The sequence below is a fragment of the Nerophis lumbriciformis genome, linkage group LG17, assembly GCF_033978685.3.
Source record: "Nerophis lumbriciformis linkage group LG17, RoL_Nlum_v2.1, whole genome shotgun sequence".
Lineage (NCBI taxonomy): Eukaryota > Metazoa > Chordata > Actinopteri > Syngnathiformes > Syngnathidae > Nerophis > Nerophis lumbriciformis.
The window spans coordinates 14,685,953-14,830,131 of NC_084564.2; the positions used below are offsets into that span (position 1 = coordinate 14,685,953).

At 38.8% G+C, this 144,179-nt stretch overlaps 3 protein-coding genes and 1 long non-coding RNA gene across 9 annotated transcripts in view; 3 read left to right on the forward strand and 1 right to left on the reverse strand.

Annotated features, from left to right (window-relative positions):
• Window positions 1-10,326: 10,326 nt before the first annotated feature.
• Window positions 10,327-50,845, forward strand: hnf1ba (HNF1 homeobox Ba). The gene is made up of 10 exons (XM_061972577.2): window positions 10,327-10,979; window positions 12,355-12,554; window positions 15,738-16,005; window positions 16,084-16,310; window positions 37,080-37,234; window positions 40,088-40,208; window positions 40,276-40,458; window positions 45,598-45,716; window positions 45,862-45,906; window positions 50,629-50,845. The coding sequence occupies exons 1-10, from the start codon at window positions 10,606-10,608 to the stop codon at window positions 50,647-50,649; spliced, it is 1,713 nt and encodes a 570-aa protein (XP_061828561.1). The 5' UTR covers window positions 10,327-10,605; the 3' UTR covers window positions 50,650-50,845.
• Window positions 50,846-87,140: 36,295 nt separating this feature from the next.
• synrg (synergin, gamma) lies at window positions 87,141-125,220 on the forward strand. 5 transcript variants are annotated; one of them, XM_061972578.1, is made up of 22 exons: window positions 87,141-87,278; window positions 87,368-87,495; window positions 87,638-87,743; window positions 87,813-87,924; window positions 91,215-91,538; window positions 91,902-92,177; window positions 96,954-97,034; window positions 97,297-97,493; window positions 99,789-100,037; window positions 100,100-100,239; window positions 100,855-100,961; window positions 102,235-102,297; window positions 102,695-103,600; window positions 106,761-107,294; window positions 108,541-108,704; window positions 108,806-108,859; window positions 108,941-109,037; window positions 109,926-110,074; window positions 113,584-113,694; window positions 113,754-113,792; window positions 117,874-117,906; window positions 124,606-125,220. In XM_061972578.1, exons 1-22 carry the CDS (start codon window positions 87,144-87,146, stop codon window positions 124,735-124,737), a joined length of 4,137 nt encoding a protein of 1,378 aa, XP_061828562.1. In that variant the 5' UTR covers window positions 87,141-87,143; the 3' UTR covers window positions 124,738-125,220. The 5 variants fall into 5 exon arrangements, with proteins under 5 accessions (XP_061828562.1, XP_061828564.1, XP_061828563.1 ...); XM_061972580.1 differs by lacking the exon at window positions 91,902-92,177; XM_061972579.1 differs by lacking the exons at window positions 113,754-113,792; window positions 117,874-117,906.
• Window positions 125,221-130,791: 5,571 nt separating this feature from the next.
• Window positions 130,792-144,179, forward strand: part of LOC133614549 (uncharacterized) — a 94,057-nt gene continuing 80,669 nt past the window's right edge. Inside the window, exons 1-2 of one of the 2 annotated variants that reach the window (XR_009816595.1) lie at window positions 130,792-130,833; window positions 135,693-135,807. This is a non-coding gene — a long non-coding RNA (uncharacterized lncRNA). Of the gene's footprint in view, window positions 130,834-135,584; window positions 135,808-144,179 lie in introns of those variants that run through there. The other variant, XR_009816594.1, reaches the window with a different exon arrangement.
• The window catches only part of dusp14 (dual specificity phosphatase 14), a 12,046-nt gene continuing 3,871 nt past the window's right edge, over window positions 136,005-144,179 (reverse strand). The window contains exon 2 of the mRNA XM_061972593.1: window positions 136,005-138,294. Coding sequence (XP_061828577.1) covers window positions 137,585-138,211 — 627 coding nt within the window. The 5' untranslated portion in view covers window positions 138,212-138,294 and the 3' untranslated portion in view covers window positions 136,005-137,584. The remainder of the gene's footprint in view (window positions 138,295-144,179) is intronic.

Genomic DNA, 144,179 nt, shown 5'->3' on the forward strand with positions numbered 1-144,179 from the left:
TATATATATACAGGTAAAAGCCAGTAAATTAGAATATTTTGAAAAACTTGATTTATTTCAGTAATTGCATTCAAAAGGTGTAACTTGTACATTATATTTATTCATTGCACACAGACTGATGCATTCAAATGTTTATTTCATTTAATTTTGATGATTTGAAGTGGCAACAAATGAAAATCCCAAATTCCGTGTGTCACAAAATTAGAATATTACTTAAGGCTAATACAAAAAAGGGATTTTTAGAAATGTTGGCCAACTGAAAAGTATGAAAATGAAAAATATGAGCATGTACAATACTCAATACTTGGTTGGAGCTCCTTTTGCCTCAATTACTGCGTTAATGCGGCGTGGCATGGAGTCGATGAGTTTCTGGCACTGCTCAGGTGTTATGAGAGCCCAGGTTGCTCTGATAGTGGCCTTCAACTCTTCTGCGTTTTTGGGTCTGGCATTCTGCATCTTCCTTTTCACAATACCCCACAGATTTTCTATGGGGCTAAGGTCAGGGGAGTTGGCGGGCCAATTTAGAACAGAAATACCATGGTCCGTAAACCAGGCACAGGTAGATTTTGCGCTGTGTGCAGGCGCCAAGTCCTGTTGGAACTTGAAATCTCCATCTCCATAGAGCAGGTCAGCAGCAGGAAGCATGAAGTGCTCTAAAACTTGCTGGTAGACGGCTGCGTTGACCCTGGATCTCAGGAAACAGAGTGGACCGATACCAGCAGATGACATGGCACCCCAAACCATCACCCAACCATGCAAATTTTGCATTTCCTTTGGAAATCGAGGTCCCAGAGTCTGGAGGAAGACAGGAGAGGCACAGGATCCACGTTGCCTGAAGTCTAGTGTAAAGTTTCCACCATCAGTGATGGTTTGGGGTGCCATGTCATCTGCTGGTGTCGGTCCACTCTGTTTCCTGAGATCCAGGGTCAACGCAGCCGTCTACCAGCAAGTTTTAGAGCACTTCATGCTTCCTGCTGCTGACCTGCTCTATGGAGATGGAGATTTCAAGTTCCAACAGGACTTGGCGCCTGCACACAGCGCAAAATCTACCCGTGCCTGGTTTACGGACCATGGTATTTCTGTTCTAAATTGGCCCGCCAACTCCCCTGACCTTAGCCCCATAGAAAATCTGCGGGGTATTGTGAAAAGGAAGATGCAGAATGCCAGACCCAAAAACGCAGAAGAGTTGAAGGCCACTATCAGAGCAACCTGGGCTCTCATAACACCTGAGCAGTGCCAGAAACTCATCGACTCCATGCCACGCCGCATTAACGCAGTAATTGAGGCAAAAGGAGCTCCAACCAAGTATTGAGTATTGGACATGCTCATATTTTTAATTTTCATACTTTTCAGTTGGCCAACATTTCTAAAAATCCCTTTTTTGTATTAGCCTTAAGTAATATTCTAATTTTGTGACACACGGAATTTTGGATTTTCATTTGTTGCCACTTCAAATCATCAAAATTAAATGAAATAAACATTTGAATGCATCAGTCTGTGTGCAATGAATAAATATAATGTACAAGTTACACCTTTTTAATGCAATTACTGAAATAAATCAAGTTTTTCAAAATATTCTAATTTACTGGCTTTTACCTGTGTGTGTGTGTGTGTGTGTGTGTGTATATATATATATATATATATATATATATATATATATATATATATATATATATATATATATATATATATAAGAAATACTTGACTTTCAGTGAATTCTAGCTATAAACATATATTTATTTTATTATATATAAAAATAAAAGAAATACTTGAATTTCAGTGTTCATTGATTTACACATATACACACAACACTCATCTACTCATTGTTGAGTTAAGGGTTGAATTGTCCATCTTTGTTCTATTCTCTGTCACTATTTTTCTAACCATGCTGAACACCTCTCTGATGATGCATTGCTGTGTGGCACGCACAAAAGTGCTTTCATCAAATGCACTAGATGGCAGTATTGTCCTGTTTAAGAGTGTCACAACATTGCTGTTTACGGCAGACGAACTGCTTTACGGTAGAATAAAACGTGACTGCTGTTGTTGTGTGTTGTTACCGTGCTGGGAGGACGTTAATGAAACTGCCTAACAATAAACCCACATAAAAAAACAAGAACTCGCCCTCGATCATTCTACAGTTATGATTGGGCAGGCACGTTGTTTATATTTTGGGAAAGCGGACTCAGGTCCGCATGGAACTGGAGGGGGCATGGTTTCCAGCTCCGCCTGAATTTCGGGAGATTTTCGGGAGAAAATTTGTCCCGGGAGGTTTTCGGGAGAGGCGCTGAATTTCGGGAGTCTCCCGGAAAATCGGGGAGGGTTGGCAAGTATGATATAAGTTCATACAATATATTACTTAAATTTGTTTTCATGTAAATACCCCTCATTTTTAAGATGTGGCAGCTTTAACTTTGTCGTGAGGGTGCGCCACGCTCAACTACCTGTAGGGGAAACCCTGACCTGTAGCTCCACACCTAAAAAAAAAAATCTGCCCATGCTTAAAATGCTAACTTTTGCTGCAAAACGTTACATTGCTTCATCACTTTAACCTGGTTAGAAGTCTGATGACTTAGGTAGGGGTAAGAAAAAGCCTATTCAAAAACTAGCAAGAATATCGGACGAATCCGCACATTTTCTACCAATCATTTTTTTCCGTACAAAATCACACTATATTCCCTGGCCTCTTGGGTAATTGTCCAACCTTTTGTATTTTACATTACAAAAAGGCTGTGACTTATTCCGTTGTATGACTGGCAACAGTTGGGTACGTAAATTATGTAACTCCTGCCATCTAGTGGAAAAGCACTGAATTGTTCTGTTTGTTACGATGTGTCGCTGGCATTGCTAAATAAATAAAGACACATTACTTTTAGTACATTTTCGAATCAATTTGGTGAAATTGGATGATTTCCCCGCAATCTCTAATGTGCCGCATCACAGTGGTTGGGAGTCACGGCTCTGGAGCGCATTTAGTGACCCCAGGATGCTACTTTGTCACCGTCTTTCCTCCTTGAGTAAAAGTTTCCGTCAAACACATTTTGCCATGAGTCGGACTGTGTGTGTGTGTGAGTCTGTGTGTGTGCGCGCGTGTGTGTGGATGAGTGGACAAACAGGTGACAGCCGGCGTGCACGTGTAATGTTCAGTTCGTGTCCTGATGCGTGCTCCAGTACACAGGCTCTGCTTTCTCAACCGGTGGGATGCTCTGTGTACTGGATCAACTTTTCTACTTTTGTTATTATTTGCCGTTAATGGTTGACGGATTTTTTTTAAATGGACACATGAGAACATGTCACAAGTGTGTGTGTGTGTGTGTGTGTGTGTGTGTGTGTGTGTGTGTGTGTGTGTGTGTGTGTGTGTGTGTGTGTGTGTGTGTGTGTGTCACCCTAACCCAGCCTACACCTGTGTGTCTTTCTTAAGTCCTCCTGACCAGCTAGCCATGTTTAGAACACTGAATTCCACTTTACTGATAATGTGAATTTACTGTTCGTCATCACAGTCATTAGGTCATTTTTTTAGTTCCACGAAAGACAAAGTAAGTTACTGAAGGTCTCGCGGACCCCAATTTAGTGACCGTCTGAATGTTTTTTTTGTCTATATTGACTGGCGATCTATCTAGAGTGGAGTCCGCTGGGATAGGCTCCAGCCCACCCGCCACCCTGAACAGTAGGATGGATCAATGAAAAAAGAGACAAAGTATGACAAATACCTCTGAGTATGACCCCAATTAATACTTTTTCAACCATTTAAACCATCCATCCATCCATTTTCTACATTACTGCTGCGCCTCATTGTGAATAGGTTTTGGCAACAGAACCCAACATTTTTTTTTTTTTTTAATAAAAAAAAAAAGGAAAATATTGTATATCCTGACTTTTTTTTACTGACCAGTATTAACTTATTTTTTTTAATTCATTTTAATCATGCTTCTTCGTATGTGTGGCATCCATTTAAACTAGGATGTATTTTTAAATATATTTATATTTTTAATTAACTGAACTGAATTTGTATGTATTTTCATTATTTATTAATTACTGTTTTAATATTATATTTATATGATGTTTATATGATGATTATGTGATTATATTATTTATTTTAATAGGTTTTTGTTACTATGTAATTTCTGAAGTCCCCAAAACATTGTACTGTGGATCTTTAATTATATGTGTTTTCTAAAGACAAAAAAAAGTACTGCAGATTTTTGATGATATTAATTATTATAATTATCACGGTGGAAGAGGGGTTAGTGCGTCTGCCTCACAATACAAAGGTCCTGGGTTCGATCCTGCGCTCGGGATCTTTCTGTGTGGAGTTTGCATGTCCTCCCCGTGACTGCGTGGGTTCCCTCCGGGTTCCCTCCGGGTACTCCAGCTTCCTCCCACCTCCAAAGACATGCACCTGGGGATAGGTTGATTGAATGTGAGTGTGAATGTTGTCTGTCTATCTGTGTTGGCCCTGTGAAGAGGTGGCGACTTGTCCAGGCTGTACCCCGCCTTCCGCCCGATTGTAGCTGAGATAGGCTCCACAGACCCCGAAGGGAATAAGTGGTAGAAAATGGATGGATGGATGGATCATTTCGGTTTTGTTTTTTTATTAATTTATTTCGAACACAAAAAACAAATGTAACATGTCCAATACAATAACGTCATCTGAAAAAACAACAGTAATATTCAAATTAAATTATTTAAAAACAGAAACATGGTGTGTTTCTGAAAAGGAGCGGGAAGAAACAAAGCTTACAATGTCCTGCCCCATCACTCAGATATACTAATGATAGAGATAGGATGATTCTTTATCAACAACACAATATATAATGCCCTTACATAACATTATACGGTATATAATTACATCCATGAATGCTCACAATAATAAACTCACTCATCATTTAGTCAAATGCAATTTATATAAATACATTACATCCTTAAGATATCTTATGTTTCATCCTCCTTGCATACGTATCAAAAACATTTCTTTAAATATTTCTTTAAAATTGTATTAAGTTTTTTGCTTTGTTTGATTGTTATTTTTTATATTAATATTTCAGCTTTTTTTTTTTTTACATTCTGCCTTCTTACTTTTTACGAGCCACGAGCCACAAATAGCCCCCCGGCTGCACTTCGGACATTACAGTTTCTTTTTGTTTGTTTTTTTCCGACTTAGACTACAGTTTCTTATTGTTTGTTTTTTATTTTTATTTATTTTATTTTATTTTGTCTTGTCCAGCCTCTCAGGCAAATCATATTGTTGATGTAGATGCCCATATCTGCTGTACAGATTTACTTTACAAAAGAGAAGTGTGGGATACTTCTCTTGTTGCCTTATTAGTATTTGACTTTATTAAATGGATTTATATTATTATTTGGCGCAGCCGGACCAGAGCAGGAGGGGATAGAAAAAAGAAAAAAAAGGAAGACAGAGGGGCACATTTGGGGACAAGTTGCGGATAATACTGATGTAACAACATAAACAACAACAGAACAACATCAGCAAATACTGTATATGTACAAATATGATACGAAAAATTATAGCAAAGAAGCAGTTAGTGAAGTAAATATTAATAACACTGACATGACAATGAACATTATTGCACTACAAATGGAGCAATAAAAATACCAATAGAAATAGCACTATTAATAATAATAATAGTTACCTCTGTTATCAACAATACAATTGTTTCAGATGCAACAATACATACATGTAATGAAAACTTGAATTACAAAATAAAGTACATAATTGTAGGGGAAGAAAGAGAAGCGAACTATATTAACCTTGTAGATTGTTATAGTAACAATAGTGAGGTGTTTTACCCAGTTACCCCTGGGGGAGGAGACAACATTAATATATGTTTGATGAAACGTGATTATATGAATTAGTGTATTTTATATGACTTAGACTTCAGTTTGAATAACCAAACATGTCTTTGGCCTATAAATATCTTACAAACTCTCATGAAAGATGTTCGAGGTGTGCTGCTCATGCATTTCAAACATGTGCACACAACAACGTTGGCAGCTCTCTTTACAGCAGAGCGAAGGGCAGCTCGCTGGTGTGCATTTCCAACTTTATACAATAGCAGCTGCAGATAAGAGAACATGTAAAAAGAAAAGATATTGTCAAGTCTTTGATGATGCGAAAAAACTAAATGGCCCTGCTATAAAATCAATATGGTGCGATAATTAACATTGGCCTAAGGCTCAGCAGTATGTGATTGGGAGGGAGTTGTTTTTTCTTCGTCAACATCATAGCCCCTTTATCACCTTTTGTTAAATGTAAGCTGGCTAATTCAGCAGATAATTCACAACAAAGCATCAGAGTAGTATTACTAATGAGCAACCACATTGATACTACAACCATTGAGCACTTACATGTGTAGGGAAGTAGCTGTTCCTGTTTGTTTGCAAACGGTCTGCAGGAGTCCTCATGTCAGACTGCAGGGGTTGTTGTGGTTTAAATACACACTTTGCCATAGCAACTGATGCATCCTTTGCCGGTTTCAAGACAACGTGTCACAAAGTGAAAGTGGACATTCTGCTTAAGCAAAGAAGGCCTGTCGCCATGTTCCAACTTCCTAGTGGATCTTGATAGTGCGACCAAAGTACATTAGAGTAGTGCAGTTGTACACCACAACCCAAACAAACATTAAACATGTCATTTTCCCATAGAAATAAATACATCCTTTTAAAAAAATAAATGTGCATTGCTAGGGCTGGGCGATATATCGATATACGCGATATATCGCGGGTTTGTCTCTGTGCGATATAGAAAATGACTATATCGTGATATTCGAGTATGCGTTCTCACGCAGTTGCTTTTAGCTGCTGGCATTACACTACAGGCTCTCCTCGCTCTTTCCTGTCTCTCCTTCTCACAGACAGCAAGCGCAGCTTCTACACACGTCACATACTGTCACCTCATACGTCACATACGTATACGCCCTCGTGCAGCAAAGAGGTAGCAGCATGGCTAACGATAGCTGTGATGAGTGGTAATACGAGAGAAAGAAGGTGCCAATCTGGTAACATATGAAGGAATAATTAATTCCCCCAAAAAACAGCAGGGGATCCATCGTCTGGCGGTGGTTTGGCTTCAAGTGGGAATATGTCGAACAGACAACCGTAATTTGTCAAGTGTGGGGCGAAAGTTGTTGCTATAAAAAGTAGCATTACTGCTAATATTTAGCATAATTTGAAAAGTCACCTGCTAGAGAATGAACTGTGCTTACTCCGCATGTCACATCTCTGTCCGGTGCCACACGCCCACACCATCAAAATGCCGAGGCAAACATTTCCAGATCAACACCGTATGAACATTTTTTGATTTTTTTAGTTGTGATTTCCTTCTCTGCATGAAAGTTTTAAAGTAGCATAAATGAATGCAGTATGAAGAACAATGTTTTAATGTAGACACATAAATTCATCATACTGCTGTGATTATATGCATCAAGTGTTCATTCAAGGCTAAGGCAAAATATCGAGATATATATCGTGTATCGCAATATGGCCTTAAAATATCGCAATATTAAAAAAAGGCCATATCGCCCAGCCCTATGCAGAGCTGAGTCTACCATTTCTCCTTTATGAAGATATTAATGCTCAGTGCCCTCTCATGCAGCTTAATACCATGACCAAAATATTGCAGCATAGAGCAGTAATACACCACTGCAAACCACAGTTTAATGACACAGTTTTTTGACACAGCGTTTGCATTGGATCACAATAAATCAATCTAGTAGAGAATTTTAAAGGGGAATAGTGTTTTGTTATTATTTTAAAACAAAAAATATAACTTATGCATTAATGTATCTATTCTATTTAGACAAAACGAGAAGATGAATTATGCACAAAAAAACAGCTTTTAGGAGCGAACTGTTGTTTTTTTTGCTGTTGAACAGCACTGGTCAACATGTGCATACTGTACCTATATATACCTGTGCATCTAAAAAAATTACTATATTGTGCAAAATTATTTGAGATCAGGAGTTCATTTCGGGCTAAAAATCCAAACTAAAGGCTCAGGAATTTTTTTTGCAGTTAATTTGCTGATTACATTTTGAACCAGTTTACTTTTATTCAACTTTTTATCAATTGTTGACATTTTATCAGACACATTTTTTTATTAGCTGTGCACTATACTTATCAAAATGTTGAACACAAAAGAAGAAATACATTGTTGAAATATTTGACTAGAGTCATACCTCACCACATCACGCTTCACTACATTTATTATTTTAAAGTGTTTGCCTAAATTAAGCATTTTTAAGGGTGAAAATGACTAAATTAAGTAAAAATATCAATATTATTGGCCAATAGATGAGATCAAACCATTAGATTGCACTGTTCAGTATCGTGGCCACTGATTGGCTCAGCCTCAGACAGCATTAAAAGAGTGTAAAGTTGACTTAAAAATTGTGTTGTTTCATGTCTCTTGCAGTGTTGAAAAATGTATTTAAAAGCAGTGTTAATTTTGTTGACTAATGTTCGTCCTAGTTATCGTCAACACTTTTTCATGTATAGTCATAGTCTTTTGACGAACACGTCTTTTAGTTTTAGTCATATTTTAGTATTCTAATTTGATTTAGTTTAAGACCAGTTTTAATCGATTAAATTCCTCAACATTTTAATTGCAGTAAATTTTGTCGACTAAATTATACAGTTTAATTTTGTCCTGAAACCCCTTTGTTTTAAGGTTATCGCAGAGGAACTACTAAATTCTAAACAAAACAAAACTAAATTCACAACAAGACCTGTTTTAGTCAGGGGAAATATAGATTGTTGACGATAACTAAAATAAGTATTGTTAGTCACCAACTTTACTTCTGTTTAGAAAGAAATAAACAGTTTTTTATTCTCTAGTTATATGAAAATATTAGATTTACTATGAATAATTCCTACTTCATCACTGAAACTTATTTATTGCATAACCAATTAGCAAGGGATTACTATACTAAAACAAATAAATACATTGTTTAAATCAGGGGTGTCAAACTCATCTTAGATCGGGGGCCACATAGAGAAAAATCTACTCCCAAGTGGGCCGGACTTCTAAAATCACGGCACGATAACGTAAAAATAAAGACAATTTAAGATTGTTTTCTTTGTTTAAAAATAGAACAAGCACATTCTGAAATTGTACAAATCATAATGTTGTTGTTTTTTTACACTTACATGTTGCTTACATGTTAATAGTATTCTATCTTTATTTGCTATTTATATTTTCTGAATAAATTATGTGATATTGTTCATCAGTCAACTCTGGTGTTAATTTTCAATCTGTCAAGATAAAAATTTTTTTTATCAAAATCAAATTACAGGATGTTATTCATGTAGTTTGCTCATTTTTCTCGACTGATGTACTAGCATCATGTGGTGATTTTTTTTTTTCACACATGTAGCATAATCTACAAAGATACAAAGAATTGCTATTGCGACATCAAGTGGACAAGATTAGAACAGCAGTTTGTTTCATTCAAAAATTTCGGCTCATTTTTATACTTAGGAAACTCATCCCGCGGGCCGGATAAAACCTGTTTGCGGGCCTGATCCGGCCCTCGGGCCGTACGTTTGACACCCCTGGTTTAAATGTTTTATTCTACAGTAATTTCTGCCCGGAGTTCAAACCCATACCAAAGACTATAAAAATGGGACCCATTACCTCCGTGCTTGGCACTCAGCATCAAGGGTTGGAATTGGGGGTTAAATCACCAAAATGATTCCCGGGCGCGGCTACCGCTGCTGCTCACTGCTCCCCTCACCTCCCAGGGAGTGAACATGGGGATGGGTCGAATGCAGAGGATAATTTCATCACAACTAGTGTGTGTGTGTGACAATCATTGGAACTAACTTTTTTAAAATACATTTTTTAATTTGATCTGCTGATTTTGGTCTATATGGAAAATACACTTAAAAAAATATTTTTGATACATTGAAAACAGCTGCCAACCTGATTATGATCAATATCTAATTGGCCATTAGTCACAGGATTATAGTTAACATCAGGGTGTCCAAAGTGTGGCCCAGGAACCTCTTATAGACCCCCAGCTTGTTTTGTATGTCCCGCAGCACAAATTAAACAAAATTAAAAATGTGAAAAATAGAGCAAAAAGGCACAATGTACTTTTTTTTTTTTTTTATGTTCAACTAAGATGATTTGATTTTTCTGTATTCGGCCCTCGGTGGAAAAGTTTTGGCCGCCGTCTATCAGAAGCAGCCCACTGCCAGTTTGGTAGTGCTGCTGCTGGCCTTCCTTGCAACTCTTTATGGCACATATTCAAGCCGGTCCAAAGTCCATGAAAGTTTTGCTGATAAGCGTAGCCAATAAAAGCAGCAGCGGTGCAGTGTAAACACACCTCGGCCCAGAGAGGGCCTTCTTGGGGCTGATTTACATAAGGAGCCATCAGCCAGCCCACTCATTACCATCTTTTATATCCCCCAGTACTGGGACAGCATCATGGCATAGTATAGTACCATCCTCCTCTCAAGCAGGTGTCAGCACCAGTCAGGTCCTCGCCAAACTGGACCAGCAGAGCCCGAACGGAACTTATTATTCTTTGTCTACTTCCCCTCCCTCTCCCCCCCTGTTAGTTCTAGGCCTATGTTGACTTTTTAATGTTCTCCAAAATGGTGTCCAAGCTGACATCCCTGCAGCAGGAGCTCCTCAGCGCCCTGCTGGACTCCGGGCTCACCAGGGAGGTTCTAATCCAGGCCCTGGACGACATGGACCCCCTCATCCCTTCGGGCGGCTTCGGGGTGAAGCTGGAGAGTTTGCCCCTGTCGCCCTCGCACAAGGGCGGCGGCGTCGAGTCCGACTCCAAGCCCGTCTTCCACACGCTCACCAACGGCCACGGCAAGGCCAAGCTGTCCGGGGACGAGGGCTCTGAGGACGGCGACGACTACGACACGCCGCCCATCCTCAAGGAGCTCCAGTCGCTCAACACGGAGGAGGCCGCGGAGCAGCGCGCGGAAGTGGACCGCATGTTGGCGTGAGTTTGCTTTCACATTAAAAGTATAAAAAATATAATTTTTTTATTTTTATGTATCCGCACAAAATGAAACACATTTACGCGTTATTATTATTATTTTTAATTTATTTCTAAACTTCAAAAAATTGGGAGTTTAATATATATATGTCACGCACGGGCCTTATTATTCCCTTTAAAACGAATTATTACTTGTTACTTTTAGAACTTGATGTTGTTCATTTAGCATCAATAATAATTTTAATATAAAATCACTCTTAGTTAATAAAAAAAAAAACACTATTTGATGGCAAGAGGGAGTCCCCGTCACCGGAAAGAATCCCCACAACTAAACCACGTGTAGTTGAGATATTATTAATTTAATTCTATAAATCATCAACTGAAAGATACACAGTGTCGTGCGATTAGACCTGAATGGAGATCTAGTTATTCATTGTCAAAAAGTTATAAACTAACATCTCCCACTTAAGCAGCACACTTCCACGCGGGCCTCCGCGTTCTCCAAAACAAACAGACGCGCGTAGATTCGCTATAATTAACTCACGGGAGCTTCTCCGGCGTGTATTTTTGTGCAAAAGTAACGGAAATGGGACTGATACAGGTGAGACGGTTTAAAAAAAAAAAAAAAAAGATTTTATTCCATGTTTGTGTTAGCTGAGCACCATGGCCTCACTTTTGTTCATTTTAGATGTATTCTTGTCACTTCTCATTTGCTAAATATTTAAAATAATTGCTTTGCTTTTTCTGCGTCTTGAAAAGTATTATTTTATTAGATTCAGATGTTAATACCAATAATAACTAGTGATTTGTGGAATAGAAATTGTGTTTGAATTCCTGCATTGTCATATGTTTATGGTTTATTTGTTTCAGACATGTTACATTTCAACATATCTGAAAAGGAGTAGGAAGAAGCAAAGCTTATATTTAATCCTACCATTTCTTCATGTATTTTACTAATTTACACCATAACTTCTAATTTTTTACATTGAGTTCTCTTCCTGTTTGAAAGAAGGGGGAAAAAATAACACATATAACCTTTTTGGTGATATAGTCAATGAATGGTTTGTATTACTTAATATTGTAGGATCTGTCATAATCTGTTATTTTTGTAGATGTTGTTAAGACGCATCATTGGAATATTTTCAAACAAATACTGTTAAGTCCAAAGTTTCCCTGCACTTGAACTCACCTATTTTCTGTCATAAACAAGAGTGGCCTTATTGTTATTCTGAGCACAGCAAACAGGGAAGTATTCATGGTTATAGAAACACAACTTTATATGTGAATGTGGATAAAAACTGCATATTCATATATGTGCTGTCACGGTTGATTCTGTGTTGTAATGTGTTTTTCCCACTTTTCTCCTGACCTGGTATAGAGAGGATCCATGGCGGGCTGCCCGCATGATCAAAGGTTACATGCAGCAGCACAACATTCCCCAGCGGGAGGTGGTTGACATCACGGGGCTCAACCAGTCGCACCTCTCCCAGCACCTCAACAAGGGCACGCCCATGAAGACGCAGAAGAGAGCGGCCTTATACACCTGGTATGTGCGCAAGCAGCGGGAGATCCTCCGACGTAAGTTGACTTTAGCTTTCTCAGTCCTCTTTGCATGCGTGCACGCCTGCTTTGATGAGAGTTGCATGCAAAAGGCCCCACACTTCCCTGTAAATCCCTGACTGTCCTACAAAACTGTTACCGTTCCCAAAAACTCCCTTTGGCTTTTTTATGCTTGTGTTATAATTTTGTTGTGTTCCTATGCAAAAGTCTTAGGCCACCTGCAGCTTTGTTGACCTCTTGAACAGCAACCATTTTGATACAGTCAGTAGCATTACCTGTATGTAGGTTTTGGTGAGTTCTATTTTGACCCAATTCCAACCAGGAAGTAACCTGCCAACTAACAAACACACATGTCAAATGAGGTCACATGAGCTTATCAAGAAGGGCAAGCGGCTTCTCATGCATTATACAGACTATACTTTTGCAGTATGACATATGCAGATTTGTCTTTTTTAAATGTCTTTTTCAGCTTTTAACTCAATTGTGACTCAATAATATTTTTCCCATGAACATTGGAACAATGCCCTTCCATGAACTAGGAAGTAATCCGTTAACTAATAGACACAACCGTCCATAAAAGTCACAGCAAGCAGCTTCTCATGTACTATCCTCACTACTATGGAATTTTGTGTCTCATTTCTTCTTCCTGGGCTCAGCAGGCTTTGCAAGCAGCATATCAGTTTTATGCTTTTGCCAATTGCATGAATGGTTCTGGCCTCGTTTCTACGACAAATGCCCTTCCTGATGCAACCTAGCTGGCCGGGAATCAAACCTATGCCCACTGCCATGAAAGACAGAAGCATGTACCATTATACGCACTATTGTGACTAAGCACTAGTGTTGTCCCGATACCAATATTTTGGTAACGGTACCGAAATTATTTCGATACCGGTATCGGTACCAAAAAATTTTCGGTACTTTTTCTAAATAAAGTGGACCACAAAAAATTCCAGTATTGGCTTTATTTTAACAACAAATCTTAGGGTACATTAAACATATGTTTCTTATTGCAAGTTTGTCCTTAAATAAAATAGTGAACATACAAGACAACTTGTCTTTTATTAGTAAGTAAGCAAACAAAGGCTCCTAATTTTGCTGCTGATATATGCAGTAACATATTGTGTCATTTTCTATTCTATTATTTTGTCAAAATTACAAAGACAAGCGGTAGAAAATAAATTATTAATCTACTTGTTCATTTACTGTTAATATCTGTTTACTTTCTCTTTTAACATGTTCTATCTACACTTCTGTTCAAATGTAATAATCACTCATTCTTCTGTTGTTTGATACTTTACATTAGTTTTGGATGATACCACAAATTTGGGTATCAATCCGATACCAAGTCGTTACAGGATCATACATTAGTCATATTCAAAGTCTTCATGTGTGCAGGGACATTATTCCTGAGTTAATAAACATAAATATAAATTTAAAAAAAACAAAAGAAAATTTTGTGATGCAGACCGGTACTTTTCAGCGGTGGTGTAGTACCGAAAATGATTCATTAGTATTGCGGTACTATACTAATACCGGTATATCGTACAACCCTATCAAGTACCCTTCTTTAGTAAAGATTTGATGACATTTTGAGTCAACTGAAAAGCCTTCGAACCCGGAAGTATAACCTACTTGTTAACAAACACAAATATTAGATAAGATCAGGGCGAGCAGCTTATCATGCACTTTCATGACTAACAACTGTTATTTGTGTGAAAATTGCATACCGGTATTTGATATTTTGAGTCAAATGTCTTGTTACCGAATTCAACTATTGTGACCTATTAACCTTGTTTACGCTCACACACACACACAGATTTTGAGTCAGTGGGCCACTGCCATTAACTAGGAAGTAACGTGTTAATTAATATAACCAGCATCTCATGCACTATCCTAACTACTACTGTAGGGTAGGCCTACTCTTATTTCTTCTGTCTTCTTCTTCCTGAGTTCATCAGGCTTGGCAAGTAGTATAGCGTGCACGACTGGACTAAATATAATAGAATGTAACCCCCTTCGAACTAGTAGTAACCCGCTAACTAAGAAACACTAATGTCACAAGTGGTTGGGTCAAGCAGCTATTAAGACTAAATACTTTTACTTGTGTGACATGCGTATCCAAATTTGTTGAAATTGTGTTTTAAATGTCTTCTTACTGAGTTCAGCGGACTTTGCAATCAGCGTATCATGCACTACCCAGACTAAATTATATTTTTTGTACACATATGCTGATTTGAATACATTTTAGGTACACTGTAAATCGAACGGTCATCCTTATTCGAGCCGAGAAGTAACCTACTAACTTGCTCAAATGTCAAATGAGCTTGGACAAGCAGCTTATCTATCGAGAGTAAATACACATATTTGCGTGACGTACGCAGATGCGCTGAAAATTTGTGTAAAATGTTCAGCAGGCTTCACATGTAGCATATCATGCACTATCGTCATCCGTACACATGCAGATTTTATGAACATTTCTTTTAAATGTCATCTTACTGAGTTCTGCAGGTTTCGCTGGAAGCATATTGTGACTTTTTTTTTTTCATACACATGCAGATTTTATGACATTTTGTTTTAAATGTCTTCTTACTGAGTTCAGCAGGCTTAGCAGGCGGCATGTCATGAGGCACCATATCATACACTATTGTGACTAAATAATTTTTTTTCCGTACACATATGCAGATTTGATGACATTAAAAAATATAGATATTTTTACTTAGTTCAGCAGGTTTCGCAGCCAGAATATCACGAGGCAGCATATCATACATTATTAGGACTAAATATTATTTTTTTCGTACACATATGCAGATTTGATGAAACTGAATACAAGAAAATGTCAAATGAGGTTGGAGCAAGCAGCATATCATGCACTATTGCAACTAAGCACTCCTATTTGCGTGACATTTTGAGATCTGAGGACATTTTGAGCTAATGGAAGTCAACCTCTGTCAAACCAGGAACTAACTTGATAAATTTGGTATCAGAGGTCTGTGCTCCACTGAGGGCCATTCTAGTTGTTTATGGTCATTATAGAAATCATAAAACAACATATCTAATGGTGGACTAAGACTTTTGCACAATGTGTTGAGTTGCAATTGTATTTTCTACGACTGTGTTCTTTGAGTGCGTTTGAGATCAACACAAACATTGCACAACTCCGTCCACAGTTGTAACAAACATGCCTTCTTCTTATTTTTGCAGAGTTCAACCAGGCAGTTCAAGGTTCTGGCAGCAATATGACAGACAAAGGCAATCAGGATCCGGTGTTTTTTTTCCCAGAGTTCAACCCGTCTGGTCAGGGCATGGGTCAGCCCGGCGAGGAGGTTGGCAGCGAGCCCTCCTGTAAGAAAATGAGACGTAACCGTTTCAAATGGGGGCCCGCGTCCCAGCAGATCCTCTACCAGGCCTATGAGAGGCAGAAAAACCCAAGCAAGGAGGAGAGGGAGGCTCTGGTGGAGGAGTGCAATAGGTTTGTGGATCTTCCAAAGCCTATTCGGCTCAACAAGCTCTCTAGCATTTAACAAATCCATCTTTATTTTTCCTCCAGAGCTGAATGTCTCCAGAGGGGCGTGTCCCCCTCCAAAGCCCAAGGCCTGGGCTCCAACCTGGTCACAGAGGTGCGGGTGTACAACTGGTTCGCCAACCGGCGCAAGGAGGAGGCCTTCAGGCAGAAGCTGGCCATGGACGCCCACTACAGCACACCCACGCACAGCATCAACCCACTGCTGTCCCATGGCTCGCCACATCACCCCCAGCCTAGCACTTCTCCACCAAGTAAGAATAGCGTCACTTCCTGTTGCCGATTGGTCATTACATGCTCAGTACCACGTTTCGGTAGATGTTGCACACTGATTGCAATGCAGCAAAAACATATGCCTGTTCTGACCAGCGAGCATCGCATCTCCTTTTTATCTGCATATTTGTAGACATTTTGGGTCTTCTTATTTATGTTTTAGGGCAAGCAGCTTATCATACACTATAACTGTTGATATTTGGGGTTTTCTTATTTATTCTTAGGGTAAGCAGCTTTTCATGCACTATTACAATAGAAATGTGGGATATTCTTATTTATTTTTTAGTGCAAACAGCTTATCATGCACTATTAATGTAGAAATGTGTGGTTTTATTTATTGTTTAGGGCAAGCTGCTTATCAAGCACTATTACTGTAGAAATTTGGGGTCTTCTTATTTATTGTTGGGGCAAGCAGCTTATCATACACTATTACTGTAAAAAAAAAGTCGGGTCTTCTTATTTATTTTTATGGCAAGCAATTTATCATGCACTATTAGTGTAGACATTTGGGGTCGTCTTGTTTATTTTTTTGTGCAAACAACTTATCATGCACTATTACTGTAAAAATGTGTGGTCTTATTTATTTTTTAGGGCAAGCAGCTTATCATGCACTATCACTGTAAAAAAAAGTGGGGTCTTCTTATTTATTTTTGGGGCAAGCAGCTTACCATACACTATTACTGTAAAAAAAAAAAAGTGGGGTCTTCTTATTTATTTTTATGGCAAGCAATTTACCATGCACTATTAGTGTAGACATTTGGGGTCGTCTTGTTTATTGTTTTGTGCAAACAGCTTATCATGCACTATTACTGTAGAAATGTGTGGTCTTATTTATTTTTTAGGGCAAGCAGCTTATCATGCACTATCACTGTAGAAACTTGAGGTCTTATTAATTTTTAGGGCAAGCAGCTTATTATGCACTATTACTGTAGAAATTTTGGGTCTTCATATTTATTTTTGGGGCAAGCAGCTTATCATGCACTATTACTGTAGAAAATTGGGGTCTTCTTAATTATTTTTAGGGCAGGCGGCTTTTTGTGCACTATTACTGTAGAAATGTGTGGTTTTATTTATTTTTTAGGGGAAGCAGCTTATCATGCACTATTACTGTAGACATTTGGTGTCTCCTTATTTATTTTTAGGGAAAGCTGCTTATCATGCACTATTACTGTAGAAATGTGGGGTCTTATTTATTTTTGGGCAAGCAGCTTATCATGCACTATTACTGTAGAAATGTGGGGTCTTCTTATTTATTTTTTACGGCAAGCAGCTTACCATGTACTATTACTGTAGAAATCTGTAGTCATATTTATTTTTAGGGCAAGCAGCTTATCATGCACTATTACTGTAGAAATGTGGGGTCTTCTTATTTATGTTTGGGCAAGCAGCTTATCATGCACTATTACTGTAGAAATGTGGGGTCTTCTTATTTATTTTTGGTCAAGCAGCTTATCATGCACTATCTGACTAAATACACTTATTTCCGTTACATCTCTGGATTTGTTGAAATGTTGTGTCTGTCTTCTTATGACATGTTCCTGAGTTAAGTGAAGCAAACAGCTGATCATGCACTATCGTGACTAAATACACTTGTTTCTGTTACATCTGTGGATGTGTTCGAACATTTTGTGTCTGTCTTCTGACATGTTCCTGAGTTTAGTGAAGCAAGCTGCTTATCATGCACTATCGTGACTAAATACTCTTGTTTGCAAGGCAACTGTAGATTTGTTGAATTTAAGGTCTGCTTCTTTCCTCTTTGTTTTTTCTGAGTTCAGTGAAGCAAGCAGCATTTCATGCTCTACCTTGACTAAACACCCTTATTTTCACGACGTCTGCAGGTTCTGTTATCATTTTGCTTCAGTTCAGAGGGGCATGTAGCATATTATGCAGTATTGTGCCTAAATATTTTTATTTGCATTACATCTGTAGATTTGTTGAAATGCTGTGTCTTCTCATGACATTTATGACAATACTCTTGCTTTGATGGCAGCTGCAGATTTGTTGAATTTCAGGTCTTCTGCTTTCTTATGAGTTCAGTGAAGCAAGCAGCATATCATGCACTATCTCGACTAAATACACCTATTTTAGTAAAATCTGCAGATTAGTTAACATTTTGCATTTAATTTCCCCATTCGGTTTTCCTGAGTTCAGAGAGGCAAGCAGCATGTCATGCACTTTTGTGACTAAATACTGTTATTTCTGTGGCAATTACATTAAAGTTTGCCAAGATTTTCTTGCACATTTTACAACATTAATCCTGATTTAGACAAATAAACCATAGCATTAGCCTAATCTGCTCAATAATAATTTGTAATAAACATTTAGCTCAACAGAATAGATCATAATATTTGTTCTGGTTGCTAGGCAGAACTCGTGGCGACTCAATGATTTATGCTGCCAAACCCAATGAAAAATGTTCATGTGTACATTAGAACCTTGGCAACACGGGTCAGTGCGCTTCGCTGCCCCACAACACAGAGAAAGGACAGCGATAGGCGGCAGGAACATGGTCCCATTAGTCTGTGTTAAATCCAACGCAAAATGGCCAGGGGGTCCCACTTCCTGAAATGAAAGTTCCAAGAGAAAGCTGCGGCAGGTATCAGCTGCCTTGTTTGCCGTCGTGTGCGAGAACGCGCTGGGCTCGGGCAGGCGGCGTTGATGCGATCAGAGGAGCGTAGAAAGAGGGGACAAGTGATCAATGAGCGTGAGTGAGTGAGCTGAGCAAATGCCATTGTTATTCTGATCTTTGAAAACACACTGAGAACAATCCACATTGTACCTGCAATCTCCACTCCAAAGTCAGCATGGAGAAGCATGACACAAAGGGGCGGCCATCCTGTGACAGCGTTAGGGTCAGGCCCGGGTCAGGGGGTGGTTATCGGCGGAGGTGGGGTTACGCGATGCTCGCCCAGGTTACCGCCACATCACGCCCTTATTTCCTCCTCCTGCGCTTGTTGCTAACGACTCCGTCCGCAGGCGTTGCCAAAACGAGGAAACGCCAGCGCGGTTTTGCCGTGACCATTTCACCCCGACCTGGTGTTTGCATTGGGAGTAATTAGTGTTGACAGAGTCTACCTGGCGTGTACACGACATAACAACAAAGCTGATAGGCCTCGCCGAGCTTTATCCTCCGCGCCATCACTCACCCTCCATAAAAGTGGGATCGGAGAGCTCGGCTGGCAGCCTTTTGTGGCCACTCGTGTCCGAACACGAGGCGATCTTTGGTGGGAAAACAAACTGTTTGCCTTGGCTTGCTCTTTCTGCCTTGTGACAAACCGCTCGTGGATTGTCTGTTTGCTCGAGCTCTCTGTTGTTGCGTCGCTCAGAACACCTGACCAGGCTTTGACCTCAGGTTTAGGAGGACGGGAGGCTCTCAGCTGGCTGCTTACAAGGTGTCCTGCTGGCGTCCTGCCGACAGCATCAGCTGTTTTTCAGTGTCAGCCCGGGCCGGACAATAATGACCCCGCGGGGCGTCTCATTGCGTTGCTAGGGCACGGCCTATATTATGCATGCTTAATGGACAATTAAAATCCTTTGGTACTACATCTCCCAGGCCTTTGATAAGGGGCTCCTCGGACTTCTACTCTCTATACTTCTCCTTGGCAGGGGTCCCCATTGTCTGCTGTATTAGAAGACTGCAGTGACTGCAAACTAGGTTCATTTATCTCTGCTGGGCCCTTAAGGAGGGGACCCTTTTACATCCCCCCCTTACCTTTATAGGCTGTAGTGCAGTAGCAGAGGCTGGTTGCAGACTTGGAGCAGCAGGAGCTGTCCACTGGGCTATTGGCTCTTTTTGGGCCAGACAGGACTGATGACCCTTTGCTCGCCAATAGAGAGAGAGATGGAGAAGTGCTCATCCCCCGCCCCTTCTCGAGCCATCGCCGTGGTATACCTTCAGTTGCACACGAAAGGTCATCGCCGGGTCGGATCAAAGAATTCCGCTCTCACTTTGGGAGTTTTGTATTGATCGGGAATCGCTCCGTCGAATACGTCCGACACAAGTGAATAGACGTTCAAACAGCGCGACGTATACTTTGTGCTGACACGAGCTGCGCAATCGAAAGCAAAACAAAATGCATTTACAAACAAAATATTATCTATAAACAGCAGAAGAGAAATTGAAAGGCAAATACAAATAGACAGAGTAGACATTGGCAGAGTAAAATAAATCAAATGTTTGGGTGTAATAATAGATGATAAAATAAACTGGAAATCTCATGTAAAAATATGCAACACAAGTTGTCAAGAAATATTTCTATAGTGAATAAAGCTAAATATGTTCTTGACCAGTGATTCCCAAACTGTGGTATGCGGGTTCCACGCAGTGGTATGCCAAATAATCACTTAGTTAAATATTCAAACACGGTGTTACTGTTCAAACTGTGTGTAACGGTACAGTGGCTCAAAATATGTTGTATACTTGTTAAACAAAACCTCTACCTTGTTTTTAATGAATATTTAGGCCTAATATGCTACTGTATTTTAATGCTTTTCATTATGGTGGTACTTGGAGAACCAAGTGTTTTCTGAGATGGTACTTGGTGAAAACAGTTTGAGAAACACTACCAATTCTTTATATATCATTGTGCAGAAATATGGGGAAATGATTACAAAAGTACACTACATTCACTAATTGTGTTACAAAAAAGGTCAGTTAGAATAATACATAATGTTTGCTATTAGGAACATTCAAACCTTTTACTTTGTATACACAAAACATTGAAATTCAATGATTTGGTGCATTTGCAAACAGCAGAATTTATGCTCAAAGCAAACTGTAACCTGCTATTCAAGCATGTACCACAATTATTTTTAACAAAAAAGAAGATATATATAAACTTACCTAAAAATGTAATTTAAAACATTTGTATGCACATACTGTACAACACTTAAAACCTTCAGCATGTCAGTATGTGTAATTAAATTACAGAATGGATTATTTAAAGAAGTCAAACAATGTAGTAATGCGATTTAGTTTAAGAAACTGCCCAAACTACAAGTGTTTACAAAGTACAAAAAGGAAGAATTATGATAGACGTCTTGAACTTATTGAAAATGAGATATTATTAATCTCCTTAAATGAATCATAACTGACTTAATTATTTATAAAGATAACTGTATTTAGAATGAATTGATGTAAATAGTGTACAAATTAAGAACAGGAAGTGAACATGTGTGTTAGTAGTTGCTATGAAGTAGAAAAGGGGTAGGATTAAATAAGATTTGCTTCTTCCTACTCCTTTTCGGACGTGTTGTAAAGAAAAATGAAAATATGTAAAATATGTTAAACTGTTTACATGTTTGAAATAAACTGTAATAAACCAACAAATACTAGTGCCAAATCACACCTTTTGGTACTCTTAATTAGGTACATGTTAACATTTGACATGTGTGTAAAAAAATAAAGAAAATGTATTTACATTTAATTTAAGTAGAGTCAAACCAAAAATAAAAAACTTTTATAAAATGACACCATTGCAACCAAAGTATTTAATGAAAAAATATCAATCAAAAAGCATTAACATTCCAGCAGGCACAAGACATTAAAACAACGTTGAGAACTTGTTGAATTAGGTCCTGACATTGAGCAACTCAAACATAAAGTCGGGTTCTGACGTTGATTTGACCATTGAATTTTGGTCATTTCCTAACCAATATTTCACAACACAAATAGAACGTTAAAACAACATGATTTTTGACAACATTTATTCAATGTCAGGTTGTGACGTTGATTCGACCTTTGAAATTTGGTCATTTCCCAACCAACAACTTGGATCCAACGTCAGACACCAACGTTGTCTCAATTTACAAACAAAATTATTTTGCAACAATGTTTCAAAGTCAGTTTTAAAGTGCTTGTATGTATAATCACAGTGTACCAAGGCTTTGTGCCTGCTATGATGATCATAAATACAGTATACAGCTCTTATATTAAATGTGTACCTAATTAAGTGGCAGTCCGGTCTATAATTCTGTCTTTGGCCACCTGTGTGTCCTTATGCAATATTTACCCACTGTCCACCCACTAATTGTGTTGACTGAAGTTAATTAAGTCATCCATCTTGTTTAGGGCGTCTCACAATGAGGTGTGAATCTCCACAAACACATTCATTTCACTTAAGCTGCACCTGCTTACGCTATAGCAACCAAACACTTGCAGAAAAGCTGGCTTTCCTCGCGTCCAAAAATGCAGTGCCACCGAGTCGGCGCCGTGTAAGCTTTGGAAAGCTGCACACTCGGGAGCGGGGGCGGAATCCGTGGGCAGCCCGCCTGCTTACAGTCACCTCAGGGCTGCCCTACGTTCAGAAAAGACATCCCGGCGCTGCACTTTTCGGCTCCCAAAGAGAGGGGTCACAAAAAAAGAGGACGGGGTACGTCCTGCGGAGACCCAGGAGGTCTGTCATATGCAGGCCCACTACAATGAGGCCAGCCTGGGGTTGGGGAGGTAGGCTTTGATATTACATGGCTCACACAGGGCGCTTGAGGCCTTTAAAGCTGCTCCGCTCTCTCACTACCACTCCCCTCTTTAAAGTTCTCGCCCTCCTCCTTCTCTCCTTCTGCTTTTAGAACCACACTTTTTTTTTGCTTTGGCACCAAACCTCCAAATTTAGACTTCTTGCGTTGCCTTTAGACGCATCTAAGTTGTCCCAGTCGATGGAATAATGGCCAGAGAAAAGAAAACGAGGCCTAAAAAGCATCCTTCTCCCCCTCTGATGCTTTAAGAGGTCGAGATAACTGCCATTTTATGAGCGCCCTTCCATTGTGTGGCCACGGGGGTCATGAGTCCAATGGAGTGCTTTATTGTCTTGCGGCGGTGTTTACAAGGCCCGGCGGAGTGTTGCGAGGCCACTAGTATGTCGCCGGAGACAATATGAAGTCGGGAGGGCCGGACAAAATGGAGGACAGATATAAATCAATGTTAAATGGCTGGTTTGTCCACTAAATTGACTGTTTTAACCTGGCAATTTGTTCTATATTCTAATACAGTGGTTCTTAAAAATGTTCACTAAGTACCACCTCAGAAAAACATGGCTCTTCAAGTGTCACCATAATGAAATACAGTAGCGTAGTAGGCCTAAGTATTTATTAAAACAAGGCAGAGGATTTATTTTACATTACACACAGTACACCATACTTGCCAACCCTCCCGAATTTTACGGGAGACTCCCGAAATTCAGCGCCTCTCCCGAAAACCTCCCGGGACAAATATTCTCCCGAAAATCTCCCGATTTTCAGCCGTAGCTGGAGGCCACGCCCCCTCCAGCTCCATGCGGACCTGAGTGAAGACAGCCTTTTTTCGATGGGAGGACAACTGGGTGACAAGAAATAAATCATCCAGACTAGAGATAAATTGTATTATTATGTTTATCTTACCTACAAATAAATATATTTATTAATAAAAAAAAAAAAAAACTAAATACATTTTTACTATATTTTGCTAAAAACATCAAAATTAATTGTATTTTTATTTGTATTTTTTCTGACTCTTTATTACATTAGAATTATACATTAAAATAAACATATTTGAAATAATTAATTTTAAATTATCATAATAATTCATTTAAAATGACCATATTTAATTATTAAAATAATTGCTTGTTTATCAACAACTTTAGCATTTTATTCATTACATTTTGAAGCTCTCAGAAGTCAAGTTATGTTATATTCCTTAATATTTATTTATGCAAGTTTGAAGTATCAATTATCTAAACACAGTGTTGTTTGCATATTTTCAGGATGTAGATATATATGTATATATATATATATATATATATATAGATATGTAGATATATATATATATATATATATATATATATATATATATATCTACATCCTGAAAATATGCAAACAAAACTGTGTTTAGATAATTGATACTTCAAATTGCATAAATAAATATTAAGGAATACAACATAACTTATATATATATATATATATATATATATATATATATATATATATATATGTATGAAATACTTGACCTGGTGAATTCTAGCTGTCAATATACTCCTCCCCTCTTAACCAATAATTGTAAATAAATTCACATCATTTTCATATAATTTTTTATTAAAAAAATGAACCACGCCCTGCCCCACCCCCGACCACGCCCCCAACCCCCACCTCCCGAAATCGGAGGTCTCAAGGTTGGCAAGTATGCAGTACACTGTGTTTGAAAATAGGAAACTAAAACACTGTACTTTAATCAAGTGATTCTTTGACGTACCACAGTTTGAGAATCACAGTTCTAATATATTTTAGTGGTTTAAAAGTTCTGCCATATGAATTAGACCTTTTCACAAAGCCTTAGTAGCAATTACGCTAAGAGAAATGCAACTTATCCACCCCCCAGCGTCACCATTAGCATCACGTCTATAGGTTAGTGCCGGGGTGTCCAAACTTTTTCCACCAAGAACTGCGTAACGGGAAGTCAACGTATGCGGGGGCCATTTTGTTTTTGATTTATTTTGTAAAAACAGACATTACTTATAATTAAAGACAAAAGTGTCATATTTGGGTTATAAGTGACAAAGTGTACTATCACTACCGTATTTTTCGGAGTATAAGGCGCACCGGCCGAAAATGCATAATAAAGAAGGAAAAAAACATATATAAATCGCATTTTTAGGGGAAATTTATTTGATAAAACCCAACACCAAGAATAGACATTTGAAAGGCAATTTAAAATAAAGAATAGTGAACAACAGGCTGAATAAGTGTACGTTATATGAGGCATAAATAACCAACTGAGAAGGTGCCTGGTATGTTAACGTAACATATTATGGTAAGAGTCATTCAAATAACTATAACATATAGAACATGCTATACGTTTACCAAACAATCTGTCACTCCTAATCGCTAAATCCCATGAAATCTTATACATCTAGTCTCTTACGTGAATGAGCTAAATAATATTATTTGATATTTTACGGTAATGTGTTAATAATTTCACACATAAGTCGCTCCTGAGTATTAGTCGCACCCCCGGCCAAACTATGAAAAAAACTGCGACTTATAGTCCGAAAAATACGGTGGTTATTACAGGGGTGTCCAAAGTGCGGGCAGGGGGACATTTAGGGCTCTATATTCAAGTTTTATTGCAGGGAAAAAGACAAGAGTAAACATGGAAGAAAAAACATGTAATGTAATGACAAAAAATATGCCATTTTGATCTTAATAACTATTAATAATACAATGTGTCACTTGTAACACAAAGCTGACTCAAAGTTTTGACGTATAATTATGTTTTTACAAAATAAAAACATTTCAAAATGTCCCCCAAATACACATTTTCATCTTTTTTCTCGTTGCAAATTTGCAATACATCTTTTTGCTCTTTTTTCCTACATGCTGGTTGCGTTGTTGGTTATTTTTACCAACAATGCAAATTGCCCCCGGACATCCCTGTGCTCGTAAGAGTATCAACATAATGTCAATTATGTAATAGTTTAACAGTGTTTACCGTACGTTTGTTGATTTGACCGGCCACAAATAGATTTGACGCTACAGTAGAAAGGGGATTCATATGACCCAAATAGTTGCAGTTTACCTGACACATGAAACGCGACAAATTGAGGGGTGCACTATCCACTTAAGCCGCTAGACGGCAGTAGAGTGTAGAACATCTTCAAATGTTTTGTGACAATTCCAACCTTCACCACAGCGTCAGTTGCTATGTGGAGTGGCACTTTCAATAATTTTCAGCAGACTGCATTGCAAAATGATTAACCCCTCTCTTCCTCTCAGCAATATCCACCCAGGAATGGGGCCACATGAATCCCTTGCCTACTGTACTGCTGCTCATAAACACATTATAATGGGACTGTCTGTGAATGTATCTTATTGCACATTCGATGGTAACTTCTTAACGCACCCTAATACACACCTGGGGCCTCGTTTGTAAAGGTTGCTCAGCACAAAAAAGTTTTTGAATTTTTAAAACAATTCTATACAGAAAAGATTGTGTATTCCTGCGCAAACTCTTTCAAACACGCAAAGGGATCAAAGTTGAAATAAATGCAAATGCACCGTAAGATACAACGCACATGTATTTCACAAAGTATGAGCATTTCTCTATTTGTGGATGTATCGTATATTTGTTTGGTGGAGCCTGAATACAGTATGAAAATATAGAGCTGTTGTTAGCCTAGATATGAAAATATAGAGCTGTATTAATGTAGGTTTATTTTAGATGTAGTTGTATATGTGGTGGGTCATTAACGTATTGTTTATTTTGCTCATTTTTAATAAATTAGCATAGCACTGTGTAAATAGGTCTGGAGGTGTGTCTTAGACTTTGATTTTTTTTTTTTTTAGGCTAAAGACTAAAAACTATGCATTTTTGGTTATATGAAATCCTGTTGTAAATTTATGAAATTATTACATGTCTTTTTTCAAAACGTGTAGACTTTGGGAGTTTATAACAGTGTGAGTTGATGCAAATGTCTGGGTCTCAAGTAGCCACGCTGCACATGCTGTACACGGCTATTATGTAATCCTATATTATTACCATGCAAATATTTGATATGCTACACAATACACCTATAAGCTAAACAACTGTTCAAAATCCCATTCATTTAATTTTAAAATCATCTTGCATGTTTGCCAATTGCCCACAAGAACTTTGGATTTTTCCATTGACTACATTTGTTATGCAACAGGATGTTATTGTTGGTATATATACATGGTAAATATTTTTTGTTTTCATCTTAGCAATATTTCTAAATCATGATGGAGCTGACACTATTAACTTGATTGGTCAAATATTACCATTCCAACTGTAGTTTGTTGATCCTACAATGCATCACCATATTAGTGAGCTATTTAGCTTTGACCATTTATGGAGGATTGTGGGAGGAGTAGTACTTTTAATAGATCTTAATATTTATTTGCATACGCAATGTTTTAAGATGGACTCCATGCACAGTTTTATAAATGAAGCTCCTGGTCTGCCAGAGAATAAAAAGACCAAGCAGGAGGTATCTGTGTTGTCAATTTAGCGACTTTGTCACTCTATTTAGCGAGCATGTAGATTCCTCTAGAGTATCTTTTCAAAAACAAATATTGTTTCCGGACATTTGGAGATACCATTTTGACTGATTTAAAACTGCTAAAAGATGTTGTCTGTCGAGGCTTTCGAAATGTGAGGTGCAGCAGAATGAGAAAAATAAAAAGAGGTAATATTTTTAAAGCTGCTAAGGTAACTAAATTGGGGCCCGAAGTACGACCCCCACATTACAAAAAGGTTTTCTCAGCTATTTGTGTGAAATGTTATATTTCATTAGGTGCATTTTCGGACCTAATTAACAGTTATGTTGGATGCAAAATTAAAAGAAATAACATAACTACAACACAAATGATCAAACATTTCAGTACTGAGTACTTATAGCTTACAGCAGTGATTTTCAACCTTTTTTGAGCCAAGGCACATTTTTTGTGTTGACAAAATCCGGAGGCACACCACCAGCAGAAATCATTAAACAACAAAACTCAGTTGACAGTAAAAAGTCGTTGTCGCAATTGTTGGATATGAATTCAAACCATAACCAACCATGCATCAATAAATCTCTTGTCTCAAAGTAGGTGTACTGTCACCACCTGTCACATCACGCCATGACTTATTTGGAGTTTTTTGCTGTTTTCCTGTGTGTAGTGTTTTAGTTCTTGTCTTGCGCTCCAATTTTGGTGGCTTTTTCTCTTTTTTTGGTATTTTCCTGGAGCAGTTTCAGGTCTTCCTTTGAGCGACATTTCCCGCATCTACTTTGTTTTTATCCTTCTTCGTGGAGACATTGTCGATTGTCATGTCATGTTTGGATGTACATTGTGGACGCCATCTTTGCTCCACAGTAAGTCTTTGCTGTCGTCCAGCATTCTGTTTTTGTTTACTTTGTAGCCAGTTCAGTTTTAGTTTTGTTCTGCATAGCCTTCCCTAAGCTTCAATGCCTTTTCTTAGGGGCATTCACCTTTTGTTTATTTTTTGTTTAAGCCTTAGACACCCTTTTACCTCCACGCTGCCTCCCGCTGTTTCCGACATCTACAAAGCAATTAGCTACCTGCTGCCACCTACTGATATGGAAGAGTATTACACGGTTACTCTGCCGAGCTCTCGACAGCACTGACACTCAACAACAACACATCATTTGCAGACTATTGGTTTGCAAAAAATATATTTTATACACCAAATCGGTGAAATTAGATAATCTCCCACGGCACACCAGACTGTATCTCACAGCACACGCCGCGGCACAGTGGTTGAAAAACACTGGCTTACAGGACCAGTGTAAAAATGGTGCGAGCCATAGAGGACAGTGATAATGTCGTTAGACCTATTTTACAAAAATATTTTTAATCCACCTAAATAATTTGGAGTGATTTATATATATATTTTTTTTAATTAAAAAATTGCCGAAAAATACAATATCAATATGCAGGAATATGAGTTTAAAAATAAATAATTATATAAACTGTCATTATTCACTATGATTATAAATCATTTGAAGACGCTTAGTCAGCGCTTATAATCCAATCCAAACCGTTTCATCAGTAACGCCCGGATTACTATACTGACAATCCAGTCCACATTTTCACTGTTACCTTAGCAAGGTAGAGGCAGACGCAGCATCCGGGTAGGATGTCTAAATCAGATTCAAAAAAATTTTTTTGTCAAATCTGAACTTTTTATGTAGTCGTTCACATGACCAAAAAATTGTGTCTAGACTCAAATGTGAATGCAAACTGACCCGAATACATGGATGGTGTCCTGCAGTGTTAACGGACGTAAACTCGGAAGGGAACATGCTCTGATAGTAGTCGTCTCAGTACTGCCGCATTTGTGGAAATTTTCAATTTCAATTTCAAGGATTCTGTGCAATCAAAGTCAACATTTTCTGAACCGAAGATTATGAAAGAAGATGTCTCCCGCAGTTTTGGGGACATTTGCCTTGATGTCTGCTCTAAAGAGCGTGATGGCGATTAACGGTAGAGCATTGATTGATGTGAGTTCCTAAAACAATTATTTTTGCCTGTTTATGCAAATTTCTCAACCATTTATTCTGTACCTGTCTATTTTGGTGAATAATTCACCATTATGCGACCAGAGCGCGGGAGAATTCACACTGAAGTCGCATCATAACACTATCTGATTAATTGGTCATTTAAACCTCATAATAATAATAATGGCTATAATATTGCTGACAGAAAAATAACTTGCATACCGTATGATAAGCAAAGCACACTACTACAGCTTTGCAGTAAAGGAGTGCTACCTAAACTTAATTGATGTAGTTTGACAGCGTTAGTGTTATTTTAGAGTCGTGTTTTGGGGGCTCTGAAGGCTGGATGCACTGACAGACTCATGGTCAAAAAGGTGGAGTTCAATGGGTGTTTTTGATCTTCACTTTTACCGTTTTCACCATAAATGGCAGGTTATTGTGATAGTCCATATCACCCATCTCTACTAGCCAGGTGTGGCCCGTGGGCCTTGAATTTGACACCTGTGGTGTAAATGACATAAATTACCGTTACAGTAATAACAAGAAACTAACAATATTGCTTTTCAACCATTTCAATCTCTTCAGTATTCGCTGTGTAATTCTAATACAGTAACAACAAGTTGTAAGCCAAAAAAATGATCAAGTACAACAATTCTGAATCACAGAGGTTGTGCACAGGCAACATATCTTTGGGTGGACATTCAGCCCCTGTTTTCCAGGCAATCATTTTTTTCCCCACCAGAACCTTCTCTGTTTTCAGCTCAACTCTGTAGTGCTCCACAAGTTGGTTTACATTGCTGTCATCTGTGCAACGTTTCCCTATTTGCAAGTTGTCTGCTAGCTTTTCCATCTCATGCTTACTAAGGATGACTGACATTTTCTTCCACTTCCACTTTCAACTATTTAGATGTATTCCGTGTTTTGTAATGTTATTCCACATTGCCAAAAAGTTGTGAGCGAAAAGATCTTGCAAGTGCAAACATTTTAGCGCAAGAGCATCACAGGAACCTCCTGGCAGCTAACCCCCCCCGTTCTTCAAACCTAGTGACGCCCCTGATTATGTCAAGGGAAATTCGCTGTTATATGTACAGTACGTAAAAGTAACATTAAGCGATGATAAAGGCAGTAGGGAGGTTTTAAAGAAAATAAATGAAACCAATAACAAAAACTACCTAAACAACAAATATATTTGATTATGAATATCAAATACAAATCTATTTATAGCAAAAATGCTAACTTGGTTTAGTATGTTCAAAATGTTTTTTTTATTGTTAAAAAAAAAAAAATGTAGAGATACTTTTAAATAATACACAAATGTCATGTTAAATTTTCATTTAGTGTGTTTAATTAATTCTGTTGCAAAGTCCAAAAATATTATGCAGCAATAAAAAAAAAAAGTATTATCATATATTGCATGTACATACAGTACATACACACCTTCACATTCAATGTGTGTTCTTTATTTTCATGACTATTTACATTGTAGATTGTTACTGAAGGCATCAAAACTAGGAAAGAACACACGTGGAGTTATTTAACAAAAAAAAAAAGTGATATAGCTGAAAACATGTTTTAAATTCTAGTTTCTTCAAATCAGCCACCCTTTGCTCTGATTACTTTTTCGCATACTCCTGGCATTCTCTCGATGAGTTTCAAGACGTAGTCACCTGAAATGGTTTTCACTTCACAGGTGTGCTTGAAGCTCATCAAGAGAATGCCAAGAGTGTGCAAAGGGTGGCTATTTTGAAGAAACTAGAATATTGTTTTCAGTTACAATAGGAAAAATTTACTTTAAACATTCGGCTCCATTTTCCAGCAGTGACACAAAATCAATGAGCCTATCATTGCTCACATTTAGCAGCGTTTCTTTTTCAATCCTGTCAGTATGCGTCGATGCGTCTCTGCTCGCTGCGCTCGGGCGTTCCCGCTGTCTCACCTGGGTCACGGACGGGAAGATGGGAGATCTAGAGCACAATTAAAGCTTGTCTCTGCAACGGGCAGTGTGTGTGAGAGAGAGAGCATAGGATAAGAATGTGTTTGACATTGCTTGTAATTGTGTAATGTTTACTCGGTGGATATCAGAGAGGGCAAACATGCGTCTGATTGTCAGTGGTGCTGCTTAGACGGGATGGTACGAGCATTCCTTAAGACCTCCAGTAAGACAGTGCATGTAGTCAATAGACATGGGATTATAACGGAGCAGTGTGGTGACAATAATGTTGCTGGGAGTCGTTGCAGAGTGCATGTCGTCACACACACACACACACAGCGTGGCCTTGGCTGAGCTCAGCAGATAGCAGCAATGGACGCAGGTCAATGTGTTTGTTTGCTCCGTCCTTCCTCACTCGGAGGCAAAGAGCGAGCAGGTGAGCTCAGTGGATGACGACAGGACCGCTACAATCTATAGCAGGGTTTTTCAACCACTGTGAGATACAGTCTGGTGTGCCGTGGGAGATTATCTAATTTCACCTATTTGGGTTAAAAATATTTTTTGCAAACCAGTAATTATAGTCTGCAAATGATGTGTTGTTGTTGAGTGTCGGTGCTGTCTAGAGCTCGGCAGAGTAACCGTGTAATACTCTTCCATATCAATAGGTGGCAGCCGGTAGCTAATTGCTTTGTAGATGTCGGAAACAGCGGGAGGCAGCATGCAGGTAAAAAGGTGTCTAATGCTTAAACCAAAAATAAATAAAAAGGTGAGTGCCTTCAAAAGGATTTTAAGCTTAGGGAAGGCTATGCAGAACAAAACTAAAACTGAACTGGCTACAAAGTAAACAAAAACAGAATGCTGGACGACAGCAAAGACTTACTGTGGAGCAAAGACGGCGTCCACAATGTACATCCGAACATGACATGACAATCAACAATGTCCCCATAAAGAAGGATAAAAAAAACTGAAATATTCTTGATCACTAAAACAAAGTAGATGCGGGAAATATCGCTCAAAGGAAGACATGAAACTGCTATAGGAAAATACCAAAAAAAGACAAAAAGACACCAAAATAGGAGCGCAAGACAAGAACTAAAACACTACACACAGGAAAACAGCAAAAAAGTCAAAATAAGTCAGGGCGTGATGTGACAGGTGGTGACAGTACACCTACTTTGAGACAAGAGCTATAGTGATGCATGCTTGGTTATGCTTTAAAGTCGTATCCAACAATTGCGACAACGACTTTTTACTGTCAACCGAGTTTCGTTTTTTAATGATTTCCGCTGGTGGTGTGCATACAGATTTTGTCTACGCAAAAAATGTGCCTTGGCTCAAAAAAGGTTGAAAAACACTGATCTATAGTATAGGATCTGGAGCAGCGCCTTTAAACATCAAAGTGCTAACCAACCTTTAGTTAGTCTATTATGGTGTTTAAAGAACAAGAATAACACGCCATAGAGCTTGGACCTCCACCAAAGTCAAACTAGTGCTTTATTTGAGTTTCACAGAAGCCGGATAACAGAGCATGTTACAAATTAATCAATCAGTCAATCAAAGTTTATTTATATAGCCCTAAATCACAAGTGTCTCAAAGGGCTGCACAAGACACAACGACATCCTCGGCTCAGATCTCACATTAAATGTCTACGGGTGGAAGTTTAATCACCAAAAACTGACAATACATTCCATAACTGTTTCTCAGCTGTGGTCTGTATGGGCTGCGGCAGTACTCACTTGTAATACAAGTTTCCACCACTTGTGGCAGTAATGACAATATCAAACAAACAGAAGAAGCCTGCAGCTAAAGTCATAAAACTGCACTTTTTTTTGGAATTTTGCCTATCGTTCACAATCATTATGAGACACAAAAGGACATGTTTTTTGTTTTTTATCGCATTCTAACATATAAAAACCGGCTTGTTCTTGGTGGCTAGCAATGCAGCTAATGGGAGTAATCCATTCTACCTCTAAATCCCTTTAAAAATGCATTCAAAAACCGTCAACAATACTTACTTTACGTTCCGTAACCTGTATAATAACCAAACTGTAGTAACATTGTTATTGCGAGGAACTCTTTTTCTATCGTACTAACACATCGGCGTGCTACGGTGTAAGTAGACGCTAACTACGGAAAGAGATAAGCTAGCGTTTACGTCACCACAAAACGCGTTTGAGTTTGTAATGCACAACACTGCGATAGGACAGCAATCTGTACTGACTAAAAAACATGAACAATTATATTACAGTATATGTAAAGTATTAGCCCACATTTCATGCTTTGTTTGTACACAGCTCGCTCAACAGCGTATGCACTGGAGTGTAAGGTGATGTGCTGCATGCATCATGATCAATAGTATAGTGACTTATTCGTTGGACAGTTGTCTGTTTGGTCCAATTGGCTGGAGATGTTTCCAGTTGATTTGGGTAAGTAATCCATGAATTCGACATAGCCTCGCTGAAAAGTTTCAGTTTTGCAGTTTGACCATGTCATTTCCCGTCGGCTCCAACGTTTCAGCCTTTTCTCCGTGCTGGCTTCTATAAGCAGCAGTTCATCCTCCGTATATTTAGTTTAAAAAATATAAGGTTCTGAATCCTCATTTGTCCAAAAATAGTCGACTTTTTTGTCTGTTACCAAGTCTGCCATGAAAAGAAAACACACTCGCCTTTGATTCCGGCAGTAGGAACACATTTGTTGCAGGAAGTCGGAAGTGCGCTGCTACGGAAACGGAAATAAATGCGCCGAAGAATTGGTTCCGGCTGTGCATAATATGACCAAAATGCGGTACATATTGTACATATTACATATGAACATGTCTGTTACTACATTATATACATACTTGCAGCATAAAACGTTTTGAAATAGTTTTAGAGGGCTTTGAAGGCTAAGCCGGTGACTCCCATTAGTCGCATCTTGCAAGCGTTATTTATCATCTTTAAAATATTAAAAAAAAAAAGAACATATGTTCTTGTCTCTCATAATGATTGTGAACGATAGGCAAAATTAAAAAAAAAAGTGCAGTTCCCCTTTAAAAGCGCAAAATTTATGACTAAAATGGTGAAGCTGTATTTGCATTTGCACTTTCATTTTATCGACAGTTTATTTAAGAAACGTGTTATTTCTATTTATTATTAATTTAGTTTAAATGTATGTATTTTTATTTTAGCACATTTATTTGTCATCAGTTTTCATGAGTCCCTTTTTTGGAGTATATTTGATAAGTATTTATTTTAGTAATCAGCCTGACCTAAGGCTTGATAATAATCTTTGTGATTATAGCATGCTTTCATGTCAATATTTTATCCTGCTCAACTGTAAGTAGTTAATAAATAATTATTGCATATGTTTGAAATTAAGAGTAAGATGTCTAATTTAGTGTTAATATTTGTATGAGTAAAAAAAATGGGCTCTGAGGTAAAAAAAAGGGATTAATAACCGTTTATGAATGGCTTGAAATACAAAATACAGTAAACCCCATGTTCTCAGTTCGGCATTCACGCACTGTTTCCTTTCTCTATTTTAGGTTGTAAATAATTAAAAAATGTTAAATAGTTAGTAACTTTATTGAAAGTGGTTAAATGGAAGGAGAAAAAAGAAAAGAGTGCTGCATCTATAAATCTAGCAGAGGGCGCTGTCTCACAAGTTAATACACAACATTTTTCAGCAGAAAGATGCTTTGACAAGATGTGATGTTGTGTTGCAAGTGCAATTCTGTAAATTGTACGCTTGTAATAGGGTTTACTGAATTTAAAATGTGCTTAATAACTATAAAATGCATGTTGTAGGGTTTTCAGCACCAAAAATATTTTAGGGTTTTAATGGCTGCGTCCATTATTCACACCTTTTCGCCAATCACTGGGGTTCTTGGAAGATAACCTCTGTAACTATATCTGATATCTACTTTAGTCAGCCCCAAAATAATGTAAAAAACAAAAACAAGAATAAGTACCGTATTTTTCGGAGTATAAGTCGCACCGGAGTATAAGTCGCACCTGCCGAAAATGCATAATAAAGAAGGAAAAAAACATATATAAATCGCACCGGAGCCCGGCCAAACTATGAAAAAAACTGTGACTTATAGTCCGAAAAATACAGTAGTTCAAAATTGTTTTTAATGACTTTGAAAGTCATTATCAACTCACAATAGAAAATTGAAAAGGCCTTATAAGGTAGACTTATTGTAAAGTGGTGCCTACTCAAATATGAGGCCAAATAATTAGGAGATCCAAATTAAAAGTGAACAAAAACTAGCAAAGTGTCGAGAGCAGGCCCTATCTTTCAATAACAAAGAGTCCTTTAAAAAATCCTGAATCCAGACGGTGATGCACATCCCACCCAAAATGTAATCACTTGTTTCTTATCCTTTTTCGGAAATTTCTTGAACAAAACAAAATGTTCCCTTTTTTTTTTTTTTTAGCTAAATAGCTAACTAAAAACAGACAAGCAAAAAAAAACAGGGAATACATAAACTTCTAATTGCTTCCATATCAGAGTTGGCGGGATGAAATAAATGGAGGAAACCCTCTTGTCAGTCATCCATTTTCTTTGTCTCTGTGGGTGGATGCGGCCCAGCTAGCCTACCCACCCAGAGAAGTTCAACCGTATGACCTAAATGCGAGGTAACGTATTAGAAATATTCCAAAATCGAATTTGTTTTTTGTTATCTCGTTTCGGACCTGTCCCGAAAGTTTCATCAAAATCTGCTCATAACTGTTTATGAGTTATGTTGCTAACAGCAATAACCAAGAATAAAAACATGGCCAACGACCATCGTCAGCAAATCGACTAGTTAAGGTAAATGCTCAAAGTAATTAATATTTTTGTACATTTTTCAAAATAGCATTATCAAAATAGTCACACAATTCCGATTTCCTAGTTTGATTGAACGCAGCATTAGATATCTTAGGTCAGGGGTGTCCAAACTCTTCTGACAGTGGCCACTTTGATACATTTTGTACACAAAAGATGGGAAAAACAACCCAATGTTGGTTCTCACATACTGAACTATCTCAAAACATCCACTTGCTAGCAATTTGCAACCCTTAGCTAATTTTTTAACAGCCCGCGGCACAATGGTCAGCATTCTGATATCAGCATGTTTTATTTTGCTAACTCTGAAAGTATACACCTCAGCGTCAAATATCTTGTTGCTTGACAAATGATACCTGTTAGCATGTTAATGTTATTATGCAAACTTTTTTTTTAAGCTAATTTAGAAGGTATACAGCTCAGTCATATGTATCCTAAAATTATACTGCTAGCATTTTAAACATTTTTTTCAGGTATACACCACAGTGTATTATATTTTGGTACTTGACCTACGTTACAGTTAGCATTTTAGCATGCTAACCTTAGCATGCTACCTTTTTTAAGCTAATTTAGCAGGTATTTCACTAATGCTAACTGTTAGCTTGCTATTATTAGCATTTTAGCATAATGCTTTTGTCTTTTTTAGCTCATTTCTTCATATTTTTTATTATTATTCAATCTAACTTGATGTTTTCTAGCCAGCATGCTAACTGTTAGCATTTCGCTTTGGCTTTTCATCATTTACAAGAAATGTTTAACGAAATTGCATTTGTTATTTGAAAAAAATCTATACATTGTACTGGTCGAGGCTGCAATTTGGACACACCTGCCCTACCAAGTTGGAAAATTGTGCTAATATAGATATCACTACTGATATCACAATCTGTATTTTAGGACGTTATGGAGACTGAAAACTAATAATGATGTGAAACTTTTCAGAAAACAAATCTTACAGAGCCAATGACCTTTTTGTTCATAGCGGTCCTGGTGTCTCCAACTGACGTTGTCTCTTTGTGTGCGTCAGTGCGATACAGCCAAGGTCCCGGCGAGGTCACGTCCTCCACCAGCATCAGCCACCACGGCAGCAGCGCCATGGCCACCAGCCAGTCGGTGCTCCAGCAGGTGTCTCCGGGAGGACTGGACCCCAGCCACAGTCTGCTGTCACCCGACGTCAAAATGGTGAGTGAGCACACCTAGGGGGGCCCCCAGATTAGATAAGCGAGGCCCTGCTTTTAACATAAACGCACCCAGGGGCCCGGCCTCCTCTCCCATGGAGACAACAATTAGCACTTTGTGTATTTGGAGGCCACGCCGGCCTGTAGCGTGCACCGTGACAGCGTCAGCGGGCGTGCTCGTCCTCTGGGCCGACAAAGAAACATTGTGTTCTTATTGATTAAACGCCAAGCGGAGCGCTGACAGATAAAAGACGCATACATTTGATTTTGTTTAGTTTTTTTTAGGCTTCTCCCGTCTGCCCTGGTCCAATATTTGGTTTGCGACAAGGAAACTTGTGTGCAGCATTAGAAAGGTGGTGCAACAGTACTTTCAATATGATGACTCATCGTACTGAAGCACTTTGAAGACATACAATACAGCCCTAGACAACTATTTGACTATTTTTATTACACTTGTCACCAACATATTTAGCTCTTCATCATGCCAAGAGTAGTAGGACCACTTTGTCAGTGCAGGTATTGTTTGTGCATTTTTTAACAGACATTTTCTTCTTTATCAGTGAGTGTGAGCCTTTTATAAAAGTCTACACTCACCGTCCACAACATTAAGTACACTTGCAACGCACATTTAACGACATCTAAAACAAGAGATGTACTGGATATACTGCATGCCACTAATATTTCTACTCACTCAATAAGATAAATATTAATTACAGGAAAAAGTTTTTTTTTTTATGTGTCTGTAGGGTGTTTTCTTCAGGATTTAGTTCAATAATATCACAATTTATATGAAATGCTTTTTCACTTATTGTATCAAATTTGTACATATCGTATTTGCTGATGCTGTTCTGTTGTTGTTGTGGTTGTTATTGTTGTTTGTTGTTGTTGTTGTCTCTGTCTTATCCCCATCCTGTCCCCACAATTTCCCCCTCTGTTTTCTTTTTTTTCTCTTTCTATCCCGTCCTGCTCCGGTCCGGCTGCGCCAAACATTGATATAAATCCATTCAATAAAGTCAAATACAAATAAGACAACAAGAGACGTAAATCTGTACAGCAAATATGAGCATCTGCATCAACAATATGATTTGCCTAAATAGCTAGACAGGACAAAAAAAAAATGTAATACTTTAATCACTGAATAGGGATTTATTTATATATATATATATATATATATATATATATATATATATATACACAGTATATCCTGTATATATTTATATATACATATGTATAAAATGCTGTAATCACTGATGAGGGATTTTATATATTATATATATTTCATATAGATATCATGTATATATACAATATATATAGCATAGAGCATATAAAGCATTATATATATATATATATATATATATATATATATATATATATATATATATATATATATATATATATATATAAATATATATATATATACACATATATATACATAATGCTTTATTGACTGAATAGAGATATATACACACATATATATATATATATATATATATATATATATATATATATATATATATATAAATATATATATGTGTGTATATATTTATACATATATATATATATAAATATTTATATATTTATACATAAACGTTTATATAATATATATATTTATGTATATATGTATCTTCATTATTTTTGGATGATGTTTATGTACAAATATTCCCAACCAAAATATAATTTCAAATATAAAATGTAAATATATTTTATAACTATTTTTTTATATTTGTCCCCCAAAATAGCTTGAAAATATAAAACTACTTTGACATAAGCCACGTTGCAGCTAAAATCTTAAAAATAAAATGTTAAAAATTTAAAAGAGAGAAATCTGTTGACATATGCACACTGCAGTTGATATATTTTCAATAAAATGAAAAAAAAAAATTGTAAAGAATAAATCAAATCAAATCAATTGACCTATGCACACTGCGGTTATTTAAAAAAAAAAAAAAAACTTACATGCACAAAAGTTTTAATAAAAAATAATTATATATATGTTTTTGATTATATTTGTTTATATTTAATTGATTTAATTTGTTTTACTAATACTATTGATTTTTTTCCAGAACATGTATTTTTATTATATAATTTTATAATATATTTTGTTTTTATTTTGAGATTTAAAAATAATAGTTTATCTTCCTATATTTATAGCAGGCATGTGTGCTGACATTTTGGGTGCTAAAGCCAGAAAAAAGAGCACTCATCGCAAAAAATATTAAAAAATTTTTTTTTTGAATTATTAAAAAAATATATATTTTCAAAATTATTTAAAAATGAAGTTTGTGAATGCCGTCGAGTAGTTTGGGGAAGAATTCTCACAATGACTCAAATATATAAACATTTGGGTGGATATTCAATTATATACAATTAAAAACAACTTTATTTGTCGCTGCGGGCCAATTCGAGGCACGTAGAGCAGCAAATATTGAAGCAAAGGCAATTAGACTTTTAGCAGCTGTAAACATGAACTATACAAATAAAAACAGCACACAAATAGAGAATAATTAGACATTAAATAAAGCTAATGCTAAAAATGCTAACATATGCAATCAGGAAAATTAATAACAGAGATGAATTGTTATTCTTAATTAAATGAAGAAAAAAAACAGAAAGCACACTTTTTTCATTGAGAGCAAAATATACTGTTTTTGATATATATTTATATGCAGTGCATGTTTTTAGTCACTATATTTTATCATTCAGAATTGTTATTAATAGGGTTTAATGTATGTATTCATTTATTTATTTCACAGGTTCCTTCATTTTCCAGTAAATAATGTATAAATCCAAATGACAAGGAATATGCTTGAATCTATCGTGCCATCGCAACATTAATTCATGTAATATCTTGCCCCAGATCTCCGGCTCTGGCGGAGGCCTCCCCCCAGTGAGCACGCTGACCAACATCCACAGTTCTCATCTCAGCCACCAGCAGAACCTCATCATGCCTCTCTCTGGAGTCATGGCCATTGCACAGAGTACGTCCTCCCACTCTCAGACGCCATATTGTGTTTCTTTCCTGACCGCCGGACGCTTTGCCGCCAGGTTTAAACACGTCGCAGTCTCAGACGGTGCCGGTGATCAACAGCGTGGCGGGCAGCTTGGCGGCGTTGCAACCTGTCCAGTTCTCCCAGCAGTTGCACAGCCCACACCAGCAGAGCCTGATGCAGCAGTCGCCCAGTCACATGAGCCAGCAGCCCTTCATGGCCACCGTCACACACTCGCACAGTCAGTATCAACAAAATGACAAATTATCCGTATACTTATGTCAATTTAGCTACAAACTAAGCTAATCTACTGGGGATTATATAGAATATAAGGATAATTTAGTGCAACCTTGTGTCCAAATATCTAATAATGTTGTGGGTTTTGTTGCCATGAATTCATAAAACAAGAAATTATAAGATTTTCTAAGCAAGCCCTCTTATGTTGTATTTATTGTTACATCTACAAAACCCAAAACTAGTGAAATCGTAAATAATCGTAAATAAAAACTGAATACGATGCTTTGCAAATCCTTTTCAACTAATATTCAATTGAATAGACTGCAAAGACAAGATATTTAATGTTCGAACTGAGAAACTTATTTTTTCTTCTTCAAATAATCAATAACTAATGGCAGCAACACATTGCAAAATGTTGCACTGCAGGGGCATTTTTACCACTGTGTTACATGGCCTTTCCTTTTAACAACACTCTGTAAACATTTGGGAACTGAGGAGACACATATTTTAAGCTTTTCAGTTGGAATTCTTTCCCATTCTTGCTTGATGTACAGCTTAAGTTGTTCAACAGACCGGGGTCTACGTTGTGGTATTTTACGCTTTATAATGCGCCACACATTTTCAATGGGAGACATGCAAGCCATTCCAGTAGCCGTACTCTTTAACTACGAAGCCACGCTGTTGTAACACGTGCAGAATGTGGCTAGGCATTGTCTTGCTGAAATAAGCAGGGGCGTCCATGAAAAAGACGTTGGTTGGATGGCAATATAGGTTGCTCCAAAACCTGTAGGTACCTTTCAGCATTAATGGTGCCTTCACAGATGTGTAAGTTACCCATGCCTTGGGCACTAATACAGCCCCATACCATCACAGATGCTGCCTTTTGAACTTTGCGTCTATAACAATCCGGATAGTTCGTTTCCTCTTTGGTCCGAAGGACACGACGTCCACAGTTTCCAAAAACAATTTGTAATGTGGACTCGTCAGACCACAGAACACTTTTCCACTTTGCATCAATCCATCTTAGAAGAGCTTGGGCCCAGCAAAGCCGGCGGCGTTTCTGGGTGTTGTTGATAAATGGTTTTCGCTTTGCATAGTAGAGTTTTAACTTGCACTTACAGATGAAGCGACAAACTGTAGTTACTGACAGTGGTTTTCTGAAGTGGTCCTGAGCCCATGTGGTGATATCCTTTACACTCTGATGTCGCTTTTTGATGCAGTACCGCCTGAGGGATCCAAGGTCACAGGCATTTAATGTTGGTGTTCAACCTTGCCACTTACGTGCAGTGATTTCTCTAAATTTTCTGAACCTTTTGATGATATTACGAACGGTACATGGTGAAATCCCTAAATTCCTTGCAACAGCTCGTTGAGAAATGTTTTTCTTTATCTGTTCGACAATTTGCTCACGCATTTGTTCACAAAATGGTGACCCTCGCCCCATCCTTTGTTGTGAATGACTGAGCATTTAATGGAAGCTGCTTTTATACCCAATCATGACACCCGTCTGTTCCCAATTAGCCTGTTCACCTGTGGGATATTCCAAATAAGTGTTTGATGAGCATTACTCAACTTTCTCAGTCTTTTTTGCCACTTGTGCCAGCTTTTTTGAAACATGTTGCAGGCATCAAATTCTACTATTTGCAAAAAATAACAACGTTTACCAGTTCGAACATTAAGTATCTTGTCTTTGCAGTCCATCCAATTAAATATAGGTTGAAAAGGATTTGCAAATCATTGTATTCTGTTTTTATTTACGATTTACACAACGTGCCAACTTCACTGGTTTTTGGTTTTCTATCATGTGCCAATAGTAGCAGCAATTGCACACTCATACACGGTTTGAAAACATTTTTTAAACCATTACACCTCCAGGAAATCAATATATGTATTGCAAAAATATGTTTTAAATATATTGTGATACATTTGTTTTTTATTTATTTAAAAACATTTTTAAAGAGACATCCAAAAAATGCATACATAATCAAATATAAAATAATAAGATACAAAGGGAAACTATTATTAAATTTAAAAAAAAGGAAAATATTTTTTGAAATCTCATAAAATAATAAATATACACAAAATATTTACAACTAAATATTACAATTTAAATAATACATTTGAATTAAAGCAATTTTTTTGTTTAATTATATATACTAATAATAATAGTAATTATAATAAAAATCATTATTATACAAAATTATCAATACTAAGAAATTAAATATATTATGAAACTAAATATTTCATAATAATTATTGAGAACATTTACAATTAAAATTATTGTGAAAAATATAAAAGTTATTTAAAAGTGTATTCAAATTACACATAATAATGATAATATTATTAACAATAGTAATTATTACAAAAAGGAAAGTATTATTAAATATGAATTTAAAAATGTTTTGCTATATAATATAATAAATATATGAAAATATTTACATCCAAACATTAACATTCAAATAACACATTTAGAATAAAATATGCACAAACATTTTTTAATTAGTTTATTCATACATACCAACATAAATAGTAATTATAATCATCATCATGTACAAAAAATTTCAATACTAAGAAATGAAGAAAAATATTGTAAAATATAATTCAAATCAATTATATGAACTACATATTTTATATTAAATATTGAGAACACTTACAATTAAAATGATTGTGAAAAATATAAAAGTCATTTAAAAGTCTATTTAAATTACACGTAATAATGACAATGATACTATTAATAATAGTAATGATCATTATTACAAAAAAGAAAGTATTATTAAATCTGATTTTAAAATTGTTTTGCTATGTAAAAAATAAGAAATATATAAAAATATTTAAAACTAAACATTAACAATTGAATAACACATTGAAATTAAATATACAAAATGTTTGTTTTTATTTGTTTAATAATACATACTAATAATAATAGTAATAATAATAAAAATCATTATACAAAAACTTCAATACTAAGAAATTAAATAAAATACTGTGAATTAAATCAATGATATGAAACCAAATATTTTAAATTAAATATTGAGAACATTTACAATTAAAATGATTAATGTGAAAAAGATCACGGGTACATGCGGCCGAAATGAGTTTCCTCCGCCGGGTGGCGGGGCTCTCCCTTAGAGATAGGGTGAGAAGCTCTGTCATCCGGGAGGAGCTCAAAGTAAAGCCGCTCCTCCTCTACATTGAGAGGAGCCAGATGAGGTGGTTCGGGCATCTGCTCAGGATGCCACCCGAACGCCTCCCTCGGGAGGTGTTTAGGGCACGTCCGACCGACAGGAGGCCACGGGGAAGACCCAGAACACGTTGGGAAGACTATGTCTCCCGGCTGGCCTGGGAACGCCTCGGGATCCCCCGGGAAGAGCTGGATGAAGTGGCTGGGGAGAGGGAAGTCTGGGCTTCCCTGCTTAGGCTGCTGCCCCCGCGACCCGACCTCGGATAAGCGGAAGAAAATGGATGTATGGATGGCATTTAAAAGTGTATTTCAATTACACATAATAATTATAAGGGCAGCACGGTGGAACAGGGGTTAGTGCTTCTGCCTCACAATACGAAGGTCCTGAGTAGTCCTAAGTTCAATCCCGGGCTCGGGATCTTTCTATGTGGAGTTTGCATGTTCTCCCCGTGACTGCGTGGGTTCCCTCCGGGTACTCTGGCTTTCTCTCACCTCCAAAGACATGCACCTGGGGATAAGTTGATTGGCAACACTAAATTGGCCCTAGTGTGTGAATGTGAGTGTGAATGTTGTCTGTATCTGTGTTGGCCCTGTGATGAGGTGGCGACTTGTCCAGGGTACACCCCGCCTTCCGCCAGAATGCAGCTGAGATAGGCTCCAGCGACCCCGAAAAGGGACAAGCGGTAGAAAATGGATGGATGGATGGATAATAATGATAATGATACTATTAATAACAATAGTAATAATTATTATTACAAAAAAATCAAAACTAAGAAATGAATACAAATATTGTAAAATATTATTCAAATTAATTTTATGAAACAAAATATTGAAATTAAATATTAATAACATGTACAACTAAAATGATGAATGCAGAAAAAATACAAAAGCCATTTAAAAGTACATTTTAATTACACGTAATAATGATAATGACAATAATAATAATAATAATAATAACTACAGATGTCAGATAATATTGGACTGGCGATATTATCGGCCGATAAATGCTTTAATATGTAATATCGGAAATTATCGGTATCTGTTTTAAAAAAGTAAAATTTATGACTTTTTAAAACGCCGCTGTACGGAGTGGTACACGGACGTAGGGAGAAGTACAGAGCGGCAATAAACCTTAAAGGCACTGCCTATCTACGGCTTTTCACACACACAAGTGAATGCTGCATACTTGGTCAACAGCCATACAGGTCACACTGAGGGTGGCCGTATAAACAACTTTAACACTGTCACAAATATGCGCCACACTGTGAACCCACACCAAACAAGAATGACAAACACATTTCGGGAGAACATCCGCACCGTAACACAACAGAACAAATACCCAGAACCCCTTGCAGCACTAACTCTTCTGGGACGCTACAATATACACCACCCGATACCTCAACCCTGCCCACCTCAACCAAATTCCAAGCTGCTGTTTTGAGGCATGTTAAACAATATATTGCACTTTGTGACTTCAATAATAAATATGGCAATGCCATGTTGGCATTTTTTTCCAAAACTTGAGTTGATTTATTTTGGAAAACCTTGTTACATTGTTTAATGCATCCAGCGGGGCATCACAACAAAAGTAGGCATAATAATGTGTTAATTCCACGACTGTATATATTGGTATCGGTTGATATCGGAATCGGTAATTAAGAGTTGGACAATATCGGATATCGGCAAAAAAGCCATTATCGGACATCTCTAATAATAATGTGATAATGATCATTATAATGACAATAATAATCATAATATATCTATTTTATCCATAAAAACATGTGTAAGGTCAGAGGTCACTAATAATGTTCTTCTGCACCAAACTCCTCCAAGCATACCTTAACATTGCTTTATGCAATAAGACGTTTGAGTCAAAAGACCCCAAACGTTTCCCCTTTTTGGTGACTTGTGAGGTATCTCAATGTGATTGTCCATGAATAACATCCTGCGTGTCCTCCACAGTGTACCCTCACAAGCAGGAGCCCCCTCAATATTCCCACCCGTCACGCTTCCCCTCGGCCATGGTGGTGACGGACGCCAACAGCCTCAGCACGCTCAGCTCCATGTCCTCCGGCAAGACGGTGAGTTCCTCCTCCGCAGACCCCCTTTCTCCTCCCCCCTCACACTCACCTGTTCATAATGGCACCATCATGATGCAGATACCAGGAAATAGACGGCACCCATAAGAGTTGTGTGTGCTGACGTGTTTGATTCCTGTCACATTAGGACGCTCCAGTAAACAAGATGGTGCAACTCGGGGGTCTCTCCTGGGTAAATACTGTTTTATTAGTAGAGCTTGTCACCCCACGAATGGCTACAGGTGGCACACTCCTCCATACTTCCATTTCCTCTCCAATCGCTCGCTTGCTCCTTCATGCTGAACCTGCCGTGATTGATGCCGCCCTCCTTTGCAGCAGGAAATGAGCCTCGCTCTCCTAATCACGCTTCTCAAGCTCGGTGGAGCTTCCACTTTCTGTCATGCACGGCCAGGGAGGGAGGGAGTGATACTGGTGATACCAGTGGCGATACTGGCGATACCGGTGCAGGGTGTGGGTCTTCCTCTCCTGCTTCTGTCTAATTGCACTGCTTCCTCTTTCCAACTTTGCTGAGCGCTCTAGCCTGAAACGCCATCATCGGCGGTGCGTTCACACGCTTCATTTCCCACCCTGAGTCCCACGGCATGATCCATGTAACAGTAATGCATCTTCTTACAAATCCATGTTTCTGTCCATCGTTCCATCTACAGTATTAGGGTGATGTTTATGTGCAAATATGCAAATATTCCCGGTCAACATAAAATTACAAGACGATTGAAAGCCCGTTGACATTTACGGTGTAATATTCAAATAAAAATGTCCCCGAAATGTTTGGAAAAATGAAACTACATTGACTACTTACCGTATTTTTCGGACTTTAAGTCGCAGTTTTTTTCATAGTTTGGCCGGGCTCCAGTGTGACTTATATATGTTTTTTTCCTTCTTTATTATGCATTTTCGGCAGGTGCGACTTATACTCCGAAAAATACGGTAATTAAAAAAAAAAATCCAAAATTTTAAAGAAAAAAACACATTTATATATAAACACTGCATTTGAATAGAATTGAATGACATCTAAGAAATAAATCAAATCCATTGACAATTAACTTTTTTTTTTTTTAGAACAGTGACTCACATACAGTTTACAATTATTTTTTTAACAAAATTACAATTTTAAGAATTTTTTTATTTTTTTATTACTATTTTCCTTTAATTGTTATTATTATTAGCATTTTTAATAATAATAATATTTGTAATTATGCATCCATCCATTTTCTACCGCTTATTCCCTTCGGGGTCGCGGGGGCGCTGGAGCCTATCTCAGCTACAATCGGGCGGAAGGCGGGGTACACCCTGGACAAGTCGCCACCTCATCGCAGGGCCAATATTTGTAATTAATATTAATGTATTATTATTAAGGTTGCACTGCACAAAATTGAAAATAAAATAAAAATGTTAGTATTGGAACTTTTGTTTATGCACCGTGTTGTACTGAAATGTTGATGCTTGAAGAAAAAAAATCCATAAAATTAGTAGTTATTTAAAATATATGAATAATTATTGTTGTTATCATTGTTTTTGTTTTGTTTTCGGTGTGTTTTTGAAGAAGGTTTCACTACAAAAATAACTCGATTTTGCACTGTGTTGTTGATGCTCAATAAAACATACTTAAAAAAGAACATTTTAATAAATAAACAAATTAAAACTGTTATTAGGAATAATTGCAGCGATAAACTATATAAAGTTAAAGTACCAATGATTGTCACCGTGGGAGGTGAGGGGAGCAGTGAGCAGCAGCAGTGGCCGCGTCCAGGAATAATTTTTGGTGATTTAACCCCCAATTCCAACCCTTGATGCTGAGTGCCAAGCAGGGAGGTAATGGCTCCCATTTTTATAGTCTTTGGTATGACTCGGCCGGGGTTTGAACTCACAACCTACCGATCTCAGGGTGAGCACTCTAATATTGTCACATACATACTGCAGGTAAAAATATTTAGCCTAAATTTGGAAAAAAATAGATTGAAAAAAAATTTTTTGAATATAATGGATAAGTTTAAAGTCGTGTTTTAAAAGTAGACGCTTACAATATTGTTATTATTGAAAATAACATAACACTGACTTGTTAACTAAATATAAAATTACACATGAAATATATTGAAACACATCTTAAAATGTAAAGTTAAAATCTAAATAATGAATATGAACACATTACAGCACTACATTTCAGGATTATGTGACACTACTACATTACACTAAATTACAGCACTACCTTATACTAGTACATTACATCACTACATTACACTACATTACAAGATTACATTACAGTACTACATTACAGTACTACACTACAGGACTACATAACATCACTACATTACAGGACTGTCTTACATCACTACATTACAGCACTACACTACACTTCATTACATTACCTTACAGGACTACATTACGGTACATTACAGTACTACATTACATTACTACATTATACTACATTACAGTACTATATTACACTACATTACAGGACTACATTACAGGATTACATTACACTACATTACAGTACAACATTACACTACATTACACTACTACATTACAGTACTATATTACACTACATTACAGTACTACCTTACACTACATTACACTACTACATTACATTACTATATTACTCTACATTACAGTACTACATTACAGTACATTACAGTACAACATTAAACTACATTACAGTACTATATTACACTACATTACAGTACTACATTACAGTACATACAGTACTCCATTACAGTACATTACAATACTATATAACATTACATTACACTACTACATTACAATACAACATTACAGTACTACGTTACAGGACTACATTACAGTACTACATTATACTACCTTACACTACTACATTACATTACATTACAGTATTACATTTCAGGACTACATTACAGTACTACATTACAGTACTTCTTTATACTACATTACACTACTACATTACATTACATTACAGTATTACGTTACAGGACTACATTACACTACTACGTTACAGGACTACATTACAGGATTACATTACAGTACTACATTATACTACATTACACTACATTACAGTACTACGTTACAGCACTACATTACATCACTACATTACACTTCCTTATAGTACTATGTTACAGGACTACATTACAGGACTACATTACAGGATTACATTACAGTACTACATTACAGTACTACATTACACTACATTACAGTACTACGTTACAGCACTACATTACATCACTACATTACACTTCATTATAGTACTATGTTACAGGACTACATTACAGGACTACATTACAGGATTACATTACAGTACTACATTACACTACTACATAACAGTACTACATTACATCACTACATTACACTTCATTACAGGACTACATTACAGGACTACATTACAATACTACACTACACTACTACATTATACTACCTTACACTACTACATTACAGTACTACATTACATCCCTACATTACACTTCATTACAGTACTATGTTACAGGACTACAATTACACTACTATATTACACTACTACATTATACTACCTTACACTACTACATTACACTACTACATTACAGGACTACATTACACTACATTACACTACTACGTTACAGTGTTACATTACAGGACTACATTACACTACTACATGAAATGACAGCACTGACGTGGTGTTATTTCCTTTATTTAAGCAGCAATTATTGAGCAGGCCCTATACAGGCCCACTACATTACACTACTACATTACAGTATTACATTACACTACTACATTACAGTACTATATTACAGTACTACATTACAGTACTACATTACAGTACTACATTACAGTACTATATTACAGTGCTACATTACAGGACTACGTTTGAGTACTACATTACACTACATTACAGTACTATATTACACTACTACGTTACAGCACTATATTACAATACTAAATTACAGCACTACATTACACTACTACATTACAAGACTACGTTTCAGTACTACATTACACTACTCCATTACAGTACTACATTACAGTGCTACATTACAGGACTACGTTACAGTACTACATTACACTACATTACAGTACCATATTACACTACATTACACTACTACGTTACAGCACTATATTACAATACTACATTACAGGACTACATTACAGGACTAAGTTACAATACTACATTACACTACTACATTACAGTACTATATTACAGTGCTACATTACAGGACTACGTTACAGTACTACATTACACTACATTACAGGACTACATTACACTACTACATTACAGTACTATATTACACTACTACGTTACAGGATTACATTACACTACTACGTTACAGGACTACATTACACTACTATATTACACTACATTACAGTACTACGTTACCTGACTACATTACAGTACTATGTTACACTACGACATTACACTACTATATTACACTACTACATTACACTACTACATTACAGGACTACATTACACTACATTACAGGACTACATTACAGGACTACGTTACAGTACTACGTTACAGGACTACATTACAGCACTACATGAAATGACAGCACTGACGTGGCGTTATTTCCTTTATTTAAGCAGCAATTATTGAGCAGGCCCTCCCAGGTATTTCCTTATCAGTGCTTCTTCCCAGCGTGTTTTACAACACTCCCTGTTGACCCAGCAAGCCTCCCTTCTGCGTGCACACTCACCTCAATAATGAGCCAGGTCTCGGCCGCAGGTCACCTTCCTTTATCAGGTGTTTGCGGGACCGCCGCGCCGGAGGTCAGCGGCAGAAATAAATTCCACAAACAATCTCGGAGGAGAGGGGCGAGGAATTTATTTGGCCAGGTGTGTCGCGCCGAGCGGTTGTTTGCGTAGGTTTTGTGTGTCAGGAAGTGTCACATGATCAGACTGCTTTTATTGTTTTATGTAACCGTGCCCTACTTTTTCTTTTTCCTTCTCTTTTTCCAGTGTCCTCTTCAAGCGTGGTGAGAGCGTGCACACCTGACCTCCTCGCTGCCCGGCAACCGGAGCGCATTTTTTCCACCCTCCTCCCGGCGTTACCACGGCAACTGTCCATGCGGATGATGAAGTCAGCGGACAAACAAGCCAGGTCCAAGCGGGATGGATTTTTTGAGGTTTTTTCAAACTCAGTATTCCCTCGGCGACCCCCCCCCCCCCCTTTTTTTTTTTTTGCAAAGGAACAAACAAAAACAAAACATTTTCATGCAGAAGTCTTTGAACTGTGCGACGTGAGATCGCCTTCTTCTCCACAGAGTCTTCCATGTTTGTCTTCGGCGCTGACATGACCCATGTTTTTATTTCCTTTTTGCGCATACTGTGATTTTCTTGTTGTTCTGACAATCTTGAGAGGACTATGCAAAGTTGTGCGAGACTTTAAGAAATAAATATATTCTATTATATATGCACTATATGAGTGAAGGCACCAAAGCAAGGAAAGCTGCCTGCAGACAAAACAAAGTGTAAAGAATCCCGCTTCGGTTTTGGCCCCGCCCCCTCCGGATGGGACTCCCCTGTTTTGATATTGTTCATAACGAGCCCCCAGCATCCTCAAAGCATGAATTACGGCAGCAGCTCTCATCACACTGGAATCCACCCCCAAGTCGACAGCCATTCTTAACAGTATTAGTCATTCCCAGCGTGGACGGAGAGACTGGCGGTGCCCCCCCTTGCCCCCCCCATGCCCCACACATGTGTCTCCTGTTGAGCATTAGGTCATTATTAGTCTCTCTATTGTGCTTGTTGTGACTGTTATCTGCTTACTGCCATCTGATTGGAGGGCGCTCGTACGTCTGATTTGCTGTATTATTTTTGTATAAAGTGGAAATCAATCAAATCATTATTTATACCTTCTGGGAAAAATATCGAGTAAAAGTTTTGTTTTTGCAAAGTGAAAAAAAGTGTCCTGAACAAGCGGGTTTGTGTGTCTGTAGCTTCAATGCTCATGAGCTGGGCTTCGCCACAGGAGGGCGTCTTGATACGGTAGAAGCTCACTACTAGGGGTGTGGGAAAATAACGATTCAAATTCGAATCGCGATTCTCACGTTGTGCGATTCAGAATCAATTCTCTTTTTTTAAAAATAGTTTTTTTGTTTTGTTTTTTTGTTAATTTAAAAAAAAAAAATTTTTAATTAATCAATCCAACAAAACAATACACAACAATACCATAACAATGCAACACTCAGAACTGCAATAAACAGAGCAATTGAGAGGAGACACAAACACGACACAGAACAAACCAAAAGTAGTGACACAAAAATGAATATTATCAACAACAGTATTAATATTAGTAACAATTTCAACATAGCAGTGATTAAAAATCCCTCAATGACATTATTATTAGACATTTATAAAAAAAAAAAAGAACAATAGTGTCACAATGGCTTACACTTGCATCACATCTCATAAGCTTGACAACACACTGTGTCCAATATTTTCACAAAGTTAAAATAAGTCATATTTTTGGTTCATTTAATAGTTAAAACAAATTTACATTATTGCAATCAGTTGATAAAATATTGTCCTTTACAATTATAAAAGCTTTTTACAAAAATCTACTACTCTGCTTGCATGTCAGCAGACTGGGGTAGATCCTGCTGAAATCCTATGTATTGAATGAATAGAGAATCCTTTTGAATCGGGAAAAATATCGTTTTTGAATCGAGAATCGAAAAAAATCGATTTAGAATCTAATCGTGACCCCAAGAATCGATATTGAATCGAACCGTGGGACACCCAAAGAGTCGAAGCCCTACTCGCTACTCTCTGGGTTATGATCCCAGGTCACCAGTGAATAGTGGACTACTAAATAATGGAAACGCCTCCAAACTAGGGTTGTTCGGTATCGGTACAGTACCGCGATACTAATGAATCATATTCGGTACTATATCGCCTCTAAAAAGCTAGTTTCTTACAAGTATCATCCCTGCAGGGCGACTAAACAGGCTTCACGACACACCATAGCTCACCGGCATCAAAATGTAAACAAATGCCATTGGTGGATCTACACTTGACATCCGCTGTAATGATACCAAGTACAAGAGCGTATCATATATATATATATATATATATATATATATATATATATATATATATTGTATTTTTTTTTTTTTTGAGTAAATATATGTATATATACATATATACTGTATATATATATATATTATATTTTTCTGACATTTTTGTCATGTCTGTGTGATCATGTTTTGTTTTAGTCGTGTTTGGTTTTGTTTTTGGACTTTTTGTGCACTTTTGTTTGTTTTGTCACCATAGCAACCATTAGTTTCACCTGGTTCCCATCCTTATGTCACGCACTTGTCTCACGTTTTCACATTTTGCGTCACGCACCTGCTGTCACTAATCATGTCACTATTATTTAAGCTCACAGTTGCCAGGCTGTCTTGCTGGCGACATCACATTTATGCTCTGCACAACTTTATGATCACGCTTCTTCATGTCATGTTCACAGTTCCATGCCAAGTAAGTTTTTGTTTCTTGTTCATAGTTTTCCGCCTTTGTGCGCGCCTTTTGTTTTCATAGCCAAGTTGTTTTACCTCCGCTGTGAGCGCCTTTTGTTTATACCTTTTTGAGCCTTTTGAGTTTAAATATTAAACATGTACTCCCACTCACGTCTTGCCCGCGCCAATTTTCCGTTGCCTTCCGGAAAAACAAACCCCAAGGACCAAGTCTTGACAGTATGAGCAAGACAGCCTGGCAACTGTGAGCTTAAATAATAGTGACATGATTAGTGACAGCAGGTGCGTGACGCAAAATGTGAAAACGTGAGACAGGTGCGTGACATGAGGATGTGAACCAGGTGAAACTAATGGTTGCTATGGTGACAAAACAAACAAAAGTGCACAAAAAGTCCAAAAACAAAACCGAACATGACTAAAACAAAACATGATCACACAGACATGACAATTTTAAGTAAATATATATCGGGTATATATTCATGTATATATTTTTGAACAGTTTTATTTATATATATATATATATATATATATATATATATATATATATATATATATATATATATATATATATAAAACTATTCAAAAATGTGTATTGGCGCACCTCAGGCGCCTTTGTTTTATTTTAGTATAAAAGTATTTGGCTAACAGGAGTGTAAGTAACAGGAGTGAGTTATTACCATAGAATTATCAAGTTAGTACATTAAATAAAACTTGGAATGTCCCACATATTTTGTAGCTTCAACACAGTAAAAAATGTCCCATATTATGTTATTCAAATAATTATGAAAATACAAACCCCCAAACCAGTGAAGTTGGCAGGTTGTGTAAATGGTAAATAAAAACAAAATACAATGATTTGCTAATCCTTTTCAACCTATATTCAATTGAATAGACTGCAAAGACAAGATACTTAACGTTCGTACTTCAAAATGTTGTTATGTTTTGTAAATATTAGCTCATTTGGAATATGATGCCAGCAACATGTTTCAAAAAGGCTGGCACAAGTGGCAAAAAAACGGAGAACGTTGAGGAATGCTCATCAAACACTTATTTGGAACAATGCTGAAAGGTACATACAAGTTTAGAAGCAACATATGTTGCCATCCAAGCAACGCTATCATGCTCATTTCAGCAAGACAATGCCAAGCCACGTGTTACAACAGTGTGGCTTCATAGTAAAAGAGTGCAGGTACTAGACTGGCCTGCCTGTAGTCCAGACCTGTCTCCCATTGAAAATGTGTGGCGCATTATGAAGCCTAAAATACCACAACGGAGACCCCCGGACTGTTGAACAACTTAAGCTGTACATCAAGCAAGAATGGGAAAGAATTCCACCTGAGAAGCTTAAAAAATGTGTTTCCTCAGTTCCCAAACGTTTACGGAGTGTTGTTAAAAGGAAAGGCCATGTAACACAGTGGTAAAAATGCCCCTGTGCCAACTTTTTTGTAATGTGTTGCTGCCATTAAATTCTAAGTTAATGATTATTTGAAAAAAAAAAAAAAAAATTCTTAATTCAAACATTAAATATTTCAACAAAATAGGTTGAAAAGGATTTGCAAATTATTGTATTCTGTTTTTATGTACGAATTACACAACGTGCCAACTTCACTGTTTTTTTGTAGATTCATAACATAATTATTAGGGATGTCCGATAATGGCTTTTTGCCGATATTCCGATACTGTCCAACTCTTTAATCAACGATACCGTTATCAACCGATACCGATATATACAGTCGTGGAATTAACACATTATCATGCCTAATTTGGACAACCAGGTATGGTGAAGATAAGGTCATTTAAAAATAAAATAAAATAAGATAAATAAATTAAAAACATTTCCTTGAATAAAAAAGAAAGTAAAACAATATAAAAACAGTTACATAGAAACTAGTAATTAATGAAACTGAGTCAAATTAACTGTTAAAGGTTATTAGTACTTTACTTTAGTATTTTTTGGGTTGGTGCACTAATTGTAAGAGTATCTTGTGTTTTTTATGTTGATTTTATTAAAAAAACCAAAAAAAAACGATACCGATAATAAAAAACAGATACCGATAATTTCCGATATTACATTTTATTTATTTATTTCTTTTTTCTTTTTTTTTTTATTGACATCCATTACATCATATTTACATAAATCATATATCTATTGTCTGCCCTAAATGTCAAAATATTTTTGTTTATATCCCACCCATACCACCCCCTTCCCCCCCCAAAAAGAAAGAAACAACAAAAAAAACAAAGTAATATCTACAAATACATCAATTAAATAAACTTGATATTACATTTTAAAGCATTTATCGGCCGATAATATCGGCCTGCCGATATTATCAGACATCTCTAATAATTATGTTTAAAACACTGAAATGTGGATTCTTTTTGAATATATTTAGGCCACACCCTCCTTCATTATGCAAATACACGTCACCTGACATGTTTACAACCAATAAGCATTCCTGTTTGTACAGAAAAATGCTAACAAAAATGTAACTCGTGGTTTGTGCTGTTCCTAATGTTTTGACCCTCTCTAAGGCGGTAAAGATGGTCCAGTGAGGACATTGTCGCTGAGGTCATACGCGCGCTAACTACCGAGCCATGTTCTCGGTATCCTCCCGTTGACCTGCAGCCCGGCGCCCCGCTGGGCCGGGTCCTTGTAATCCACTGACGTTGCTCAGTTTGCTTCTCAATGGCCTCTTTGATTTTGGCACCCAGGAAGCCTCCAAAGATCTGAGCAGGGCTTTTTTCTTTTTTTTTCCCCGCTTTTTTTTCCTTTCTTCCTCCGCCTCCTTGTACCTCGCCGCAGTTCGCGAAGCGCTTTAACTGCTGAGTCAGAACCACGTGGTATTAAAAAGTACAGTGTCGATAAGTCCAAAGTTTAGTTCCATTGCTATTGAATGAGCATTTATGAATGGAGGTCGCGTACGTTGCCGTGTGTTTATGCGTGCCACAAGAAAGGACGCTACATCAACTCCAGCTGAGGCCCACGGGGGTTAATGGATAAGACTGCCCAGCAGGGGTCAAGGGTCAGGAGGCCACGCTCCGCCAGGGCTAATTGGTCACTGCGACAGAGGCCACTTTTTGGATGGAGAATTTTCATACACATGTCGGGGGCTGACAGCGGTCCTCCATCATGACGTCCCGCATCAAGGACCGCGCTCTTGTGTCATGGAGATGAGTCGTGTCGCCATGGCGACGCCCACTCACCTTCTTGTACCACCTACAGGGTCACTTCAATTCATTTTTGCTATGTTTTCGCTGCAATAATGAAAGTACGACACACATCATAGCTTCCTATAGGGACTTGTGTCCGTGTATCCAATCAACCCAATCCACTTTATTTATATAGCACATTTAAACAACAACATGTTTCCAAAGTGCTGCACAACAATATTAAAAACAATATTCAAATATAGAGATAAATGCGTTAAAATGTAATAGCGGGAATTATCAGTATCGTTTTTTTTATTATTAGTATCGTTTTCTTTTTTTTTGTTTGTTTTTTTTTTTTATAATTAAATCAACATAAAAAACACAAGATACACTTACAATTAGTGCACCAACCCAAAAAACCTCCCTCCCCCATTTACACTCATTCACACTCATTCACACAAAAGGGTTGTTTCTTTCTGTTATGAATATTCTGGTTCCTACATTATATATCAATATATATCAATACAGTCTGCAAGGGATACAGTCCGTAAGCACACATGATTGGTCCACTAATAGTACTAACCTTTAACAGTTAATTTGACTCATTTTCATTAATTACTAGTTTCTATGTAACTGTTTTTATATTGTTTTACTTTCTTTTTTATTCAAGACATTTTTATTTATTTATTTATCTTATTTTATTAATTTTTCAAAAAAGGACCTTATTTTCACCATACCTGGTTATCCAAATTAGGCATAATAATGTGTTAATTCCACGACTGTATATATCGGTTGATATCGGTATCGGTTGATATCGGTATTGGTAATTAAAGAGTTGGACAATATCGGAATATCGGATATCGGCAAAAAGCCATTATCGGACATCCCTATTCAAATATTACCCTTAGCTCCACCAATGACTGAATAAAAAATAAAAATAAATACATATAAAACCAATATAAAATAAATATGATTAAAAACGATTTTAAAGGGTAAAACCAATTAAAACAGTAAATAGAAATCAAAAATTTTAAAAACACAGAGGACAACAGAGGACCACACAACTCACGTAGTGTTAAAAGCCAGAGAATAAAAGTGGGTCTTAAGAGGAGACTTAAAACACTCCACTGTGGGAGCAGTTGGAACATGGAGGGGCAGAGTGTTCCAGAGCTTAGAGCCGACCACAGAGAAGGCCCTGTCTCCCCCTGGTTTTAAGTCTGGTCTTGGGCACCACGAGCTGGAGCTGGCTCTCGGACCTCAGAGCGCGCGCAGGATTGTAAATTTCCGTTTGTGCACTTTCCGTTCACTCCATTTCCAATTCTTAGATGCAAATAAAAAAAACTAATTTCGGGCCATTTTTGTTTATTTTCATCTCTGAAACAAAAGTTGGACAACAATTTAATGACACTTTTTTAAAACGACAATAGGACTCCTGCTGAACAAAGATGTTACCGTTATGGGTCCGTGTACCTTCCGTTCATTCTATTTCCAATTCTTAAATGCAAATCAGGACACAAAATAGAGCCGTTTTTCGATTTTTATTATATGTATATGCCAGATTTTAAAACAAACAAAAAGGGGTTGATTTTCATTAAAATATTGCCATAAAATTGGATTTTGTGCATTTTTCCTTTTATGGATTTTTATTTTTCCAGGTAAACACAAAAATCGAATATATGTTCATCCAAAATGCAAAAAGGCGTGTTTATCTGTGTGATGACAAATTGAACCGGAAGTAGTATTTTAGCTTTTCCATAGCGTTTAGCATGTTTTTAGCACAACGGTAACATCTTTGTTCAGCAGGAGTCCTATTGTCGTTTTAAAAAAGTGTCATTAAATAGTTGTCCAACTTTTGTTTCAGAAATGAAAATAGAAAAATTGTCCCGGAATTTGTTTTTTGATTTGCATTTAAGAATTGGAAATCGGACCGTTGTGCTAAAAACATGCTAAACACAAAGGAAGAGCTAAAATACTACTTCCGGTTCAATTTGTCATCACACAGATAAACACTTTTTTGCATTTTGGATAAACATGAATTGGATTTTTGAGTTTATCTGAAAACATTAAAATCCATAAATGGAAAACAGCACAAAATCCAATTTTATGGCAATATTTGAATGAAAATCAACCCTTTTGTGTTTGTTTTCAAATCTGCCATATATAATACAAACCGAAAAACGGCCCTAACTTTGTTTTTTGATTTGTGTTTCAGAATTGGAAATAGAATGAACACAGACCGACTTGTCATATTTTACACTAAATCATGTGGACAATATCTTCCTACTAATGTGGGTTTATCCATTTGTATCATATGTATTTATTATAAATTACTTAAAAATTCATGTCAACATTATTAGATGGCTTAAACGAAATGTTTCTTTTTCTTTTTTCTTTTTTTTACTTTTAAAAAGCTACAACAAAAAAGGAAAATAATAAAATAATTTTGTTGATTTTTTTAATGGTTTTATTTATTTTATTAATATAACATATGTTATTTTAGATAATGTTGATCAAACTAAAATTAAATGAAATTATTTTTGGGAAAAAAAATATTTGATGTTTTTATGTATGCTGTTTGAAATATTTTTATTATATTTATTAAAATAATATACGTTTCTTTAAATTCCTGTCACTGTGTCATAACCTGATTTTTTTTTTTTTTTTTTTTTTTTTTTTTTTTTACTTTATTAAAAAAAACTTTAAAAAAAACCAGAAATATAATAACAAAATCATTGAAAAATATTGGAAAAACATGTAAAAACATATATTTAGTTTTTAATATTTAGGATAATGTTGATGGATTAAAAAAATATAATACAGTATTTATACTGTATTACATTGCAAGGACATTTTTTTTCTTTATTAAAAATGGAAGGTTTTCCAGCTACTGAAATTGTTTTCTTTAAATATGTGTACCAATTAAGCATTTTTATTGTATCCCTTATAATATTCTGTAAATTCAACGTATCTTAACCTGAATATTTTTTTCTTTTTACTTTATTAAAAATAAATAAATAATAATAAAAACAAAATTTAAAACAAATGTTTACATTCAAATAAATGTTTTGAATAATAACATTATTAACATTAACATTAATTTAAAAAAAATGAAATACAGTAATTATATTGTATTACATCACAATACATATTTTTCAAGGGCTGGTTTTCTTGACCCTGAAATTGTTTTTTTTAAAACATATTTATCCTATCAATGCCATTTGAAGCATTTTTATGATATTATTACAATTTTCAGTAAAAACAACAACATACAGTATCTTAACCTGAATACATTATTATTATTTGCACTTTATTTAAAAAGAAATAGCAACAAAACCATTAGAAATATAAAAAAAACATTAAGAAAATATAATATGTTATTTGTCAAATAATGATGATGAAATTAATAAAAAAATAGAAAATGTCAATTACACTGTATAATTGCAACAACTTATTTTTCTTCAATAAAATTGTCTTCTGAAATATTTGTATCTAAATATGTGTCCCAATCGAGATATGTTCAGGAATTGCTATTACATTTTATTAGTCATTATCATTTTCTGTAAATTCCTTTCAACATTACAAATATATCTTACCAAAAGATTATTTTTCAGACCAACAAAGAAAACTAATGACAAAATCATTCACAAATAACAAAAAATACTCTAGAATTTTTTTCCATGAAGCAAAAAATTATATAAATCATATAATATATATAAAATAATGTATATGTAATAATAATTTGAAAGTAATTTTTTTTTTTAGATAAATTCAACCCAAAAATGAACTAAATAGATTCTAAGCATATACATGTTAATAAATGATGATCTATCATGACCCATCTAGCTTGTGTAACGTTGTATCAAATGAAGCTTTTACGGCTTCTCGTGTGATTGTGTTGCGTTGCGACATTGTCGTTATTAGCATGCGAGCTACAGTAGGACGCGTCCGAGCTGACAGATGGATGTTGTCATGCTGATGCTGTCAGCCGCTGGACGTTGGACGCCTTGGTGATTTACGGCCTGCCGAATGGGAGCGGGGTTAATGTTCACCTTTCTGGCGGGGCCTTCTCACTGTGTGGGGCTGCATGGGGACGAGGGGGCCCGACCCGGCTCGCACGGCAGGGAGGGGGACCGTCCCTGATGTTGGCGGACCTGTGAATGGACTCACTGAGAGACTGATGGAGCCTTTTTATGGGCCTCAATTGGAGAGAGCAATGAATGCAAACATCTGGTGATCAGCTCTACTTGAAATCCTTAATTCCCCTCATTAGTCTCTCATTAGACTACCAATGGTTGACTTTTGGCATTCAAAGCATTAATAGTTTTGGGTCAGACATCCGTAACGAGGCCAGTGGTAAAAAACACAAGATAAAACCATCACCTACATGATATATAAATTAATTCACCTGTGGCATTCAACATCAACAATATGCGTTTTTTGTTTTGTTTTTTTTTTTCAAATATTTTTATTGAATTTTGCAGACAGTACAGTATAATGGATCATGGCAACAGCAAGTTGAGGCATCTGCACATTTTACAATATGTAACATAGTAAACCCCACCCCTTACAGTACCCACCCACTTTAATTCCCAAGGTAATTGTCACCTAGTGCCCACAACAAATATAGACACACATGAATATATGCAAACTTAGATTCAATCTAACAAATATATTAAAGATAAACAAAAAATAAATAAGGTAAATAAATAAATAAATACTACATAAGATGTGCAAAAAAAAAAAAATTAATAAATATATAAAAATAAAACGTAAAAGTAAATAAACACAGGGAGTGAGGGTCGGGGGGGCGGGGGGGGGGGGGGGGCTTCAGCGGTCAGCTCTGTCTAAGTTGTGTTACTCGAATCGCTTGGGGTGATGTCAAGCTTGTCTCTAATAAGGTCTAGGAGGGGGCCCCAAGTTTTATGGAAAGATGACACAGATCCTTTCTGGGAGAACCGAAGCTTCTCTAACTGGAGACACCGTAATACATCTTGTATCCAACTGTTATGGCTCGGCGGAGACGCAAGCTTCCATTTAAAAAGAATTGTACGCCTAGCCAGCAGAGTCATTAACGCAATGACATGACGAGCGGTTGCAGGTAAACCGTCCACCTGGGGAACGCCAAAAAGGGCAGTCAGCGGGCTGGGTGTTATTGTCCTATCGAGGGCCTGCCCAACAGTGTCGAAAATAGCCGACCAAAAACTTGAGAGTTTTGGGCACGTCCAGAACATATGCAAATGGTCAGCTGGGGATTGCCTACAGCGGTTACAAGTGTCGCTATGGTTGGGGTATATTTTAGCCAGTCTAGCATTGGTGAAATGTGCTTTATGTAATACCTTGCATTGTATTAGGCCATGCCTCAAAGCCTCCCTCCACCTCCCGTCAGGTATAGGTGCTCCAAGGTCATGCTCCCATGATTCTCTGACAGGTGAAGTATTAAGTGGATTCAGAAGGCCGATTTCATTATATATGACAGATATTAAACGTCGTTGGTCAGAGTCAAAGGAGAGAAACCGATCGATTTCTGCTTCTGGGGGGCGGTTGGGAAAATGAGGAAATTGTTTTTTAATAAAATGCCTTGTTTGGAGGTATCGAAAGAAATGAGTATTAGGCAGATTGTATCTTGTTGACAGAGAAGCGAAGGAAGAGAACACTCCATCGTGGTACAGGTCATTGAGAATTTTAAGTCCGTTAGTCGACCAAGTTCGAAACGCAGAATCAGAGCAGGCAGGGAGCAAGGCGGGATTGTTCAAAATCGGAGCACCGCTGGAAGCCTTGTGTAAGCCGTGATGTTTCCTAAATTGAGTCCAAATTTTAATGGTATTTTTAACAACTGGGTTTAGGGAGGTCCCCAATGAACATAATGGTAGCTGTGAGCAAATCACCGCGTGCAGGGAACCATTAGACGATGCCACCTCTATGTGAGCCCAAGGTGGACAGGCGGCTGGGGAGTCGCAATGGGCCCAGTACAGAAGTTTATTAATATTGCAGGCCCAGAAATAATTTCTAAAGTTTGGAAGTGCTAGACCACCCTCCGCCTTAGGGAGCTGTAGAGTGGCTTTCCCAAGGCGGGCTGGCCTGTTTTGCCAAATGAAAGCAAGAAGTTGTTGATCAAGGCCAACAAAAAAAAATTATTTTTTGAGACATATAGGGATGTGCTGAAAGAGATATAAAAATTTCGGAAGTAAAATCATTTTTATGAGGTTAATGCGGCCAACTAGGGATAGGGGGAGGGCAGCCCACCTGGACAAGTCCGATTTACATTTGTCCAACAGTGCTTGAAAGTTTTTCCGGAACAGCTCTGTGGGAGAATTCGAGACGAACACACCCAAGTATTTAAATCCTTCCTCCGAGATCTTAAAGGGGAATTGTGAGCGCGGGAGTGACCTTGCCAAATTATTCACAAAAAATAGTTCCCTTTTCTGAATATTCAGTTTGTACCCTGACAAACGACCGAACTGATCCAGAATCGATAGTATATGGGGAAGCGAGGATGAGGGGTCTGAAACGAACAACAGAAGATCGTCGGCATATAGGGAAAGCTTATGAACCCGACCGAAACGAGTGATACCCTTAAATTCCTCCCAATTCTAAAGCCAAATAGCAAGCGGTTCAATGGCTATATTAAACAGCAAGGGTGAAAGTGGACATCCCTGCCGGGTCCCACGCTGGAGAGGGAAGTACGCTGAACGGATGCCGTTAGTATGTACGGAGGCAAGTGGAGTCTCGTACAGGACTCTAACCCAAGAAATAAATTTAGAATCAAAACCAAATTTCTCCATAATAAAAAATAAGTAGCCCCACTCCACCCTATCGAACGCCTTCTCCGCATCCAGTGCCACCACAACCTCCGGAGTATCAGATGGTGGAGAGAGAACTATATTCAACAATCTTCTGGAATTGAAGAATGGATGCCTCCCCAGCGTGAAACCTGTCTGATCAGCCGAAATTATTGAGGGCATCACGGCTTGAAGACGTATAGAGAGAACTTTCGCCAGAATTTTGCAGTCCACTTTCAAAAGTGAGATCGGTCTGTAGCTACCACAAGAGGTAGCATCTCTGTCTTTCTTAAGAAGTAGTGAAATAGAAACCTCTGACAAGGTCCTTGGTAAGCGGCCGGCGTTGAAGGAATCATTAAACATTCTTGCTAAAATGGGCATAGGTGGATTAATGAACGGGCCTACCGGGCCCAGGCCCAGGGGGCCAGAGGCCCCAAGGGGCCAGGCCAACTTGGCCCCGCGGCCGCGACGCATGCAAAACTACTTTTGCAAAAATAATAATCTTAGGCCCCAAGGGGCCAGGCCAACTTGGCCCCGCGGCCATGATCCATAGAGGGTCAGAGGCCCCAAGGGGCCAGGTCAACTTGGCCCCGCGGCCGCGACCCACAGAGGGCCAGAGGCCCCAAGGGGCCAGGCCAACATGGCCCCGCGGCCATGATCCATAGACGGTCAGAGGCCCCAAGGGGCCAGGTCAACTTGGCCCCGCGGCCACGACCCACAGAGGGTCATAGGCCCCAAAGGGCCAGGCCAACTTGGCCCCGCGGCTGCGACCCACAGAAGGCCAGAGGCCCCAAGGGGCCAGGTCAACTTGGCCCCGCGGCCACGATCCATAGAGGGTAAGAGGCCCCAACGGGCCAGGTCAACTTGGCCCCGCGGCCGCGACCCACAGAGGGCCTGAGGCCCCAAGGGGTCAGGCCAACTTGGCCCCGCGGCCACGATCCATAGAGGGCCAGAGGCCCCGAGGGGTCATGCCAACTTGGCCCCGATCCATAGAGGGTCAGAGGCCCCAAGGGGCCAGGCCAACTTGGCCCCGCGGCCACGATCCACAGAGGGCCAGAGGCTCTCAATCATTATTATCAAAGCTAATTCTCAAATTGGATCACACAACCTCACTCACATATTCTTTATCAATTATTAAAGGTTGTTTCTGAATTTTGATCACAGAACTTAATGCAAATATTCTTGATTGATTGGCAAAGCTCATTCTCAAATTTTGATTACACAACCTTACTCTGACAAATTATCATTATCAAAAAGCTCTATCTCGAATTTGGATCACAGAATCTCACTCAAGTATTCTTAGCTGTGCCCCTCCCCCATCGAGTCTTTCATAAACCGGTCTGTTCTTTTAGAATCTCCTCATTTGGTACTTTGAACTCGTGAGTGACTGCTCAAAATTTGGTTTCCTTTCCCTCAGTTCAGACTCAGAGATAATTTGAAATCATTCCACAAGAAGTTTAACGCGCACACACACACGACACACACACACTTGAGTTGAGCATTACTTGGAAATTCTTATATTTTCCATTTTGCTGTTATTATCAGCATCTTCCCATTTTGTCCTTTTCTTTCAAAAAAGTTTACAGTCTGACATTTGTCACTGCTGTCAGTTAATAACTTTTTGGTCTTTGACCCATTTTGTCATTTTCTCGATTCGATCGTCACTGACCACTCTCTCCTGTCTGGCAGACATCGTTGCTGCCATCATAGCCAGCAAGCTGCCTGCAGATAGCAACATTTTGGTGTCCTTTGTGAAAATATTTAGAAAGTAGACAAAAGTACACAAAGTTGTACAACTATTATCTTTATGATCTTTTTGTTTGTTTGTTTGTTTCTCTGTTACTGTGTGTGGCCAATTAAGCGACTTTTGGCCATACCTGGCTGGTGACATTTAGCGACTTTCTGGTTGTTGTTAAAATTAATAATAGCAACAGTTCTCTTCATCTTAATGCATTTTATTGTGTCTGTCTCTCCACATTTTGCCATTAGGTACTTTGAGCTCTTGTTGGTCAGTCACTCTAAGGTACATTGTTGCTGCCATCATAGCTAGCAAGCTGCCTGCAGATAGCGACATTTTGGTGTCCTTTGAGAAATATTAAGAAAGAAGACAAAAGTACAAGACATTGTACGATTACTATCTTTTTAAAAATTATTTGTTTCACTGTCAGTGTGATTGAGCGACTTTACCGCTAGATTTCGCGTCTTTTGGCCATACCTAGCTAGCGACTGAAAACATCATTTAGCGACTTTTTGGTTGTGAAGATAAGTGGTAAAAGCAGATCTGCCTGTTGGTCTTCCCACATTTTGCCATTTGGTACTTTGCACTCTTGTTGGTCACTCCAAGGCATTTGTCCCTGCCTTCAGCTAGTCACTTGGCTCTTTTGGAATTTATTTCACTGTAATTGGCTCTCTCTTTCTCCTCAGTACAAATCAGTCTGTTCCCTTGCCATTCATCACTGACCACTCCGCTCTCCTGTCTGTCAGACATTGTTGCAGCATGCAGATAGCTTGGGGTCCTTAGTGAAAATATCAGAAGAGAAAAGTACACAATTATCTTAATCATCTTTTTTTATTCACTGTCAGTCCTTCAGTGAGTCCCAGTGTGTTGGCGATTAAGCAACGTTGGCATTCGATTTAGAGACTTTTGGCCATACATGACTGGCGACTCAAAACGTCATCTAGTGACTTTCGCTGTCTGAGTTTAGCATTGATTGGAAATCTGTTATCAGTTCTTATAGAAATCAGCTGATTTCTGCTTTTGACTGTTCAATCAATCAATCAATCAATCTTTATTTATATAGCCCTAAATCACAAGTGTCTCAAAGGGCTGCACAAGTCACAACGACATCCTCGGTACAAAGCCCACATACGGGCAAGGAAAAACTCACCCCAGTGGGACGTCGATGTGAATGACTATGAGAAACCTTGGAGAGGACCGCATATGTGGGTAACCCCCCCCCCTCTAGGGGAGACCGAAAGCAATGGATGTCGAGTGGGTCTGACATAATATTGTGAGAGTCCAGTCCATAGTGGATCCAACATAATAGTAAGAGTCCAGTCCATAGTGGGGCCAGCAGGACACCATCCCGAGCGGAGACGGGTCAGCAGCGCAGAGATGTTCCCAGCCGATGCACAGGCGAGCGGTCCACCCTGGGCCCCGACTCTGGACAGCCAGCACTTCATCCATGGCCACCGGACCTGTGCCCCCCCCCAAGGAAAAGGGGAGCAGAGGAGAAAAGAAAAGAAACGGCAGATCAACTGGTCCAACAGGGGGGCTATTTAAAGGCTAGAGTATACAAATGAGTTTTAAGATGGGACTTAAATGCTTCTACTGAGGTAGCATCTCTAATTGTTACCGGGAGGGCATTCCATAGTACTGGAGCCCGAATAGAAAACGCTCTATAGCCCGCAGACTTTTTTTGGGCTCTGGGAATCACTAATAAGCCGGAGTTCTTTGAACGCAGATTTCTTGCCGGGACATATGGTACAATGCAATCGACAAGATAGGACGGAGCTAGACCGTGTAGTATTTTATACGTAAGTAGTAAAACCTTAAAGTCACATCTTAAGTGCACAGGAAGCCAGTGCAGGTGAGCCAGTATAGGCGTAATATGATCAAACTTTCTTGTTCTTGTCAAAAGTCTAGCAGCCGCATTTTGTACCAACTGTAATTTTTTAATGCTAGACATAGGGAGACCCGAAAATAATACGTTACAGTAGTCGAGACGAGACGTAACGAACGCATGAATAATGATCTCAGCGTCGCTAGTGGATAAAATAGAACGAATTTTAGCGATATTACGGAGATGAAAGAAGGCCGTTTTAGTAACACTCTTAATGTGTGATTCAAACGAGAGAGTTGGGTCGAAGATAATACCCAGATTCTTTACTGATTCGCCTTGTGTAATTGTTTGGTTGTCAAATGTTAAGGTGGTATTATTAAATAAATGTCGGTGTTTAGCAGGACCGATAATCAGCATTTCTGTTTTCTTGGCGTTGAGTTGCAAGAAGTTAGCGGACATCCATTGTTTAATTTCATTAAGACACGCCTCCAGCTGACTACAATCCTGTTAATGCTAGATTGCTAGTTTTGAAAATTGCATCACTCACACACACACACACACACACACACACACACACGCACACACACACACACACACACACATAGTTGGTTAAGCTGTTGTGATAGGCAAAGAGCCAATGTGCACAGAAAGAAGGGAAATATGGATCATAAACGTCTAAGTGGAGGAGCTAGAAAAAAAATTCAGCAAGAAAAGAAAAAAAAGGAATCAGTTTTACTTGAGAGTGTTCCAAATATCTCCAGCTTCTTCAGTACAAAGACATCTGCTGAAAGCAATTCTATAAATGCTACTGCAAATTCAGCTAAGGTTAGCAATGCACCTGAGCTAGCATGTAGCTCCCAAGATCCTGAGACCACTACAAGTGTACGCACTGAACCAAATGCTTCGGATGCTAATGATTCAACCAACTCAGCAGTAGCCAGTTGCTCGGATGAATGTGAGGTCACTGCACCTCTGGACAGCATAGAAAATGAGTTGAATCTTTCTTCAATACCATCTACAGTGACAACTCTACCTAGTGATCCCGCTAAATGGGCTGATACCCTCACTGAGTCAATGAAGGAAGTTCTTATTCAAAGAGGTGCAAAATCATTTCACAACCGTCACAGCCATTATCCAGCTTCTGTGAGGAACAGTGGGCTAGGAGGCAAAACCCGATGCCTAAACAATGAACATTTTACTTCACACCTGCCCAATGGACAACGAGTACAAAGAGAGTGGATGATGTACTCTCCCTCTACTGGTAATGTTTACTGCTTTGCATGCAAACTGTTTTCCCCAAAAACGCATTCTTTTGTGACAGGCTATTGAGATTGGAAACACTCAGAAAGATTTGGTGAACATGAGCGAAGTGCTGAGCACATAACCTGCATGCAAGCAGTCTTGAACCGCGCCACAGGTGCCACAGTTGATGCAGACCTGTTCAAACAGTTTCAGGCAGAGAGCAGCTATTGGAGGCAGGTGTTACAAAGAGTTGTTGCAGTCATTAAATTCCTTGCAGAAAGGGGCCTTGCATTTAGGGGTAAAAATGAATCGTTAGGGTCTCCTCTCAATGGGAACTACCTTGGTATTCTGGAGGTCCTGGCTGAATTTGATCCCTTTCTAAAAGATCACATCAGAAAGTTTGGGCAGATGAGTCGAGGTAATACCTCATATCTGTCCTCCACCATTTGTGAGGAATTCATTGAATTGATTGGTGCAAAAACCAAACAGGCTATAGCAGATGAACTGCAAGCAAGCAAATACTACTCTATCATTGTGGATTCAACCCCAGATTTATCTCATGTGGACCAATTGACATTCATATTCCGTTTTGTTAGCAAAGAGGGCAGTGTTGTTGAACGCTTTGTGGGTTTTGAGCCCATTACTAGCCATACAGGTGAAAGTTTGGCTAACTGTGTCATGTCTGTGTTGGAAAATCTAGGGTTAGAGCTGTCAAATTGCAGGGGGCAGGCTTATGATAATGCCAGCAACATGTCAGGGAGGTATAATGGGTTGCAGGCTCACTTAAAGAAAAGCAACCCATTAATACACTATATTCCATGTGCAGCTCACTCTTTGAATTTGGTGGGAGTCAACAGCATTGACAGATGTGGAAATTAAGTCTCTAAGTATTTTTGACTTGATTCAGTCTATTTACAACTTCACAACTGCATCCACACACCGATGGGACAGGGTATTTGGCAATTCCAACATAGATCTCACACTTAAAGCTTTATCCAACACGCGTTGGAGTTGCCGTGCAGAATCTACCAAAGCACTGTGGCAGAACTACAGTAAAATAAGAGCAGCACTACAGGGTATTTCCACTGATGACACAGAGAAACGAGACACACAAACTGAAGCTGACAGTCTAGTGCGGAAGCTGGATTCACTTGAGATGGCCTTCATGGCAGGCTTTTGGGACACTGTTCTGTCCAGATTTCAGGCCACAAGTCTGCAACTTCAAAAAGCAGACATGGACCTTGGTACAGCAGTTAGATTGCTGGAATCTCTGCGCACCTTTGTTCTCTCCCAAAGAGATCTATTTGATCATTTTGAGCAGAAAGCCTTAAACATGTTGGGTGGCACCCCATCTTACAGGGCTGAACGGACGAAGAAACGTAAAAAGTTTGCTGATGAATCAGCATCCCCAGATGTTGTGCTTGAGGGAAGGCAACTGTTTCAAATAGAGACATTTATTGCCTCTATTGATCAACTGAGTTCAAGCCTTAATCACCGTCTGGAGGCCTACAAACATCTGAACAATTTGTTCAGTGTCCTTTTCTCTTTGGATACAGAGTCCAATGCTTCAGTCCTTCACAAGGCCAAGATTCTCACTGAATCATACTCATCTGACCTCAATGAAAGTCTTGGACAGGAGCTTATACAGTTCAAATCTTTTATACAGCTCAACAACACTGATGAGGAGAGGACCCCTTCAGGACTGCTCAAAACAATAATACATTTTGGACTACAGCCTACGTTTCCTAATACATACATTGCGCTACAGATTTTTCTCACTCTACCGGTCAGTAACTGTGAGGGAGAACGCTCATTCTCTCTTTTGTCAAGAGTCAAAAATGAGCTGCGCACAAGAATGACTCAGAAAAGATTAAATGCGTTATCTCTAATGGCAATTGAGAGTGAGCTGACAAGAGAGTTGGACTTCAATGATGTGGTGGATGATTTTGCGAAATTGAAAGCACGAAAGAAACCCCTTGCTTAAAGGTGCACTGTGTAAGATTTTTAGGTTGTTATTTCCAGAATTCACCCATTCACTAATGTTAGGCTACCTGTTTTCATGAATACTTACCACCACCATAAAATTCTAAGTATCCATTATGACTGGGAGAATTGCACTTTCGCCATTTCTGGGAACTGTCTGTCACCTGGATTCTGAAGATAGGATTGACTTTAGGCAGAAGCTTGGTGCTTTCTCTGGCAAACTGAACCTCAAGCTTCATTCTCTGCAGCTTTGCATTCTTGTTCAGACTTTCATCGACAAGGAACTTTTCAACTTCCCCACTATCGTGAAGGGGCCACCAAAAGATTTTAGTGTGTCCAGCATGTCTAGTCTCTTCTTCTCCTGTCTTTGAGCCATCTCTTGTTTCTCGTCAGCCCAACTCTCGAATTTTGCCTTCATGAGTTTACTCCAGTTGAGTTCAACCTCTCTTTTTGCTTGTGCTGCTGCCTTGAAACCTCTGAAGCTCCTGGCTCTTCTGTAAAATTATTGACCTATTGACTGCGTTCAGTGTGCCCAACTTCTTCAGTCTGTAGTCCACCTTGCCACATTGTCTCTCCATCCCAATGTTGTGCACAGGGGTGCCATCAATGTTACTAGCCTGTTCACTGACAGGGTCCATTGGGAAGGTCTCCTCATCCATCCCATAGTCCATCCTCTGCCTGGCCAGGACAGTCTTCAGATGGGGCAGCATGAGATCTGTCAGCTGCTTCACTTCATCCAAGTATTCGGCAGCCACGTCTGACACTGAGTTCAGGACATGTCCAGTGCCTGTCCAGCCACTATAGCATTCTTGCTGTCTACATCCAGATCCACCATGAAACTCTGTAGCACTTGCTCCATCTTCATATCGGCCTCCGCCAACCGCATCACTTTATTCATGGCACTGCTGAAGCCCAGTGTAGTGTGGGTGCCACAAAAGATCTGCCCTGCTGGTTTTTCCAAGTTGTTCATCTCTGCCAACAGCTTTGAAAAGCCTTTGTTGTGCTCTGTGCTGTCAGTCATATGTGCATCTACAAGTTTATAAACATCCTCCACATTGACTCCTCTGACCGACGCCAGTATTTCGAACCCCATATCCACTTGCATTTCTATGTCCTCAGTGGTCTCTCGGTGAATGGGTAAGACAGGCAGAGGAAATGGGCTATCTTGACCTGCATGCAGCCCTTGTACCATGAACTGGCCTACACCTTTCTTTGTGGTGCTCTCCGATGCATGTGTTATAATTTTACCTTTCTCCTTCTCCTCCTCAAGCTTTCCCACAAAATAGATACAGACTTTGAGCCTCAATTTGCTGCACAGCTGCCGTTATGCCAAAGTGTTTTCCTAAGATATTATTTTATTTTTAATGATAGAAGGGAGGAAAAGGGGGCAAAAATCATGTCCAATTTAGTTTTTTGGGTGGGGTGGGGGGTTTATTTCATGATAGGTACCAACTTCCAATACATAATATCTCTCAAATGACCCAATGCACCATCACTGAAGTGGGCGTAATCATTTTCCAAAATTTTTATTTTTAGGCCATTTATCCCCTCCCCCTACCTGTGTCTGTGTGAAACCTGTGCTTGTCTGTGTGGTATACCTAATAGTGTGTGTGCAGTATGTGCACTCTTCTGTACAGTACAGTGTGCATGTCTGTTCACAGTATACAGTATTTCTTGCATAGTGCGTGCGTGTGTGTGCGCGTGCACGCGCGGGGTTGAGGGGCCAAGACCATGTCAGGCCCAGGGGGCCAAAATTTCTTAATCCGCCCCTGAAAATGGGGGATAACAATAATGAGTAAGCCTTGTAAAATTCAACTGTGAAACCATCAGGGCCGGGCGACTTTCCATTTTGCATAGATCGGATTGCCTCCTGTATCTCCGACGAGGAGATAGGTCTACCCAGCTCCCTGGCAATGTTTATATCAATGCAAGGATATGTTAATGAATCGAGGGGGTTGGGGAAAATCGCGGAGACAGGAGAGCATTCAGAAGTGTATAATTTAGTGTAAAATTCGGAAAAACACCTATTAATATCCACTGGATCGGAAGTATAACTACCATCGGGTAGTTTAATTTTGGGGATCGACCGCGATGCGCAAGCAGCCCTGGCCCGTTGAGCTAAAAGTCGGCCAGCCTTGTCTCCGTGTTCATAGAAGCATTGTTTGGATTGTCGCAGTTGTCTCTCTACTATGTGCGTCATAAGCAGGTCATGTTCTGAATGTAGCAGAATACGCTTTTTATACAGGGTTGGAGATGGACAAACAGCGTATACATTGTCGAGGTCGAGGAGTTCTTTAGCAATTTCCGTCAACCTAGCCCTCTCAGTCCTCCTCATCCTGGAAATATAAGATATCACCTGTCCTCGGATAGTAGCCTTAAGTGCTTCCCACAAAGTGCTGTTTCCGATGTCAGGGGTGTCATTAAACTCAATATAGGTACGAATTTCTGTTTCAATAAAATCTTTGAACTTAATGTCTGAGAGCAAGTGTGAGCTGAACCTCCACATTGTGCGGCCGGTTACACCTTGCGGAAATTTAATGTCGACTGAGATTGGCGCGTGGTCAGAGACGGCTATCGGGTGGCAAAATGCGTATTTTAAAAATGTGCAAGCTCAATGCTAATTTACATTGAAAATCCTATAAACGCGCATGTGATCCGCATTTTGAACACCTCCAAAAATGACAAATAAATACACAAACAAGATACACACTCCACTTAATCAGCTGATATACAAACCCCGTTTCCATATGAGTTGGGAAATTGTGTTAGATGTAAATATAAACGGAATACAATGATTTGCAAATCCTTTTCAACCCATATTCAATTGAATGCACTACAAAGACAACATATTTGATGTTCAAACTCATAAACGTTATTTGCTTTTTGCAAATAATAACACAACAACACGTGCCAAAGTAGTTGGGAAAGGGCATGTTCACCACTGTGTTACATGGCCTTTCCTTTTAACAACACTCAGTAAACGTTTGGGAACTGAGGAGACACATTTTTTAAGCTTCTTAGGTGGAATTCTTTCCCATTCTTGCTTGATGCACAGCTTAAGTTGTTCAACAGTCCGGGGGTCTCCGTTGTGGTATTTTAGGCTTCATAATGCGCCACACATTTTCAATGGGAAACAGGTCTGGACTACAGGCAGGCCAGTCTCGTACCCGCACTCTTTTACTATGAAGCCACGTTGATGTAGCGCGTGGCTTGGCATTGTCTTGCTGAAATAAGCAGGGGCGTCCATGGTAACGTCGCTTGGATGGCAACATATGTTGCTCCAAATCCTCTATGTACCTTTCAGCATTAATGGCGCCTTCGCACATGTGTAAGTTACCCATGCCTTGGGCATTAATACACCCCCATACCATCACAGATGCTGGCTTTTCAACTTTGCGCCTATAACAATCCAGATGGTTCTTTTCCTCTTTGTTCCGGAGGACACGACGTCCACAGTTTCCAAAAACAATTTGAAATGTGGACTCGTCAGACCACAGAACACTTTTACACTTTGCATCAGTCCATCTTAGATGAGCTCGGGCCCAGCGAAGCCGGCGGCATTTCTGGGTGTTGTTGATAAATGGTGTTCACTTTGCATAGTAGAGAGACACTTACAGATGTAGCGACGAAGTGTAGTTAATGACAGGGGTTTTCTGAAGTGTTCCTGAGCCCATGTGGTGATATCCTTTACACGCTGATGTCGCTTTTTGATGCGGTACCAACTGAGGGATCAAAGGTCCGTAATGTCATTGCTTACGTGCAGTGATTTCTCCAGATTCTCTGAACCTTTTGATTATATTGCGGACCGTAGATGGTGAAATCCCTAAATTCCTTGCAATAGCTCGTTGAGAAATGTTGTTCTTAAACTGTTGGACAATTTGCTCACGCATTTGTTGACAAAGTGGTGACCCTCGCCCCGTCCTTGTTTGTGAATGATTGAGCATTTCATGGAATCTACTTTTATACCCAATCATGGCACCCACCTATTCCCAATTTGCCTGTTCACCTGTGGGATGTTCCAAATAAGTGTTTGATGAACATTCCTCAACATTATCAGTCTTTTTGTCACTTGTGCCAGCTTTTTTTAAACTTGTTGCAGGCATCAAATTCCAAATGAGCTAATATTTGCAAAAAATAACAACGTTTTCCAGTTCGAACGTTAAGTATCTTGTCTTTGCAGTCCATCCAATTGGATATAGGTTGAAAAGGATTTGCAAATAATTGTATTCTGTTTTTATTTACGATTTACACAACGTGCCAACTTCACTGGTTTTGGGTTTTGTACATATATCAATGTTAATGTAACTAAGAGTGTACAAATGGGCCCAATAAGGGGTTCGCACTAACCTTAGCCAATTGTCACTCATCATACAAACACCAACCAGTCATCATTGATTTTCTCCGTATGTATGGATGTTTTCATTCACCCAGGTCATTCTATTTTTTTAAATTTTTTGGGCCCCTGGATTCGCAGTCCATTTTCTCTCTTTGTTGCTTTGATGTAAACTACCTCTCTACATGGGTCTAAAAGTAGCAAAGCTACAGGAATAGCTACTCGTTCAGAAAGTAGCTAAGCTACCGCCAAGCTACTAGAAAATTTAGTTAAGCTACTTGGCTTAGCTAATTTAGCCAATATTGCATACAGATAATGTGTCATGAAACATGCAAATCTAAATAAAAAACACAGAGGACATAAGTAAAGGACATTAAATAAGCTCAAATATACCAACAAACGAGGCATAATGATGCAATATGTACATACAGCTAGCATAAATAGCATGTTAGTATCGATTTACCATGAATTGATTAACGTGACTTAAACAAGTTGAAAAACTTATTCGGGTGTTACCATTTAGCGGTCAATTGTACGGAATATGTACTGTACTGTGCAATCTACTAATAAAAGTTTCAATCAATCAATCAATCGATTAGCTTGCAGTCTTGGATTGACCAAATAAGCCTAATAAGCACTCCAGCGAATCAATAAAATCAACAAAGCTCAACTTTGTGCATTCACGCACAGCATAAAACGTTTGGTGGACAAAATGAGACAAAAAAGGAGTGGCATAAAACACGTCTTTCTGTGGCAGCGTCGGAAAAAGTTGTACATGTAAACGAACTACGATGAGTTCAAGAACCACCAAAATTAGTAGGACAAAACGGCGCTCGCCAAATGTTCTTATCAGTGAAGCCTGTCTAGTATAAATAGTGGGATTTCTAACAATTAGGAAGGTTTGTGTTAAGTTTGATCTCCTACAGAAAATATATTGAAACATTTTTCCATTTTCACACATCTCTGAAAGCGGTCCAGGGAGCCTCTAGGCCGGCGCTAAAGAGCTGCGGGAAAAATGTACTGCTGCTTGTTCTTCGTTGTTTACATATTCCGTTAAATATTAGTGTCTGTCTATCTGTGTTGGCCCTGCGATGAGGTGGCGACTTGTCCAGGATGTACCCCGCCTTCTGCCCGATTGTAGCTGAGATAGGCTCCAGCGCCCCCCGCGACCCCAAAGGGAATAAGCGGTAGAAAATGGATGGATGGATGGATTAGGTTTATTTTAGCAGTTATATAATTAGGCTGATGTATACAACATGCTGTGTCTTTTTTTAATAAGCTGCTAATCATATAGCCGCCAAACTTCTTTGCGCTGCAAATATGATAATAAACATCCAAGCTACGCTATTTTATTGTTATCAAGTAAATAATTATATGGAATGATGTTGAAATATTGTATAATTGTTGCAAAATTGTGGCATTAACGTCTACATGTGTGTTTACTTAATTGTGTGGTAGTCCTTGGGGATTGTGCTTGAGTACGGCAGCCTTTGAGGGTCAAAAAGGGTTGGGACGTTACAAGTAATTGACTTTTTAAAACCTGAAACTATTGAAATATGACAAGAGTCAATCTCCAACTGTAGCATTGCCCTGCAGTGTCATGCGTGTACGCCGCCCCTAAATCTTGGCAGTGGAATCAAAGTGAGGCGCATGAAAAGCTGACTGATGGATTGCAGCGAAGGCCTTGTCGTCGGCCGCTTTGCTCGCCTCCCATTAAGCTGTAAATCTTTCACCGCGGCCGATGACACAAAAGCCGCAGAGGCTTTTTTTCCCTCCTCGTTACTCCACCTTGTCAGCGGCGCAACAATGAAATCACCACGTGAATCACTTTGGCACCACGCATTCAATGGCCGCCATATTTGGGGCGGTCTGTACAAATGTCTGACACGACACCAGCGGACACTTTCAATTACTGCAACTACTGTCATGTTATTTCATGAGACATTTAGAAAAAAATTACATAAACAACAGGAAGTGCTAAAATGTATAGGCTTATTGTTAATATTATAATTATAATTATTATATTTATGATTATTACTGCAGCTGGGATAGGCTCAAGCACCCCCGCCACCCCGAACGGGACAAGCGGTAGGAAATGGATGGATGGATGAGTATTACTAATACTATTGATATTATTATAATATGTCAATGTTAAAGTACATATATGGAAGATTAGTTGTGTTCTTTATAATTACACTACACACACACGCATATATATATATATATATATATATATATATATATATATATATATATATACCTATAACTATATTGTATTTTCTACGAATTTGCGAGAAACCTGACTTTTAATCAACCTGATTATTATGACATCTCTGTAAGAAAATTCTGAATCATAAATATAACATTGATCACATATGTTAAACAATAAAAAATTAAATACATATCTATACATACATATAGATTATATACTGTTTACATATATGGATATATTTACACACATACTAACACACGCACACACACACACACGCACACAAACAAAATGTGGCATTTTAATACTTTTAAAACTGTAAACCATGATCATTTAAATGATACCAAATAGTTCATTTTGAGTTCCACCTGTATATAATATATATATATATATATATATATATATATATATATATATATATATATATATATATATATATATATATATATATATATATATATATATATATATATATATATATATATATATATATATATATATATAAATGTATATATATATATATATATATATATATATATATATATATATATATATATATATATATATATATATATATATATATATATATATATATTAGGGCTGCAACTAACGATTAATTTGATAATCGATTAAAAAACAGCATACTGGCACCATACTTATTTTGATTATTGTTTCTCAGCTGTTTGTACATGTTGCAGTTTATAAATAAAGGTTTATGAAAACAAAAGTTAAAAAAAATTGCCTCTGCGCATGCGCACAGCATAGATCTACGAATCGATGACTAAATTAATCGCTAACTATTTTTATAATCGATTTTAATCGATTTAATCGATTAGTTGTTGCAGCACTATATATATATATATATACATATATATATATATAAGATATAGAAATATAGTATGTATAAATATTAATCATATAACTTATATCCATGTATATCTCATAACATTGACATAACACTTACATTTTTAATTAAATGTTTTTTCCTATCCTAAATCCTGCACCGTGAAAGTCAATTCACATTCTCAATTATGTATCTTAAAATATTTGCATTTTTTTTCATTGGATTATTACTGAAAAGAAAAATCCAGATTCAAACGATTCAGGCTATTTCTCCCCCAAATTCTGTTTAATTGTTTCCCCTTTTTCAGAAAAGCTGCAATCTAGACCAACACTGACACCTGCTGGATAATGTCGGCGCTGCAAAAAGCAAAATTAGACAATATATTTGGCTGTTTTTACAATTATACTTATTCTTTCATTTTATACATCTCATAATATAATTTCGACGTCCCTATGCTAAAATGTTTATAGTCAAAGAAACGATCAACATGATGGACGTGCTAAACACGTGGAACATTAACATTTCATTCATTTTTTCCCCCATTTTTTAAATTTATTTCAGGCAATGACATAAAAAAGTACAAAGTTGACAACACATAATAATATAAATTAATATAGTGCAAAAGGTCATGTATATTATGTAATTCATGATTGTCCAGTTTTGCCTGAAAGAGAGTGGGAAGAAGATAATTTATTTAATCCCACGCCCAGTTCTCCATTCAGTGATTATTCACATGAGTTCACTGTTACTTTGTTCAAGGATTATAATACAGATGTTGTATCATAGTGGCATTACCACAGGTAACAATAATTATTACACTGTAACAATCATTTGTATAATGAATATACCAACAATGATAATAGACAACATTGACAGGGAAATCTAACAAAAGTAAACATTGCATTGAATTCATAAAATGTGCATACAATAAAAAAAAAAACACTTTTGTGAAAGTTGAACAGCCTTAATGGGAAAAAGGCGGTTATGCCAGCAAGACCAAACCCAGGGCAGCACACGAATTTTACATAGTGACGTCACCTCCTGACTGCTGACTGCCATAATCAAGATGGCGCTGCGGCCGGGATCAGCTGGCGGCGGCAGGTACTCTCAGTCCTTTCAAAAATCCTCCTTCGCTCCGTATTGTCGTCTCTTTTTGCCACATAATCACCACTCGCGTCCTATTTGCTGACAATTGAGGAGGTTTTAAAAAAAAAACACTGGCCGCTTCTGTGAGTCCTAGCGTGCGGGTGATGAGAAGGCTGGTTGCCTTAAGCTAACGTTAGCTAGTGGCTGTCATAGGAAGGGTAATGAATACATTTTACACGTCATGTCGTTTTTCAACAACAAAATATTTATATAACTATCTCTAATGTATACATACATTTTGTGGCGTTATCAATAAGACCGTACACGCCGTAAAGGCTTGGCACTTGTGCATTCATGCTATTGTGACTAGTAGTATATCAAAATTAAGATTGTACAGCATCTAAGTCTTCTTTTGCCTTGTGTTTGTTTTTTGTTGGTTTCTGTTGAATGAATCATTGTTTCAAACCCAGTTTGACCTTAAACATCTGCCTCAGCAGCAAGAAAGATGTTGGATGTGTTTAGGACAGTGGTTCTTAACCTTGTTGGAGGTACCGAACCCCACCAGTTTCATATGCGCATTCACCGAACCCTTCTTTAGTGAACAATATTTTTTTTTATCCATCTTCCTCCGCTTATCCGAGGTCGGGTCGCGGGGGCAGCAGCCTAAGCAGGGAAGCCCAGACTTTCCTCTCCCCAGCCACTTCGTCCAGCTCCTCCCGGGGGATCCCGAGGCGTTCCCAGGCCAGCCGGGAGACATAGTCTTCCCAACGTGTCCTGGGTCTTCCCCGTGGCCTCCTACCGGTTGGACGTGCCCTAAACACCTCCCGAGGGAGGCGTTCGGGTGGCATCCTGACCAGATGCCCGAACCACCTCATCTGGCTCCTCTCGATGTTTATTTTTTTTCAAATTCAAGACAAAGTTATATGTTTTTGGTAACACTTTAGCATGGGGAACATATTCTAAGTAACAAAGACTTAATTCAGAGTTATTTGGACACTAGGGGAACATATTCTAAGTAGAGATGTCCCATAATATCGATAAATGCTTTAAAATGTAATATCGGAAAATATCGGTATCGTTTTTTTTATTATCGGTATCAGGTTTTTTTTATTACGTATTTTTTGGACTATAAGTCGCAGTTTTTTTCATAGTTTGGCCGGGCTCCAGTGCGATTTATATATGTTTTTTTCCTTCTTTATTATGCATTTTCGGCAGGTGCGACTTATACTCCGAAAAATACGGTAAATCAACATAAAAACCACAAGATACACTTACAATTAGTGCACCAACCCAAAAAAACCTCCCTCCCCCATTCACACTCATTCACACAAAAGGGTTGTTTCTTTCTGTTATTAATATTCTGGTTCCTACATTATATATCAATATATATCAATACAGTCTGCAAGGGATACAGTCCGTAAGCACACATGATTGTGCGTGCTGCTGGTCCACTAATAGTACTAACCTTTAACAGTTAATTGTACTCATTTTCATTAATTACTAGGTTCTATGTAACTGTTTTTATATTGTTTTACTTTCTTTTTTTATTCAAGAAAATGTTTCTAATTCATTTATCTTATTTTATTTTATTAATTTTAAAAAAAAGGACCTTATCTTCACCATACCTGGTTATCCAAATTAGGCATAATAATGTGTTAATTCCACGACTGTATATATCGTTATCGGTTGGTATCGGTTGATATCGGTATCGGTAATTAAAGAGTTGGACAATGTCGGAATATCGGATATCGGCATAAAGCCATTATCGGACATCCCTAATTCTAAGTAACAAAGACTTAATTTAGAGTTATTTGGTTAGGGTTAGGGTCAGAGTTAGAGGGTTAAGGTTATAATAAGGCCATGCCGAATAAGGCATTAATAAGTACTTCATAATGACTAGTTACTAATTTGCATGTTAATAAGCAACTAATTAATGGTGAATATTTTTCCCATACTAAAGTGTTACCATGTTTTTTTACTGGTGCACAAAATGAACCGTGCATGAACATCACCTTGTTCAAACAACAAAACCAACACAGTGCATAAACTCACAACAAATTACACACCTGCAGACCAGTCAGCTGTTGCCGTATCCGTAATACGCCGATAGGGAGAAGTTTGTATTTACACGATGAGTCGGGTGTGTTTTGACCTCCTCCGAACCCCTGAGGCCGACTCACCGAACCCCTAGGGTTCGATCGAACCCAGGTTAAGAACCACTGGTTTAGGACCTTTGCATACACCTATAATGGCAGTATTTGTTCATCTTCTGAGCCTGAGCAGTGTAAATAATGAATGGACTTGATACTAGCCGACACCGATAGCTCAGGTGAAACCCAACCCCTGTGCAAGTTGGAAACCTGACCGCAGTGTTTGATTTAGTTTTAGTCTGTCTTTTGACGCAAATGTCTTTTTATTATTTGTCATTTAAATGTATTTAGTTTAAGCCGACTTTAACATTTTGTCGACTAAAATTACAGTATGGGTTATACTTGTATAGCGCTTTTCTACCTTTTTTTTTAAGGAACTCAAAGCGCTTTGACACTATTTCCACATTCACACACACATTCACACACTGATGGCGGGAGCTGCCATGCAAGGCGCTAACCAGGATCCATCAGGAGCAAGGGTGAAGTGTCTTGCTCAAGGACACAACGGACGTGACTAGGATGGTAGAAAGTGGGGATTGAACCAGTAACCCTCAGATTGCTGGCACGTTCACTCTCCCAACTTCGCCACACCGTCCCCTAAAATAAAGTAAATTGCGTCGACTAAAATATAAAAACATAACGCATCTTTGAAGCTGGCTTAAAATTACTTTTATTTAGGTTGTGGCAGAGCATTTCAAAAACTAAATTCCTAACAAGACCTGCACTCCATTTCACACCAACATAACTGTGTCATAAGCATTGTTTTTCAAATATTGAAAAATATATGACTAAAATGACAGAGTGCAATAACTGGTACTGTACAAGATAATAAATCAACTCTGCATAACTTAGCATTTTGATTCTCAGGCCCCGTTTACACAAAGGTTTACACTAGTGTTATCAGGGTAAATCCCACCTAACCTTATCCTTGTCCACACACACACACACACACACAATGGTCGTTTAAGACCCCCTCGTCCCTTCCGTCAGCCTGCGCAACTTGACCTAATACGCATGCGCGGAAAATGCGCACGTCATAGTCACCTCCAGTGTTGCTTTGTGTGCAAGTTTTTAAAATTAACTTATCTGAACAATATCCAGTGTTGTGGTATTTCAATTAACTGGAATCCAGTGTGGTGAATCACACCTGAGCCATCATAAATTAATCAAATCTTTATTGGACATGAAAGTACACAACGTGACAAAGAAAATTTGACAACAATAAATCTAGAGATCTAAATATCTGGTCAGGACACTCCTCACTCTTTTGCCTTCACCTTCATTGTCCATTCGTTTTGACTTTATATACCGAGACGTTGAGTCCGCGACATACATGGTGGGCAATAATTGCTACAGTCTGTTTTGCCAGTCCAAAAGCATTCGCCGTTTTCCGTAGTCTTCCCTCAACGGCCAGGTATTACAAAGCACACGCTACCTTTTTTTATCACATCCACGGGAGCCCGCATTCTCGTTGACTCTCCTTCCACAAATGGAAAAAGTTTTTTGGTAAGTAGAATCACAGCTGACCTGGACATTGGAAAGTTCTCTTGCCGTCTGAGAAGTGATGTATCCCAAATAGCTGCAATCGCTTTCACTTAAGGTATTCATGTGTGATTTCCACAAGTGTCTGTACATGTAGAAGAAGGAGAAACACGAGCATGTCTGGATGACTCGCCACCATATTTCCAGTGGTTAGCTACGAGTTACGCAACCGCTTTATTATAAAGCTGGCTGTGGCGCGTTCTTTTTGACGTCACTTCCGGTGTGGGGCGCGGTCTTTCTGGCGTCACTTCCTCTCCGAACTCAGTTTGTAAACGATCAATTTGTCTGTACAAAGCTAAGAGCCGGAGATTCAAGTAATACATGGCGCACTTACCCGTGTAAAAATTTGTCCGAGATGGGGAACCTTAAACGCTGGTCTAGTGTTGCAGACACGATGCTTAGGATGAATAATTATTCGTTTAAGGGGTTATCCGGCTTAGTGCAGACATGGCCTCAAACTGTGGTACGCCAAATAAACACTTAATTAAGTGATTAGTGTTGTATTTTCCTATATTAGAACACCGTGTTGCTGTTAAAACTGTGTATAATGTTGCAGTGGCCAAAAATATTAAATATACTTTAAAAATAAAACCTCTGTCTTGTTTTTAGGAATATTATGCTATTGTATTATAATGTTGGTTGACCCTGCAGTGAGGTGGCGACTTGTCCAGGGTGCACCCCGCCTTCCGCCCCAATGCAGCTGAGATAGGCTCCAGCACCGACCCCGAAAGGGAACAGCGGTAGAAAATGGATGGAGGGTTGGGCATTATTGTGGTACATGGAGAGCCTATTGTTTTCTATGGTGGTACTTGGTGAAAAAAGTTTGAGAACCACTGACTTGGCATATACAGATCAGATGCATTTCAAAAGTCTGAATATGGTGCATCAAATTATTTTACAAGGTCAATTCAGACTAGGAGACTAATTAAAGCCTCAACAGTTTTCAGTTAATTTGCTGATTGCATGTGAACCAGTGCAGTACTTTACTATATTCGCCTTTTTGACAATATTTCACATTTTATGAGATACTGAATTTGGTATTTTTATTAGCTATACATTCCAATGATGAAAATTATTAATACATATATATATATATTTTATATATTTCACTGTGTAGTGAAGTAATAGTATAGAATAATTTTACTTTTTGAAATGAACTACTTACAGTTGGTTGTATATTTACCGGAGAAAATTCAGCCACAGGGTTCACAACGTGTCTTGTCTACCACGGCAAAAGGTGAAGTGCGTCCTTACGTCTTCTCTTCTTTTTCTTCCAAGTGTAGAAGACATATTGTAGAAGTGTGTAACAAAACATTCTTTTCACAGTGAAAAATCTAAACACCGGTCCTTACAAAGACGGTAGTTCTGATTGGATCCCCTCTCCCACATGCAACTGTGATTAGATACATTCCTAACTTGAATTAAATATGGATAACATGTCAACATTTTGTCTCGTTTTTATTTGTTGACTAAATTATCAGTTCATTTTGTCATTTTTTCAGTCAACGTGCATTTGTTTTGATTATTTATCATCCTGTTTTAGTCAGGAGAAAATAGGTATTTGACAAAAAATTTTAGTTGACAAAATTAACACTGGTAGGAAAAAAACACGGGTATGTGTATGTTATATTTATAATCTGAAGTCTTCTTGATTGGTTAAACTAAACACATCGTCAACCCAGAAGGATGAGGATTTTATTTTTGAAAGATCTGCGACAATTTAAGCCTCAGCAAGTGCTAAGATTACAGACCTTTACACAACGTCCACATCTGCCGTTGCTGCTGATCCATGTCGACGTTAATCTGCTCATCTGTGAACGCTTAGTAGTCGCTGTAGTGGTGCAAAGCAGAGCACTAGTTCCTCCTGGTTTACTCTGACACGTGGCGTCTTGACTAGCATTGTCACCGACATGTCTCGCTGTTTGTCAGTTTCATCAAAGAACATCTCGAGCGACACATTCAGCCTGGTCTTTTTAAGTCTAAACAGGTACTAAAACATAATGACGCAGCTACAGAAAAGCGCCCTTTCAACCTGTGGCAAAAGGCTAGACTTCTAATGACACATGATACCACTTTCGTATTGGTGATTGTCGAACAATCAGAGCATTAGCAGCCGTTTGTTTGCCGAGGGATAGGTATGGTAAGCCAACACTGTCGTCAAGTGGATGCAAAAAGGCATGTCAGAATGATCTATCATGTTGTATTCAGCTTTCTTTGAGGAGGACAAAAACATATTGTTTTGAATGTGTTGTTTACATATAAGGGATGCAACTATCCACTGTTTTTATGTGGTTAGTCAACTAATCGGATTATGAAGGTTCCACCCATTATTTTAGTTGTGAAATTCAGCTTGATATATTTTTAGGCATGTGCTAACAATAAAGGCAGTAAAGATGACTGCTTCATCCAGAAATGTGTTTACTGTGCTGCAGCAAAAAAAATACATATTAACTTTTTTGTCCAAGGGAAAGTTCTAGAAAGCCATAGATTGTACAACTGATTTTTATCAGAAAGCAAAAGTAATACAAGCAATACAATGCAATTTTAAACTGAAAATCGCCATTCAAGTAATTCTCATCCAAGCGATGTTAATGTTCTTCGTTCTCGGAAAATGCACGCAGGTTGTAGACAAAGTTTAGCTGGCGGACTTAGCGTGAAATGTTAGCTATTGTTTCCAAAGTTAGCTAGCTAACTATCTTGCTGAGGAGTCGCATTAAATGCATTCTGCCATAAATAGTGATGTCCACTTTGCAATTTGAGCAACTTATCCACGTTTTTGACACGTTTAGGGTGAAATGCTCTCATATTTTCAATGTTTTCGCTCACTGTGTTGCAGAGGCCGCAGCCATTTTTCTCTTCCTGTTGCTTGCCGGTCACCGGTTGCGTTGATTGGACAATTTCTTCGCTCTCTGCAGCACTAATTTTTAGTTTCTCTTCTTACCCCATGATAGTTGATACTGTTACCTGATAGGCTGTTAGCGTGTCACTACCAGAGAGCGAGTGCCTTTGTCCATGCAATCAACCTTGCTTCGCAACTCCCAGTTTCTTCCAATCTAAAAGAAAAAATATTCAATGTTTCATCGAATGCTAGAGCCTATCCCAGCTGCATTCGGGCAGAAGGCGGGGTACACCCTGGACAAGTCACCACCTCCATTTTACCTAAAACATGTCAGCATCTGTCAAGTGATTACGAACCCATTTCTCATGTAGTTTGCAAGTCAAACTGAAAGGTTTTGCCTTAAAGGAGAACTGCACTTTTTTTTTGGTAATTTTTCCAATCATCCACAATCCTTATGTGAGACAAAACCCCACGTTTTTTCCTTTTCTGTGCGGTCGAGATAGTAAACAAAATACTGCTAGCCAAGGTGGCTAACCACGCAGGTAATGGGGATTTTTCTATACAGCATTTTATACACATGCTGTAACCATGTTGGAACAAACACATTCATGATAACATGTAATATACTTATAGTATTTTGTTCATTTTAAGCATATCTGCAACTTATTTCCTAGGCACATGGATTTTGCAGAGTGCATAGCAACAAACACTACCATACAGGTTCGAGGCATGATTTGTAACCTAGCATTAACTTTTTCTAACTCAAAGCCGATGCAGCAGCAGCTCTCACAGATTATATTAAGCAAGGCGCTTTGACACTATTCCAGAAAAGTAGTTACTGTGTTAGCGCTTACAACAGCAATGTCGCTACAGCTTGGTCAATAAGCAGGTCACAGCAGGTAAAATGGAGCATTGCGTTTTTTTTAGAGGGCTATATAGTCAAAATAAAGGAATTGCCATTACCTGTGTTGTTAAGCGGCTCTGCTAGCAGTTTTAACTATTTAGAATGCTCAGAAAAGTGATTGACATGGGTTCCCTTGTCTCACATAAGGATTGTGAATGATGGGCAGAATGTAAAAAAAAAAGTTATTTTTTTCCAAAGGCTTTTCATTTCAATATGTTCTTATTCCTGTCTTACAAAAATGTGTCTAACCGTTTTTCCATTTCTGCCTCGTAGTTTTATGTATCCTGTCGGAGGAGGCTTGGGACCGCCACAAGGTGAGTCAGTATGTCATCATCTTAGACACGTAATTATTTGATTTTTTTCCCCTCACAATAGAGTACGGAAAACGGTAGCAAGTGAAGTTACTGAAATTGGTGTTAGAAAGCAAACAAATTAAGCATTGCAGTAGTAGAGAGTCAAAGTACTTAGTTATTATCTCATGTGGTGGCTTTGATATACTGTACTCAACTATAAAATATATTAGACACTTATTTGGGGTCAGGCCTCTATTGTACATCTTTATTAAATAAATTGGGTTTTTTTTAATTCAAAATGAAATAATGCAGTAAAGTAATATTTTAATTATAACATACTGTGTATGACTATAGTAAACATAATAATGCATGCCACCCATTCACTCTAAAAACACATTTTTACTTTTTACTTCAGCTTTACAGATACCGTGTCTGCTCCGCACCCAGTGTGAAACACTGGTATTTTTCTATTTTGGTTACACCACGAAAATGATGTTTATTTGTGCAGCAGCTTTTATTATTGTAGTAGAAGACATACCTGGTAATTAGATGAGGAATTTATTAGTGCAGAAGTTAAGGTGTTCACATTTATTGTTGCTGCTCCTTTTAACGATGCCAGTCAAGTTAGTGCAAAGTTAGCAAGTGTGCTGCCTCTTCGGAAAAAAGTTTTGTTTTTTGTTGTTTTGTTTTTTCAAAAAGTGGGTCTGAGCCGTACCACAGTGAATCATGTGGCAGCTCCAGAAGGAGGCAAGAGCTGCTTGGCGTCTGTGCTGTCAAACATGCTGGGTTCCATTTTTCTCTCCTTTTTTTGCTGCAAGCTGTCACACTAGTAAGCAGGAAAAAACAGATTGGCTTGTTGCTGAGTCCATGTCTTTCCCCCGGCTGTCCGGGAAATTGATTGATCAAATCATGGTCAGGCTTCTCGTTTGTTTTTTTGTTTTTTTTAATGCACTTTCCCCCTCAGCATGCTTCGGATTGGACACTGTCATGCTGCAAATAGTCATAAAAAACATAATTTAGTTCACAGTTTTTCACAGAAACTGTTATTTGTTTTCTCTGCAGGCATTATTATGCCCATGCAGCAGCAGCAGCAGCAACAACAACAGCAGCAACAGGGCTTCCCAATGGTACAGGTCATGCAGCCAAATATGCAAAGCATGATGGGAATGAACTACGGGGGACAGATGCCTCCAGGAGCCATGCCCATGCAGGTGTGTTGTGCCTATGTGCCTGGTCTAAATGTGCTGCTAAACAAAAAAAGAAAACACATACAGGTATATACTGATCTTTTATGTAACAGGGCGGGATGGCTATTGGGATGCAGACCCCCGGGATGCCGTTCTTGGGCCAGCCCCAGTTTATGGGTATGAGACCTGCTGGGCCCCAGTACACCGCAGACATGCAGAAACAAATGGCCGAGGAGCACCAGTAAGAAATCTATCTTGAAAAAGAGTAAAAGGCTGATTGATGTATTGCATGCCTTTCTGTCTAACATGAATACCTCCTTCATCTATTTATAGAATGTTATTCTCCAGGGTGTCTGTGTAAAGTTACACTGTATTGCTATTAGGAAGCGTCTAGAGCAGCAGCAGAAGATGTTGGAGGAGGACAGGAAAAGGCGACAGTTTGAGGAGCAGAAACAGAAGCTGAGGCTGCTCAGTAGCGTCAAACCCAAGGTGAGTGTCTCCTCATCCTCACGTCGCTCTTCTCCCGCCATGACTTCCTTGATTCCTTTTCTTCCTCAGACGGGGGAGAAAAGTCGGGACGACGCCTTGGAGGCCATAAAGGGGAACCTGGATGGTTTTAGCAGGGACGCCAAAATGCATCCCACGCCGTCGTCACAGAGCAAGAAGCCAGGTAGAGTCACATGCCACTATCTCTACGAAAGAAAATAACTGACTCAGTGTTACAGATTTTCTCTTTTGCAGTAGTACCTCGGTTTTCGTCCAAAAATCTGACAAAGACCGAATCGTAGGGAAACTGAAGCAATTTTTCTATTGGAAATTATGCAAATCCAATTAATCCGTTCCAGATTCATAAAACATCTTTTGCAGGCAATAACTTTAACAAACAATGCGAAACACGTATAAATTACTGATCCATTTGATAAATTAACATTTAACATAATGTTTACCATCATTGAAGGCTCATGTTGGTGAAGATGGCGATAAGCGAAGAGGGAAGGGTAGAGCCGCATGGATGCCACCGTTGTACTTTTCTACGAGCTATTTCTTGAATTTACTAGTGTTTCTGAGACTTACTGCGTTAGTTAGAAAAGAACTACAGAGAATCAGTGATGATGACATCATAGAGCGGCGACAAAGCTGGGAGATTGACGTCTATGTGGAGATTTGAGAAGAGGCTAACTGAGAATGTTTTGTAATAAAGACAGGTTATAAACACAGAGGGGCTCACACAGTGTATTATTAACACCACAAGACTGAGTCATCAATGTGTGCGATTTATTTGTTTGGGACCTAAGTACGCAGAATGATACACATGCAAATGGGCTAGTTTGTTAGGCGTAATGTATGGTTGTATGATAACCAGGGTGGCGTACGTAAGCCAAGGAGAAATTCTACTAAAAGGGAGACATGCGGAAACCGAGGTACCACTGTACTTTGTTTTAAACAACGTTACCAAGAGTCACAGTAAGATTTTGATATTGGTCCAATATTAAGAAAAAACAAGCATCGGATTGTATCTGCTTGCATCTAAAATATCCGATATAAGCGTGCCGATGCAAGCATTTCTGCAGCGTGTTTACTTGTGCATAGCTGGACAGCCAGATAGCATCTAAATGTCCTCCAATAAGCACACAATTTAGGGAAGAAATTTACAAAAGCTAAACATGGTAGATTATAGGCTACTAGCAGATAGCAGATACACAACAGCTAAGCACACAATAGCACACAAGCCAGACATATGTACTAAGTGTCCGTAATTGAACGGTATTGCAGTCTAAAGTATACAAATGTTCAGTACAAACAAGTATCAAATAATCATAGTTGCATATTATTTACTGAAAATACAGCATATTATGAGCAAATATCAAGTAACAAATGTGTCCGCATCATTCAATTTACTGTGTCATGAGCTTAACTTAATGAATCATCGTGGCAACTGGGTGTTGTCAAAAAAACAATTACTACTCCATCTTAACTTAAAGGGGAACTGCACTTTTTGGGGAATTTTGCCTATCGTAAAAAAAAAAAAAGCATTATAACTCGTAAATAAAGTCCCGTCACAGCGGAGCCAATGGGAGGTCCTCTATTCAGCCCATAAAACCCAATAAAAAAAATCCAAAAGTACCAACAATACTCCCATTTACATTTTGTGACTCAAATATTGAACCAAGTATTAGTGACAATGTTATTATAAGCACTAAAGCAGACAAACTATAGTGGTCACTAGCATGTTTGCTTGTGTTTACATCGAGTGGTAACCTTTTTCCTCGCTTCCCTGCTCGTGGAAGTTTATTGTAGATCATAAATTATGCCTCTCACCTGACAAGTAGAAGGATGAGGACGTATTCCGACAAGTTGGTACACTTTGACAGCAAATTTAGACCCGGGAATGGCAAGAACGACACGAAAAGGCGCTTGGTTCTACCCCCCTTTTCTTTGTGAGGATTATGAGTCATTCTTCATCGAAACAGGAATATATGAACATTCTAGCAGTCGGCATCCTAATGACAGCAGACGTTGTACAGTAAGTGATGTTTTATTACGTTTGTTGGCTCTCATGAAGTCTGCAGTGAGTAATAAGTGATGTTGGGGAAAAAAACGAAAGTTGTGATACTTTTTTAAATTAATGTGCCACGTATGATTAAAATGAGCAAAATATGTAATAATTAAATGTTACTATAGATGTCCCCGTTACTACATTACATATATACCTACATCATGTATATAAATCCTTAATGGAGGTGTTAGGATGTTTTTTAAGGGCTTTGTTGGCAGAATGGAGCAACTCCCCTAGCAAGGCGGACTTTTGATTTAATTAATTTGATATTTGAACGCATAATAAAAAAAAACATGTGTTCTTCTCTTAGAAAAGGATTGTGAATGATAGATAGATGATAAGATCAAGTCTTTCCTCTCCCCCAGTGACCTACGGAGGGTCGTGTTAATGCTCATCTTCTCCAGACTGGACTATTGCAATGCCCTCTATGCTGGGGTCACCGACAAGACCATCCATAGCATGCAGCTAGTACAAAATGCAGCTGCCAGGCAAAAAGGAGGAAACACATTTCTCCCATCCTCTCCTCCCTTCACTGGCTCCCAGTGAAGCGCAGAGTGAAATTTAAGATCCTCATGTATGTCTTCAAAGCGCTCAATGGTCTCGCCCCAGCTTACATCAAAGATCTCCTGGACCAACCTACCAGCTCCAGGCTTGGTCGTTGCCTTAGATCTGACAACCAGATGACCCTGAAGGTCCCATGGTCAAACCTAGTGACAAAGGGAGACCGTGCTTTCTCAGTGATGGCACCTGGCTTATGGAATAAGCTCTCTCTGAAAGTCCGCCACCACTCTGGACTCTTTTAGAGCACAGTTTAAAACTCACTTCTTTGCCGCAGATGATTTTTGATTTATGTGTTCATCGTGTGTCTTACATGTTTGTTCTAGATACCTTTTCTCTACTCAGGCTGCGCCCCGGGCTGATGTAACCGTTGGTTGGGGGGCGCATAATAAATGAAAATAACATGACATAACATAGGCAAAATTCCAAAACAAGTGCAGTTCCATTTTAAAGACAGCATAAGATGGTTAATAACAAAATAGTTTAGTGTCTTTCATACCTACCATTGTTCTCTGTTTGACTAATTTCACTGGAACAAGCCTTTTCCAACATTCCTCACTACATAATAAATAAAAAAGTATATGAGTCATGCTGATATCATACTGGATCAATATTAGTATCTCAAAGCTCAAATATTGGTATTGTATCGTAAGTAGAACAAATTGTATCGGGGACACCATCAAGAAATTACCTTTTCATGTTGTAAAATAACCTTTTATTTTTACCATTTAGAAACGCAGCTTGGCAAGTTTCGCCATACTTGTACAGCTTATTTTTATCCTTTCTTTGAGTTAATTCTTCATTTTAGAACGTGATCTATCATCTTTATTTCTTCATTTTTGCAGACTCATCATCATCATCATCATCCCACGTGTCTGTTACCACTACCTCCCTCCCCCCAACTCTTTCAGAGGCCAATGATGAATTTAGTGATTTTCAGAGTCCTGTAGACACCCCAGGATCCTTTCCCACTTCTTCTTCATCCTCTACCATCCCTCCGGCCCCCTCGCCCTACTCCCACATGACAGGTTATTCCGGAGAGAATGAGGAGTTTAGTGACTTTGTTCAGGGCCCGGTAAATTCTGCACACGTCCAACCTTCTGCCCCCCCTTCTTCTGTGTCCCTTTCCACTGCCGCTCCACCCTCTGCTGTCAACACCAGCTCCCAAGGTAAATGTTCTTTTGCTCACCTTCCATTATCCATTGGACTACATCTGGGGTTCTATTTTATTGCTTCAGGCAGCCAGTGCAGCAGATGGCCTAAACCTTTAAAGTGTAATGAAGAGCGAGCCACAATCAAGCCTAAGCTAATTCTGGTGGATAAGACCAGTTAAACCATTTTGTGGGCCTTCCTGCCATTAAATCCCAATCTGTTTTGTTGGCTTCCACTAAGTGCAGTTTGAATTGAACAATCCAGAAGCAAAAAATGTGGCTAATTGTTATTAGCACACGTTTAAGCCAGCCAGCTAGTAATTGCACAATTTAAAAAAAGAGGCAAGCTGGATGATGAAAACGCTCGTTCACCCCTTCTAGGCCCATCCTTGGAAGAGAAGCTTTTCTCCTCGTGCGACCTCACGGCCCATAAGACGGCCCAGATGAACTTTAAATCCAAGCAGAGTTTGACCAAAATGAGCCCCAAGGCTAAAGTTTCAGCCCAGTTTCAGGCCAGCAGTAAGGCGAGGAATTGGGCTGCGGCCCCCGGGGACTTGGGTTCTGTCTTCGTTGCAGAAAGACCCGAGGCCCTCGTATTGGCGCCCGGCGTGGCCCCGTCTGCCGGCGACTCCCAACCTCAAAGCAGTAGTGACAGTGGTGAGAGAAGCGCCTTGTTTATTACAGACCGCTACAGCTCATTTTCTTGCCGGGTCAGCCATTGCTTTTCTGCCCTGAGTTAATAGTTTCATTCTTTTTAACAAAAACATAATCATTCTGTGCCACCGCTCCTTTTCTTCTATTCACCCAAATTGTTTTTGCATGGTTTTCCCCTGATACCTAATATACTTGTGGTGGTTGTATGCCATCATATAATTTGCATAATTGGATATGAGGCTTTTTTTTTTTAAATTATATACAAATATTTAAAAACAAATTATGAATGTGAATGACTGTTTGGTGGCGGTCGTAGAGGCCGTAGGCACAAATTCCCAGCCACGTTACTGTCATTCTACACCACCTACAAATGTAGCTTACCACCATCAATTGTGAATGTGAAGTGAATGATGGATTCTCAATTCTCACTGTAAAGCACTTTGAGTGTGTAGAAAAGTGCTATATATATCCAATCCATTATTGCTGCCTATTATAGTATTTAAAACAGCTTTATTTTAATTCTGCTCTTTCTGAATGTTTGAATTTAGTTAGCAAAATATGTAAACAGTCTTTTGAATGAGAGATGGAAAAAAAGAACTTCAGATGGTTTATTGATATTTTCGACAATGAAGTTACTGTAAAACTAAGCCCAAAAAAAAGGTACATCAATATATACAGGTAAAAGCCAGTAAATTAGAATATTTTGAAAAACTTGATTTATTTCAGTAATTGCATTCAAAAGGTGTAACTTGTACATTATATTTATTCATTGCACACAGACTGATGCATTCAAATATTTATTTCATTTAATTTTGATGATTTGAAGTGGCAACAAATGAAAATCCAAAATTCCGTGTGTCACAAAATTAGAATATTACTTAAGGCTAATACAAAAAAGGGATTTTTAGAAATGTTGGCCAACTGAAAAGTATGAAAATGAAAAATATGAGCATGTACAATACTCAATACTTGGTTGGAGCTCCTTTTGCCTCAATTACTGCGTTAATGCGGCGTGGCATGGAGTCGATGAGTTTCTGGCACTGCTCAGGTGTTATGAGAGCCCAGGTTGCTCTGATAGTGGCCTTCAACTCTTCTGCGTTTTTGGGTCTGGCATTCTGCATCTTCCTTTTCACAATACCCCACAGATTTTCTATGGGGCTAAGGTCAGGGGAGTTGGCGGGCCAATTTAGAACAGAAATACCATGGTCCGTAAACCAGGCACGGGTAGATTTTGCACTGTGTGCAGGCGCCAAGTCCTGTTGGAACTTGAAATCTCCATCTCCATAGAGCAGGTCAGCAGCAGGAAGCATGAAGTGCTCTAAAACTTGCTGGTAGACGGCTGCGTTGACCCTGGATCTCAGGAAACCGAGTGGACCGACACCAGCAGATGACATGGCACCCCAAACCATCACCCAACCATACAAATTTTGCATTTCCTTTGGAAATCGAGGTCCCAGAGTCTGGAGGAAGACAGGAGAGGCACAGGATCCACGTTGCCTGAAGTCTAGTGTAAAGTTTCCACCATCAGTGATGGTTTGGGGTGCCATGTCATCTGCTGGTGTCGGTCCACTCTGTTTCCTGAGATCCAGGGTCAACGCAGCCGTCTACCAGCAAGTTTTAGAGCACTTCATGCTTCCTGCTGCTGACCTGCTCTATGGAGATGGAGATTTCAAGTTCCAACAGGACTTGGCGCCTGCACACAGCGCAAAATCTACCCGTGCCTGGTTTACGGACCATGGTATTTCTGTTCTAAATTGGCCCGCCAACTCCCCTGACCTTAGCCCCATAGAAAATCTCTGGGGTATTGTGAAAAGGAAGATGCAGAATGCCAGACCCAAAAACGCAGAAGAGTTGAAGGCCACTATCAGAGCAACCTGGGCTCTCATAACACCTGAGCAGTGCCAGAAACTCATCGACTCCATGCCACGCCGCATTAACGCAGTAATTGAGGCAAAAGGAGCTCCAACCAAGTATTGAGTATTGTACATGCTCATATTTTTCATTTTCATACTTTTCAGTTGGCCAACATTTCTAAAAATCCCTTTCTTGTATTAGCCTTAAGTAATATTCTAATTTTGTGACACACGGAATTTTGGATTTTCATTTGTTGCCACTTCAAATCATCAAAATTAAATGAAATAAACATTTGAATGCATCAGTCTGTGTGCAATGAATAAATATAATGTACAAGTTACACCTTTTGAATGCAATTACTGAAATAAATCAAGTTTTTCAAAATATTCTAATTTACTGGCTTTTACCTGTATATAAAATATATATATCTGTGTGTGTATGTATGTATATATATATATATATATATATATATATATATATATATATATATATATATATATATATATATATATATACTGTGTATATATATATATATATATATATACTGTATATGTAGGAATCATGTTAAATTAATAATACAGTTTGGACTGAAGGGTAAACAATCAATACAACTAAACAGGATGAAGGTTGGCTCTAATGCCACCAGCTTAATGCCAATGTACAATAGACCAGCTTATTGACAGGCTTACGAAATTTAGCAGGGCATATACCGGTGTGTATATATATAGACAATCATTCACACATGCATTCATATCTATAAACAGTCTCGACTCTCCAATTAACCTAACAAGCATATTTTTGGAATGTGGGAGGAAACTCGACACAGAGATGCCTAAATGAAGATCCAAAGATATACATGGTGTAAAGTTAGACGTTACTGTCGGTTGTAAAGTAAAAATTTGAGTAGTTTTTACAGGCTTGAACAAGTAATGCATTAGTTACCTTGAAAGGCTTTTCTCTTGAATTATTTTTCTCTCCTTACTTTTGCCGAGTGCTAACCTCGTTCCACGGCTGAGCAGGTGCGCAACCAGCTGTCGCGTTTATGCTGACAGGGGATTCAGATGTTCAGATGTACGTTTTTAAAAATAAAGCGGAGAGGAACATTTTTATATTTGAGAAATAAGAAATTATGGCCAATAGTAAGTAAATAATAGACTCTCTCTCCGACCTACAGTTAACAACTAAGTTATTTCACTTTACCTTTTTCTGTGTTGATGAGCTGTGTTGAAGCAGCAAAAAACAACATTATGTTAAATGAAGAGTTTCCTGAAGCTGTCTCTGATAGTTGATATAATAATATAACTGCATCACAAAGCATACATGAACTCCATGGTGTTCAGGGATGAATAGTCTCTCCTATAGCTATTGTTTTATTTTTTCAGCTATAGTTACATTAATCATTAGTAATGGAGCAGCCTAGTTTTGAATGGCAGAGTCCCTGCTATCATATGTTGATAAAAATATAACATTAACCATAATAAAAATTAACTAAAGGCTTCCCAAATGCTGTAATACATTAAGCATGATGAGTTGAACATACAGTATGTCAGCATGCGGCCCCACTTTTTACTATTTTTTTCAAACGCTTATTGCAAACGCTTACTTACAGTAACTCATTATTTTGACTTATTAAGTCATTATTTTGACTTAGTTAATTACTAAGTAAAAATATTGACTTACTATGTCATAATAATGACATTCTTAGTATCTCAGGTAACTAGGACTGTTTTGTTTTTATTTTACGGAAAAAAATATTGAGATATATATCGTATAACGCCATTCAGCAAATGGAGAGGAAAACACAACCACAAATTGTAGGCTTCTTCATGCGACGAAGCCAGCCTACTTCACCGCAGTCTGTAGTCTATTGCCCCCCAGGCTGTGGTGGCAGCGACGAGGTGGAGACGTGATGACGACAGGCCGAGTCACACCGATCCTTACACCCACCCACCCCCTCCCCCGGTCTGTCTGCCGGAGAGACTCCGCCTTAACTAAAACATTTTCTGGGGGAAACACTGTATACTGTATGTATTTATATATATATATATATATATATATATATATATTCATATACCGGTATATATATATCCATTCATATATATATATATATATATATCCATTCATATAATCTATTACTTATAATATAATAACCTATACATTTTTTTTAAACTCATTTTAAGGTGTGACAGATTTTTTTTTTACTGTGGCTGTGCGTCATGATCAATTACTTGTAGGGGAAACTCAAGCATGTTCTATGAAGCCGGCTGACATCTCCACCGTGATTATTATGTTTCGATACATTCTCTGATTTCACACCTCTCGATGCTCCTTGCTACACTTATTTCATGGTTTTCTGCTTAGAATGTGTTGGACTCTTGGGAAATTATCTGTTGATTAATTATCTTCCTTGCAGTATCTGTTGTGGTGCGCTTTGCCCTCTTTTTTTCTAACATGGGGGCACATTGACTTGTGCAACTAACATAAAGGCTCTGCATGGCACCGTGCAACTCCTTTATTATTGTTGATATTTTTCACCTTTGGTGTCATCAGAAAACATTAAGGAGATTGCTGTGAACTAGGATTATAAATTCTGTGTAATGTTGTATATTTTACCTGTTATAGCTCTGTTGAATGTGTGTTTTCATACAATATTAACCAGGTCAACAACAGCTGTTTTTTGTCAACCGCTTTCCTCTCTTGGAAACGGCTCACAGGCTGATTTGTGTGTTGTGGTAAGACATTTATTTGTGAGTCAGTGCCAAAGAGTGTTACATTCACACCGAGCCATCCAGAAATTTTTTTTTTTTGTGCAGTTGGATACCAGCATAGCTCAGCTGCCAAGAGGCTTGGCTACTCATATTCCTCTACAAGGCTTTTACTACAACAAATGACTGTACGTGTGTGTCTCTGATTTGTTTTTGACAGCGGGTGTTGGTGTGTATCCACAACAAGAGCACATCCAGTCCATGCTGCCATCTTGGCTTTACAACGACAGTCTCATCCCAGGTAATCCTAGCATATAAATACACTGTAAAGATGGCAAGCTTAAATTTGTACATTGTTTTGTTGCAAGGGGATGGGGGCAATAAATATCTATCCCCTTTAAAAAGCATTTGCAGAGTGTTAAAGCAACAGATACATGAGTGTACATTTTGGAAAAGGCACAGAAGCAACAATAGCAAATATTATAAGAACTTTTTTAAAGCGACCCCTGGGGACGTGGCCTGCTGATTCATTATAAATAAAAGGTCTCAATTTTTCCCCTCAGAGATGTTCAAGAAGGTTCTAGAGTTCACCATGACTGCGGCAGGCATCGACACCGCCAAACTCTACCCCCTCCTCATGTCGTCGGGTCTTCCCAGGGAAGCCTTGGGGCAAATCTGGGCGTCTGCCAACCGCACGACACCTGGCATGCTGACCAAGGAGGAGCTCTACACCGTGCTGGCGCTAATTGCTGTGGCGCAGGTAATATCAAAATGTAGTTTTTTCTCTTTTACTCACTCATTAGATTTACCAGGAAACAACCAAAAAGGTAGTGCAAATGAATTAGAATATTATAATATGATTTTATGGTTGATGTTTAGCAGCAGGCTAGTTATTTGGGCTGCACGATTATTCAACATTATATCGACATTGAGGTTTTGATTAGTGCGATGGCGTACCCGCAAGAAACTGAGTTTATTTTTTTCCAGTACTGTCACAGGCATTTGAGAAATGCTGAGCCTCGTGTTTATTCGTCTTTCGCTTCAGACAGGGAGTAAGAGGTCTCAGTTTGTGCATAGCTCTCAGCACCTGAGCGCGTCTTTGAACAGTAGAATTAGGCGGGGGTGTATAATGTAGCCCGGAAGAGTTAGGGCTGCATGGGATTCTGGGTATTTGTTCTGTTGTGTTTATGTTGTGTTACGGTGCAGATGTTCTCATGTTGTGTTACGGTGCAGATGTTCTCCCGAAATGTGTTTGTCATTCTTGTTTGGTTTTCGTTCACAGTGTGGCGCATATTAGTAAGAGTGTTAAAGTTGTTTTTTACGGCCACCGTCAGTGTAACCTGTGTGGCTTTTGACCAAGTATGCCTTGCTGTCACTTACATGTGCAAGCAGAAGCTGCATACAACATGTGGCTGGGCTGGTACGCTATTTGTACAGGTTGTAGAGGGCGTTAAATGCTGTGCCATCACGGCACGCCCTTATTATTATTGTTGGGGTGAAAATCGGAGAATATTTGCCCCGGGAGATTTCTGGGAGAGGCACTGAAATCCGGAAGTCTCCCGGGAAAATCGGGAGGGTCGGCAAGTATGCAGCTGAGCCGCATCAGAGTGGTCAAAGAGCCGCATGCGGCTCTCGAGCCGCGGGTTGCCGACCCCTGCTCTATTCAGTCATCCACAATCTTTGTCTTGGTGGGCAACGCGCAAGACTGCTAACTTTACACCCACATGAAGCACAGACAGAGACCTCCCCAGTGAGGAGTTCCGAAAAGTAACAAAAGTTAGGTGGAAAAAAATATATTACAAACCCAAATGTCCCGTTGTGAGAATATTTCAGCTTCAAATCGGATGAGCGATATAAGCCCATCAACACAAAGGAATGAGCGGGAATTCCGTGATCATGTGACGGAAACAAAAAAAAGACAACGCTCGACCTACTTTTTTTTTTCAACTGGGGATAAATGTTTAAGATGTTCAATATTTATTTAAGTGAGGGATCCCTGGCTTCCGCCATCCTAGTCACGTCTGTTGTGTCCTTGAGCAAGAGACTTCTCCCTTGCTCCTGATGGGTCATGGTTAGGGCCTTGCATGGCAGCTCCTGCCTTCAGTGTGTGAATGTGTGTGTGAATGGGTGAATGTGGAGATAGTGTCAAACGCTTTGAGTACCTTGAAGGTAGAAAAGTGCTACACAAGTATAACTCATTTACCATGGTAAACAATTCTACAGTAATGAGAAATAAAAGTTTATATCCTTTTTAAATGGTTACTTAAATTAACCAGAGAACCAGAGGGCAGGAGCACATTACACACGTTTTAAAGTCGCTGCATTGGCTCCCTGTCCGCATCAGTGTTAATTTTAAAGTTCTATTATTAGTTTTCAAATGTCTTAATGGCCCTGCGCCTTCTAATCTATTTAACCTGCTTTAACCGCATCAACCCTTGCAGATTCTGCCATCCTTTGGCATTGGCCTTTTATCTTTACCAAGTTTGTGCGTACATCCGTGCGTGTGTACGTGTTTTCTTCTTTTCTTTTTTTGTACAGCACTTTGTGTTTGCCACTTGCCCATGTATGAAAAGTGCTATATAAAAAAAGTTGGATTTGATGATTACTTTGTTATAAACACTGTATAGTTTTTATCGGTTATTTCTTCAGTTTAAGAGTATGATGTAGACAAAAGCTCTGAGTCGGTCTGCATGAAGCCAAATCTTTTTATTGCATCCTGTTCTGTGTGGCACCTTAAAACAAGGATAGGTTGATTGACAGTCTAAAAGTAACATGGCTTACTTCAGTTCATTAATTTTCAATTTTATGTATTCATATGAATAAAATATAAAAATTACAAATCGAATCCCTATTTTGGAGAGAAAAATCGCAATTAGTTTTTTTCTTCATATCGTGCAGCCCTACTAGTTATTATTCTCATCCTGGGCCTGGGGATCTGCAAGCAGTTTACAAAATGTTTAACGTTATTGCTCATGCCTGATGTAATGGCACCAAATCTTTAGAGCTAAATCAAGTCCACTTCAACTCCCTAAAAACAACGTGAAATGTCTTCCAGAGCGGCCTGCCTGCGAATGTAGAAATCCTTAGTCAGTTCCCAACTCCACCAATGCCCAACCTCCCAGCCCTCGCTATAGCCATGGCTCCCGTCATGCCCCAACACCAGCAGCCCATGATGACCCATCCGCCAGTCTCCATGGCCATGACCACCCCGACCCCGCCAGTCATGACCATGAAACCGCCGGTTCCTGCACCTGCTCCAGCACCCGCCAATACAAACTTCATTGCAAATTTCCCACCTGCTCAGGTAACACTTGTTCAGATGTCCTGTAGGTCATGTTGATCTCTTTAACGCGTGGATGCCTGTAGGGGACCAAAGCTGACGACGACGACTTTCAGGCCTTCCAGGAGGCCCCAAAGGCTGGCATGGGAGATCAGGCATTCACTGACTTCCAAGGGGAGTCGAGTGCAAGTTTTCCTGCCAGCATGGCATCGCAGCATCAAAACAGGTATTTTTGTGGTTAACTTTTTGCGTTTTTGATTCTCATATTCAGCATCAGTGATTACAAAAAGCACTGTATTTCTGTGCCTAATTAGGAACCTTGTGGAAACGCTGCTTCTTTCTACCTCGCAGAAACCTTCTCGGAATAACAATGAGTTTGGGGTCACCTCTTAATGAATTAATTTTGGCGGACAGTCGATAAGCTAATTTCCCCGTATTACTTCACAAGCCCAAACAGAAAGGCAATTATCCGTCAAGAGACAAAAGATGAGGCAGAACAAAATTATCTCGCATCTGAGTGGCATTATGTTTCCCTCATATTGCCTCCCTGCGAGGACAATGAGGCTTTATTTGTAGCAGCAAAACCAAGACTCCTGAGATTAGAATTTTATTAAACAGAGGTTACAAAGCTCATGTTTGCAAACTAATGAGAAGTAGAAGTAAGCTTTTCTGCAGCACTTCATTGTGTATGTAAACCACATTAGCTTGTAACCTGCTTATTTTTTATGAAAGGCAGATGCTGACAGACTGATATTAAGCAGCATTGCAGGCTAAAAGAATCATTTTTTGCCCATAGGGGCTTGTAAACAGTGTGCATGACGACTGCTTCATGTCTCCGCAGTGCACCTTCGTTGCTGACTCCACTATCGGGTACCTCCTCTGACAAGTACGCCGTTTTCAAGCAGCTGTCTGTGGACCAGCCATCAGAAGCCACAGCCCCTACCTCAGGTACAAGCTCTTATGTGTGAGGGGCTTTGTTCGACTTTCTCATTTATTACTATAACACCTCAGTTTTTGTTAGTAATCTGTTCCAAATAGTCCGTTGAAAACCGAAACACTTTTTCTGTAGGAAACAATGAAAATCAAAATAATCTATTCCAGGCAGGCTCCCAAAATTGTTAACATAAAACACATTTCAGACAGATTATTATAATTTTACATACAGAAATCAATGCTTATAATTGACCACATTTAACATCACCTTTTCCTTTTATCGTAGATTTGTTGGCAAAGAGCACCACAAACACCACCTATGTATTTTTCTACGACTTATTTTTTGAATTTAATCGTGTTTCTCACTTCCTGTATCAAAGAGCTGGCACTTGCGTTAAATCCAAAAACTCACAGACAACGACTTTGTTTACATGATTGACCCAATCACACGCATTGCGATCTACAAAGCTCCGAAGGAAAGCCGTTAAGCGCCATTTTACTCTCAATTGTTGCTAGAATTACCTTAGCAGTGTGGTGCGTTCAGTGACACTTTGGAATCGTGGGCTCAAAGGCTCTCATTGACTTTGATTGGGCTATTACTAGGGGTGTAACAGTGTTTTAAATACTGTGGAATTTCGGTTTCAAAGTGTTCACAATAATACCGTGACGCCTGATTCTCAAACAAAAACTTGGTGTGTAGTTTTTTCCAGTGCTTTAGCATTGGCCGGTTCGGAAAATACACTACATCTCCCAGAATTATCTGCACAGCGCGGGGCACCAATAATATTGTACCGTGATAATATCATACCCTGAGATTTGACACCATTACATCCCGAGCTATTACTGTATGCTACAACTTTATTTGGCTCTATGGTGGGTTGTTTTGCAGCCGTACTCGACACAAAAAACACAGAGACTGCGTTTAATTGTACTAAATGAGAGACTCTTTATGAAAAACAAGCTGTATTTTTGGTGAGAATTTTTGCCAAAAACCGAGGAAATCCAATTTCACTTTATTTATACAGCACTATTAACTAACTGTTTCCAGAGAGCTACACATTAAAAAAAAACCAAAAGTAATTTAATTAAAGCTTTTAAAATAAAAACAACATTAAAAAATAAATAAAAATTCAAAAAACAAGTAAAAACAAATCAATAAAATAGAATAGAATAAAATAATAAAAGACATGGAGGGCCACGCGGCTCAAGCCGATTTCAGTATTAAAAATGCAATGTTACCAAACTGAATTTTTTTTCTTCCTCACGTTTTCCCCCTTTTTCCGTCCAGATGGCGGAGACAAATACAGCGTGTTTAGACAACTCGAGCCACCTGCTGATAAGAAACCACTAGGTAAGACATTTCTGAGAGCAATTTATACACACTGACAACGTATGAATGGGTTAATGCTCACCCCCTTGTGGCTACAATACGGCCTATATTGACTTCATCAATGCTGATAGCAGCTGTTTTGCCATCCCTGTTTCATTAGAACAGTGTGCAATGGAGACCAGTCTTACAAGTCCAGTAAGTCGTGCTTGGTAATGTCCGACTCTGCACAGTGCTATCTGCCGTTTTACACTATCTCTGTGTGCTGAGATTTTCTTTTTCCAGTCAACACTTTTATTCCCAGTGTGTACATTTGCTGTATTGTCTTCTTAGATGTGTGAATTGATGGCACAACGTCTGTCAATACCCAACAAAGTTTGTATCTGCTATACATGTGCCTTGTCTTCTTTTTGGTTTGCAGGCGAAGGATTTGCAGATTTCAAGTCCATCAGGTCTGATGACGGCTTCACGGATTTTAAAACTGCCGACAGCGTCTCTCCACTAGACCCTCCTGAACCGGTCAAGATCTTCCAGCCTGGCTTCCCTTCTGCTTTTCCCAACTCTCAATCTCTACAACAACTCCCGCCACAGCCGTCAGCCGTTTCTCTTTCTCAAGCCAAAAACCCTCTCAACATGTCCGACCTAGACCTTTTCTCCTCAGTCACCCCTTCTGTCTTGCCGGTGACTGACACACAGACTAGCGCCTTCCCCTCCGCGTCCGTGGCCCCCTCTGTAGCCAAGCCCACTGGGGGAGGAGCTGACGACTTTGGCGACTTTGCCCTCTTTGGCACCTCCTCTGCTGCCGCGCCACAGGACGACTTTGCTGACTTCATGGCATTTGGGAGTTCTGGGGTGGAGCACAAAGGTGAGAGCAGCGCGGTGGTCCAAGGTGAGACCCCTTCTCAGCAGCGGCCTCAGCGGAGCTCAGACAAGTACGACGTGTTCAAACAGCTGTCTCTTGAGGGCGGCCTGGCCTACGATGACACAAAGGAGAGCGGCGGTGGCTCCTTTTCGTCCCTCAAGAGCGACACTGACGACTTTGCCGATTTCCAGTCTTCAAAATTCTGCACGGCGCTCGGCGCCTCGGAAAAGACTTTGGTGGACAAAGTGGCCGCTTTCAAACAAGGCAAGGAGGACTGCGTGTCTGTCAAGTCCCTCGACCTCCCGTCTATTGGTGGGAGCAGCGTGGGCAAGGATGACTCTGAGGACGCTCTCTCGGTGCAGCTGGACATGAAGCTCACCGATATGGGCGGAGACTTGAAGCACGTGATGTCGGACAGCTCGCTGGATTTGCCGGGTCTATCGTCCCACCAGCCTCCCGCTACAGGTGAGGAACTAGTGCGTTTGCTCTGGTGAGGGCCCTTGCATTCACACACAGACACACACACACACGGTGATTCCATGGCCAGCTGCGGCCCTTCTTCCTCTGCCTGCTAGGGATTATCAAACGAGGTCAAAGGACAAGTAAGGAGTTCATAATTGAATATGTTGAGACATCACATTATATCATATCAGATTGCGTGTTTGGCTCCATCTTCCATTCCAACTTATTGCATTTATCTTAACACCTATTTATTTATTTATATATTTATTTCATTCATTGGCTTTCCATATTGTCCCCCTTATCACTTGTCGTGGGGACATAAGGGTCTACTTACCTTAACTGTTGCGTTGGGCGGATTTGTTGATGGGCTTGCAGTTGTATTTCTGTCTGTGTCCTCTCACCTTCTACACATTCATTCGTTGATGGCAGCAGTCATTCAGGACATTTATAAGCATGCCTTTTTTTGCGTTTCTTTACAAAGGTTGCACAAGCTGCTATTTGCCTGTTACTACATTCAGTCTTACTTATAGTATTACACATCAATACCATAAATGTACACATCCTTGTCTTGTGAATTAACTGCACAGGCTCCTGCGTACCGGTACTTTAAAAAGCTGCAGCAAAGCCTTTAGCACACAAAGCGGTGATTCAACATCGACGTGTACTAAAAGAGCTCTTGTGAGTCTGTGTAGCTTCTCTCTTTTTACTCCATTTGAGTCCAGTATTGTTTTTTTTTAATCGAAAGATCTGTGGACCATTTCGTATTCTTAATGTGTAGCAGGCCAAGCATCCTCACGCTTTGCACAGTGTTTCTGACAATGCACGCACTTGACGTAATCTTAAAGAGACAGTATTCCTTTTGTGAAGTCGCTTTTCCAGGATGGTGCACAGAAGGAAACTGTTGTCATCTTTTACCTGCGGTCGCATGACATTGTCACGTCTGGTTCTGTGGTGTTCCTATGTCAGTATTGCCCTGCTTTTGCTGCCTTTTCAATTTGTGAAATTGACAAGTACACGGGACACAATGCCAGTTTATGCATACCAGGAGAGAAATGTATTCGCACAGGTTTAGATAGGTATTTTTACTACATGAGATTAAGCTCTTATTTTTGACATGAGGAAAACTTGTCTTCTCAGTGTAAATCAAAAACAGTACCTACTAGATATTGTTTTGAGAAAATATGTGCTGCTATATAGTGACTATTCTTACATACCATCACTACAACAGGAAAAAGGATACTGTCTCTTTAATAATATTTTTTTTCATCTGTGAATGGGATGTCCACTGTAAAAACATTCTTCTTTATTTCCTCTAAAACCCTTTGAGTGCTTGGTCGAGATCACTTTGCTCGCAGAATAAACAGTATTCCTAATCCAAATTCATGGTAAATGACCAATTTCTGGCTTCTATACTTTAGTATCTTTGGGGCCTTCCTGTGCCAGATTAGCCCATAAAGTCCTCAAAGGGTTTATTTAATGTTTCTCTACCCTGAGCTTTATATTATCCAAAACAAAAACCTGTTGCTTTTACAAGCTAATAGTTAAATGACTCTGCTCCAAATGACTACCGTAATTATTTTTTTTAGTCTGTGAATGTGCCTTGTGCTTCTCTTTATCCTCGGGTTCTCTTGGTTCCACCTTTTTGGCTCTTTCTTTTCTGCTCGCCTGACTCTGCATGCCCTTGTATCATAACAAACTGAACTCTATAGTTTTACACGTGTTAGTTTGAAACAACTCTTGTAACGATAGACCTCTTTCACAGTTCTTTGTGACTTTTTCTTCTCTTATTTTCTCTCTCATGTTGTCGTAATAAATATTCCTCTTGGTATCGCTGAAATGGCTGCCGTCTTATTTTTCTTCTCCTTTTTCCTCCTTCCAAAAGATGCCTCAAACTGATCTCATTATCGCACACAACACTAGATCCTTGTCAATTTCACAAATTGCTTTTTGTGTCCTTAAAGGGTTTGCGTTGCCACGGAAGAAATGTTAAAGTGATGCTTGTTTGACTGTGTTAGCAGACCTGAACATTAAGAAAACGTTGTGTAATTTGATACCATTTTTGTAAACATTTAAGTTGTATATGACATAAAGATAGCTATATTTCCTGGAGTAGTAAAAGTATACTTACTCAACTGCAGCACAGTTACTAAGGAGAAGGCCTTAATTGGAAAGGGGGCCAAATACATTTTTTGTAAGAATTTGTAGTAATAATGTACAGAAACAGCTCAATAATTTGAAATACAAGATTCACTGTACACAGTGAAATATTTCAAGAATATTTCTATAGCTAATAATACCTTCACTTTCTGTATAGTAAAATTCCAGGAGCGTAGATGACGTAATTATGTAATTTGCATAACACGTGTGCATGCCATTTTTATGGACATTATGAGAAGGACGTTGCGGCTTGTGCAGCCCTTTGAGACACTCGTGATTTAGGGCTATATAAATAAAGTTTGATTGATTGATTAATTGACAAGCTGTAGAAAATGGATGGATGGATGGATGGAGGACACAAAAAGTGAGCAAAAAACATGAACAGCAAGCAATATGTTTAGAAATCAAAAAATAACTTTTTTATGTTGCTAAGTCCTCCTGCTATGTCTTGTTCTCTGGCAGCCCAGTCGTGTATGCCATCTACTGTACATCGTTGTAAAAACAAACTATATTCACAGACAGTCCCATTATTTTGTATTTAAGCTTGGGTAAACGGGTAGTGCCAAATCTATTTTGAGCAGTCTCTATATGTAAACACTGACATTCTCATGCTAGTGTGCTAATTTACCAGTAGCATGCGCAAGCAACTAGCAAAATCCAAGCTATAGTGTTAGAATAATGATTCATTGGTACGTGAGGGGCACGTAATAAAATATCCCCCAAACCATATACAACCAACAACAAGACTATCATGCTTTCATGTTTTTTACGTCAAATTATTTTGTCAGAAAACATTTCTCACTATTGTATTTGTACTGTATATCAGTCAGAGGTAAGTTACATTATGTCCAATGTCTTCAATGTCACACTCACCTTAAAAGAGACAACTGATCACCTGAACCCAAAAATGTACAAAAAAATTGATAGGAATGTTTCTTTGAGGCCTGTCCTGGCAGCATCTTTGCTATTCCCAGGAACCACTGGCATTTCTGTGTTGTCATTACAGAGGGAGACGACATGAAATTTGACCCCTTTGGGACTTCGGCCCTCAGCAGCTTGGCTACTTACGACTGGTCAGACCGGGAGGAATTTGTCCCCGGTGAGGTCCAAAAGTCTCAAGGCCCGGACCAGCCTGTAGTCCCGACACAAAAACCAGAGCTGAACTTTGATAATAGTGCGACCATCTCAACCACCTCGCCAGCCAAGACCCCCTTCCACACAGAGGACGCCTCATTTGCCGAAGACAAGTTTGAAGCCTTTGCAGACTTTGGCTCCAGGGACCAAAACGGTGGTGATGCCGAAGAGGACTTTGGGGATTTTGCCGGCACAGAATCGGAGAAGTCAGACTCGTGCCCTGGTGTTGCTGAGGCCGGATCCGAGGCTAACCAAAGCGAGGCCTCTGATGAGTTTGGAGCCTTCCAGGGCGACAAACCAAAGTTTGGCAAGTCGGACTTCCTGAAAGCCAGTGCTCAGCCCAATCTCAAATCCAGTGAGGAGATGATTAAGAACGAGCTGGCTACATTTGACCTCTCCGTTCAAGGTAAGTTAATTTCACGTTTTCTGACCTCACCCAAACCCAACAAATTGAATACAGTCGCCTGCTGAGTACTACGATAGTACTGTAAGAGTCACACATAAGCGTGATCTTAAGTGATAGACCACAAGAGCAGAGGTCTGGACCATACAGCATATGGTAGCAAGCATATCATTGTGTTCCTTTGTACTCAGCTCAAAGATGATCGTAGGATGTATGTCATAGAGTATTTTCTTGGTTGAAATACACTCGTTTTGGAGCAGCAACTAGTCACAGGTTTGTACATGCATCATTTGGGATAATGAGTTACACATACATTTGTTTAGGTGACTCTGATTTGTCATTAGAGGGAACTCTGTTACCCAGAAGGCTTGAACAAAATTCCTAATTGAATTGAGACCGTCTCCAAATTCCAAGTCGCACCAGTTTAGATCCAAAAAGACGATCTCATGATGATTTTCCAGTTTTATTCCATTTCATCAAAGCAGTAAGAACAATTATGCCACATGATGTCACTTGGCCCCAATAAGAGATTGATTGAAGTCAGTTCATGTGTTTCAGGCTGTTAAATAACCAAGTAACAGTTTGTGCACAAATAAGATGATTCAGAAGGCTGCAGTAAAGCTGTCAAACATTAGATGGCAGTGTTGAGATGACATCTCTAATGGCACTGATGGATCCACAAAGACCAACATTCATGAACTGCATCCTCATTGTTGTTGTTTTTTTGGAGCGTGCCCCGTGAATAATGTATTCATATTATTCACAGTGTGTTACAAGCCAGTTTGCCAAACATCAACACCCTGAGCTGAGGATTTAAATAGCGAAAAGATGAGGGCTTTGCAGTCCCTTTTTTGCCCGGTGAAACATAATCAGATCAGAGCTGGCTGTGGACAGTGACGCATGTCTCTGTTAGTGCTGGTTGTTGGAGTGTTTGGCTTAGATTACCTCAACTGGGGCGACCTGCTCACGTGCCCCACCTGTAATAGTCTGGCTCATTTTGCCTCTGTCTGTTGTCACGGCCTGCCAGAATTTGTCCATCTGGCACTGAGTTAATTCATCATAGGTGCCTAGGTATGCATCAGAGTGGTACATGTTGTTTGTTCCAAATTAGGAAGTTACTCATTCCTTTCTTGACCTTGACAAAAAAAAAAGGCAGAATTGCAACCTCCTGATTTTAAATGTAGTACACAGTTTTTTCAAACCTTATAAAGCCATTAAAAAGTGCTCCCTCTGACCTCCTTACCTTCAGGTTCCCACAAACGCAGTCACAGTTTGGGCGAGAAGGAGCTCGGCCGTTCCCCTACATCTTTAGCTCCAGAGCAACCCTTCAGAGATCGATCCAGCACCCTGAGCGAGAAGCCCACCTTACCTGTGATCCGGGACAAGTACAAGGATCTGACTGGGGAGGTGGAGGTAAGACCATTCCACGACTATTAACCACGGTGTCGTACATTTTAAACCACAACTTTTAAGCACCCAACTAACTCTCTGTGACACTTTTTTTTACGATGCAGGAGAGTGAGCGCTATGCTTACGAGTGGCAAAGGTGTTTGGAAAATGCTCTGGAGGTTTGTACTTTACTAACACATTTTATCAGCAGGAAATGTTAAAACAAGTAAATCTGAGGTCACCTGTTCTCTCTTGTGAAGGTAATCACCAACGCTAACAACACACTGAATGGCATTAGCAGCTCCTCCGTCTGCACAGAAGTCATCCAATCTGCTCAGGGCATGGAGTATCTGTTGGGTGAGCCCATACACAATCACTCATTTAAACAGTATCACCCACTCACTCACTCACTCACTAAACCAGTATCACTCACTCTCTCAAACAGTACCACTCACTCACTCACTCACTCGAACAGTATCACTCCCTTACTTACTCAAACAGTATCACTCACTCACACACTCACAGTCTCACATACATTATCACTCACTCACTCACTCAAACACAGTCATACAATTACACACACAATCCCTAACTTTCTCACTCAAACAATATCGCTAACTCAAATAGTATCATATTAATGTTAACTAACTCACTCACTCACTCACACAAACATTATCACTCAGTCACACACACACACACACACACACACACACACACACACACACACACACACACACACAAACAGTCTAACACCACTCAATCACTTATTCTCACACTCATTATCACTCTCACACACAATCATACAATCAGACATTCACAATTACATACACAATTTCTAACTTACTCACACAATTTATCACTCACTTACTCACTCACTCACACAAGCATACAATCACATGCTCCCACAAACACACAATCACTCACTCACTCAAAACAGTATCACTCACTTACTCAATCAATTACCTACTCACTCCCTCACTTAATTACACACTCACTCACACACACCTAAACTGTCACAATATCACATTATACTCACACACAAAATTACACACATTCACACTCATTTTCACACACTTACTCACTCATACACACAACTACACTTGCACACATACAAAATGCACACAATCACACTCATACACCCAAGCAATCACATATTCACACTATCACAATGACTCACCAACTCACCCACCCACCCACTCACTCACACTTGTTCTAGAAGGTGTTAAATGTTTTTGGTCTTGTCAGGTGTGGTGGAAGTGTACCGTGTGACAAGACGCGTGGAGCTGGGCATCAAGGCGACGGCGGTGTGCTCCGAGAAGCTGCAGCAGCTCCTGAAGGACGTCAGCCGCGTGTGGAACAACCTCATGGGCTTCATGTCGCTGGCCAAGCTCGCGGTGAGACACTCGATTGTCAACCGATTGACGTATGTAGATGCTTCACCCGCATCACTCTGCCAATAGGCTGACAATGATCCTGCAGGTGCACAATGAAAAGGCTGCCAACAAGATAATGGAATGTTAGTGAATCTACTGCGAACGCTCCATTAGGTCCAAATCAATCATCGATTGAGTCGGATGCTGTGTAGCCTCCGCCTGAGAGTGAAGTCGTGTTCAGATCAGCAGGGATGACAAGAACAAAATGGATTTATTTAACCAGCTGTCAGGCAGTGTCAGTAAACAAAATTGATGGGACAACAAGGCTGTCTTCATCCATGGCGCCAGCGCAACAGAACTATTTACTTGCTGTAGACAAAGCAGACCTAATGATGAGACAGATGATTTGTCACACAAGTTTCCATTCATGCACTGCTTGGACATTCTTTCTAGAATTAAATCCCGTATTGACCTTAATATGAGACGACCCAAAATATTTTTCTTTCTTTTTCAAACACAAAAAAAAGAGAAATAGGTATTTTGTAAAAAAAAAAAAATATATCCCTTAAAAAGGAAATGCAGTTTTTTTGGAATTTTGCCTATCGTTCACAATCATTATGAGAAACATGACGACGGATGGATTTTTTGTTTTTAATGCATTCTAACTTGTAAATAAACATAAATAAAAGTCCATGGGAGGTCCTCTTTTTGCCCATAAAACCCAATAAAAAAACATACAAAAAGTGCCAACAATATTCCATTTACATTTCGGGATTTCGATATTAACCAAGTACTTGTGATATTATTATAAGCGCTAATGCAGACAAACTATTTATGGCGGCGTCGTGATCACAAGCTTTTGTACAATTTCGACATGATCGACTGGTGAGGTGTTTCCTCACTTCCTTGCTGCCTGAAAGTGTAATCATAAATCATGCCTTGCACCTGGATAGAAGAAGGCTGAGGATGTATTCCGACAAGTTGGTACACTTCAACAGCCAAATTAGACCCGTAAATGGCGAGAACGACACAAAAAGACGCTTGGTTCCACCCCTCTTTCTTCGTGAGGATTATGAGTCCTTCATCTAAATGGGAATATATGAACATCCTAGCAGTCGGCATCCTAATGACAGCAGGCAGACCTTGTACATCAAGTGATGGTTTATTATGTTTTTTGTCTTTCTTAAAGTCGGCAGTGAGTAATAATCAGTGATGCCGTAAAAAAAAAAAAAGCGAACGTTGTGATGCTTTTTTTAAATTAACACGCCGCATATGCTAGAAATGATCAAAATACGTAAATATTAAATGTTATTATAAATGTGCCGGTTACTACATTACATATATACTAACAGCATGTATATAAAACCTTACTGGAGGTGTTTGGATGTTTTTAAGGGCTTTATTGGCAGAATACAGCAGCTTCCATAGGCTCCATTGTAAGCGGACTTTTGATCACATATGTTTAATATTTAGAATGCATTAAAAAATACATTCATCGTCATGTCTTTTACAAAACGATAGAAAATAGATGGATGGATGATTGTGAACGTAAAAAAACTGCAGTTCCCCTGTAAAGGGGCTGTTTGCAGCATTTACACATATACCTAGAGGGCGCTATCTTTCCAATGTATTTTACGCAGTATATCCCTCTCTCTTACGGCTTCTCGTACGTAATTACGTACGTACGTACCACATGCACGCGCATTAACTTTAGTTGTTGTTACCTATTAGTAGTAATTTGGATAGCTAGTGTTAGCTGTCATTGAATGTATATTCTATCATAACAACAACAGGACTGCAAATTTTTTGTTGCTTCTTTTGGACTGCTTTTGTATGTGTGCACGCGCTCCCTGCGCGTACGTGTTGACGAGACCGGGTGAGCAACAGCCGTAAAACACCAATCATTTAATTCGGGCCGGTAAACATTTTTATTACATAAACTTTGTAATTGGGAAAAATATAGACAATTGTCAAACCATTGTGTTCTGTTAAACCACTAATGGTAACATAAGCTAGCTGGTGGTGTTCTTGTTTATATTTTTTGCTTAGAAAAATGTTATTGTGAGGAAGTTGCAAACTGCTATGATGATGATAAAATATATGATTTTGATTAAATTATTGTTTTTATTTATTTTTGTTGTATGTTATGAAATAGAACTATTGCTTTATTCTTCTGAATTGAACTATACATGTAATTCCCGGGCTCCGCCGCTGCTGCTTTTCACTGCTCCCCTCACCTCCCAGGGGGTGATCAAGGGTGATGGGTCAAATGCAGAAAATAATTTCGCCACACCTAGTGTGTGTGTGTGTGTGTGTGTGTGTGTGTGTGTGTGTGTGTGTGTGTGTGTGTGTGTGTGTGTGTGTGTGTGTGTGTGTGTGTGTGTGTGTGTGTGTGTGTGTGTGTGTGTGTGTGTGTGTGTGTGTGTGTGTGTGTGTGTGTGTGTGTGTGTGTGTGTGTGTGTGTGTGACAATCATGGGTACTTTAACTTTAACTTAAATTGTGTGAATATGTGGAAGGTATACGTTTCTACTTAATTCTGCTCATTTTCATTCATGATTTATATTAATGTTTTGTTGATTTTTATTTGACATTGAATGAATGAAATAAAAATGGAAAATATTCCATCGTAATTTAATAACCATATTTTGTAGATGCTGGACAGTTTGAAGACTGCTATGTTAGCCATTGTCTTAAAATTAGCATCATAACTGCTGCTCTGTTGCTTGCAAAGGGTACGTTCACACTCAGCCTGTTGATTTACACTGTATAAATACACACTCTAAATTAGGGCTGCACGATTAATTTTTTAATTAGTGCGATAGCGTAAACAAAAGAAGCTGAGTTCCCTGAGTTTGTTTTTCCAACTGGGAAAAAAATGCACTGTAAAACGTTGAATATTTATTTAAATTACGTACATTTTTGCTTACAGAAATTAGTCCAGTTTTATTTTTTTGTTTATTTATATAACACACTTATTTAACTTCCAGTTACAGTACAATGGTAAACAATTCTACAGTAATGTTAAATACAACTTTATATTATTTGAAATGGTTACTTGCATTATTATTATGTGTGATGATTGCATTATAAACACTGTATAATTTTTATTGATTATTTGTTCAGTTTAAGAGCATGATTTATTGTAGACAAAAGCCCTGTCTGCGTAGAGCCAAATATTTTTCAAATTATTGCATATTGCAATGTGTGGCATCTTGAGACAATAATATGTTGATTAACAGTGTAAAAGTAACATGTATTCCTTCGCCCGTTATTTTTGCAGTTTTATGCATTTATATGTATGAAATATAAAATTCTCAAATTGACCGGCTTCACACTGTTCATTTTTGTAGGACACATTTACTTTCAAGTGAATGCGAGCCCGATAGAGACCAGTGGTAGAAAATGGATGCATTGATGGGTGTATTACATGTGCGCAACATTGAAGAGAAACATGAATATTTTTATGATTGATTGTAGCATTTTGTGGATGAGCACATTTTGAGTAAATCCGTGTCCTGTGTTGGTGCAGCCGGATGAAACGTCTCTGGATTTCACCTCGTGCATTCTGCGGCACGGCATCAAGAACGCCAAGGAGCTGGCCTGCGGGGTGTGCCTGCTCAACGTTGACTCTCGCAGCAAGGTCGGTACAAACACCCAGTTAAGTATGACTCTTCGCTGACTGTGCGGCATTATTTCCAGCGCAAAGAAGAAAGCACGCTGGGACGCCTTTTTAGACGAGTATAAGACTTACATCTCATTCTGCTGTCCTTCTAGAGGTGTAGGTGGAGGGTCTTATGGGTGAGCCTAGCAACAGGGGGCTTAAGTGGCAAACGTTCACCTCTCACCAACTGTCAATAAGAAACAAAATCATCTTGGTATACAGGGGCTCAGTTAAGCTCCGCCTCCTCAATCCTGATTAAAGCTGAACATGGAGGCTCAGTAAATGACAGCATAAATCGAACCTCCTCTTTGCAGTGCAAACACACACCAAGTATGGTCCGCACTGCAGCAGTGCTGAGAAATCCAAAGCTTGACCAAACTCCTTGGTAACGGTTGCTAAGTTATGATTGAACAATCAGCGGCCGACAAGGCACTTTCTGCACGCAATCAGTGTAGGTCATTGTTGTCTCCTCGCTCTTTGTGCGGGAGACTCTTGAAAAGCTACAAACACCAACATGAGAGAGAGCACAATTGCCACTTCGGCTCCTTGATTCTTGTAGGCCTTAGAAGACTTATCACTATTAGCTATTGTACCTCCATTTTCATTTGTGGTGTCCTTAGAGGGAGTGTTGTGCAGGGAATGGTGGTCCTTCCAGCTAGATGAATGGTTCAGTCCAGATAAAACGATGCATACACATTGGCTGCTATAGTCACGCTTTTAGTCTTTTTATTGTTTACATGACAAAAACAACGTGACTTATCTCTGTGTCTAATATGAACATAATGCGTCTGTGAAGTGACCAGTGTGTGCAGAATACATGACATCACATGCGCTGCAGTGTGTTTGCAGAAGTAAACATGGCCGCAATTGGTGCATGTGTGGCAATTTTAAGGATTTTTTGCAACAAAAGCAGACATTTTCGAATGACCTTGTTAGAGAGTGCGCCTAAAGCCACACCCACCTAGTTTTTGGACTCATTTTATGTTGGACTTGTACATATGTTGGCAAGTGTTTAAGTCTACAAGCCGCAGGTGTACACATTGTAATGTGTAAGATTTACATAGGCGCTTGTGTTCATTTACAAATTTAACTGTGAAGTCATTGAGCGCTGTCTTCATCCTTTCGGGAAATATTAGTAGTGGTGGATTTTCGTTTTGTGCGGCGCCGGTTTCCTTTTTCAGTGACCGGGTCGATTGTCTTTGGCTGTGGGGCTGCGTTGTGTGCATTTAGTTGCGCCTTCTCCACGATGACAATGAGTGTGTAACGCGCTAAATGGCCAACTGAATGATTGTGTTTGATTTCATGTGAATACTTTCATTGGTCCACCGCGACTTGTTCGGCAATTTAATTGGTCTGATGTGACGAGGCTGAATTTATTAGCCGTGTATAAAGCTTGTGAACCCGTAAAAATCCGTATAAAGCCCAGTGTTCAAAGCATCGGAACTTATAAAGGAAGAGAACAAGAATTTTGGCTATGGGACACCTGCTGCGACATCCGTTCCGAAAAGCGTGCGAAAAGTTAGAGCCAGTTTTGGTGGGACATTGTTGTGAGTTCTAAAACATATTTTTTTCACTACAGACTGTTTTCTGCTTTTTCCTTTGTCCGCCATTTATTTTCGCAACTATCTATTTTAAAGAAGAACTGTGACATTGGCATCTACAAAAGAGGCCTGCATGGGATTTATTTTAAATGGGATTGTACAATTCACATAGACTTGAAAAAATCTGATGCAGATAACTTATTAGAATTTTTGGAGTACTTCCTTAAGAGGGCCCTATTATGCAAAACCAACTTTTCTTACCTATCGGTACCTGCTGTTGTGTATTTGGGATCTGCATAAGTCCCGAAAATGTGAAATCTAACCGTTGAGGCATTGCTGAGATATTTATAAAACAATCTTGCCTTCCTTCATACTTCCGCTAAACAATCTGTTTTGAATTTACCCCCATTTGTGACGTTTTTCCAATTGGTGACGTCAGCGGATTATCCATATATAGTAACGTTTTATACAAAGAGCTTTGTGCCGGCCCACCATAGTAGTCCGACACTGTAGTCAATTATAAGCTCCCTTCTTTTTCGCTATCCTATTGTTGTGGTGCATCCTGAAGAGACGTTCAGAAAGTAGCTTGAAAACAGGCTGTAAAATATAATCTATGCAAAATTTTGACCGAAGAACCACCATTACATGTTAGGTAGACCACTAGGAAGTGTTTTAAGCAGTGGCGGGCCGTGCGTTTCCCACCTAGGCCTTCAGTGATGTCCGACTTTAATGATTACCTCTCAAAATACCGTCATTGATGTCACCACATGACTATTGCTGGAGAAATACTATACAGAAACACATTTACACACTACTGCGCATTGTACAAAACGGGTTATTTTCTGGCGCATTTAAAATTCAATAGACCCGCATCAGCAATTAAAACATATCTTGTGTAGTACTGTCAAAATTTAAATTGCAAAAAACATTTTAAACGTGAAAAAATAAAGAAATAAAATATCTCAACTCACATTTCATCGACAGCTGAGCTAGGTTCCGGGGTTGGCTGGTATGGTCTCACAAGATGTAGTTTCTCTTTAAATATCCTTCTTGAAATTGGCCTTGCAAATATATGTGTTGACTTGTCTAATCATAAAAGATGCAGACGAGGCGTGTTGGCTGAGTTCTTAAAGTTTACTCCACACCGGCATGTCTACATTAAACAACCTAAACGGGGCTGCTGCGCATTCTCGCCACTACTGTGGCATGCTGGGTAATGGAGTTCTTATGTTACCTGGCTCATACATCACTAAATAGCTGCCTTAGGCCATCTTGAAGGCCTCACTGACAACAACGCGTGATCTGATTGGCTATTGCAACTGTCTGTCAACTGCATGTCCCCGTTCACTTACAGTGCACAGACGTCCGCATTGCTGAATCTGAAAGCTCTAGGCAGATTTGGTACAGCATGGCAACATAAGATAGCTGAATTCTGATAGGATAAAAACTCTATAAAACTAAAAACATCAGCGCTGGAACGAGCATAATATGACATGAGGAGAATATGAATCATTTTTGATATTTAGGGAAAGTAAATCAAAAATTACTTTTATCTTTAATTATGGTCATGATTTCCGGTTATGTTAGGCCAGCACAGAAGACTTGGCTGGCTCTGACGGCACACCACTGGTTTTAAGTGTTGCAAAAAATCACAATATGACCCATTTTAACATGTTTTAATTTTTTTTAACACATTTTGGCTACACTTTATTTCTATATTTTTAGTATTTCTTTTAACAAGTCCCAATGCTGCTAGAAAATTAAAGTGGAACTCTGAATCAAGTTTCACTGTATTATTTGTGTAACAATAAACGCGTCTAATTTAATATGGGTACAAAAATGGGTATAGACCTGCAGTGTGCGTGCGCAAATGTTCTCACCTTTCCAAAAATGAATGTAGTATTTTGGTGATTTAGGCGCAACTAGCATATGATTGATAACCCCTCTTTTAATGACATACTTGACATACTGGCGAGGGGATGGGAGGAGAGTCGCCTCAGTGGATAGATAATAAAGTGAAAGAAGTGCTTTGCACACAGACGGTGCCACTGATTGTCGCTTGTGTCCTTTTAGCCAAGAGGCGTAGATTTGTTTACTGATTAAAGGTGCACAGATATCGACGTGCTCGCCGGGACAAACGTGACAAATTGACGGCGTGCTAGCTTATTAGCTTCTCCTCCTCCATTCTCATCCTTCATGCAAATTATTCCTCTAAATGTTCAAGCAAATGTCACATTATTATTTCATCAACTCGAACTGGAGCCGCAATTGCATTCAAGACGTGCTTAAGTGTCACCTTGGTGCTATTGGAGCTCCAGCAGTTTTCATTGGTCTGCTCAGTGATACCTTTCAATATGAAACCCAAGAACGGATTGAATCATTTATCTTATTGCCAGGCTCTTTGGCATAATTCACCTCTCTCAATGTTCTTTAAAAAAAATTAACACAGAAGAGGTTCAAACTTTTGCCCCAAATCACCTCCTGTGAAAAGACTTGTTTGTGATTATGGAAAAAGAAGGCTGCAGCTTTGATGCTTCTACGCTTCTACTCCTCTTGCTGCTCCTGCTTCTTCTCATTGCATTGAGCTGCAATGTGCTGACTGCTCTTGTGATTACAGGCATTGACTCCAGAAAGTGTCAGGAGGTCAAGGGTAATTATTCTTCCTTTCTTTAGACTCTCTATCAACTAGGGATGTGCCGATCGATCGGCCGCTGATCAGTATCGGCCAATTTTTATTTAAAAAAAGTATGTGCCTTTTTAATGGCGATCACAAACACCTATCCCCTCTGGGCTAATATTTTATTTATTTTATTGTATTTTTTTTAGTCCGCAGCTAATTGTTTATCTCTATACACAGTATACAGACACACCCCTTAGTTGTTAATAATCACCTCCATTACAGCGTACCTAACGATTCGATCCTATTCTAATTACTGGGGTAACTATTTGATTCTGAATCGATTCGCCATTCAACACGATTCGCGATACAAACTGAATCTCGCAATGTATTATTTGGTATAGCAATAAAAATAATTAAACTTTTTCCAAACAGGTTAAAAGGCTCCTTCTGGTTGCAAGTAGATGTCATTTTAATTAATGATGTATTATTTTGAAAAAATAAATAAAGAAATAATTTTTTAAATTATGAATCGAATTACAAACTTTGTAGAATCTGGATGAATTAGAATCACGATTCGGATGAGAATCGATTTTATTTTTTTTTGTGCACCCCTATCAAGTATCATTATCAAGTATTAGGACGGTGCTAAGCATGTTACACACAAAGAACAAGCAGAATCAGGCATGCTAGCTAAGCTAGCTTTAAACAACACCAATAAATATGTGCATTGTAAAGTTTAAAGAAGTGTAGATGGAACCACGTTACAGCAGAAAGTAAGCAGAAATGAACAAGTAGTATAATAAAAGTATCGACTAGAGAGAGAATAACATAACAGCTTTTAACTGTTGACATGTCAATATTGTTGCATGACACATAAGGAGGGTATATCAATCCATAAATTGGTGGCGTCGACGCCAAGGGTAATATTGTTTATTGTTTATTGAATGGATCCCCATTAGCTGACGCCAAGGCGACTGCCAGTCTTCCTGGGACATATAGGAGCGTAAAAATAAAAATATAAAGAATACATGCATTACCAAACATTATACAAAGGAAAAATACAACATAAGATAAAAAAGCTAGTTAAACCCAGTATAAAAAATTCACGTCATGTGGGCAGCTGCAATAGGTGTATCTTCAAAGCTGTCTTGAATGACAATTTACTTTGTGAGAGATTAATGTGAGATGGCAACCGATTCCAGAATGATATACATCTATACATTACTGTATGTCACTTCGTAGTGGCTGGGGAGAGGGAAGTCTGGGCTTCCCTGCTTAGGCTGCTGCCCCCGCGACCCGACCTCGGATAAGCGGAAGAAGATGGATGGATGGATGACTGTATGTTTGAGGAGATTGGTCCTGGGAGCAGGAAGTGTCAAATAGCCATTGCTGTCATTCCTAGTGTCATGAATATGTGTGTTAGTTGATTTTAAAAACTGTTTGTAAAAACAGTAATACTGTAATATCAGTATATGATCGATACTAGAGTGATTAGATATATATATATATATAAAAAAATCTTAAACTCATTACCGTATTTTGTTGTTTATGTTCATGTTTACAAATTGAGAGAATAATTCCTTAGACTCAGGAGGACTTTGAGGGCAAGACTGGTTTAAGAGAGTAATAGTTGTTTTATTTAATGTAGTCATTGTGTACTTTGGTTTGATTGAACAATTGCATGTAATAAAAAAGCATTAGACTGTTACATCCACAGTGCAAGAAGGAGCGCTACCGCAGGTCTTTTCTACCCACAGCCATAAGACTTTACAACACACTTATGTGTTTACTGTGACCTTTCTTTCTTGGTGTGCAATTTGAGTGTTAATATAGTGTTTTTGTTTTATTTTTTTATCTATACATAGTGCGTAATACGTTTCATTTATAAAAAAAAATTTAGTTTTTCATTACAATTTACTTTTGTTACTGTATGTAAAAATCGGCACTGTAACCATATAATTTCCCCATTGTGGGATGAATTAAAGTCTCTATTGTTAAACTGTCAATAGCACTTACCATAAATAAATCTAAACATTTACAGTTAATACATGTGATCGGTATTGGTATCGGCCGATCTCACTCATGGTTGATCGGTATTGGCAGCAAAAATCCCTGATGGGAACGTCCCTACTATCAACACATATAGTGTGTGTGCAGCAATAGACTCAGCTGGTACTATTGTATTGGCTTATGTTGAATGTTAAATCAATCCACAGTCTTTGGACTGCCATAAAGGCTCACATTTTAGTTTATTTATTAAAACTGTGGCCTACCTAAACAACTTAATTTTTAACTCGAATAATAATTTGGAGTGCATGGAAAATTGCAGGCATGTGAAATTTTCGTATTTATTAATAGCCAGCGAGATGGTATATTTTTAACGTGGCGGATTGTAAACAGAGGTCACAACACTGGAAGTATATTACCCGAGGGGGCGTGGCTACTGGATAGAGTTGCCAAATGGGAAACGTTTTCTGAGTTTGCATGCATTTTATATAATTTTACGTCACATTTTCAATGATAATGTTCGTAAATGATCTACTAAAAAAAAACTAAAAAATCTCTGGTACATTACATGGGAGTCAGGACATGTGTCAAAAAGACAGCCAAAAGAGGTTGGTAGATGAGAATAAATCTAAAGGTAAAATATTGTGTAAAATTCACCCAATTGCAGGAAATGTAGTTCTGGCAGCATATCAGAATGTGAGTGTGAATGTTGTCTATCTGTGTTGGCCCCGCGATGAGGTTGTGACTTGTCCAGGGTGTACGCCGCCTTCCGGGGATAGGCTCCAGCACCCCTGTGACCCCAAGAGGGACAAGCGGTAGAAAATGGATGGATGGATGAACAAGTATATTTCACAATACAGCAGCTTTAGAACCAATGCTGTGATAGCAGTATGGTGCAAACTGCTCTCCTGCATTAATACGACTAATAAGTTATTGTAAACAACAGTACGTAATTTACCATGAATTGATTAACAAGTTGAAAAACTTATTCGGGTGTTACCATTTAGTGGTCAATTGTACGGAACATGTACTGTACTGTGCAATCTACTAATAAAAGTTTCAATCAAAATGTCAACTGTAACAGGCAGGAGTTTCACACCAACAGCTGAGTAACAGCTTTTAAAAGCATTCTAAACTCTTGATACTAGAACCTGGCAACTATAATAGACTTGGTGGTTAATTGAATAGAAGCATGTATAATATCTGTCTCATTAGCAGTGTTGGGTTAGTTACTGAAAACCAGTAACTAGTTACAGTTACTAGTTACTTTATTTCAAAAGTAACTCAGTTACTAACTCAGTTACTTACACCAAAAAGTAATACGTTACTGTGAAAAGTAACTAGTTACTTCTTCTACTTTTTCTTTTTTTTTAAAGCTCCCATTAATGCCTTTTTAGCCTTTATTTCAGTACTGTTATTGCACTGGAGAATAATACAATCTGTTGATCAACTTGACATACATTTGCATCACTGAACTCTGCTAAGCAATGTACTCTACATACAACACACAAAGACAAAGATATGTTTCAAAGGGCCAATTTATTTCAGACCAGAACAAATTGACAAAACTATTTTAAATAGCTGCAACATAACATACATAAGTAACAACATAGCTGTAAACCTGGCTTCACTTAAGGAAGGCACACGTGACATACACAAAGCCTAACCAGGCAGATTTGAATTGTTGTTTTGGGCAGTAGACGGGATCTTTGATCCAAGACACAACTTACATTTAACTAAAATGTTCTTTTCTTTGTGCTCGACAAAAGAAAAGAAGTGAGAATATATCATACTTGCCAACCCTCTCGAATTTCAGTGTCTCTCCCCGGGACAACCATTCTCCCAAATTTCTCCCGATTTCCAGCCGGACTTAAGGCACGCCCCCTCCAGGTCCGTGCGGACCTGGGTGAGGACAGCTTGTCGTCACGTCCGCTTGGCCAACCAAAAAGTAACCACAGAACGCTATACCGATAGTGTTCTGTGGTTACTTTTCGGTTGGCCAACGGTTTACGTTGTATTGCGCACACCCCGCCCCTCCCCTCCCTTCCCCTCCCTTTCCCACACCCAGACACACACACACAGAGCGCAGAGGAAGATTCAGAAGCACGTCACTGCTTCGCTGCAATAAAACACACTCAGATCTTCAGTTTCTAGCCGATACTACATCAAAAATATTGTAAAATAACGCAGTAACGCATCATGTAGTAACGGTAACTGAGTTACTGAATATAAAAATAATGCGTTAGATTACTAGTTACCGCCGAAACTAACGGCGTTACAGTAACGCGATACTTTGTAACGCGTTAGTCCCAACACTGCTCATTAGCATATCATTTTTCAGTTTTTGTCATTATTGGGTCATCTCTTAACATACTTGTTTAGAGTGTATGCAGAGTGTATGCTCCTCTGGTGGAAAAGTGTGTGTTAGTGTGTGAGGATGCTCTTCATCCAAACTGCTGCGCTCAGCCTGGTGGAGATAATGCTGGATTTATTTAGAAGCTTTTAGAAACATATTGTATGTAGGACCTGTGTGCTGGGTTGGTAGATTATGATTAACTTCACATGACTCACTCTTTTCTTAGGCCAACATTCTACTCAGTGGCCTAGTGGTTAGAGTGTAGGTTGTGAGTTCAAACCCCGGCCGAGTCATACCAAAGACTATAAAAATGGGACCCATCACCTCCCTGCTTGGCACTCGGCGTCAAGGGTTGGAATTGGGGGTTTAATCACCAAAATGATTCCTGGGCGCGGCACCGCTGCTGCCCACTGCTCCCCTCACCTCCCAGGGGGTGAACAAGGGGATGGGTCATATGCAGAGGACAAATTTCACCACACCTAGTGTGTGTGTGACAATCATTGGTACTTTAACTTTAACTACGCATGAGCGTGCTGATGAAAAAGACCCGAATTGACCTTTTGAGGTGCACTGTTAGTTTACTAGCATGCTTTTATTTTAAAGCCTGACTTTACTGACTACAAGATGTTTTATATCGATTTTGCTCAACACCTGCCCAGCATACTTAAGCTGTGCTGTTCTGGCAGTACCAGGATATTTTTCCCATTATAGTTAAAATATGGATAAGTAATAGAACAGGAGGGCGGCCTGTAAAGAAGGGGAAAACACAGGAGTTTCTAGAATTTGTGACCAGTATGCTTCAGTCCTAACACAATTACAAAGGTTTCGATTTTTTTTTTCATATTTGTGTATGTTTTATCATTAAATTAGGACACATGAAAAATTGAGGTGGAATTGTTATAACCGCTTTTATTAGGTAAATAATTTAATTGGATGTATTATTTTTAGGAAAATATAGTTAATTCAAAAAAACTTACCCTTTTTACCCAAAATGGTCCCTGTCATTAAAGTCAGATAAATATGGATATGTTTTGTTAAAAGTACAGACTTGGGCTATGTTCACACTGCAAGGTAGGATGTCCTATTCGGATTTTCTTTGTCAAATCCGATCTTTTTATGAAGTCATTCACTTTACAAAAAAATGCAAAGTCTAATGTGAACGCAATCCGACCCGCCTGCAAACATGAAGTCATACGTGATGCAGTGTTTAGGGAAGTAAACATGGCTCTAATTCGAGTCTGTCTCTGTCCTGGCGCATTTGTGGCAATTTCAAGGATTTTGTTCAATCAAAGTCAACATTTTCCGAACTGAATTATTGCATGTGGAAGATTAAGAAGGAAGAGTGCAAGCATTTTTTTGACTCTTTGTGTGTGGGACGTTTTGCTTTAACGTCTGCTCCGGAGAGCGTGTGGGCCAGCAGTTGGAGACAGGAGAGGTGGAACATTGACCAGAGGTCCTAAAACATTATTTTTGCTTGTTTTCGGCTCATTTGTCAACTATTTATTTTGCAACCGTCTATTTTGGCCTTTAATTATGACACTTATTTCTATTTGATGATTTACCGGTCGGATGAATACAACTGGAGCGTTCAGACTGCAGTCGCATGGGATTCATATCTGATTTATGAGAGAGACCTGGGTCGGATTTGAAAAATTCGGAATTGCACTGTTCACATTGACATGAAAAATTCTGATTCAGATCACAGGGCAAAAAAATCGTCATTGACCTGCAGTGTGAACAAGGCCTAAGATTTATTAGGCATTCATGTGAAAATCATTCTATATGAGTGTGAATGTTGTTTATCTGTGTTGGCCCTGTGATGAGGTGGCGACATGTCCAGGGTGTAGCTGAGATAGGCTCCAGCACCCCCGCGATCCCGAAAGGGACAAGAGGTAGAAAATGGATGGATCCTCCTCAGAACCAGGGGGCGTCCTCTGCAGCAGACATTTGTTTTGTCTTTTTCTTTTGTTAGTTAAAAAAAATGCCTTGTTATGCAAAACACTGCAGAGGATGCTGATTCCTCAGGAGGATATGTCAGTACATTAAAAATATGTGTCTGTAATGGGACTAAATGGGTCCTGAGGGTAAAGAGTGTAAGCACATATGCAACTCATCTGTTTAACACACAAAATCATAAAATGTAGAAATAACTTTACAATGTTTGTGTGAGGTAGAACTACATTTTTACTTGCATAGTTGGACTGCATGTGAAATATTTGGAAGACATGGCGTGGGATACATACTGGTGGAGCTCTCTCCATGCATTTTTTTTTTAACATTCATTACCAACCATCAGATGCATCTCCCTCCTGCTGAGTGTCCAAATGTCCTCTCAGCGTCTCAGTCTCACCTTTCCACCCCCGCAGGCGTTCAACTCTGAGACGGACAACTTCAAGCTGCTGTACGGGGGCCACCAGTACCACGCCAGCTGCGCCAATTTCTGGATCAACTGCGTGGAGCCCAAACCCCCAGGCCTCATCCTGCCCGACCTGCTCTGATCTTTTGACTCACCTTGTCATTTATTTATTTTTGTCACAAACACGCGGAATGATAATGTTGCCATTTTACTCTTCACTTCTCCATGAGGACAGCTGGATCATATTTATTAATTCAAAAATAATTGTGCTTTTATGTTTTAAGGAAAACACTGCTCATAACACTGGATGTTCACTCGTGTGCATCACAAGCTCGTCAAATGTTAGCTCTGGTTTCTCTGGTTTTTAGCCCTTTTGAATATTTTTAACTCTCACTTCTTGGCTGGAAGACATATTTTATTTAAAAAAACATTCTTTTTTTTTTTTTTAGAAGTCTGTTTTGAATGTCTCTTGTCTGCCCGGGGTATTTAAATAGTGTACATTTTAGGTGTTTAAAAAGCATCAAGGTTGGGGTTAAGGGGCAAATGTAATGATCGTTGTTTATGATGTGAGTGTGACGAGGAGTGATAACTTATGCGAATGTAAATAAACGAGTGCAGCAGTTTACATTTTGTTGCTCTTTATTTTGTTTTATTGCATATGATGATTCCATATCCACTCGCTAAAGTGTAGATAGAAGTTAGCTGCTGTCAAATAAAACTGAAATGGAGTAAAACCACTCACCAGTGAAGGTTTTATATTTTTATATATATATATATATATAATGTATATGTATATATATATATATACATATGTATGTACAGTATCTATATGTATATATTAGAGATGTTCGATAATATCGGCCAATAAATGTGTTAAAATGTAATATCGGAAATGATCGGTATCGTTTTTTTTATTATTGATATCGTGTTTTTTTTGTGTGTTTTTTTTAATTAAATCAACATAAAAAACACAAGATACACTTACAATTAGTGCACCAACCCAAAAAACCTCCCTCCCCCATTTACACTCATTCACACAAAAGGGTTGTTTCTTTCTGTTAATATTCTGGTTCCTACATTATACATCAATATATATCAATACAGTCTGCAAGGGATACAGTCCGTAAACACACATGATTGTGCGTGCTGCTGGTCCTCTAATAGTACTAACCTTTAACAGTTAATTTGACTCATTTTCATTAATTACTAGTTTCTATGTAACTGTTTTTATATTGTTTTACTTTCTTTTTTTATTCAAGAAAATGTTTTTAATTTATTTATCTTATTTTATTGTATTAATTTTTTTTTAAAGTACCTTATCTTCACCATACCTGGTTGTCCAAATTAGGCATAATAATGTGTTAATTCCACGACTGTATATATCGGTTGATATCGGTATCGGTAATTAAAGAGTTGGACAATATCGGGATATCGGATGTCGGCAAAAAGCCATTATCGGACATCCCTAGTATATATATATATATATACATATATATGTATGTATATGTATATATACATATATATGTATGTATACTTATGTATATATATGTATATGTATATGACATATATACATACATGTATGTATGTATATATATGTATATATATATATATATATGTGTGTGTGTGTGTATATATGTAAAAATGTGTGTATATGTATGTATACATATGTATATATATGTATATATGAAATATATACATACATATATGTATGTATGTATATACGGCTGCTGCCCACTGCTCCCCTCACCTCCCAGGGGGTGATCAAGGGGATGGGTCAAATGCAGAGGACACATTTCACCACACCTAGTGTGTGTGTGACAATCATTGGTACTTTACTTTACTTTATATATGTATATATGACATATATACATACATATATGTATGTATATATATATATATATATGTATATATACATATGTGTGTGTGTGTGTGTGTATATATGTAAAAAATTGTGTATATACATGTGTATATGTATATTTATATATAGGTGTGTGTTTATATATGTATAAATCTATATATGTCTATTTATATGAATGTAGTTCTTCATATTTTCAGTAAGATTGACTGTTTTTTTCCCACACAATACATAGCAGCACTCTTGTTTTCCCCCAGCATGCAATGCAGTGTAGCTCAATCAGTTGTTGAATCATACAGGAGGAGCCTTGTGTGTCTATGAATGCAAAGCAGCAGTGAGAGTCTCCTGTTTATGCTGATAACAGACCTTGCACTCCCGGCCTTGTTAAAATTGAAATGTACGAGTGTTGATACTCAGGCTGATTGTGCACGTGGAGTGTGCATTCATTGTATTATTAATATTATCAGAGGCTGTGTGCCAGCTGCAACCAGGAAGGAATAGGGTTGTTTGTATTTGCTTTGTGCAGACGAGAGATGAATGTTTCTCTGCGGAGGGAAAATGATAACGAACAGGGGTGTCCACATTTTTTTTACTGAGTGCCGCACACTAAAATTTTAAAGCATGTGAGGGCCATTTTGATCATTATAATTTTCAAACCCAATGAAATATGGGGATTTTTTCAAATATTTTTTTTTCCCCTCAAGTTTGGTCCCTGGGACCGAGAAGAGTCCCTTACACATATTTTGATGATTATTCTAAGCTTAGATTTCTAGATCAACTTCAGGTCTATCTGTCGATATATAATGTACAAAAAAGGTTTTTATGTTTTATGCCCTTTTTTTTCGTCAAAGAAAACCCAGCTCTTTAGGGGGAAAACAAAATAATTTTCCCCTCAAAAAAAATGTCAAAGCTGACTATTTGATGTGAAGTAAATTGAGCCTTAAATAGGTCAATATTCATAACACCATTGATTTTAATGTATCATGTTTTGAGCAATAACAGTTCAAAAAATAAAATCCCACTAAAATCCTTGGATCCAAAAGGGCCCCACTCATAAAAGTCTTAAAAATAAGTCATACTTTATTTTACTTTAAACACTTAAATCAACAAAATCAACTTCAGGTCTGTCGACTATAGTTTTTATTGTATTTATTTTTTTAATGCCCTTTTTGTCAAAATGTTTTTATATGGTAAACATACATAATATGCAACATCTCAATTGTTTTGTTTATACATGAATGGATGTTGTACGCCCTTATTGTCAAATAAAACTTAGTTTTTCATATGGCAAGCACAAAATAGGAACGAGCCTTAAATAGGTCAATAATTCACTATTTTATTATGTTTTGAGCAACGACAGGTTTAAAGAAAAAAACAGCCTGCATGGAAGCGTTGTGTTATTAGAGTCGGCAGTGTGAGTTGTTCTTGTTACATTTCACCTGTTTGCGCTTTTATTCCACTTTTTTATATTTTGTTTTTTTAAATTGGCTGTGGGCCGCAAATCGCCCCCGAGCTGCACTTTGGACACCGATGATATCGCTAGAACAGGGGTGTCAAACTAATTTTAGGTCAGGGGCCACATGGAGGAAAATATATTGCCAAATGGGCCGGACTGTTAAAATTATGGCATCATAACCTAAAAATAAAGACAACTTTAGATTGTTTTCTTTGTTTGAAAATAGAGCAAGCCCATTCCGAAAATGTACAAATTATGTTTTTTTTTTACATTCACATGTTGCGGTTAATATTATCCTATCGTCATTTGTTGTTGTTTATACTTTATGAATAAATGATGTGATAATGTTCATCATAATAATAGGCTGGAAATTACTCTAGCAGAGTTTTAAAATGCTCCCATTGGTGTAAATATTCATCAGAAAATGAAATCTATAAATATATTTGTTAATGATGTAATTTACTCATTCTCCTCACCTGAAGTACAACAATCATGTGGTTTATTCTGTACGTCCATCCATCCATTTTCTACCGCTTATTCCCTTTTGGGGTCGCGGGGGGCGCTGGAGCCTATCTCAGCTACAATCGGGCGGAAGGCGGGGTACACCCTGGACAAGTCGCCACCTCATCGCAGGGCCAACACAGATAGACAGACAACATTCACACTCACATTCACACACTAGGGCCAATTTAGTGTTGCCAATCAACTTATCCCCAGGTGCATGTCTTTGGAAGTGGGAGGAAGCCGGAGTACCCGGAGGGAACCCACGCAGTCACGGGGAGAACATGCAAACTCCACACAGAAAGATCCCGAGCCCGGGATTGAACCCAAGACTACTCAGGACCTTCGTATTGTGAGGCAGATGCACTAACCCCTCTGCCACCGTGACGCCCTATTCTGTACATATAAAGCATAATTAACAACAAAACTTGTGAATTTAGACTCATTTCATTCATCACACATGAAGTTAGAAGAGGATACATATTTCAGCAAATTTGTGTGCGCCCAGAAAATGTGTCCCCATGCAGTCATAAATCCAACACGAAATGTACAGATTATTAAACGAATTTTGGCTATAAATGTCAAAGGTTATATTACCAACATCGTTGACAATATGGCTTGAAAGTAACTCTCCACATTTTGTACACTATCACTAATAAGCAGAGGGCTGTGAATCTTTGGGTGTCCCACGATTTCATTCAATATCGATTCTTGGGGTCACGATTCGATTCAAAATCAATTTTTTTTCAATTCAACACGATTCTCGATTCAAAAAAACGATTTTTTTCCCCGATTCAAAAAGATTCTCTATTCATTCAATGCATAGGATTTCAGCAGGATCTACCCCAGTCTGCTGACATGCAAGCAGAGTAGTAGGTTTTTGTAAAAAGCTTTTATAATTTAAAGGACAATGTTTTATCAACTGATTGCAATAATGTAAATTTGTTTTAACTATTAAATGAACCAAAAATATGACTTATTTTATCTTTGTGAAAATATTGGACACGGTGTGTTGTCAAGCTTATGAGATGCGATGCAAGTGTAAGCCACTGTGACACTATTGTTCTTTTTTTTTTTTTATATAAATGTCTAATGATAATGTCAATGAGGGATTTTTAATCACTGCTTTGTTGAAATTGTAACTAATATTGATACTGTTGTTGATAATATTCATTTTTGTTTCACTACTTTTGGTTTGTTCTGTGTCGGGTTTGTGTCTCCTCTCAATTGCTCTGTTTATTGCAGTTCTGGAGCGTTGCTGGGTCGGGTTTGGTTTTGGAATTGGATTGCATTGTTATGGTATTGCTGTGTATTGTTTTGTTGGATTGATTAATTTAAAAAAATTAAAAAAATTAAATTATAAAAAATAAATAAATAAATAAAAAATTGATTTTTTAAAAATGAGAAGCGATTCTGAATCGCACAATGTGAGAATCGCGATTCGAATTCGAATCGATTTTTTTCCCAAACCCCTAGTCATCATCATCGGCGGTCACTCGAACGAGTATAACGATCCTCCTGGTAGGGGTGTATCCCTTTGTGGAGGATGCCTGTGCGTGACTTTGTTTTACGTGGGGAGACTGGTGCACAGACAGTCACTACAGGATCCTTGACAGAATCGGGTCAGGGTCCAGTGGCATGGAGTCCAAGACGACTGGGGACCGTTTTCTGCTGCAGCCTTCTTCTGCCATCGCAGCCGTTGTGGTAGTTCTTAAATCTACCGTCTTCCGCCTGCTCCGCCGTTGAGGTCTTCACCGTATCCCTGGCTAGGGGGCAGTCAGGTACTAGGCCTTTGCCAAGGGCCACCTGGGGTAACAGTAGTAAAGGGGTTAACCTCCTAGTCAGGGGCGCCGCTAGGCATTTTGGGCCCCATGAAAAGAATCTTTACAGGGCCCCCAACACAGTGTCATTATTTTTTCTGTATTATAATTTCCTCATCATTAGGGGCCTCTCTGGGCCCCCCTCCATCATGGGCCCCTAGAATCCGTCTCCTTTACCCCCCCTTTTCGGCGCCCCTGCTCCTAGTGCCCCAATAAGCACGTAGTCACCCTCGTTCTCGTGGCAGCCGATACAAATAATTAGCTATTGCGACATCCAGTGGACACATTTAGAACAGCAATTTTTTTCTCTAAAAAATTACTGCTCATTTTTGTACTTGGCAAACTCATTTCGCGGGCCGGATAAAACTTGTTCACGGGCCTGATCCAGCCCACGGGCCGTACGTTTGACACCCCTGATATAGAACCTAATTTGTATTGTGGTCGTCCTTGCAAACCCCCAATACGCCACGTGGGGCAGTGTTTAGGACCGGAAAGCCGTTTTTGATGCAACTTCGCCAGCCTGCCAAAGGGGGCGCTGTGACGCCTTAAACATGGGGATTTCGCAGTGGAAGAAACCTCAGCTTTCATTCATACTTTACATTTCAGGTGGGTGAAATATTTCTAACTGAACTTTTTTGTTGTTGTTGCTGCAATTGACTAGAAACGGTTCAGGCACCATTTAGGATTTTTCAAATTGAGTGTCAAAGTGAAAGTAGCGCCCGTCGAGATAAACGTATTTATTTGTACACTGTTAGCTACGATGCTAGCGTTAGCCGGCTGTGTCAAGTTCAACAACCGCTACACTTTTTTTTTTTTTTATGGCAAATACACAAAATATGCAATAATTTCCCCCAAAAATATTTCAAAGTGAAATATTCAATGTGAAGTGATTGGAGCCTTCAATACGTCAAATTTTTTATTTTTTTACACTGACACTCCTGTGCTTTTAATGTGGTTGTTAAAACACAGTTGGATAATTATGTTGAAATTAATAGAAAAGTGTTAAAAATTGTCCGTGTTTAAAACGATTTCCAAACATCTACAATTAAAATAGGGTTGATTGATTGAGACTTTTATTAGTAGGTTGCACAGTGAAGTACATACTCCGTTCAATTGACCACTAAATGGTAACACCCGAATAAGTTTTTCAACTTGTTTAAGTCGGGGTCCACTTAAATTGATTCATGATACAGATATATACTATCATATATACTATCATCATAATACAGTCATCACACAAGATAATCATCAGGGTGTATACATTGAATTATTTATATTATTTACAATTCGGGGTGGGGGGTTAGGTTTGGTTGTTATCATCAGTCATCAACAATTGAGAACAGAGAAATGGATATTGAAACAGTGTAGGTCTGACTTGGTAGGATATGTACAGCAAGTAGTGGACATAGAGAGAGAGAGAGAGAGAGATCAGAAGGCATAAGAAAAGTATCTACATTTGATTGTTTACATTTGATTATTAACAATCCGGGGAGGGTGTTAGTTTAGGGTTGAAGATGCCTGGAGGTGTACTTTTATTGCGGTTTTGAAGGAGGATAGAGATGCCCTTTCTTTTACATCTGTTGGGAGTGCATTCCACATTGATGTGGCATAGAAAGATAATGAGTTAAGACCTTTGTTAGATCGGAATCTGGGTTTAACGTGGTTAGTGGAGCTCCCCCTGGTGTTGTGGTTATGGCGGTCATTTACGTTAAGGAAGTAGTTTGACATGTACTTCGGTGTCAGGGAGGTGTAGCGGATTTTATAGACTAGGATCAGTGCAAGTTGTTTTACTCTGTCCTCCACCCTGAGCCAGCCCACTTTGGAGAAGTGGGTAAGTGTGAGGTGGGATCTGGGGTGGAGGTCTAGAAGTAATCTGACTAGCTTGTTCTGGGATGTTTGGAGTTTAGATTTGAGGGTTTTGGAGGTGCTAGGGTACCAGGAGGTGCATGCGAAATCGAAAAAGGGATGAACGAGAGTTCCCGCTAGAATCCTCATGGTGCTTTTGTTGACCAGAGAGGAGATTCTATAGAGAAATCTCGTTCGTTGGTTGACCTTTTTGATTACCTTGGTTGCCATTTTATCACAGGAAAGATTAGCCTCTAGAATGGAACCTAGGTAGGTGACCTCATCCTTCCTGGTGATAACAATGTCACCCACTTTTATAGTGAAGTCATTGACTTTCTTAAGGTTGATGTGGGACCCAAACAGGATGGATTCCATTTTACCCAAGTGTATGGATAGCTTGTTGTCAGCGAGCCAGGTGCAAGTTCTACAGAGTTCAGCACTGAGGATTTTCTCCACCTGTGACTTGTTCTTGTCTGATACCAGCAGGGCCGAGTCATCCGCAAACAAAAACATTTCACAGTCGCATGCTGTTGACATGTCGTTTATGTATATTAGGAACAGTAAAGGCCCCAATATACTGCCTTGGGGGACTCCACAGCTCACTGAGGGGGGGGGGGGACACGGTGCCGTTCACCTCTACCACCTGTTCCCTCCCCTCCAAGTAAGATTGCATCCAGCTCGATGAGGTTTTGTCAAATCCGGTTGCTCTGAGCTTATCCAACAGTATAGCGTGGTCAACGGTGTCCAAGGCCTTCTGAAGATCCAGCATGACCATGCCGCAGTATTTGCCCGCGTCCACCTCATGTTTGATGTGGTCGGTCAGATAGAGAAGGCATGTGTCAGTGGAGTGGTTAGTTCTGAAGCCGGATTGGAATTTGTACATGAGTTTATTTGTGGCAAGGTAACCATCGACCTGTTCATAAACTATTTTTTCCATTACTTTCGAAATGGAACTGAGAATAGAAACAGGTCGGTAGTTGCCAGGTTCCAGTTAGTTTCCTTTATGAGGTTTCCTTTAAAGAGGGGAGTTACTCTTGCTATCTTAAAATCTTTTGGTACTTGGCCTTGTGAAATTGAGAGGTTTATTATGTGCGTGATGATTGGGGCAATGATGGAGGCAGAGTCCCTGAGGAATCTGGAGGGGATATTGTCAAGGCCGGTGGCCTTGTTTGGGTGGAGCGCGCTCAATTTTTTAAGCACCTCATCAGCTGTGACCATTTCTAATTTGAAATCATTGTTGGGGGTGCACTACTTGACCGCCACCGGCAGCGGCGCTGTTTGTTTATAATCCATTCCCTCCATCCATTTCCTACCGCTTGTCCCTTTCGGGGTCGTGGGAGATGCTGGTTGGACATAATTCTAGATACTTATATAACTGATAACATGTAGATTGTAGTAGTCGTTTGTCAAAACATGACATTTTCAAAACCAACTTTTCACGGAAATAAAATCACCAGGTTGAAAAACAATGTATATCCCAAAGTCCAATTTTAACAAAAACATGGTTTATTTATGGCAAGCAAAAAACTATTTATGTCCCTCTCCTATTGCGGTAAAAAAAACCAGAATTTGCCCACCCAGGTGCATCCTGGTCCCTTAACGATAGCCTTCATATCATATAATTAAGTGCCCAAATAAACAAGAAAACACCCAAACCAGGGGTGCCCAAACTACGGCCCGCGTCCCAAGTTCCATCCATCCATCTTCATCCGCTTATCCGAGGTCAGGTCACGGGGGCAGCAGCCTAAGCAGAGAAGCCCAAACTTCCCTCTCCCCAGCCACTTTGTCCAGCTCCTCCCGGGGTATCACGAGGTGTTCCCAGGCTAGCCGGGAGAGATAGTCTTCCCAACGTGTCCTGGGTCTTCTCCGTGGCCTCCTACCGGTCGTACGTGCCCTAAACACCTCCCTAGGGAGGCGTTCGTGTGGCATCCTGACCAGATGCTCGAACCACCTCATCTGACTCCTCTTTTTATTTTATTTTTTAAATTTATTTTTATTTTTTTAAATAAATAAATAACTTGGGACGCGAGAGAACCGGTTCCAGTTCTCTCGCGTCCCAAGTTATTTATTTTTTTAATTTGTCCTGTCCAGCCACTCAGGCAAATCATATTGTTGATGTAGATGCCCTTATATGCTGTACATATTTATTTTACAAAGTAGTGTGGGATATTGTTGCATTATTTGTATTTGACCTTAATCCAGCCATCCATTTTCTACCGCTTGTCTTTCGGGGTCGCGGGGGGTGCTGGAGCCTATCTCAGCTGCATTGAAGGCGGCGTACACCCTGGACAAGTCGCCATCTGATCACAGGGCCAACACAGACAGACAGACAACATTCACACTCACATTCACACACTAGGGCCAATTTAGTGTTGCCAATCAACTTATCATTAATACATGTTTAAATTCTTGGATATATCTAACAGGAGGGGATAGAAAGAAGAGGACAAAAAAGAAGAAGACTGTTGTTATGTTCCCTAATTTTGAGTGTACATAAATGAAGGTGTGTGTTGCTGAGCCCGACCTGGACATAATCTGAACTGGACCTGGTTTTAAGACCCTTTAAACAATCTAATTTCATTGACAACCTGGTCTGGTGAAGATTTAAAAAAATAAATAAAATAAAATAAGATAAATAAATAAAAAACATTTTATTGAATAAAAAAATAAGTAAAATAATATAAGAACAGTTACATAGAAACTAGTAATTAATGAAAATGAGTAAAATTAACTGTTAAAGGTTAGTACTATTAGTGGACCAGCAGCACACACAATCATGTGTGTTTACGGACCGTATCCCTTGCAGACTGTATTGATATATATTATAGGAACCAGAATATTAATAACAGAAGGAAACAACCCTTTTGTGTGAATGAGTGTGAACGAGTGTAAATGGGGGAGGGAGGATTTTTTTTGGGTTGGTGCACTATCTTGTGCTTTTTATGTTGATTTAATAAAAAAATAAAAAAGAAGACTAAGGGGAAAATAAATGTGGGGACAATCCAACAAAAATAAAACATACATACATGCACACACACACACAAATAGATAGCCTGGCCCCCGGCCAAATTCTTTTTACCCAATTCAGCCCCCCTGAGTCAAACAAAAATTTGGGGACCCTAAACTAATAGGCTAACTAATGTAATCATAATGAAATTTAAGGAATTACTTCAGAATAATTAAATCTGAATACAAACTTAACTAAACACTACAAAATAAGTAAATAGCTCCAACTATTACATGTAATTTCCTGTTAACTAATTGATTAATTAGTGACTGTAACGTTACCCAATTAATCTGGAAAAATGCCCTGGTTACAATTGGCTTAATGAGCTTGTGTCACATAATGAAGCCAATGGCTATTGCAGTGGATTTGTTCCATCTGAATAATTCCATCATGTAAATGTGTGACTTGGACACAACAAACTACTCAATGACTCACAAAGGACTCCAACAAAATTGCGGTGTTAAATAAAAGTGACACACAAGCTTGCGTATCTCCCTAACCTCCGTCTGCTCCCTTGAAGCCTGGCGTGCCTCGGTGATGCAGATGGTTGTGCTCTCTGCTTTAATGACTGACGTTAATACCATGCTGAAAGATGTGTTTACTTTCTTTATAGGGCGCAGAGGCAGGAGGCCCATCAATGGGGGGGTAGCGTACAGAGGAACTGGTGTGTAATTTTGCCACCTGACACTTGTGCATCCACCAATAGATGAGCCCAGCCGTCTCTACAGGTAATGGTGGACACTTTACAAGTGTGTAAACAAGATAAATCGCTTTCATCGCCCCGGTGACTGTTCCTGTGTGACAAAACCGAATGGAAATTAATGACACAATGTTCTTTTGACATCCCTGAAAAATGAAACAACTCTTAAGGGAAGATGAGAAACAATTTCAGGTTTTCAATAATACAAACAACGTCAATGTCGGATGCTCGGTCTTTATTGTTTCTCTTTTTCAGTTTTAAACACAAATAGAAAATTGCACGCTAGCTTTATTTGTCATAAAATTGCAGGTAAAACCACATCTTTTTTTTTTTATTTAAATAAAACTGTTTAAGATTGAATGCAATGTTGCACATTAAAAAGATGCCCAAAGTGTTTATAAATGTAACAGTATGTTTATTATTGTGCTGCGTCATACTGAGAGAAAAATTAGGTGTAGTCTCGCTGGAAACACAACCACAACAATAAACATATTGTTAAAATGACCATCACTCGAAATTGAGCAGTCGTAGCTTTGCAAAGGGAGCTTTCTGATTTAAATATGGACAAAAATAGGATATCAGTCATTCCTGTCAGACACTTTGACACGGCGGCACCATTTAAATTTTTTTTTGCCTTTCAAAACAGTAGATTTTATAACATCTTTAAAGGATCTTCTTTTGTTAATATGAGCAGCACTCCACACAAGGGTACAGTTCTAGACCAGCACAGATAAAGGCTGCAAGGCGGTGGAAACCCTTCAGTAAATAGTAAGTTTGTGTGGAAATCTTTGTTAAATATTAAAAGTCAGTTTATATGGCTGCAGCTATCCTTTATTTTTGTAATAAAGTAATCCATTTAAATTTTTTCCGACTAATTGAGTAATCCGATAAAACACACTTTATAGCCTCAATGCATATTTTGGGGAAAATAGTTGAAATAAACTGCTTGCAATAACCTTCATTCTTTTTTCTAATAAATTCACACATCAACATTAAAACACACTTTTAACATGTTTTAACATTAAAAAACTCTGTTCGCCACCACACATGGCACCCACACCGCTCTCATGTGTGCTCTGTTGCACTGCCGATTATTTAGTTCCCGGCACTCCACACGTTCCGGATTTGTTTATTAGTTACACTCATTAAAGCGATTAATCTAGCAACAGAATATAAATGAAGCTTTTTTCTAATTGATTAATTGTTGCATTTCTGTTGTTATGTTTTAAATTTGTGTTGAAACAATACCAGAGCTAGTTTCCGTTTGGAACAAAGATTATTTTGAAACAGATGTAAAATTCAAATACATTTAAATGCTATCTGTAATTGACTTTGTTTAATTGTTCTCCCTGTTCCCTTCCATTCGGCACCTTGCAGTGAACATTCTCTGTCAATCATGCCTAGCTCCGCCCACTACCTCAGGTACCGCACCACTGTGGTTGGTACCCAAAATGAGGTCTAAATCATTTGGTAGCTTTAAGACGTTTTGACTGTAGAAACTGTACTGCTTGGCGGATAGGTGACTTACTAGCACATTGCGATGTTCATAAACTCTTTTCATACATTTGTCTTTGTACACTGCTCTCAAAAATGCTACCATAGACTTGAGCATGCTGCTCTGTAAGACTGGCACAAAACCACCACGTGACATGACAGCAAAAGGAGCCAAGCACAGCTAGTCAGCACCGGTGTTTGACTGCATTGTGTTCCCGGTGGTCTTTTCGCTCAAAGACTAGACTTTCTCCTGTTCAAAGCGAACCAGAGTTCTTTTAAAAACTCCTTGGGCTTTCGAGTCCAGCGGTGGCTCACAGGCCCCAGTACGGAGCCAGACTCCTGCGGTCCCTCTCGTAAACATCCGGTACGACCCCATAGGGCGTCTGCACCATCTTCACAGAGTTCCTGCCGAACAGCTTCCTCTCGTACTCGATGAGCTGGCGCCAGAAGCCGCCGTTGGGCCTGATGACGGGTCGGCGGGCTTTGACCCAGGCGTAGGCCTCGGCCAGAGACACGCGGTGGTACTTCATGAGGTAGGCGAGGCACAGCGAGGCAGAGCGGCTGACGCCCGCCGCGCAGTGCACCAACACGGCGCCGCGCTTGCGGCCCACGCTGTGGATCTTGTCGGCCACGCTGTCGAAGTACAAGGAGATGGGCGAGTGCGGCATGTCGGCCAGCGGCACCTTCACGTACTCTATGTGCGGCCAGTTGAAGTTGGGCAGCTCGATGGTAGCGTTGACCACACACGTGATGCCTTTGGACAGCAGCAGGCTGCGGTTGGACGCCACGTTGCCCCTGCTCAGGAACAGGTTGGGGGTGATCTGAGCGATGCCCCCCAGGAGGCTCCCGTTGTCCGACAGCAGCCTGGGCACCGCCCCTGGTACCACAGAGCTACGATGGTGGTGATGGTGGAAGAAGCTTTGGCTGCGGGAACCCATGGAGGAGGTTGTCAAGTGGTTCAAGGAAGTTTGAAAAGATTGGAATTCCTCAAGAGGCGAGAATCATAGTCCAGCAGGCGCTTCTGGAACGCAACACAATCTCAGTTTAATATTCGGTCGGTGAGTAAAATTAGTGCTCCTTGCAAAAGACTCCAAACTCATTTTCAAACTGTAAAGACATGCTATCTTCATGCATCATACGGATGCAATGCCGCGAAGATGCGCCCATTTGCACCCAAATGTATGTCCCACTCCTTCCCCGACACGTGAGGCGAGCATCTCCTCTCACGTTCACACACATCTCCCTCCTAAAGTCCTGTTGTATGAGGTTTAATTTTGTGTTTGTACATTAGCTCGCTTCATGGTAATGCAGTTTGCATAACTGTATGAATCCAGGTTCATTTAAGAAATCACCGCGTGTTCTCGTCCCGTGTTTTCCCACATCACCATGTGTGTGACGGGAATGTCTTCTTGACACTGCGCTGCCACAGCCCGCGGCGTTGCTTCACACACCGCTGTGCGTCATCCACACACCTTCTGCGGACCTTCTTTTTTTAATATTTACCCACCTCATAATTCCCCCCTCCCTTCTGATCTTCAGCAACAGCTTGGTGTAATTAACAAGACATGGGTCACCTGCTTCTTTGTAGGAGAAACAGCATCTGCAGAGTCAAGACCACATACCGGTACTCAAATATTCATCAGCACCCCAAAATAGAGCAAATATTCATTCCTTGACTCATCACAGTCAGACACACACACGCTAACGTCATTTTTAATGGCTCATACCGCTATAAAGGAGATTTTAGAGAAGTGGTTGCCAAAGTCGCAGCTTGTTATTTTTTTGTTGGCCCACGGCATATTTCATTTTGATTCAGTTGATTTATAGAATTTTTTTTTTTTAACCTGTGTTAAAGTATTGACCTTTAATTGAATAAAATTGCAAAATTAACCATTAAAAAGAACAAAAACATAGCAGTCCAAACAACACCTACGATTATAATTGCCTTTTATCGAACAATAACAAAAATCACTTAACTCAGGAATTTAAATATCGCTTATTAGCGCATTGGCCCAACGTTTGCAATTAACGACCATTTTGATGGCCGACTCGTCATCGACTATCTTAACGATTAGTCGACTAGCGTTCACATATTCATTGGCTCTAATTTAGCTATCAACTTTTAAATTCAGCTTGAGATATTTTTAAGCATGTGCTTACAAACAACAAAGACGATTACATTGTTCATAAATATGAACATATACTATAACTATGCTGCTCATTAGTTTGTCACAACATTTTTATTAGGTATCAAACCTATCAAAACAATGAAACTAACTTATTTACATTTTGTGATGTGTTTGAAAAGCTGCACACTGATATATAGTATTATTCATTAACTCCTGGTATTTTTAGCATTCTAATAGACTCAATGCATACATATAATTCTATCATTGATTAATTCTTACATTTTAGCTATCTAATACAGTGGTCCCCAACCACAACATAAAAAATATGTACATTATATAATCAATATAGATCAATACAGTCTGCAGGGATACAGTCCGTAAGCACACATGGTCCGTGGGACAAATTTTCAAGCGTTGACCGGTCCGCAGGTACAAAAAGGTTGGGGACCACTGATCTAGTAGATTGCATGTTTAATCTTATGATACCGGCGCATTGGTGACTGTTGTGTGTGTGTGTGTGTGTGTGAGTGTGTGTGTGTGTGTGTGTACATGTGCATTTAAATGACTTTGTTATTGTGCCCTTGTTCATGGCATTGCAAATAGACACTGCTTTTAAAAAGTACTATAATTGGTTTAGACAAAGTTTAACTGGCAGACTTTGACTAAAATTATAGTTAAATCTATTTTTCACACAACTTCGTCTTACACTAGCTAGCAAGCTACAAGCTAACAAAGGCGAACTGCACTTTTTTTTTAAATTTTGCCTATCGTTTACAATCCTTATAAGAGACAAAAAGACAAAAGGTTTTTTATTGCATTCTAACTTGTAAAAATTGGCTCGTTCTAAGTAGCTAGCTATGCAGCTAATGGGAGCAATCAATTCTACCTCTAAATCACTTTAAAAATGCATTCAAAAACCGTCACCAATACTTTATTTATGTTCTGTAACCTGTATAATAATGAAACTGTAGCGACAATGTTATTGTAAGAGAGAACACTGAGGAACTATTTTTCTAACGTAGTAACACATCGGCGTGCTTCGGTATTAGCCGTAAAAGCTAACTACGGCGAGAGATAAGCTAGCTTCTACGACAAACGCGTTTGAGTTTGTAATGCACAACACAATGCGATAGGACACCAATCTGTACTGACTAAAAAACATGAACAATCATATTACATTATCTGTAAAGTATTAGCCCACACTTCATGTTTTGTTTGTACAATTTTTCACACAACTTCATCAATTTAAGTGGACCCCGACTTAAACAAGTTGAAAAACTTATTCGGGTGTTACCATTTAGTGGTCAATTGTACGGAATATGTACTTCACTGTGCAATCTACTAATAAAAGTCTCAATCAATCAAAAAAAACACAGCTAGCCAGACATATGCTGTCTGTCATCATACACACAGCACATCATGCGTGTATCATGATATAAAGTGTGACTCACTGGATGGGCAGTTGTCTCTTTGGTCCAGCTATGCCGGGGACGTTTTTTCTGGTTTATTTTGGGGTAAGCACGCGAAATAGCTTGTCTCCAAATTCTACATTTGCAGTTTCGAGTCGCTTTCACCTCACACGTCACTCTATAGGCTTCCGTCTGCTACAACGTTTCACCCACTTCTTTGTGCTGGCTTCTAGAAGCAGTAGTTCAACCTCCGTTCATTCAAGTTAAAAAAGATAAGGTTGTGAATCCTCATTTGTGCAAAAAAAGTCATCTTTGTTGTTTGTTACCAAGTCTGCCATAATTACGACACACACACGCCTTTGTATCAGTAAGTAGGAACACACATTTGTTGCTAGAAGTCGGACGTGTGCTGCTATGGAAATGGAAATAAATGTGCCGAGGAATTAGTTCCGGCAATGATGACCAAAATATGGTAAATATTGTACATATCACATATCGTTATGAACGTGTCTGTTACTACATTATATATATACTTGCAGTGTGTATATATCATCATCATCGTCATCATTTTTATTTATCTCCTTCATTGATGTGCATCTTTGATCGATAGACAATTATACCAAAATTATTCAATTATACATTTACACACCAATGCCTGAGAAGGAGCAGGATGAAGAAAAATCTTATATTTTCCTGTATACATAGTCTTACTTAATTATATCATATAAACCAACAATTGCATCCAAATATAACGAAAACAAACAAAAAAACACAAACAAAAACACAACAAGTGCAAAACTTCATGAAGTACAAACCGAACAAAAAAACTAAAGAAGTAATATACACCTCACGGGATGATACAAAACAAATACAAAACCAGGCAAAAAATAGGTAAAATAATAAATATAAAGCAAAATGTAAACACTTATGGCTGTCCATATGATCTTATTGTTCTGTCTTTATATATTTTTTTCAATTGGAATATATTTTTACAATCTTTTATCTCATTGTAAAGAGAATTCCATAGTTTAACCCCCACCACTGATATATACATTTGTTTTAAAGTTGTCCTTGAATACTGATGTTGAAAATGACCTTTCTTCTACGCTCTTCATTCTCAGAAGTGATGACAAACATTTTTTGTAAATTTGCTGGTAATGTTTTACTTTTAGCCTTAAACATGACACATAATGTCTGTAACTTTACTAGCTCCTGTAATTTCAATAAACCCGAATTAATAAATAATATGTTAGTGTGTTCTAAGTAATCTACTTTATGAATAATCCTTATAGCTCTTTTCTGTAGTTGATACAATGCCTTTATATTACTCTTATATATGTTCCCCCACACTTCCACACAGTAGCTGATATATGGCAATAGAAGTGCACAATACAATATACGCATTGCTCTATAATCTAACACATATTTTACCTTATTTAATATAAAAATACTCTTAGACATCTTTTTCCATACATGTGCAATATGAGATTTCCATGTCAGACCGTCATCCAGTATCACTCCTAAATATGTATAAAACGTTGATGGAGGGTTTCTAAGATGTTTTAGAGGTCTTTAAAGGCAGGGTGACTGCCATTAGCCGCATCTTCCAAGCATTTTTTTAATCATCTTTAAAATCCTAATAAAAAAATTACTTGTGTGTTCTTGTCTCTCATGATTGTGAACGAGAGGCAAAATTCCAAAAAATGTGCAGTTCCCCTTTAACGATTTGAGACCCCAACCTCCAGATGTCTGACATTCTTCCGCTTTTAATGCTCCCGTAACACAGATGCAGTGTCATAAAAACAAGATATGCTTCGCAAAATTAGCAAGATATTCATATTTTTAACAAGAACAGGAGGAAATATTCCCACACTTTACATGTTGTCATCTGCAATTTTGATGCAAGTGGCGGTGCTATACGGCGTCCACCGAAAAAACATGAGTGATGACGTCACTATGTCGACAAATGTTAATGTCGACAATAATGTCGACTCGTCTAATTGGCCCACATACTTTTTTTTTAAATCAAAATGCAGTTAATGAATCCTCTGTTTTTGTACAAAATGTATGAGGAATTATCATTAGAGGTTAAACTCCCCGGGAACTTATGCCCAGATATACATGACCAGAGTATTATTGCTGAGGTCAAAAGTCATGTTTTGTTAATAAATTCTGGTCAGTATTTATTAGATTATCTTTTAATTTTGTCAACTGAACTCATTTGAATGCATGTTAAATTACCGGTAAAGTAAAAAATACTGTTCACCCTCTCAGTATGTGTGGCATCCTACTTTAAGTCAAAGTTTGTAGTTGCAGTATAGTTACAGTATATGCTCTTTGTCCACAGTGGTTGTAGTTATTACACTTTTTTGTGGACAACTTTATTAAAAACGTGAGTCCTACAGATTTTACTCAAGATGCGCAAGGTTAAATATTCAGGGAAATGACCTCAATCAGCAACCTAGCGCCATGTTAGCCATGTTGAATGCAGTAGATCTGGGGTGTCAAATAGCATAACAGTAATGTTTGAATATAAATGTATACGGAGTCATTGTTATAGTGTACAAATTGATGGATAATTTACTTCAAGTAAATAATGAAGTATTTATTTAATTTTTTGTATACATTTTGTTGAATGTATGATAATATATTTGTCCATAATTCGATATTAAAGTTGAAAAGCTGATGCTCCTCCACATCGAGAGGAGCCAGATGAGGTGGTTCGGGCATCTGGTCAGGATGCCACCCGAACGCCTCCCTCGGGAGGTGTTTCGGGCACGTCCGACAGGTAGGAGGCCACGGGGAAGACCCAGGACACGTTGGGAAGACTATGTCTCCCGGCTGGCCTGGGAACGCCTCGGGATCCCCCGGGAGGAGCTGGACGAAGTGGCTGGGGAGAGGGAAGTCTGGGCTTCCCTGCTTAGGCTGCTGCCCCCGCGACCCGACCTCGGATAAGTGGAAGAAGATGGATGGATGGAAGTTGAAAAGATATGCAACTGCATGCAGTACATGCATTTTTTTCCTGTCAAAATGGAAAGAATGAATACATTTAGTTCTAAAAGATGAACCACTTTATTAATGCCCTGAGCCTTAAGTCTGACACATGTGTGTTCTACATCAGTGGTCCCCAACCACCGGTACCGGTCCGCACAAGATTTTTTTTTTTTTTTTAATTTTATTTTATTAAATTAAATCAAAACATAAAAAACACTATATACATTATATATCAATATAGATCAATACAGTCTGCAGGGATACAGTCCGTAAGCACACATGATTGTATTTCTGTATGACAAAAAAAACAAAAACAACCACCCCCGACAAATTTTCAAGCGTTGACCGGTTCACAGCTACAAAAAGGTTGGGGG

What these genes read in the sequence shown, in the direction of transcription:
- hnf1ba (XM_061972577.2), top strand. Translation starts at nt 10,606, where the DNA reads ATGTTCTCCAAAATGGTGTCCAAGCTGACATCCCTGCAGCAGGAGCTC. An exon ending in AGTCATGGCCATTGCACAGA is followed by an intron (nt 40,209 to 40,275) that starts GTACGTCCTCCC and finishes CTTTGCCGCCAG; the next exon opens with GTTTAAACACGTCGCAGTCT. An exon ending in CCATGTCCTCCGGCAAGACG is followed by an intron (nt 45,717 to 45,861) that starts GTGAGTTCCTCC and finishes CTGTCACATTAG; the next exon opens with GACGCTCCAGTAAACAAGAT.
- synrg (XM_061972578.1), top strand. Translation starts at nt 87,144, where the DNA reads ATGCAGCAGCAGCAGCAGCAACAACAACAGCAGCAACAGGGCTTCCCA. An exon ending in CAAATGGCCGAGGAGCACCA is followed by an intron (nt 87,496 to 87,637) that starts GTAAGAAATCTA and finishes TATTGCTATTAG; the next exon opens with GAAGCGTCTAGAGCAGCAGC. An exon ending in TGTCAACACCAGCTCCCAAG is followed by an intron (nt 91,539 to 91,901) that starts GTAAATGTTCTT and finishes CACCCCTTCTAG; the next exon opens with GCCCATCCTTGGAAGAGAAG.